Source organism: Lutra lutra, chromosome 2 (genome assembly GCF_902655055.1).
Source record: "Lutra lutra chromosome 2, mLutLut1.2, whole genome shotgun sequence".
In the NCBI taxonomy this organism is placed as follows: domain Eukaryota; kingdom Metazoa; phylum Chordata; class Mammalia; order Carnivora; family Mustelidae; genus Lutra; species Lutra lutra.
In genome coordinates, this window is record NC_062279.1 from 209,825,200 (window position 1) to 209,968,834 (window position 143,635).

The following is a 143,635-nucleotide window of genomic DNA, read 5'->3' on the forward strand; positions in this document are numbered from 1 at the left end:
TCAAAACTGAACGCTGATCCGCGGCCACTTTCCATAGTTTTCCATGTCATCCTTTTCATGTGGTGACTTGCCGTGATTCGTGGGGGAGACATAAGAGTAGTTACAGTTTCCGGGGCGCCTGCGTGGCTCAGTGGGTTAGGCCTCTGCCTCCGGCTCAGGTCATGGTCCCAGGTCCTGCGATCGAGCCCCACTTTGGGCTCTCTGCCCTGCGGGGAGCCTGCTTCCTCCTCTCTCTCTCTCTGCCTGCCTCTCTGCCTGCTTGTGATCTCTGTCAAGTAAATAAATAAAATCTTTTAAAAAAAATAGTAGTTACAGTTTCATGAGCAACCACTGACTCTTTAAACCAGTTTATTCTTCACGTGCTGCTGCAGATTGCATGTAAGTGGCGATTTCCCTTAGTGGAGAGACGTCCGTCGTATTTACGTTCGTACGTGACGTAGTGAGCAAACCAAAACAAGAAAGAACTTGACGTGAGTGTCGTTGTGCTTTGTAAAGACCCTCCCTCGTTCACCAAATCGGGCAGGTGTATCACACACCAACCTTTCATAAGGCTTTTCCCCCTTCTCCCATCTGGAATAACACTCCCATTACGCTGTCATTTGCTCTTACTTCTCTCCATTGTATTACGAAGGCACAGGAATGCTGTCCATAGAGATCGAGCATACATATCTTAACTTGCACTTATTTTTTGTGGTTTTCCTTCTCTGTCACAAAAATCTAAGTGCCTCAGAAACAAGAACTTCATTTTATTTTATTTAAAGATTTTATTTGAGACAATGAGAACGAGAGAGAGAGAGAGAGAGCACACGCACAAGCAGGGGGAGGGGTAGAGTGAGAGGGAGAAGCAGATTCCCTGCTGAGCAGGGAGCCCGATGCGGGGCTCGATCCCAGGACTCCAGGATCATGACCTGAGCCGAAGGGAGACACTTAACCGACTGAGCCATTCAGGCGCCCCAGAAACAAGAACTTTAGACCCTTTGACCTAAAACTTTGACTGGGACTTGGAACATGAATAATAAATATTCATTAAGTGAATGAGGATTTTTATCCCAGTTAACTAGTTACGGGAAATCAACTTAAGTGTACCAAAGCATGGGAACAGTTAAATGAGTTACAGTACGTTCATGGGATGCAAATTATGATGTGGTGCTAAGTCTTCAGCACGGCAGCAGTATGGGGGACTTTGAAGTGATGCCAGAGGCTCCAGGAGACCGCCAGCACCCAACACACTCTTTTCTCTCTATGGGGAAGCTTCTTTAATAGTCACTCCCTTGTTGTGCGGTGTAAGAAGGCAGCCAGGCACCTGTTGCCTGAGGGCGGGACAGTACCTTTTCTCAGACTGAGCCCAGGTACCTCTCGCAGTGCCTCCTAGTGCAGACTGTCCCCGGAAGGAGGTGCTCTCATTTGCATACGGAGCCCAGGGGCCTTCTGGAGGGAAAGTTACAAAACCAACAGCTTGTGCCTGAAGCTCAACACTAGACAAATCTTTCACGGTGGGTCGCGAGGGCCCTAACTATGGCTTGTAGTCAGGTTAAGTCAAAGCGTCTTTCACCAAAATAAAATTATCTTGAGGTTGGAAAGAGACAGGACTGGTAGCCTGTTGTATCTGAGCCAACCAGCATCAGCAATCATTCTAGCCTGACCATGGCTCAGGACGTGGCTGTGCGAACGCTGGCTTGACAAAATGGTGCCTTGCGGCTAACTCTTAGGTCAGCCTTCAATCCGTGAAGGGGCTAAATCCAGGCCATAATCCCGTGACTCTAGGGAGACTGGACTCTTCTTCCTGGGTCCTGGGGTCCTGAATGACGTCTGAAACGCCCCCCACCCTGCCCCAGAAAGTAGGCAGACGTTCCTGGGGGGGAGTACAGAAGGGAACTGCATCGGATTTGGTAAAAGGAGATTCAGATATTTCATTCAGGGCATCTCAGGATGGGGAAGCCTGCCACGTTGTACATGGGACAGCTGGAGAGCTTCACCGCGTGTTGTGCTGGGTTGAACGACGTCGCCGGAGTACTCAAGTCCATGTGAAACCTCAGAATAGGACTTGGCAAATAAGGTATTTGCAATGTCATTGGTTAAGATGAGATCCTGCTGGACGAAGTTGGGCCCTAAGTCCAGTGCATGGTACCCTCCCACAAAGCCATGTGGGCCCACAGAGACACAGACACACGGGGGCAAGGCCTCATGGAGACAGAGGCAGAGATCAGAGGGATGCTGCCGCAAGCCAAAGAAGGCCAAGGATGTCTGGCAGCCCCAGAAGCTGGAAGAGGCAAGAAGGGATCATTTCCCAGAATCTTCAAACGGAGCGTGGCCCTGCCAATATTTTGATTTCAGGCTTCTAGGCTCCAGAACTGAGAGAATAAATGTCTATTTTTTAAAGACACCCTGATTGTGGTACTTTGTTATGGCAGGCCTGGGAAACTAAGACACATGCATTTTTAGAATGATCTTACTTTTGAAAAGATAGACAGACAGACAGACCGATCCACGTACATGCGCGTCCCTGAGGGAAAGCATACGGGAAAGCGGCGCACTGCACACCAGAGCGCGTGGCCAAATGTTCCTGGTGGTTATTTTTAGTGGTAGGAGAATGAATGACTTTCATTTCCTCCTTTTTTCATCTTCAGATTTTCTGTAACCAGCGGTTATCACTTTCATAAGCGGAACTAGATGAAGCCCTCCCCTAACTGATGCTTCTGACAGACTAACACCCACATCTGTAGTCAGATCGTTTTAAAGCCCACTTTAAAAAGGACTTGGAGTAGCGTTGAACTCATATCTCCCACCCGTATTTGTCTTTCTGAGCACAGCTATAGTTTGCTTTTATTTAGGTTTTTTTCTTTTCTTTTTTATCTCTTCACTTAGTTTTCTGTGAAAAGATAATCTCCTTCAAGTTACAGTACTTTTGAGTCTGACACAGTTTCATGGGGTTTTCGACATTTCTCAGTTCTCCCTTTCAGCCACATTGATGTTTAAAATCGGTTGGCGATCCTAGTCTCCTCGGGCACGAGGGACCGCGTCCCAGGAGCACCAACTGCAGGCTTCCGCGCGCGGGCGGCCGTCAGGAGCCCCTTCTGCCTCTCAGATGTGCAGTTTGGAAGACTGGTTGTGTGGTCCCCCTGCCCGTGAGGTCCTATTGTTATCTTCCGCCTCACAAATGAGGGAACCGAGGCACAGGGAAATTAAGTGACCTGCCCAAAGTCCCACAGGTGGTGAGTGACAGACCTGGGGTTCTGAGGCCCTGTCGTGCCGCCTCCCACCGCATCTGGTAGGAGAGTGGGGCCGAGCGGAGATACCACAGGTGCGGCTTGACTTCTTTCCCCAAGGATTTAGCAATTAGGTTCTTCAGTTGTTACTGAAAGTCTATTTTGGGTCTTACAAATAAGCATGATGGAGAGTGAAACGGACTTAACGCGTTCCCCGGAAGTCCTGGAAAGCGAGTCTGGAACGGTTTCTATGTAACAGCACAGCACTTGGGCAAGGACACGGTCAGAAAACCAAAGGCCGCAGCGACCAGCCGAGTGCAGGGCAGGGATCACACTGTCCCTGACTTACAACCCTCCACCGCCTTCCTCTGCCCTTAGGATCAAGTTTAACAGTCCTCACCGGGACTCCCACTGTGTCCACCTTTCCGTCTTCTGGGTTATCTTTTTTTTTTTTTTTTAAGATTTTATTTATTTATTTATATTATTTGTTTATTTGAGAGAGAGAGATCGTGCACACCCCAGCAAGCTCAAGTAGTGGGGAGGGGCAGAGGGAGAGGAAGAAGCACAGGGGCCTGACACCGGGCTGGATCCCAGCACCTGGGATCATAACCTGAGCCAAAGGCAGATACTTAACAGACTGAGCCCCCTGAGGTGCCCCGTCTTTTTTTTTTTTTTTAAAGGGTTCCATTTCTGTTGGCTCTTTTTTTTTTTTTAAAGATTTTATTCATTTATTTGACAGAGAGAGAGAGAGCACAAGCAGGGGAGAGGCAGAGGGAGAGGATTCGGGGCTTGATCCCAGGACTCCGGGATCATGACCTGAGTGGAAGGCAGTGGCTTAACCGACTGAGCCACCCAGGCATCCTCCAGGCGCCCCGTCTTAAGGGCTTTCTTTCTGCTTCTGGACCATTTCATCCTTTTGCCACTTCGGGGTCTTTCTCTGCACATACCCTTCCCTCTGCCTGCAAAGTCCTTCCTTCTCCATTGCATTTGCTGAGAAAATTCAAGAGTTAAACCTTACTTTTCAGAGAGGTGCTTCCCGACCCTCGTCCCCACCCGAGGGACCTTCTCCACTACACATGCCAAGGGTTCATTCCGCTTGCTTTCCTGGCACCGGTGGCTCTGTGCCAACCTGTCCTATGACACTGGAAGGGTCCTTACACAGCTCTCCCAGGGCTGCGTCCCCAGCATCAGCACACAGGGACTCGTTCGGAAACACTTGTGGACTCAATTCCTGACTGCCAGATAGTCTAAGGGGAAGAGAAGACTCATTCCCCTCCACACACACTCACACACACACACACTTTGGGCCTGAGACATTTACAGTTCATGACCCACGCGAAACAAGAACACGTCCACCGTAGCACTGCAGAGTGAACTGGGCTTGATATCGTGGCTGAAGCCACACAGTTCCGTCATCCAGAAAAGCAGCGGGTCAAGTTCATCAAATAGGACTTTATGAGAATGACTGATCTGTCTTAGTTAGTTACAGTGTGTGTTTTAATTTGTGTACCTGAGAACTCACATTTCTTACATCTCACACTGTGCGGAAAGATCTGGAGCCCATCCAACGGCAGGATATGATCCTCATCGGTAAGACATATGAAGAGGTGGAACCAGCGAACGATTATCTTTCATGGTGGCTAATTGTTTCTCCTTCTGGAGAGATTAGTCATGACATATATAAATATCAATTACAGCTATTTGTAGATGGAGAGGTGACTAATGAGTGAGCAAACTGATTTTTATTTATTTTTTTAATTTTATTTATTTATTTTTTAAAGATTTTATTTATTTATTTGACAGAGAGAAATCACAAGTAGGCAGAGAGGCAGGCAGAGAGAGAGGAAGGGAAGCAGGCTCCCTGCTGAGCAGAAAGCCCGACGCGGGGCTTGAACCCAGGACCCTGGCTCATGACCTGAGCCGAAGGCAGTGGCCCAACCCACTGAGCCACCCAGGCACCCCGCAAACTGATTTTTAAATGACATGTATGAATTCCTTTATTAGCTTGTACATGTTAGAGATCAGCTGCCTGGTTATTCCTAGTGGACTAGAGTTATGGGATCACTCTTTTCTATGACATTTCTTTTTCTTTTTCTTAAAGATTTTATGTATTTATTTGACAGAGAGAGATCACAAGCAGGCAGAGAGGCAGGCAGAGAGAGAAGGGGAAGCAGGCTCCCCGCTGAGCAGAGAGCCCGATGTGGGGCTCAATCCCAGGACCCTGAGATCATGACCTGAGCCGAAGGCAGAGGCTTAATCCGCTGAGCCACCCAAGCGCCCCTTTTCTATGACACTTAAATAAAAACCGTCAACTATACAGAGTGTCAGAGGATGACAGGTTGGTAAAGGCTGGGGAGAAAAGTGAGGCAGGAAAGAGGAAGAGTAACTGCGGGAACATTGCGATGTTAGAGCGGGCAAAAACAGCCTCACCTCACTGAGAAGATGGCTTTTGGGAAAAGATTTGAAGTTGGTGAAACCAGGGATGAAGGTAGGACAGAGAGGGTGTGAGCTTTCTAGGATAAGGGAACAGCAAGTACAAAGGCCCGGGGGCAGAAGCATGCCTGGTGAGTTCAGGAGCCCCATGGAGGCTGATCTGGCTGAAGTGGACCTGGCAAAGAGGAGAGAAGCAAAAGATGACTCTGAGAGACTGGGGGTGGGGGCAGGAAAATGGGAGGAGGGAGGCTTGTAAGACTGTGGTGAGGTCTTCGCTTTTCTTAGCAGAAAAGATTTGAGGTTGTGACCAGGGTGGGACAGCATCTGGCAGCTCGTTGAGCATGGACTTCAAGGGTCAAGGGTGGCCAATCTGGATGCTGTTTCGGAAAAGCAGGCAAGAGGCGATGGTGGCCTGGACCAGGAAGGTGGCAGTGGCTGATGAGAAATGGACAGTTTACAGACAGGTCTGACAGACAGAGCTGCTTCTCTGAGTACAGCTGACAGTTGAACTACACAGTTTGAGCTGCACAGACCCACTTATATGCAGATTTTTCCCAATACAGTACAGTACTGCAAGTATATTTTCTCTTCCTTATGATTTTCTCTTTTTTAAATGTATTTGTTTATTTGAGCGCGAGCGAGCAAGCAGGGGGAAGGGCAGAGGGAGAGAGAGCCTCAGGTAGACTCTGCACTGAGTGCGGAACCTGACGCGGGGCTTGATCCCATGACCCTGAGATCACAACCTGAGCCAAAACCAAGCTGGACGCCCACGTGCCACCCAGGTGCCCCCTTCCTTATGACTTTCTTAATAACAATTTCTTTGTCTGGTTGACTTTATCGGAACATACAAAATATGTGTTAATCGACCATTTGTGTTATCAGTAAGCCGTCAAGTCAATACAGTCAAGACTTGGAGGAGTCACAAGGTCTCTGCTGATTTCAACTGCGCGGGGGGTCAGCACCCCTCACCCTGACGTTGTTCATGGGTCAGCTGCACTTCCTTTTAAATGTTGGTGCACGTAACATCACTTTCCCCCAGAAAGCTCGTATCAATGTCACTTCTCACCAACAATTTAGGCAACAGTCATTTCTCCATGCCTTCATCAACAGTGAATTAACGTGCTGCTTTAAATTGTAAAAACCCAAAGTAACTCCAATTAAGGGAATAAATCGTCTCCTGAAATGACTGAAATGTCTTGGCGCTGAGAATCCCTCTTGTGGACAGCAGGGTGATGAGCTGTCATCTGTCGCCGTACACCTGCCGCATTCTCAGTTGGAGAGAAGGTGCTTCTGGCCGAGGCGCTGATGCCTTCAGGGTAACAAGTCTCCAGGACAACAAGTTGTGCAAACACATCTCTGGCCTCCCCGACCGCATCAGGTAAGCAACTAGGTCCAACCATGCAACGAGCTTTACCACTCCGACATTCCACTCTCCCTTCTCACAATGAAAGGAGTGTGACTTTTCGTGGATTTGCTCGTGTTGTGTTGCTGTTGAATTTGAAGAACAGTTTTACTTAAATACTTTTTTTTTTAATTTAAGGGAGGTTCCACACCCAACGTGGGGCTTGAACACACAGCCCTGAGATCAAGTCCTATCCTCTACTGACTGGGCCAGCCATGCCACCCCCATTTGTGTTACTTGAGATGAAATAATTCAAAGTTGTTTTCTCAGGCTCCGTGTTTCAAGGACTTGTTGAATTTTCTGCATTACAGGTCACACGGGCGACTGTCCAGCTCGTGCCTAGTGACCGCCCTTGCACGCCCAGGTTCTGTGTCTGCCCCTGTGCACTGTGGTGAGCGCACAAACCAGTTTCATTTCGTTTCTTTTCTTTTTTAGATTTTATTCATTTATTTGTCAGAGAACGAGCACGGGACGCAGCGTGGCAGGCACAGGCAGGCAAGAGAAGCAGGCTCCCACCGAGCAAGGATGTGGGACTCAATCCCAGCACCTTGTGACCTGAGCCAAAGGCAGCCACTTCACTGACTGAGCCCCCCAGGCATCCCTGCAGTTTCCCGTCTTACTTCATTCTGCTGAGATAATCGCACATTTGGGGAACGGCATCTCCTCCAAGAAAACACGACAAGAGAAAGTGACTCCTAGAGCCCTTTGGTTAATTTAGGTCTTTATTCTGGTTTGCTTTCTCCCTGACTTCTCATTTTATGTATTTATTCCTCGGGGCTAGAGTAATTGCGTTTCTGCTGTCTCCTGTCGGGTGACACAGTTGGCTTCGGAACTCTATCGCAGCACCTCAAAGGCTTCTTCTGCCCGGCGTGCGGGTTTCTCTGCGTCGTCTGTCCTTACCGTGGCTTGTTGTTCCCCGTCCGGACCCTCCTCAAACTGTCTGCTGTCCGTGCACGGGCTTCTTTCCGCACCTGCACCTGCTCGCGGAGACGCTGCTCTGCAGGCACATGGGAAACAGGCTGACACGGGAGACTGTCGCCTTCTCTCTCCCAGCGTGCTTGCGCTTCTGTGACGGTTTCGGCTGTGAACTGACTGCCTGGTGTTTGGCTGCACACCAGGACTGTTGAGGCACTCATCACACCCCCACACGCAAGAAGGTGTTTTTTAAAGAGTTGAGATTCAATCTCCCACAGCTACCTCCCATTTGCTGTCATCTTTGCCTCTGGGTGGGGCGGGGGGAGGGGGCAGGGAGTTTGGGGTTTAAATGGGAAACAGTTCTTTTCCAGGATAGATTTTCCAAGGTAGCTGTTCAGCCGTGCTTGTTATCCTTTCTAAAAAGGGGTTTCTTATTTTGGAACCGAGAAAGAAGGGAGAACTAGGTGGGGGTCGGGGGAAACAGGGAGGTTTAAAACACACACACACACACACCCAAATGTCCATTTCAACTTGGAAATATTCATACGCTGTCATCCAGTCACTCTTCCGTCTTAGATGTTAGGTCTGATCGTCAGTGAGTCTTCCTCGTGGCTCTGTCGGAGCCCATCTCTGAAGGCTGGTGCTGCGGGAGCGGTTGTCAAGGCAACCTGGGCCACCATGCTCGTCTCTGGGGCTCATCCTGACTGTCTCCGGCTCTGGGAGCACGGTTGTGTTCTGGGGGCTGTGTTCCTGGGCTTAGAATAGTTTTACCTTGATTAAAATGAATCATTTGGTGATTTGGGGACATTTTTTACATCTTGTGAGGGGACATTGAAAAAAATGATATTGTCATTTTATCAGTTGGGTTTTAGTTCGCGTGCCCCCATAATGGTTCACTAATACTGTGTACAATGTCACCCCCAAAGACTTTGATATGTGGATTTTTAAAAAAAGATTTTATTTATTTATTTGACAGACAAAGATCACAAGTAGGCAGAGAGAGAGAGAGAGAGAAAAGAGAGGAAGGGAAGCAGGCTCCCCGCCGAGCAGAGAGCCCCATGTGGGGGCTCGATCCCAGGACCCCGGGATCATGACCTGAGCTGAAGGCAGAGGCTTAACCCACTGAGCCACCCAGGCGCCCCTGATATGTGGATTTAACATGATCCCTTCATAAGAGTCTGAGTCGAGAAAGCTACCCAGGTTTCCAGCTCTGCAATGATGAAGACTGGTCTACCTATTACTCAGTCTCCATTTCTCTGCTGGTGTTGGTGCTCAGGCTCAAGGAGTCAGAGACCCCTCACCCTCTCAGAATAAATTTTTAAATGCTTCTTTCAGCAGCTTTTAGATGTTGTTTTTTCTGAAGCTTCTACAGTCTGATGTGAGGGTTTTAAAATGGATAACTTCCCATTTGTTTTGTTGAGGGAAAATCCGTAATATTCTATGACTTGGCTCTACTCTGCACTTAGCTATTCCCCAAAGTCATCTTTTAAATGAAACGAGGAACTTGGAAAAAATAGTTTTGTTTCCAATACAGTAAGAAATGAATAGATCAACTTCCCTAGCCCAACAACTTTGTACTAATACTTGTACTAACATAATTATTTGGGAACATACAGAGATAAACATGACTCAGTCACTGCCTCCAAAGGCTTGTTGTCTGTGGGGGGCCTGGCCGGCCCGGTAGGTGAGCAAGTTGTAGGCTCTCAATCTTCGGGTTGTGGGTTCAAGCCCCGTAGCCCCGTATTGGGTGTAGAGTTTATTTAAAAAAAAAAAAAAAAAGCTTATGGTCCACTGAAGGAGACAAAATCTGTGTTTATTCATTCAGTAAGTTAATTATTGAGCCTTCATTATGTATCAGGAATGATGCTTAGTCTTAGAGAGGATGTTAAAAAAAACCCAATATATTCCTAATCCCTGCTCTCATGACATTTACACGCTAGCTGGGAAGAAGTAATTATAGCACAAATTGTAATAAGTGGAAATACAAGGAAGGCCTCAGAGAGAACCCAATGCGGCAGGTGTTAGGGAGCGAGCAGGGGTGTGCTGGATCTACAGGAGGGCAGGCGCGCCGGATGGGGAGCCACGTGATGACAAGAACGGAGGGACGAGCCGGTGGGTGTGACTGAGGAACCCCACGTTGGTGCTCCCCAGCTCAGCTGCTGGGGAAGGTGGGGGAGACCAGCTCCAGAGCCCTTCCTGCAGCCAGAAGCCTTGGGGAGGGTCTTATATGCAATAATAAAGGGCTTGTGTTCTTCTCGCCGCCAATGGAAGCCACTGAGCAGCGGAAGTCCTTGACAGCGGGCGAGGGCTGGATTGGAGACGCAGGCGTGGAGGCCAGTGGGCTAGTGTCCAGGCAAGCCTGACCAGGGACAGGACACTCGGGTTGCCATGGAGACATGTGGAGATCTGAGGGATGGCCCACAGGCACAAGGAGAGGGGACATGGGCTTCGGGTCCCGCGAGGGAGAGGAGAACGGACTTAGGGGGGGAGGCCATGCAGCGTAAGAGCTGCCTGTGGGGGAATGAGGGGGACACGCCCGACAGCCCCAGCTGAGTCGCGAGCACAGGGCTCTGGGACACTCACGTCCCACTGCAGTCTTCACCGTTCAGTCTCGGTCACGGTCCTCGTTCTTGTTTCCCAGGCACTGCCGTGATCTGCTAACAGGTCTTGGCCAGGCCTTGGCTGCAATCTCTCCTCTTGAGACTCTCTTTGTGGTGGCCCCAGCATGACCCAAATGAGAGGCGAATCTGTCAGATCCTGATTCGTTCCTTTCAGTGGCCCACACCTAGCTGTCATGGGATGAAGGTCAAGCTCCTAGTGCAGCCCGGGAGCCCCCTTAACAGGTCTTGGCTATGTCACGAAGCATCCCCCGCTCACCCGTTTTGCTCGCACACCAGCCACTCCAAACCCCTGCATCTCCCGGAGCCCCCTGTGCCGTGTCCTGCTCCTGCGCCTGCTTCTTACTTCTAGGGTCAAAGCAGTAGGAGCAAGCGGGCTGGTGAGCGACGCCAGGGCCTGGAGGAGGGCAAGCGGTCAGGGACCCGGGCTGTGTCGTGTTGTAGGAGAGGCATGGATTGTAGGGGATGTAGGTAAATGTGTGAGGTAGAAGGGGCAGGAAGTTTAGTGCAGAGGGAACGTGGCTCAGGGCCATTTCTGCCAGACAGAAGGTCCCTCTGATGGGCAGCTTTGGCTCAAGGACTTTCCCATGACCTGACCCAGATTTCCTCAGAATGATGTCGCGGTCAGAGGCTCTTCCTTCTCTGTTCTTCCCGCTCTCCCCTCACAGATGTCAGACATGTGTCGGGCTGGAAGCTTCTCCTCAGTGACTCCTGCCCCTCCCTCTCTATCGTCACAGGCATTTCTCTCAGTAGACTTCTCACGTGCCTCATTCCGTCTTGGTGTTTGGCTCTGTGAGGACCCAAAAGACAATCAAGAAATAAGCACGTTTGGAGGTGAGGGGCACTAGTGGAGAGTCACCGAGCTTCATCTGTTACATAAAAAGATCTAGTAACGGATATGATAGGACTGAATCTTAGCATTTTGGAAGTTTCTTGAAGAATATGTTGAAGAAAATTACAGTCCTACTTCCCCTTCCACCATTTCTTTCTCTCCCCTAAAAATGCTGCGTGAACGATAGGACTGGAGTTTCTGAATCCCAAAGGAAAGATACAGCCTGATTCCATGTGACTTTTTGACCAGAGACCAACGTTCTTGAAATTAGAACAGGTCTAGAAAAAATGTAGGCTTGATGTTCGGGTTCTCTATGACATGTGCTTTTTATAACGAAGTGGACTGAGTTTTGAGGGTTTTGCGGCACTCTTCTTGTCTTAGGAGACTTAGAAAATGTGCCGAGTGTTGCAGGGATCAGAATTTCTCACCGAGATCGCTCCCGAAAGTGCGTTAGACACCCACGCCCCACGAGGCAGCCCAGTGCCGCCCGCCGGCAGCGAACCCCGCTTCCTGGTCTCTTCGAGCGCAGATTGGCCCAGAAAGGCCCAAGTAGCCCAGTTCCCACTTAGTAACAAGTTTCCGTTCCAAGGTTTATGAATAGACTCGGTGCCTTTCTGACGCTATTTTTGTCCACCGCTTCAGTGAATTTGGACGTTTTCTCCCAAACGCTGAGGATTGAATGCACTTTCCTAAGGTTCTGTTAAGAAGAGGGGGACACCCCGCACTTCTTATCACCGCGGCTCCTTGACCCCCCACTGTCCCGCGGGTTCTCCCGTCTCTCCGGCCTTCCCCAGCTTCAGATCCCGGGGCCCAGGCCTGGCTGAGTGGCGGTGGGAGCCACGGTGCAGATGGAAACGCTGGTGGGGAAGCTGGGAGGGGACAGCAATGGGGTCTCAGATTCACTTGTCTTTATCTGTGGTCACGGGCAGGGGAGCCTTGGAGGGCTCTGGGGCTGCTCCTCCCCGAGTCTATGTGGGAACCATGTGAAAATCCAGCCAATGCATCCAGCTGTCTCAGTCGGGGGCCCGGTAAGGAAGGGTGCCACGGTCTGACGGGGTCATCTGGGGAGGGACGTGTTTGTCAGGTTACCCAGGAAATGGATGCTGGAGTTCGGGGTGTCATCGATTTGTGGGGGGCGGTCATGCCGTGGAAGATAAAGAGGGAGCAGGAACGAACAGGGAGCGCAGTCCCGGTCTGAGGCAGATGAAAGAAAGGAAAGAAGGACAACTAGGCGGGGAGCCTCAGCGCTCGATTCCGAGCTGGCCCAAGGGAGGCTGGGGGCCAGGGCTGCCGGCGAGCGGGGTCTCTCCTACTGGGGTGAAGTGGCCAGGACCTGGTGCCACACCCGGTCACGGGCGAGGGCCGCTCAGGATGTGGAAAACAAACAAGCAAACAGGCATGTTCTGAAGCTTGAAGGCTCTCAATTAGCCATGACTTTGGAACAGCAAGTTCTTTCTCAAGAGAAGATGTGACAGGTGCACCTGCACGACTGTTTAAGGGTCACCTCACAGACGCCCCAGGGTGAGCATCGAGCAACCACGAGCAACAGCACAGCGTTGGTCAGAGCGCAGTGATTGCCGCTTAGTCCCAGGGACAGAGACAGGGGCATGACTGTCCGCTGAGGGAGCAGCCGGTGTGGGGCCGTCCTCGGTGCTCCCTGTGCTCCCCAGCCCGCCAGCCCCCCGCTCCCGGACAGGACGGACAGGAGGACAGGACGGACAGGACGCTTGCCTGTCAGCCTCGCTGGAGCAGGGCACAGGGTGAGGGCGACCACGGGGGAGAAGCAGTCTTCGCGGGAGAGAGAAGGAGCCTGGAGAAGGCAGGAGTCAGGGAGGAGGTCGCTGGCTTCTCCCCGCTTCTGCTTCTGCACCGTCACTCCCCACGCCCTGGGCAGCTCCTCTTGCAAAGCCGGGGCCTCAGGGATGGACAGGTGATGCGCCGTCACTTCTGGAAACTGAGGAAGGGGGGGTGAGGGGGGAGGAGAGAGAGAAAAGGGAGAGCAGAGAGAAGAGGGAGAGGGAGAAAGGGAAAGGGGGAAAGAGGAGGAAGAGGGAGAGGGGAAGTAGGAGGAGAAGGAGAAGGAGGAAGGGGAAAAGAGGAGGAAGAGAAGCGATTGAGAGAGAGGAGGGGAGGGGGAGAGGGGGCGGAGGGACAGAGGGAGGGCAGAGTGCTGGCTCACGCACACTCTGTTCCGCTCCTTCAGCTCTCACATCGCAGCTGAGGAAGGGACCAGAAGCGGAAACCAGCGACACTCCGGGCCTCTTGCACCCGCCGTGGATTCTCCAGGTCTGCGCCCTGTCCAGGGTCACGGTGCCCAGCAGAGCGGCTGTGCACATCTGTGCACATCATGCCCCGGGCCCCGATTCCTTCTCATCGCTTCCTGTGAGGGCTCCTCTGTCACCAGCTCACTGTCCCCAGCGGCTTGCGGGCATTCGTCCGTGATGTCACTCGGACGCGCTTCTGCTCCCGAGGAGGGGACAGTGCTGGGCAAGTTACTTTTGGCAGTGAGCGGCTGAGATAACCGGCCTAATACAGGCCTCAGCCCCTGGTGTGTTCAAGGCAGGGTTGAGGGGGGCTGGACCGGAGCTGACAGACAGATGGCTTCTCTCCGGGCTTAGCTGGACTGAGTGAGATGTTTGACTGGAGCTTCTGCTGAAGGGAACAACGTATGCAATCGCTCGATGACGCTCGGGCCATTTTCAGGGCGGCCTATAACTCTTTCCGTCTGTAACACCGACCACCCCCCACTTCGCCCCCCAAGGAATCTGTCCAAATTCTTAAGTGCACACTTGGGATTTACTAAGTCACTTATCGTCTACAACTTTTAGCAAAGCAATTGTGGGAAAATGTCCAAATGATGTGATGGCACTTTGGACGATGGGGTGGGAGACAGGGAAGGTTGGAGTCTTTCCCTTCCAGGCGAATTTGCCTCCTTCTTGGGAGTCGTGTCTCTCCCCACAACACTCCGTCTTCCGCCATCCCCACAGCGGGCGCCGAGTGAGTCCCTGCAGATGGTCTGGGAGGAAGGCGGAATGGCCCTCCGCACTGGTTTCTGTCGGGAAGGTGACGTGATGCGATGTGACTGTTTGAAGGCGCCCGTCTCCGTGGAATCGCTTACATGGAGGGACGAAGAGGAAGACCTGGCTGAGAAGAGGCTTAACTTAGTCACCCCTTTAATCTCCACACAGAGTCGGATTCTGAGGTGTTGGGGGTCAGAGCTTCAACAGGTACATTTGAGGGGACACAATTCAGCCCCTTATGCCATCTTTGCCTGTTTCACTTCTTAGTATGGTCTTGTTCTCCTGGTGTAGGGGGTGATCCCTCGGAAGGCACGTGCGGATTCTAACTCTGACCATCTCAGAGTGGCTCTGTGATTGCACAGTCCTCACAAATTAAAGGGTGCCTCGTGCCCCCCCACAACATGTACTTCTTTAAAAGTTGGAAAAGACATTTAAAAAATACATGTATTATTTATTTGAGAGAGAGAGCATGAGTGAGTGTGTGGGGCAGAGGGAGGGGCAGGGGCAGAGGAAGAGAGAACCCCAGGCAGACTCCCTGCTGAGCGTGGAGCTCAGACGAAGGCTCAATCCCAGGACCCTGAGATCATGACCTGAGCCAAGATTGAGAGTTTGATGCTTAACTGACTGAACCACCCCGGTACCCTGAAAATTGGGGAAGGCTTTTAAAAGTCGGGGCATGTTTTCTTTCCTTTTTAAAAGATTTTATTTATTTATTTATTTGAGAGCATGAGAGAGAGCAGGAAGGCATAGAAGGGGAGGAGAGGGAGAGACTCTCAAGCAGGCTCCCCGCTGGGCACGGACCTTGATCCCATGGCCCTGAGATCACGACCTGAGCTGAAATCAAGAGTTGGACACTTAACCAACCGAGCTGTCCAGGCTCCCCTAAAGGCTCAGGCATGTTTCCAAAGCGTGTTTATGAAAGGAAACCTGCACCAAATACTTTTGTAAAATTAAGAATCGTCTTCTAGTTTTTTTTGCTTTTGTAAGTTTGGATTTCTGGGTAAACTGTTGCTGAAAGTAGGGCTTACATGTATTCATAGACCACGGCAGTGCAACAGACATTTTTGAGGTCCTGCTTCCATGGTAAGCTCTCTGCTGGGAGCTCACAGTACAACTGTGCCCAAGACAGGCATGGGCTTCCCTGCCTGCAGTGTCACATTTAACAGGGCAAACAAAGGAATGAATTACAAAGATGAGACACAGCAATGCTAAATTTTTCTGCAATGCACTTTCTGTAGTGCGCTACATTGTAGCCACCTGCATCCACCCATCCACCCACCCAGCCATCCGCCCATCCATGTAACCATCCATCCTTCCATCCATCCATCCATCCATCCATCCACCCACCCACCCATCCGCCCATCCATGTAACCATCCGCCCATCCATGTAACCATCCATCCTTCCATCCATCCACCCACCCACCCACCCAGCCATCCACCCATCCATGTAACCATCCATCCATCCATCCATCCACCCACCCACCCAGCCATCCGCCCATCCATGTAACCATCCATCCATCCATCCATCCATCCATCTACCCACTCACCCATCCGCCCATCCATGTAACCACCCATCTATCCATCCTTCCATCCATCCATGCATTCAGTAAAACTTAGGGAGCACCTCTCATCTCTCAGGCCCTGTGGATTGGGGAAACACTTGGTGATTATGACTGGCATAGTTTGCATGACTCTTAAATGTGAGCTGTGAATTCTTTGTGCATTGTTTTTAGAGGCAGTTGTAATAGCTTTATAAAATCGAGCCAAGTATAGCCCAAACTAGGTGTTCTTTGGGAAAATAATTTTCGGATGAAGATTTTTTTCTTTTTCTTTTTTTGGTCATTCCTTTTTTCTGAAGGTGGTGTGCTGAGCAAAACTTCAGTGACTCGATGTGTTCTTTGTGGACTGGTTTGCTGAGGTTTGATGGTACTGCCAGTGGTCTTTCAAGTCTGATGTGTTTTCATTTGACTTCTTTTTTTTTCATTTGACTTCTTTTTTGATGCAAAAGAAATTACTAAGATGCACTACAATTAGTGGCCTAGAAATTGCAATAAAGGATGTTCTTCTCAATTAAAATAACCCATGAGCACTGTGTATACAAGCCAGGAGCATTCATCTATTTAGAGTGGGAAAACCGAGTGAAACAGGGATAGCAAAAAAAGATAAATATGCATACTTTCAAAAGAGTAATTATATTTTTACACCTCTTCAAGCTGTCCCATTTTTTCTTTCTCTCTTCTGTGGCAACGCTGAATTTAAAACAAATGGAAAAACAACAGACTGAATGTTACAATAAAATGCATTATATCAATCAGATGAACAAGACAAGCTTGTTGGGAAGCTTTAAATTATCTCTGTGCACACTCAGCCTTCTTCTAACATGGAGTGTGGAACTTTGGCAGCCAATCATGATGGCATGTGATGATTAGTGACCTTAGTTTGGAGCATGTTATTGTTTACAAGGTTTATAATGCTGGAATTTCCTGGACACAGCAATACTCAATTTAAGGACATCTCTCAAATGGAAACTTAAAAACAAAACAATACAAAGCAAAACAAAAGCAAAACAACTACACAAAAAAAAAAACCAAACCCTGAAATTGTTGAGAAATATTTAGCCATTGCAACAGCTTCCAGAAATATCAACCAGACTCAGTGAATTACCTGCCGTGTCATCGGCCACCCTAATACTCAGGATTCTGCTTTCCCACCTACAAGTGTTTACTTTGCTTCGACAGAGGCAATTTTCTAAGTTATACGGTAGACTGTAGTCTCCTCCCTTTTTTCTTTTTTTTCTTTGAAGGGATACAACGTGGGGATGGCTTCTAGCTCCGTGTTTTGCTTAGTGTTTTCTAAGCCTGCTCACTATTGATTCCTGTACTCTTGGATGGAAGAAGAAGGGACCTAAGCAATCATTTTTTCCAGATGTGATATAGTATAGATAAAGAACTGGAAGTTTCACACATTTTTCTTTAGGCTGTTTGTCTACCAACAAAGTAACAATCCAACCATCCCTGGGTTGTGTAGATGTAGGCCAAGGAGTGAAATAGTGTACACAAACCTACATCAGAATGGCCCGTCCAGAGATCCACTCCTTCCACCACCAAGATTGGGACTTTGTACTGGGTGGCTCCCGTTCTTAATGCTTGAATGCCCAACCTGATGCAGAAGAAGCCGCCCTGGGGACCATGGCAGCCGCCATGATGTTGTTTGCACTGGTGGTGTTGTCTTACTTCCTCAGCACTGGAGGAAAAATTTATGTCATCAACCCTCCAAGTGTTGGCTTTATGACTGACAAACATGGATGTCAGAGACCAAGCTTTCTTGGCCCACAGAGTAACTGGACAACATATTATGGAAGGATTGGCGTCCAGCTTCCTACTTACAAGAGGAGGTTCAGGTTTCTTAATCCTGGACCAATCAAATGTACCAAACATTCCAAAACTCAATAGATTTCTTCTTCTATTCATTGAATTTGTCTGTATCCTATGGAGTTTTTCATGGCTGGAGTATTCATGAGAATGGAACTATTAAGCCGTCTGATGCGTTCAAATGCCTTTTCAGAAGAAATCAGTGGATATTGGATTTGCTCCTGTTAATGAAATTTTAAAGGCTGCCCCAAGCCTGTGATGTGAAATATGGAAAAGAATGAAAAGCCACAGAAAAGCAGCAACTGGTGAAAACACAGGAGTATGCCGATGCCTGAACTAGAATGTCTCCTTGGTTTCAAAGAGATAAACTTACACAGTATTTTTTCCTGCTGGCCTATGCGGATGTATGAACGATGTTGTGGCATTTCTTCTTAGTTTCTAATGTACTCAATTTCTACAACTATAATATTGAATAAAGTGATTTTTTTCTTTTTTACTGCTCCCTTAACATTTCTTGTAGACGACATTTCTGACTTTGAAAAATTAATGTAAAATCAGGAAGGAGATCCCCTGAGCTGAGACCTTGGGAGAGATGATCAGCTTTTCTTATGGTGCATTGAACAGAATGTGTGACATTATCTCAGATATATGCACGACTGTTTCCTGCACAGTAAGATGTATGAAAGGATGTATGAAAGGAGCAGAAATCAATAATTCACCTAATTTAAAAAAAATAGCCTGTCCATATCAGTGTCTTGAAAGCAATCCTGGCCCCTGGCTTCAAATAGACTGAAAATGTGGTTGGGAAGTGTCCAATAGATCATTGCTTAAAAATTCCCCACTTTGGTCTTCACTTTTAAAATAGTGATCTGGGGGTGCCTGGATGGCTCAGCGGGTTAAGCCTCTGCCTTCAGCTCAGGTCAGCGCAGGTCATGATCTCAGGGTCCTGGGATCACGTCCCGCCTGGGGCTCCCTGCTCAGCGGGGAGGCTGCTTCTCCCTCTCTCTCTGCTGCTCCCCGCTGCTCATGCCTCTCTTTCTCTCAAATAAATAAATAAAATCTTGAAAATAAAATAAGGCAGAGATGCACCTTGAGCTCTTTCTCACCGCGGCGGGCGGTGGTTACCGCGCGGACCTTCCTGCGCCGCGGATCCGCCCGCGTCAGGCACAGCCCAGCGCGGCGGGAGCGGCCGCGGACACAGCACCCACCGGGGCTCAGGGGCCGGCACGAGGGCAACAGCCCTGATGCTGCGGGCTCGAGCGCATTCAGGTTCGGGGAGCGCAGTCGCTGGGCCCGGAGAGAAGCGGGTCGTCCGGCTGCGGCCACGGCCTGCGAAGCGCGTTTGCGGGCTGGGGAGGTGACACCCGCACGCACGGCTGGCGCGACCCGGGAGACGCCGCGCTTCCCAGCCGGCCACCCTCACCCCGCGGGCGACCGAGGACAACGCGCACCAGCGGGGCCCCCTGCCCCCCGCCCCGCCCCGGACCCGGTCGCACGGCCTCGGAGAAGGAGCCCCTCCGCCGCCGGCCCCGCTGGACCGCGGCCCACGCCCGCGAGCACCGGCTCCCCGCAAAGCTGGACGAGACACCGCGCGGCCGCCCTGCCCGGGCCGTGCCTCCGTCCGAGACGCGACGGTGCGGTCCCTCCGGGCAGCCTGGCAGGGGTCAGCCAGGGAGGGTGGGGGCGAGGACCAGTCCGTGGACTTGCAGGGTTTGAGCCGGTGGTTGAAGGCCGAGTCCTCTGTTTTGTGCGGTGACTGTGGGTTTGGGAAGGTAAGGACGGGACTTTCCCGGGACAAGCGTCCCGCCCCGCCATCTGCGTCGCTTCTCAGTCTTCGGGTCTGTTAGTCCGTCCTCGGGGCCGCTCCTGCGTCCGCGAATCTGCTCCTCCATCCGCAGATCCTCTCCATCCTTGGAGCTACTCCTCCATCTGCGGATCCGCTCCTCTGTCCGCGGGGCTGCTCCTCCGTCCCCGGGTGCTACTCCTCTGCCCGCAGATCTGCTCCTCCTTCCTTGGAGCTACTCCTCCATCCTTGGAGATACTCCTCCATCCGCGGATCCGCTCCTCCGTCTGCCGAGCTGCTCCTCCGCCTCGGGGCTGCTCCTCCATCCCTGGGGCTGCTCCTCCATCCGCGGTTCTGCTCCTCTTGAACCTGTAGTAAGTCGAGGCAGCTGTGGACAACTCTCCCCTGGGCAGCGGGGTCTGGGGAGGACAGAAGCCCACGACGAGGCTGTCGCAGAGCCCCGGAGCTGCTGGAACACAGGCTGGCATGGGGGAAGGGGGCAGAGGCCGCAGTTCCCTCCCTGTTGCTTCCGACTTGCAAGTCCAGATGGTGTGAACATTCCCGGGGTGGTGGTGGGGGCGGGGAGGGGCGGCGGCTTTGAGCTCTACCACCGTGGGGAGAACAGGAGAGGAATTTCCAGGTCATTTACTCACTTCCTTGCCGCGGAGGAAGGGGAAGGAAAGGATTTTCGTGAATACCCCGAACTACAGACGGGTGGGGTGTGGGAAGGGTCATAAGGTCAGGCGACTTCTTCCTTCTTCTTCATAGGAGCAGCCCCTGGGAACTCAACGGGCTTCCAGGGTCTTCTGTAATTGAGGACAGAGGGAAAGGGATAAACGAAGGTCACAGATGCTCCCCAAATCTCATTCTCATCCATTAGCTCCCGCCTCGTCCTCTCCCACCGGGAGGAGGAGAAAAGTGAGCTGCGGGAAGCAGGGGTGACTCTGCAAGTGGGGCTTGTCCTCTGGTGGAGGCCACGGTTCAGAGGGAGGCCCAGGGGGCTGGGCAAAGGCTCTGCCAGTGCTCGGGGCTTTTCCACACCAGGCCAGCGACTCCTACCTGGGCAGGACAGTCCAATCCAGTCACCCTCCTTTATGAAGGGCTCGCCCAGGCTCCAGGACATAGAGCCATGGGAAGGGAGGCGGCCCGTTCCCTCCGACCTCCAGGGTTAGGCTGAGCCTGAGAATTCTGTGGACAAAAGACAGATAGATTAGCGGGGCATAGGCAGTGTTACTGCATGCTCATGGGAGCCATCATGGGAAAATGGAAGCCCCCCAAAGCGGCTGGGCCCAAGCGTTCATATACCAGATTGGACAAACCACTAATTGTGAAAAAGTACCAAAGACGTATGGAGAAGCTGAAGGGAGATAAGGGTTACTTGCAAACCCTCGTTAGCACTGATTGTCTTGGTGCCTTCTCCCTGTCTCTGGTGATAAGACGGTTTCATCACCCTCCCCCCCCCCCGCCCCTACAGAGAGGGCAGCTCTCACATGCGAGTTTCATCTCCCACTTTTAGGAAGAGAAAGGGAGGTCAGAGGGTCCTCCTTGCATCTGCGGTTCCAAGTGTCTTCCTCCCTCCCTCCCTCCCTTTCTTTTCCTTCCTTCCTTCCCCTCTCTCTCTTTCTTTCCTCCCTCCACCCCTCTTACCCTCCCTCTCCTTCTCTCTTAAATCTCTGCATCCAACATGGGATTCGAACTCACAACCTTGAGATCAAGAGTCGCTCGCTTTACCAACTGAGCCGGCCAGGTGACCCTCAAGTGCCTTTAACTGGAAATAATCTTATGTCAAACTGGCATTTGGGGCATATTCTGCTGCCTCTCACTACCCAGCTAGTTACTCACAAAAGCAGAACTAGAAGTTGGTCCTCTTCACTTCCGGTCTGTGGTTATTTGACATCTCAGTTACTGTCTTGTGTCTGGGACGCACTACTCACCCTCACTGATGTCTCGCGGGGAATCTACGATGCGCCAGGCCTGTTCTTGAGGCCTCCAGATTTACCTGAGCACATAAGAGTGACTGTTCCTGCTTTGTGGGGGAGGATATGGAGGTGCAGAGAGCATCAGTAGTTTAATAAATGGCACTTTCATGTGGTTCAGCCTGAAAACATGTGCTAGGCAACACAGCAAGTTAGTCACGAGTCTGAATTCAACATCTTGCCATTTGTGACAACATGGATGGACCTAGAAAGTATTATGCTAAGTAAGTCAGAGACAGAAAGACAAATACCGTAGGATCTCTCTTATATGTACAATTGTAAAAAAAAATAAATAATGAACTGATATGTACAGAGAACAGATTGGTGGGCTGTGGGGGTGGGCAAAATGGTGAGGCTGGTCAAAAGATACAGATTTCCAGTTGTAAAATAAGTAACATGGGGATTTAATGCACAGCATGGTGACTATAGTTAATAATACTTGTTTTCATATTTGAAAGTCGCTAAGAGTCTAAGTTAAAAGCTCTCATCATAAGAAAAAAAACTCACTGCCACAATGTTAACAAGACTGCGTATTGTGGCAATCATTTTGCGTTATAGACGGACTGAGCCAGCCAGGTGCCTTTTTTTGCAATACATGCAAATACCAAATCATTATGTTCTACACCCGAAACTAATAGAATGTATGTCAATTGTACCTCAACTTAAAAAAGGGAGGAGAATTCAAACTCAGGTCTTGACCTTATGTCTGGCACTATTTTTCTACTACTCCACTAGGCCAGACCTTTTTGCAGTACTTCTTTTCATTAAACTGATTTCCATAGATTATGTTTATTTTTATCTTTCATTATATTTTGGGAATGAATGAAACAGATGCATTTTTTTTTTTTTAACCAGGAACATCCCTTTTAGTTTCACTCCATGTTCTCCCACTCAGACTCAGTTATTTCCCGTCAATTCTGACCTCCCAGATCCCAGAAAAGATGGGCATGAACTTGAGAGGTGTTTCAAATCCGAAGTCAGCCGAGTCCCTGTCTCTGTTGCTGCTGGTGGCTATTAGAGCTCGATGGGACCTTGGCCAGAGTCCGGTTTTATCCTCTCTCTTTGCAGATGAGAAAACTAGATCCAGAAAGACTGGTTTTCTCACAGCCACACAGCTGGCCGGGAGTGTACTTGAGGTGGCTCTGCTGTACCCGGCTAGTCACAGAGTGCAGGGACAAGCTCTGTTGGGACCACTTCCCCTTGGCTCCCTGCACCGGGACGCGTGGTGGGTGCTTCTGAAGTAAGCTTTGCAAGACACGGAGACTAAGGACAGGACGTCCCCAGGACGTCCCCTTACTCTAAACTGATCCTTTCAAAAAAAAGGTCCCAACCTCTCTAGGGCCATTTTGGATAGTCTTAGGAGATACATCCCAGGGTTACTTTCTTGCCTTAGATGCTGCTGAGACCTGCGGGGAATGTTAACATGGAAGCTTCTAGAGTGCTCTGACCTCCATCCACTCCTTCAGCAAATCACCCCAGTCGTCATTCGTGGGCACTGCTGCAGCTACATACATGGCTCTGGGCTCAGAGGAGAGAGGTTCAGGACCTACTTGGTCTAGATGGGGGAATGTCCTCCTTTTGTGAGAAGCCTTCAAATAGTTTTTCCAAATGTAGCCTTTCCTATTAGATGGGCAAGCAATACGACTGGTGCATTTAAGGGTCAAAGAGCCATGGAAATATTCCCAATCATTTTAGGTCATGTTGATCCAAACTCAACTCGGAATACAGTTATACCCCACCACTACTCAGTACAAAGCAGCCGGTAGATGCCAGTCAGACCCAGTGGGTGCACCGGCTGGAACCCCACTCAGCGGTAGATGGGCCAAGAAGCCTGAATCTGAGGGCAGGGACACAGGTGTTTTGGGGCAAAAGAAAGGCAGAGAGTGGGGCAGCACTAGGGAAAAGCTGGGTGGCAGGACTGGAGGGAGAGCTGAGCCCATCTCCCATGCCTCTGATCACTCTTAGTGGGGCCTGCTGGGGCTCGGGGAAGGAAGGTGTCTTTCCTGCTCTCTCGGGTGACAGTCAGGAGTAGAGGTGCCCATTCGTCAGCTGGAAGCAGCACAAATGACCATACTGGTGAGCGAGAAGTGGGGACGACACCACTGGGGTTCTGCATTCCAAACATAAAACTAGCTGACCTTCCTTCCAGCCCAGGGCTGATGGGGCACAGGAGGCCTTGTCTTGTGGTCCAGCGCTTGAATCAAATGGAAATCATATGGTCATCATGGCACAGCAAGGACCCCTGAGAGGACATCCTCTGAACAACATTTAAGCACCTGGGCAAGAACACCAGAGAATTCAGAATCATTTATTGTGCGTCACTCATAGTTCGTACAGCAATAATGGCCAGACAAAAGTGTCCAACAGCTGCTGGGTGAAGAACTTCATTCTGACGATCTCCTACTGGCACCCCTTCTTTTTTCCAAAGTTTTAAGTCCCTACATCTTTCCTGAAAAGATCTATCCTCAAGGAGCTCCAACATCCTTCTTTTTTTTTTTTTTTTAAAGATTTTATTTATTTATTTGTCATAGAGAGAGAAGCGAGAGCGAGCACAGGCAGACAGAGTGGCAGGCAGAGGCAGAGGGAGAAGCAGGCTCGCTGCCAAGCAAGGAGCCCGATGTGGGACTCGATCCCAGGACGCTGGGATCATGACCTGAGCCGAAGGCAGCTGCTTAACCAACTGAGCCACCCAGGTGTCCCTCCAACATCCTTCTTTTGCGCTGACAACCGACACAAAGGAGACGCTGTCCCGTTAATCCAACGTGCTCCTTACAAGGCGACTTAACACACGGAAGATTTTTTTAATCCAAAAGCTACATGATGATTGCTTTATGTTTTGCTGCAAAATCAATGAGGGCCGCATGCAGGGGAAACATTAGCAGACGCTGAGTTCTGGGTAACTGTTGTTATTAAGACCTGATGCCTGGTGTGGAAAATTAAGAAGCTTACTTAGCAGGAGTAGCGGAAGCACTTGCATCGGCAGCTGGGACCGATTAGAGTATGAATCAGGTGTCTAAACATTGAAATGAGAGCTTGATTTGAACTTAATTCTATGTCTGGCACATCTGAGTTATACACCTTTAAAAGGACAATAGCGAAGAGAACAAAATCAAACAGCTAAACAGGCACTGATGTGTAGGACGGGCTGGGCATGATCAGGACACGCTGCGGGCTGGGCACCGGGCAGATCTCTTCTGAAGCAAAGACAGTGGAGCATTAATAAGCTCAAACGGGGAAAAAGAGAGAGCGAGAGCCCTTTCCTGTGCTGTCGTCTTTCAAAGTGTTAAGTTCTCTTAAGCAACAGCACCACACGTACACACACGCAGTAATTACAAAGCAGAGACATTCTTTAGATATTGGACCCACTCTTCTGTCTTCTGCCCTGCCTCTCTGCTCCTTTGGATGATGGGTTTAAGAATAGCGCTGGGGGGGTACCCAGGTGGCTCAGTGGGTTAAAGCCTCTGCCTTCGGCCCGGGTCATGATCTCAGGGTCCTGGGTTCGAGCCCAGCATCGGGCTCTCTGCTCTGCAGGGAGCCTGCTTCCTCCTCTCTCTGCCTGCCTCTCTGCCTACTTGTGATCTCTGTCAAATAAATGAATAAAATCTTAAAAAAAAAAAAAGAATAGCGCTGGGTTCACTGCTAGAAAAGAAAACTAACGCTCTCCTGAATCACACCAAGACAGTATTAAGCTCCTTCAACCTGTCAGGGTCAACATCACGTACAAGCACGTGACCATGTGTGTTTGACGTACTGTAGCTACGGCGACTAAATCACGTGTTACACTCTAATGTTGAATCATAGTTATGGTGATGTTAAAAATTTTTTTTCATTGACAGTTGACATTATTTTGAGACAAAGAGAAAGTTCCCAAACCCCATAGATTCTGTTCCCTCCCTACCCTCTACCCCCACCCACATCCCATGCACAAGAGAACTACAGTAACAGGAGCCATGTCTGTCGATGGCAGACATAGCAGATGCCGGCCCCACGTTCACGAGCTCCCATCTCCAGTCCTGGCTTTCCGGGCCCCGATCATCGGCTTGGTTGCCCATTTGCGGTCAGTGGCCAGCCCCAGCCAGCACATGAGGTCAATGAACCAGGTGGTTGGGTTGAAATTTAAGCCGAATTCACTTGCGGAGTAGTCTAAGGGAAAGGTGTGGTGGTAATTGTGGAAGCCTTCACCTGCAAGACAAAGTGGAATTTAAATAATCCATCTCCACCTCTCTGCACAGACTGAGTCCCCCACCCTTCACTGAGCTCTGTGGGCAGCAGACTTTGTGTCTGCCCTTAGAGAGCACTGGCTCGACGACGTACAAGCAGGAAAACAACTAGGCAGTCAGCACAGAGCCACGAGGTTCATTTCCCCGTATGAACCGTAGGTATGTTATCACGATTTCAGGGCCGGACTTCGGAAACTAAATGCTAAATGGCTGATAACAGATCCTCATTTTTTTAAAGATTTTATTTATTTATTTGACAGACAGAGATCACAAGCAGGCAGAGAGGCAGGCAGAGAGAGAGGAGGAAGCAGGCTCCCCACCCAGCAGAGAGCCCGATGCTGGGCTCGATCCCAGGACCCTGAGATCATGACCTGAGCTGAAGGCAGAGACTTTAACGCACTGAGCCCCGCAGGGGCCTCAACATTTCCTCGTTTTGATGTTTGGTCATGAAAGGAGAATAGCCTCCGTGGGCTGGAGGGACCAGACAAGGGCTTGCTGGGAGAGTCCGGAAGACCGGGAAGCGCATGGCTCGGACAGGGCAGCAACAAATTGAGGAGTGGACCGTTACCGTCCCAGATCCGCTACAGGCTTTTCCACCCCTCCTGCTAAATAGCTTTTCCTCCCTTACTTTTTTTTTCTTAATTAAAGTATTTTGAGGAGGGATCTCAGGGCTTCTTTCATTTGACTCTCATACAGCTTTACTGAGATATGATTCACCCATTTGAAGTACAATTTACTGGCTTTTAGTGTTTTCCGAGTTGTGCACTCATCACCACAATGAATTTTATAACATTTTCATTACATAAAGGGAAGCGCCACATTCCTGAGCTCTCGTGCCCCAACCATCCCCCAAGCCTTACGTGTCCCCCCGACTGGCCAAGGCTTGCCCAGATCAAACATTTCTAGGAGGCGCGTCTGCGCCGGTGGCTCTGGAGGAGACGAGCGTCTGGAATCAGAACGCGGAATGGGCGGACTCCGTGAAGCAGATCCCCCTCCCCAGCGGGGGCGGTGTCGACAGTTGAGAGCCTGAACAGAACAGATGGTGGAGCCAGGGGAATTTGCCCCTTTTTTTCTGACTTAGTGACTGAACTGCAACATTTATCTCATCTTTCCCTGCCCTCAGATTAGGATTTACATGATCTGTTCCCCGGCTCTCGGGCCTTGGGACTCGGATTTAATGATCCCACTGGCTTTCCTGGGTCTCCAGCTTGCAGAGAGCAGACCGTGGGATTTCTTGGCTCCCATAATCCTGTGAGCTCCTCATAATAAACGTCTCCCCTCTTCCCCGACCTTTCTCCTCCCTCCTCTCTATACATTTACACCCACGTGTGTATGGAGACACACACACACACACACACACATACAGAAATAGCAGAATACCTATTTATATCCTACACACATGTATATACCTACTTGTGTAGATATCCTACTGTTTCTGTATCTACATGGGGATTTATTATGAGGAACATATAATATTGTATTACAGTACACACGGAAACTGTGTAGTGTATGTATATAATAGTACACATGTGTATATATCAGTATACGTATATGTGTAGTGTGTATTGTGGACACATATATATGTGTCCTAATATGTATATATTTATAATGATTCTGTTTCTCTAGAGAACCTAATACAACCCCCATAGATCTGTCTATTCTGAAGATTCCATATAAATGAAGTCACACCATATGTGATTTGGGGACTGGCTTCTTCCACTTAGCATAAGTTTTCGAGGTTGTAGCAGGTGTCGGTACTTCATTTCTTCTTATTGCCAAACAGTTTTCCATTGTACGGACGCACCCTTTGCATTTCCCGCATTCGTCGGATGACGGACGCCTGGATGATTTCCACTTTTTGGCTGTTACAAGTCATGTTGCTATGACTACTCACGTGCGAGTTTCTGTCCGGACGTAGATTTTTACTTCTCTTCTGCACAAATCTGGGAGTGGAGTTGCTGGATCATACAGTAACTATTTTTAACCATTTGAGGAATTGCTAGATTCTTCCTTTACTTCCTTTTTTTTTTTTAAAGATCTATTAATTTATTTGAGAGAGAGTGCGTGCATGGGCGGGGAGGGAGAGCGAGTCTTATTTAAGCTTCTGAGCTCCGAGCCGAACACCAGGCTGGATCTCACGACCCCGAGATCATGACCTGAGCCAAAACCAAGGGTCGGACGTCCAACTGACTGCACCACCCAGGTGCCCCCCTTTACTTTTTAGTAGGTCCTCGCGCCCGGCTAGCTCAGTTGGTAGAGCATGAGACTCTTTAGTAGGTCCTCGCCATCCCCCAGCTCCGCTGACCACAGCTGAAGGGCTCTGCTCTGCAGCGAGTGTACCCAATGGGCAGATCTGTGGTTTACCGTTTTCTTTTTAATTCAGTCTTCTTGACCCTGCCCCTTCCTTCCTCAACATTTGTGGTGTTTTTCCTTCCCCTGAGTATATGTGGAGGAGTTTCCCCCACTATGTTCAGAAGCAGACACCGCACTGAGAGCCCGGCTGGACTCCCATCTACCACACAGTCCAATGAGACAGGAGCCTTCCCAGGACCTGAATGAAGAAAACCAACCAGGAGCCCACTGTTGACCTTGGTGCACAGAAAGCCAACAGCCGGCTCCTGAGGGCCTGCGCCATGTCCATGTCCTTGGGCTTTCCGGCCCCCTGTCCCTACACAAGATGGAAATCTGTCTTGTCCTCCCTTCATCTTCTGAAAAGACTGCAGTTGGGGTGACATGGCCAGTGCTGACTCCGAGCTGACAGGAGAGGGCACGTGTGTGGCTCCATCGGTTAAGTGTCCAGATCTTGATCTGGGGTCAGATCATGATCTCGGGGTCATGGGATTGAGCCCCGTTTCGGGCTCTGCACTCAGCAGGGAGTCTGCTCCTCCCCCAGATCACTCTTTCTCTCTCCCTCTCTCAAAATAAATAGGAAAAAAAAAAAAGGAAGATGGAGAGGAGGAAGTGGCAGGGGCATCAGAAACTCCTTCCAAGACACTTTTCTCTCAGCTTAGCCAGTGTCCCCATGGCTGAATTGGTGCTTACTTGGGCACTGTCATCGCTCCTGTCAACACGAGATCCTGGGGTCTTAGTAAGTGCGCGAGCCTACCGACGCAGTGGCAGAAACTCCTTACTACTGAGACCGTTGCTGCCTTACAGTAGGATCTTCCCCTGCGGTTCCACCAACATGCTCAAGGCCCAGCTTCCCAAGGAGCCCGAGCTGCCTCCACAAAGATACAGCCAATGTTTCTTTATTACTCACCGTGCGCCAGCCGCGGTGGCGAGGGCTTTAACGGGTGTGCAGACCTATAATCCCCCTCTCTGAGCGAGCTGCCACAGTTATCCCCATTTTAAAAATACAGAAGGGACCGGTAACTTGCTTTAGACTGTAAAGCTAGGAATAAAAACAACATCACTGAGACTTATTTCATGCTAAGCCCTGCTGCAAAGACTACGCAGTAACTCATCGAACCCTCCACGACCCCAGGAGCAGGTAAATGCCACTGTCATCTTTGCTTGACAGAGGAAGACACAAGGTGTGGTAGAGACAGACAGCATCCCCGGAGAGAAAGCGGGGGAACCAAGACCTGACCAAACTCATCAGAATCCGGAGGCCTCACTCTTAACCATCTTGTGGCACCATGAGATGCCGCACTTTTGTTTCTTCCCATCTCTCTGGTTGAAGGCCTCTTTTCTTATGGTCAGTCAGACAACTGGACAGTGGAGGCTCGAATGGTCAGGGCAGTTTGAAGAAAGTCACCTGAGATGGCTCCTTCAGGAACATTTCCACAGTAAAAATAAGTAGCGGCTAATTACTGATCACTTACTGTATGACAGACGTTGTCCTAAGCCATGCACACTAGTAGCTTACTTACTCTTCATAACACCCCTGTGAAGTACACATCACGATTCCCATTTCAAAGATGAGAAACTCTAAATCAGAGAGATTAGGTGACTTGTCCAAGAGCCAAGATTCTACCACCAAAGCCCAAGTTCATCCCACCGACTCCAATCCACTGCCTCTCTTCACGGATTCCAGAAAACCATTGGACAGCCAAGAAAATCTGAGCTGCCGTACTTCCCATTGGCTCTCACTCCCCCGACTCACCAATGGTACCCAGAGTGACGAGCAGGTTCTGCCAGGGGCTTATGTGCTTGTCGTAGGGCCGGTTCCCGTACATGTGGGCAGCACTGTAGACCAGCCAAGTGACGTTGAGGGAGATGGTGTAGCGGAGGATGGAAGCCAAGAAGTAGGAGTTCCACAGACTCTCCCCCCAGAAGCACCAGGGCACCGTCGTGGGGACCGCGAAGCACATGAGCACTACGGTGATCTTATAGTACCTGCAGGTAGAGCATCACGCTGGCACCGGGCCCTGGGGATGGGGCAGGGACGGGCTGAGCAAGCCACCGGGAAATTCAGCAAGTGTGCCAGCTGGCTCCTTCCACGCTTTCTGTACGGAAACACCTCTTGTGTGTCACCTTGTACAGGGGTTGCAAAACCATATCCCTGTAAGGGCGAGGTGGGAGACCCAAAGTGGAGGTGGGACGGGCAGAGTGCTCTGGGGAGCGGCAGGGCAGCTCACCCATTCGATGGCCCCTGCTCCTTCCCTCACCTGTCAATCAGCTGGATGACCAGGTTGTCTCCAGGGATCTCAAGAAACACCTATTTCTTGAGTAATTTTCAGACACGTGATTCCATACTATCTTAGCTTGGCACAAAGGTAAACAATCCAATCCCCTCTCAAAAAATGTTCTCTCTTCATTGGAGAGTACATTCCAAGCCAGCATAAAAAAAATAAGTAATAAGGCTAGGCATAAGCAGGGCCACGTAAAAAGTCATCTTTACAAAGAAACTGTCAGCAGTTTGATTGTCAGACCTGTGTACCCAGCAGATTATTTACTAAGCACTCACGGGATGCCAGCCGCAAGTGCTGGTCATGCAAAGACAGATTCAACATGGTCCCCGCCGGGCCTCAGTTAGGTGGAACCAGTGTCTCCCACCTTCTGGCCATGTGGAACCAGCTCTGTGCAGGGACAGGAAAGGGGCTGTGCTGGGAGTTCGTAGCTCTTTCCTCCCTGGCCTCACGCAGCCTAACCCAGCTTCCCGAAGTCCTCTGTGAAGATGCGTATGTACGAAATGGCACAGTGTGAGGGAACGACATTCAGGAGGTGGAAGCCTTGAACTTGAGTCTAGATCTGATTCTGGACGTCGAACCAGCCGTTCTGTTTCTTTTGCTTCCTCCTGCGTGCAGTTGGCTGCTTCCCCAAGAGCAGAGTCTGAGGCAAGGACCTGAGCAGGGTAGTCTGTTCTGGGAAGAGACAGGGATGGAGGGAAACCAAACCAGGGGGGCTCGTATGCTGGACACCTGAACTCAGACCTCAGTGGGACAGATCACACTTCGGAGTTACTCTCTCAAGGAATGAGAGAAAAGGCTGCTTTCCCACTGGCTCTATCTGCGTCCTGGCCAAGGGATGTCACATGGGACATCAGCTCCCTCACACCTCCAGTTTGCTCAGGTCAGCACGGCTGAGTGCATTTCTGGAAGCATCTCAGGTGGAGGTGGCAAAGATACCAGGCAGGAAGTAAGAAATAAGGCATCCGGCTGAGCAAGGTGCAGTTGGGTTACACCTGGGGTCAGCAGGTGGCTGCGGTGTGAAAAGATGGGCAGAGTAGGAGGTGGGGCACGAGAGGGGCCTAGCGGAGGTGGTGATTATAATACCTACAGCAGATCTTGTGAGGATCCGGTAAGTAATATATACTATGTGCATATCATATGTCATGGCTATTCTGAGAACTTCCCATGTACTGGCTCATTTAATCCTAATCAAAACTCTAAGGGGGGGCGCCTGGGTGGTTCAGTGGGTTAAGCCTCTGCCTTCAGCTCAGGTCATGATCTCGGGGTCCTGGGATCGAGCCCCACATCAGGCTCTCTGCTCAGCGGGAAGCCTGCTTCTCCCTCTCTCTCTGCCTACTTGTGATCTGTCTCTCTCTGTGTCAAAGAAATAAATAAAATCTTAAAAAAAAAAAACTCTAGGGGGAAGTGACCATTAATATCACCATTTTACAGAGCAAAGGAAAGGTTACATAGTTGGGCCAAGGTTACAAGACTGAGATGTAGGAGGACCAAGATTCAGATCCAGGCAGAATCACTGTCGAGACCACTGTCCCTTCAACGCAGCTATCTTGGTATCCCAGTGACTTGAACACGGGTGTCGACGGGTTCACCTGGTGCCCAGCAAAAAACGGATTTTATGGGAACTGACACTGATGCACAGCTAGCAATCTGCAAAACACACTTACATGCAGGATTTGCACATGAAATCATTGAAGTTGAAAGAGGGTCCTTGGGAGGTCAGATGAGTGGGCTGTGGCTAAAGGGGGAAAGACGAGACAATGCAGGGACTGGTGTTCTTACACTGGGCTCCCTAGAGTCACATGCAAAAGACTCCAGGAGACGACTTTTATAAGAAAAAAAAAAGATTTTATTTATTTATTTGAGAGTGAGTAAGCACGGGGCAGAGAGCAGGCAGAGGAGAAGCAGGCTCCCCGCTGAGCAGGGAGCCTGATGTGGACCTGATCCCAGGACCCTGAGATCAGGGCCTGGGCCAAAGGCAGAAGCTTAACCCACTGAGCCCCCCAGTGCCCCGAGACTGCTCTTGAGAGCTACTTATGAGGGAGGGAGAGGAAGGCAGGCTGAGCGGAGGCAGAAGCTCACCTACAAAGAGTTCCAGCAGATCCAACAGGGACCTCTGGGGCTGGATGACCCTTTAGAGTTGTCCCAAACTGAAAGGTCTCCCTGCATCACCCAAGCTTGGCCTGGGGGCACACCCTGGGAGGGGTGAACCCTGGGAGAGGGGGTTCCACATGGGCAAGGATGCTCCCAGAGAGGAGCACCCACTGAGGGGGGACCCGGGAGAGGCGCGCAGGCCCTGCCAAGGCCCTGGGGCTCAGTGGTGAGTGTGTGCAGGGAGGAGGGTTCTGAAGGGAAAACGGAAGAGGTGGCCAGAGCTGCGGATCTCTGCTGCTCGTCTGCACTCCGAGGAGGAAAGCCGGCCGGTCTGTGTGTCAACAGAAGGCATTTTGTGACTGAAAAATGTTCTTTCCTTCCTCCACTCTCTGGGCTACAGTCCAGGACCTTTGAAAAGAGCCTGTCCCGGGGTGCCTGGGGGGCTCCGTTGGCTAAGCATCTGCCTTCAGATCAGGTCATGATCTCGGGGTCCTGGGATGGAGCCCTCTCTTCAGGCTCCTTGCTGGGCAGGGAGTCTGCCCCCTCCCCCACTCATGGGCTCTCTCTGAATCAATCAATCAACAATAAAATCTTTAAAAAAAGGAAGAAGATTGGCCTCTCCTCGTCCTGATCTGAGCCATTGTCTTGGCTGCTCATTTAGCTCCTGAAAAGGAGGAGGAGAAAGAAAACACTGTGGTTGAGCTCTGCTGGGCACCAGGCTAAGCAGCTCACAGGCCTTCTCGCTTCCTCCTTCCTGCAGACTGGGAACAGACAGAGGGGCCCATGGTTCCCCCAGGAGGAGGCCAGGCCCTCGCTCTGACCCTCAGCTCTGCCCCAGCCCTCTTCAGCTCACAGGACTCTGCTTCCACGGACGCCCCACCCCCACCTCTTCTCTCCGAACTTGAACTTACCTGGACTTCTTAGGGAAGCCACCTTCAGCCTGGGCTCTGGCGTGGAGGGAGAGTGCCAGCCGCGGAGCTTCCCAAGTGGGAGAAGGAGGCCTGAGCTTCACCCCCAGCACAACCTCCGTCCAGCTGAATGTCCTCTTCCTCAAAAACAGACCCTCTTTAACAATCCTTGCAGGGAAGCGCTGGTGGGTTTAATGAGAGGGCCGTCCTGTGATGTTCTCCCTACAAGGAATCCCTAGGATTCCTTGTTGTGCGTTCAGTGGAATGAATACAGGAGAAAGGGATTTTAGGGGCCACAGAGGGTCTGGGTGGGGCAGCCAGTAGCCTGGATCTTGAGGCTGATCTTTGCATCAAAAATTCCCCGCAGCCATCAGACAGACCCAACGCTGTCCTGTGTCGCCGAGGGGCCTTCCTCCCGTGCCTCTTGGCTTCCAGAAGCTTCATTACACAGTCGCTGGCCTTCTTGCTTCAGAACAAGTGTGGGGACGGCTCCCTGGCTTCCTTGCTCAACGACGCTCAACTCTGAACCCCCAGCAAAGGGTCCACCAGCAAGTCTGTGAGGCCTCCAGCTCCTTGTCCTTCCTCACTGGAGGGATTTCCTTTCTTCAGCTGTGGTAGGAGGAGGCTGCTGAGGGGCCCCCCGACATCGCTCTGTGCTTTCACTGAATGGGTTTCGTGTGTTGTAAAGTGTCACAGAGCAGTAAACCACCCAACTCCACCACTTCCTGGCCGTGTTTCCTTGAGCAGATGGTTTAATCATACTGAGCCCCAGGCTTCTCTTCTGTAAAACGTGGTATTAACAAATGCACTGTGTCCCTACGACGTGTGTCGGTCCTGTCCTGGTACTGGGGATAGGAAGTGAACAAACCAGACAAAATCCCTGCCCCTGGGGAGCGGGGGCATTCTGGTAGGAAGATGTATAAACACATGTATTATGTGTGCACCAGACAAAAATGTACATGTGCGCACACTCTGGTAGGGAAGAAAGCTGGTGAGTAACACACAGAGCACGTCCGTGGCAACTACAAAGGCAAGAGTGAGCGGAGAAGAGAACAGGAGTCAAAGGCAGGTGCCGTCACTTAAAACAAGGTCTCGAGAAGGACTCGGGGACATTATAGTTAGCCGTGAGGCAGGTGGGGCGGAAGACTCCAGGCAGAGAAAACACAAGCACGAGGTCCCGCAGCAGGAGCGTTCCTGGCACTTCCGAGGACAAGCAGGAGAGCTAGGGCTGAAGCAGGTGAATGAAGGGGAGAAGGAGGGGGACAAGAGAAAAATGGCGGCCGAGTCACAGCACGTCTGCGGGTCACCACAAGGGTTTCAACCTTCACCCTGAGCGAGACGGAGCCTTGGGCAGATTTGGCTCAAGGGACTGGAGTGACCTGACTTACATCTTAGCAGTGTCACCCCGAGAGTTGTGTGGACTGGGGGGGTGCAGAAGCAGGGGAACAATTAGGACGCGCTACAAAGTCTGGGCTGAGAGGACATTGGCTTTAGACTAGGACAGGGGCGGCAGATGTGAGAAATGGTCAAATTCTGTGTATATTTTGAAAATAGAGTGACAGGACTTGTTAGCAGACTGGATTGTGGAGAGAAGGGAGTCAGGGATGACACTAAGGATGGAGATGGCGTCTGCTGCCACGAGGGAGGGAGGAGGAGCTGGTTTCCAGCAGCTCCTGAGGAGCTCAACCTTAGAGGTGTCCGGTGTTACATTCAAGGGGCCTTGTCAAGCAGGCAGACGGACAGGTCTGGAGATCAGAGGTGCTCGAGAGAGGTCAGATGGGGACAGAAATTGGGGACCCATCAGCATATTACTGTGCGATACTCACACACACTGTTTTTCATCGGGTTCCACAGCAGCTCTGTAAGGTGCTCGCTGTAGCCTCACTTTGTAGGACCTTTCTGGAGCTCCAGAGAGGTCATGGGACTTCCTCTAGGCCACACTGGTTGGACCAAGCACAGGCAGGCTTCAAACGCAGTGCAGACAACCTGCTATTTACTCGGCTTACCGAGCACAGGGCATGGGGGATGGGTAGGCTTACCCAGAGGTAAACCAGGCTGCAGTGTGTGGCCTAGCTGTTGCTCTGGGAGTCGCACATACACGGATAAAAACACTGTCTTCCGAAGGCTGGAACACTACACTCCAACGGGACTGAAATTCCCATCCCTCTGGCACCGTCTTCTCCCTGTCTCCTGTGTCTGTGTCCTTGTCCTGGCTTACCCGACATTTCCAAGTACCAGTCTAAGTATCACCTCTCTGGGGGGACTGCCTCCATCCCCCAGGGCAGGCCCTGTCCAGTGCTCGGGCTGCACGCTGTACTTCCCAGCTCTCACACCTGCTGGCTTAGCCGGTGGCCTTGCCCATGAGGTCAGGGGTCTCAATCCTGACTACACGTTCCAGTCAACTGGGTGAACATTCAGAAATGACTGACGTGGGAAACCCACTGTAGACCGACTCAATGAAAGGGCATTTCTGTTCCAGGCACTGATATATATATTTTAAAGATTTTATTTATTTATTTGGCAGAGAGAGATCACAAGCAGGCAGAGAGGCAGGCAGAGAGAGAGAGGGAAGCAGGCTCCCCACTGAGCAGAGAGCCTGATACAGGACTCGATCCCAGGACTCTGAGATCATGACCTGAGCCACCCAGGCGACCCCAGGCACTGATATTTTTAAATAAAGCCTCTCCATTGCAGATGTTGACCGTAGTCTCCTTATAATCTGCCCCCATCCTTTCTTTCTTGCTGGAATGCTCTGATTTTGTTCAGATAGCTGACTGTTGTCCCTGCAGCTGTGTCCTTCGGGGAATGTGGACTCTACCCACGATGTGAGTCCTGATTGGTTTGAAGCCATCAGTGGTGATCTCATTCACTTTCCCAGTAGGGAAGATGCGTATGATTTTTTAAAAAGGTAAATAACAAATGTTGGTAAAGACAGAGAAATCAGAACCTTCATGCATTGCTGGTAGAAAGGTAAAATGTCGCGGCTGCTAACAAAAATAGTTTTCCAACAGGTTATATATCAAGTTATCATATGATCTAGCAATTCAACTCTTGGGCACACATTCAGAAGGATGGGAAGCAGGGACTTGAACATACACTTGTATGCCAGTGTTCATAACGGCGTTCTGCACAGTAGCCAAAAAGTGGAAACAGCCCAAGTGCCCATTAATAGATGAATGGATAAACAAAATGGTGTGTGTGTGTATAGACAGACAGACAGACGTATATGTAATGTATGTGTGTGTATGTATCTATGTTTGTCTATATATGTATGTATAATGGAATATTATTCCAGCACAAAAAGGACAAAATTCTTACATATGCTATAACATGCACGGAGGGACCTTGGAAACATGCCTAGTGAAACATACCGGACACAGAGGACAACGATTGTTCATAATTCCACTTACATAAGGTACCTAAGCAGGCAAATTCACTAAGACAGGAAGTAGGATAGTTGGGCCTCGGAACTGGAGGGAAGCGTGGAATGCAGAGGGGGAAAGGGAAGCCCCTGTTTAATGGCTATAGAGTGTTTGTTGGGAATGATGAAAAGGTTTGGGCATGGATTCTGGTGACGGTTACACAACGTGGTAACACAGTGAATGTACTTAATGCCGCAGAACCGCACGCTTAGGGTAGAAATGATAAATACTATGTTGTGTATATTTTACCACAATAAAAAAGATCAAGATGAGAAAATATTTTCTCAACCACAGAAAGTACACATGGGCAGAAGTGGCTTCTCTTTTTTCACAGTGACCCCAGGACCTACGACAGCCATCCGCGACTGTGACAGGCAGAAGACTGAGAAACAAAGCAGACCCCTTAGGTTGACGGAGCAGAACAGTGGAAAGGTCCTTGAACGAGCTACTGAACTAACCAGCCACAGAGGGGCTCACTGACGTCTCACTCTGGGACAAGCCAAGCTACTGAACTAACCAGCCCTAACTAACTAACTAACTAACTAACTGACGTCTCACTCTGGGACAAGGCTGTTGAGTCAGGACCATCTGTGGAGTCGCTGAGCGCAACGTAGGACTTGCCGTGGACGCTGACGTACCATCCAGACCTCCTCTCTGTGGACAGTCACTGACAGCACTGCTTCTGCGGCAGGGAGCTGCCCTGCTCTAGGTCACGCCCTCTCTTAACAACCCCATCCAGGGACTAACCTTACGTAAGGAGAGTTGTCCATTGCCTAGGCCTGGTCCCACTGCCTCATCTCTCAATGGCTCTGAAGAGTCACCCCAACTTCAGAACCCACCGTATGGTGGGCTAAGGCCTTTGATGGACTGATGAGGACCCTGTTTCTTCCCTTGCCCAATCCTGTTTCTGGCCCTTCTTCTGTTGGTGTTGACCCTAAGGGCCCTCTCCAGTTCACTTCTTACAACATAATATCCACCTCAGAGCCAGCTTCTGGGGTAACCTATCCTATGACATGGATATATTGCTGGACAGATGGAGTCCAGCAGAAAGCCACTCTCCAGAGCCTAGCACAGGCACGGCACAAAGCAGGCACTCCTCCTTATCTGTGGAACAATGAAGCCAATGATTCTTTGGTTAATAAATTACTGAGAAAGCTTCTCAGGAAAATACAAACCCTACAGTGACTCAGAAGGACCCAGAGCATGAGAGATAAAATGCCAAGGTTTCCAAAAAACACAAACCACACAATACATGTGCCTCCTGCTTTTGGGTTCTTCATGAGGTGCTTATCTTTTGGGTTAGTGCCAACACAGGATTATGAATATGAAACCAACGACATGATTAAAGACATTCGTGCCCATCAGGCCCCAAAACCCAGATCCCAACGATTTCACTGCGAGGCCTCAGAGCTCTGGTCTTAAAGGATGATTTCTGAGCATGAGCTTTCGGGTCATTCTCTGAGCTGCCAAACACGGCAACCGGTTGGCAATATCTAACAGCCACTCTGACAGGTCTGGTCTTGGTTTGGAATGTGAGTGGCTTCCTGTCTGTCTCTCCATGGCTACTCAGACCCCAAGACAGGAGGAGACTCCTAGAACCTTTAAGGGAGAGAAAGACAGCGGTTGGTATGAACCCAAGAGCAACCCAAGGAAGAGTAGTTCCCCTCCACAGATTTGAAACCAGATACGCACAGGTTTGAGCCCAAAATACAAGCACCAGAGCACTCAAGCTCACCCTACTAGCTGCTTGGGAGCCGCTTTCTATAGCTTCAAAGTCACAGCTGGCAAGAGCAGGCCCGTGACAGACTCTGGAAACCTGCCCATTCCCACCAGCGACTCCACCGTGGGAAGATGTTTCTCCGCACTGAGCTCAACAGAAGAGGCCACTTTACACAAGCAAGTGCCGTCACTCACCATGACGCCCCGACCGGAGTGAGTGCAAGTGATAGAACACGAATGAAGATGTGGGCCGCCATCTTGCCACTCTGTCAACACCCCAAAGACTATCTTTATTCCAATAAACGGGATCACAATAAAGACAACTGAAACGTTAAAAACAGACTTGAGACTTGCAGCCTCCAGGTGGCTCAGTCAGTTGATCATCTGACTCTTGGTTTCGGCTCAGGTCATGATCTCATGGGTCATTCCCTGCCCCTCCCTTGACTCAGATGCACACACGAGCACTCTCTCTTTCTCTCTCGAATAAATAAATAAACCTTAAAAAAAATAGACTTGATAATTTTAGCCATTCTGACTGGTGTGAGGTGATATCTCATGGTGGTTTTGATTTGTATTTCCCTGATGCCGAGTGATACGGAGCACTTTTTCATGTGTCTGTTGGCCACCTGGATGTCTTCTTTGCAGAAATGTCTGTTCATGTCCTCTGCCCATTTCTTGATTGGATTATTTGTTCTTTGGGTGTTGAGTTTGCTAAGTTCTTTATAGATTTTGGACACTAGCCCTTTATCTGATATGTCATTTGCAAATATCTTCTCCCATTCTGTCAGTTGTCTTTTGGTTTTGTTAACTGTTTCCTTTGCTGTGCAATGGCTAAAATTAACAAGTCAGGAAATGACAGATGCTGGCGAGGATGCGAAGAAAGGGGAACCCTCCTACACTGTTGGTGGGAATGCAAGCTGGTGCAACCACTCTGGAAAACAGCATGGAGGTTCCTCAAAAAGTTGAAAATAGAACTACCCTATGACCCTGCAATTGCACTGCTGGGTATTTACCCTAAAGATACAAACATAGTGATCCGAAGGGGCACGTGCACCCGAATGTTTATAGCAGCAATGTCTACAATAGCCAAACTATGGAAAGAACCTAGATGTCCATCAACAGATGAATGGATAAAGAAGAAGTGGTATATATACACAATGGAATACTATGCAGCCATCAAAAGAAATGAAATCTTGCCATTTGCGATGACGTGGATGGAACTAGAGGGTATCATGCTTAGCGAAATAAGTCAATCGGAGAAAGACAACTATCATATGATCTCCCTGATATGAGGGAGAGGAGATGCAACATGGGGGGTTGAGGGGGTAGGAGAAGAGTAAATGAAACAAGATGGGATTGGGAGGGAGACAAACCATAAGTGACTCTTAATCTCACAAAACAAACTGAGGGTTGATGGGGGGAGGGGGTTGGGAGAGGGGGGTGGGATTATGGATATTGGGGAGGGTATGTGCTATGGTGAGTGCTGTGAAGTGTGTAAACCTGGCGATTCACAGACCTGTACCCCTGGGGATAAAAATATATGTTTATAAAGCTGTAAAAAAAAAAAAAAAGAAAAGAAAGGATGAATACCCAAGTTTTGTAGCAACATGGACGGGACTGGAAGAGATGATGCTGAGTGAAATAAGTCAAGCAGAGAGAGTCAATTATCATATGGTTTCACTGATTTGTGGAGCATAACAAATAGCATGGAGGACAAGGGGCGATGGAGAGGAGAAGGGAGTTGAGGGAAATTGGAAGGGGAGGTGAATCATGAGAGACTATGGACTCTGAAAAACGATCTGAGAATTTTGAAGGGGTGGGGGGTGGGAGGTTGGGGGCACCGGGTGGTGGGTATTGTAGAGGGCACGGATTGCATGGAGCACTGGGTGTGGTGCAAAAATAATGAATACTGTTATGCTGAAAAAATAAAAAATTAAAAAAAAATAGACTTGAGGCCAAAAATTTGTTCTATGGAGAAGAAAGGATTTAGGATTTCTTCCTTTTTTCCCTCCTTCCTCCCAAATCTGAGTGTGCTAAGCATCTTAAAACTGTTTTCTCTTTCGATGAAGAAGAAATTGCAGTTCTCTGCCTACAGGCATTTCCTATGCCTTGAACAACCCTAAGCACAGTGGTCCAGAGCCAGTGGTGTGTGAGATTTCCAAGGGAGACCATGAGAGCATGAAGGAAGGGGAAATAATCCATCCACTGCCGACTCCCAGCGGGGCTGGCCTCAGGAAATGTGAAAAGTAACCACCACCACGGGTGACAGAAAAATTACAGCCCCACAAATGCATCCTAATGATGAGCGATGAGCTGTCACTGGCATCTAGATTACACGTTTGGTTTTGTGATTTCACTTAAAGCCTAGCCGTAAAGTCATTTTCACTACAACTTTGGCGTCTTGTAGGGAACCAGGCAAAATCATCTGGATGCTTACTAAACATTCATTCAGAGGACAGATAATACACTTGGCAGTTTGTAAATGGAATGCACGGCACTCTCTCCCCACCCCCCACCCTTGCTAGGTCCCCTCTGGCATTGCCCACAAGGAGGTGAACAATGTGATTCATTTGGATGCGGACCTGAAGAGGAAGCCCCTGATGGGGAGCTTCAGAAAATCTTCCAGACTCTTCCCAGTGTTTGAAAATGGGCTCTGCTGCTGTGCTCTCGATTTTGCCTCTCGTGTGCTGCAGTGGCTCTGAGTGAGAGGGCTCACGATGACTGCATTTGAAGGGTGAGAGGGCTCACGATGACTGCATTTGAAGGGTGAGAGGGCTCACGATGACTGCATTTGAAGGGTGTCCCAAAAGTCTTGATCATTCCAGATCTGGTCTCGACCCCCCATTAGTCTCAACATCACTTCCGCTGTGCTACTTCGTGATAAGCCTTCCTGTAGAAGAAAATCTTTTAATTGGACTATCTAGACGCATAATCGTCATCTTCCGGGAGCGTCTCCTGCCCAGCGGAGGGCGCAGAGGCAGGGAGCGACTGCTCCACGGAAACGTCTCCTTTGGAAACTGGCAAGGCAGTGGGGAAAAGATGTGTCTCTATTTTCTCTCTGCCTTCAGCTTTATTTGCTTTGGAGGTCTGCACATGGGGGTGGCATCCATCCACTCGAACTTAGTGTGTCTTTGTACAAACAGCTTGCATTCACTCGATAAGCAGCAGTTTGAAGATAAACACAACCATTTCAGAATTTCAACACAAGGACCATTATTTGTACCTCACCAGCAATGACGTGCTTAAAGACAAGACCCAGGCACACTGATTGCTAAGACAGAGTAAGGAGGGTCAAAAGGTTGGGGGTTTTTTTGTTTTGTTTTTATTTTGTTTTGTTTTTTTTTTTGGTTTTTTTTTTTTTTTTTTTTTTTGCTTTTTTCAAAGCTTTGATTCTACATAGATGGCAAGTTTTTTGTGGGCAGGATTTTCCTTGATCCAAGTCTCATCACCCATGGTTCCTTGAACCCAAAGCACTCGTTAACACGGTAGGTGCCCAGTAAACACTGAACTGTTGGCCTGTGCCAGAAGGAGTGAGGGCCACGATCCATCTGTCTTTGGTAAAAGCAATGACGTCAGTTCACCCTCCTAATGGTTTGATCCCGAGCGCTTCTCTAGTCGTCTCAGCACAAGTCTAAGTTGGTTAGACTGCGGTTCTGCTCTCTCTTCAGGGCTCTTTGTCTCTCTCTGTCCTTGCTCCCTCCCACACACCTCAGTCGCTTCCTGCTTCCTTATCAATTGTTCCGGTTAAGTAATCAGAGCACAGACTAATTCCTGACTGTGTATAGAAAAGGGTTACTAAACTCAACAAATAAAATCACTTACAAAGTAATTTTTTAAACAAAGCTGCTGGCATTTCCAGTTTCTCTCACCCTTAAAACTCCATTCCACGTTCATCCTTGGTATTTGAGATTAAGTGAGCGCTGTAGGAGAAAACGCAACCCCTGCTCTCATTCTGGGACCTAGAAAATCTCATGCAAACTCCTTTGTGTACTTTCCTTTTGGGGGCTCAAAGGCCACAGCTTTCATCAAATTCTCAAAGAGATACTCGATTCCCAAGGCCCCAAACATTTGATGTTGTTGTTGAACTTTGATTTTATTTGTTTACTTTAGGATTTGACGTAGGATTTAGGTAAGAAAATTTCATCCAATTCAAGGAAGGGTCAATTTAAAGAATTTAAAGGCGTCCCTGGGTCACTCAGTTGGCTAAGCATCTGACTTCGGCTCGGGTCATGACCTCAGGGTCCCAGGATCAGCCCCACGTCAGGCCCTGTGTCACCCCATGATGGGTGACAGACCCCCATTGGGCTCTGCATTTAGCAGGGAATCTGCTTGTCCCTCTCCCTCTGGCCCGCCCCTCCCCCATCTCATGTGCACACGATCTCTCTCTCTCTCTCTCAAATACAAATCTTAAAAAGAAAACTAAAAAAAAAAAAAGAAAGAATTTAAGATTTTTTTTTTATTTATTCATTTGACAGAGAGAGAGAGAGAGAGAGACCACAAGCAGGCAGAGAGGCAGGCAGAGAGGAGAAGGCAGGCTCACTGCCGAGCAGAGAGCCCGATGTGGGGCTCGATCCCGGGACCCTGAGACCATGACCTGAGCTGAAGGCAGAGGCCTAACCCACTGAGCCACCCAGGCGCCCAAAAGAAAGAATTTAAAGAATAGTACTTTTAAAAATGAGATTGCCCTACTCTTTTGGCAGTAAAATGTTAAAAGGAATTACAGCAATACTAGACAGAAGTGTGTATGTGTGTGTGTGTGTGTGTACTCCCCTGATCACTCTAGCCTACATACATGTGGCCTTTTGGCTGAAAGGCCAGTCACCAACAGGGTTCAGCTCCCCACCCCCACCCAAGGGAGCACGTTTAATTCCGAGCTCTAATCAACGATAAGCTCTCGTGGGCCACCAGACTCTGCCGGAAAGCAGCGGAGGGAGTCCCTTCAGCCACCTCCAGGACCAGGCTCACTGCTACAGCCGGCTGACTGGGTAGGCTGACTGTTTGGTTGAGAGAGAATAGGCTGGTGGGCGCCGGCTTCCTCCTTGCTCACGTGATGACCCTTGAGCACAGCACAGGCTTCCTAACGCATTTCCTGCACCCGAGCAGCCCGTCCTTCCAAAGCTCCTCAGGCCTCCAAAACTCAGTTCAAATTAATTTCTTCTGGGAAGCCCACCCTGATAACCCCCTCAACCACGGCTGCCACGTTGTCCAACATCCCATCCGTACAACTGCGCTGTAAAGACTCCAGAAGACCATCAGTCTGGAGAGTTGAGTTGTCAGACCAGCGGACGGTATACACGTTCAATTACATCAACCTAAATAAAATTGTATGTGGACGTCATTCCCCATTTTTCTGCCTTCTTAGTTTTTGGAACAAAACTTGACCATCCTTGACGGTGATGAGGGTCTTCTCCTGGGTTCCCCAGAAGGCAGGGCCGAAGACAAAAGCTTACGTGCCACGGCTTTACAAAAGGAGCTCGGGCCACGGGAAGCAGTGTGGAGGCAGGAGGCTGGGGCAGCGACAGGAAGACGAGCCAGACACCGCTCAGCCTGGGGGGCCTAAAAGACATCACGGGTGACGGAGCCTCGAACACTCCCTCTGGGAGGAGGGCGCGGGAAGAACGTGGCTACCAGAACCCGCTCCCACTGCTCTGCCCCCCCTCCCCACAAGCTTCTGGATCCTGAGCGGGGCTGGAAGCCACAATGCAGACAGGCTCAGCTGGCGTCTGACAGACTGAGTGAGTTCCTAAGCCAGAGGCCCATTACGGGCTTCCACTATTTTTATCTCCGATCACCCCCAAAGAGTTTGTTATTAAGATAAGGGAGATGAGTTTTCACTGGTAAAAGCAGTGGCCGAAATACATGCATTGGCTAGAAACACCATGTAGGCAGTTCTCCGTGGCCCAAATTCCTCAGAGCAATGTCCCCAAAGGCTCTGCTCCCTGCTGCGCCTGGCCACAGACTCCCGTGGCCAGATCCTGACGAGGTGGGGACAGCGAGTGCCGCCGCACATCTTCCCTGCAAGGGCTCACCGACATGTCCCCACGGGCAGGAGGCGAGACTTCATTAAGCTACCAGGGCTTTGCATGGCTGTTTTTGTCCCCAGCTGTTAATTATGGTAGAATTTGGTCTCAGGCAGGATTCTGCTTAGGGAAGAGCCCTTTCCTCCTCCCCCTCACACCAGAGTTGGCCAAGGTCAGTTCCCAGCAGATGTGGCCAAAGGATCTGCTGCTGGCTGATCTATGTTAAAGGTATGGCCTCTCGCCCCTAGCCATACCTTTAAGGGCCAGAGGCACCAGGAGTCCTGGACAGTAAGATCCCTGCGGTGTGAGGAGACACTGCATGAGCGTGCAGTGCGCTCCCTGAACGCCGGTCCCACACTGGGAGGCTGAGAGCCCTACCGTGAGGGGGAGGGGCTGTGCCAGAGGGGGTGGGCATGTTCAGGGACCACTTACCTCAGCAACTGAGGGTGACAGCGTCATACACAAACTTTCACCTCAAAGGCTGGTTCTCAGCAGTGGGTTGTCCAGCATTCTCCACAAACTGGACCGTCATCACACTCCTCAGTCCAAGGTGTACCTTTGCAGGTGCTACGGGTCACTAGTCCCAGTAACTAGGAAGATGAAAGGGACAGTCGCTCCTCAAGGAGTCTATGGTCTAATGAGCGTGATGCATTGATGTGGTCCAGCACGACCAGCCGCAGCGCCAGAGGCGCCCGCGTCCTGCAGCCTGATGACAGGGACTGCAGGACACCGGGTCTCAAACTCTCGGTCTCGGGACCTTTCTCTGCGCTGTAAGCTCACTGTGGCCCGGAGAGCTCTGGTTTCTGCGGGGACATGTGTCCATCCCCGCTGCAGCGGGAATCACAGCTGAGAAACGTCTCACGGATTCGTTCATGCCCAGTGTTAAGAACAGGAGCTACGGAAGACGTAGAACATGAAACAGCATCTATAACCCGCAAACGCACGTGCTGATGTTACAAACCAAATGCGGAATTGGTTGATTCTTTAAAATAACAATAAACCTGTCACGTGTTAACATAAGTAACATTTTTGTGAAAAAGAACTCTAGTTTCCAAAACAAAAGAAGCGTTTAGTGTGCGAGGGCGTCACTCTCCGTCCCTGCCCGACCGGATGGTCCGGCTCAGCGGGAGCAGCGGGACTGACCCGTTGCGTCCGCGGTGGCCCTGCCGCGCGGGGGCCGCTGCGGGTCGCGGTCCGGGAAGAAGCCGGGCCTCGCGCAGGCGCGCGGTTGGGAGGACGCACCTCGCTGACCTCCGGAGACGGGCTGAGGGCGGACTGTCCAGGCGGCGCTGGAACCGTGACCTCAGCTTCCTGGACGCGCGCTCTGAAGAGCGAGGAAGAGCCGTCGAGGTGAGGAAGAACCTTCTAGATCTGCTTCCCCGACAGTCGCGGCGCGTCGGAACCGCGGGGCCTGGGGGGCTCGGACCTGCGTTTCCGACCAGCGTCCAGGGGAGCTGCCGGCGCCGGCCCAGAACCGCGTTCCGAGCCGCGGGGGTCCAGGCGGGCGGGGAGAAGCGAAGGCGGCGCCGGGAGGGGCTGCGCTGTGGGGGCGGGTGGGGGGCCCGGGGCCGGCGGACCGTCGTCGCCTTTCGCGGGGGACAGCGGTGACCAGGTTCCGGAGGCCGCTGGGCTCGCGCGCAGGACCAGGACCCGCGGCGGAACCAGGACCTGCCACAGACCCGCGGCGGAACCGCAGACCCAGGACCCGCGGCGGAACCGCAGACCCAGGACCCCGGCAGAACCGCAGACCCAGGACCCGCGGCGGAACCAGGACCCGCGGCGGAACCGCAGACCCAGGACCCCGGCAGAACCGCAGACCCAGGACCCGCGGCGGAACCAGGACCTGCCACAGACCCGCGGCGGAACCGCAGACCCAGGACCCGCGGCGGAACCAGGACCCGCGGCGGAACCGCAGACCCAGGACCCGCGGCGGAACCAGGACCCCGGGGGAACCGCAGACCCAGGACCCGCGGCGGAACCAGGACCCGCGGCAGAACCGCAGACCCAGGACCCGCGGCGGAACCGCAGACCCAGGACCCGCGGCGGAACCAGGACCCGCGGCGGAACCGCAGACCCAGGACCCCGGCCGGGCCGCAGGACGCAGGGACGAGGAGGAACGAGTCGCTGCCGCCGCGCGGCTCCCAGGAAACCGCGCGCTCCGGACCGGGGCCGGGTCCGCTCAGATCCCGGCTCTGCGGGTCACAGTGTCGCCGCGAGTGTCGAGTGTCGCCGCGTCCGGCTCAGACGCTCAGACCCCGCCTCGGGCAACGCGCCGGGAGGACTCGCGGCGCCGGGAGCGCAGGGTAAGGTCGCCCCGGGGATGACAACAGGGGCCGCCGAGAGCGACCGCGTTTTCCTAAGACGAGATACAGGCTCGAGACAGGACGCCCAGGCGGACGAGCGTTCTGTGTTTTCAAGAGCAAAGCGACTCGGAGCGAGAACCGGAGGGACCCCTAATGCGCCCGGTGCCTGTTTGCAGCCGGCAGCGCGGCTCCGGCTCCGCTCGGGGACAGCGAGGGCGGCCGGCGGGACAAGGACCTCAGGTCTGGGGACAGCGAGGGCGGCCGGCGGGACAAGGACCTCAGGTCTGGGGACAGCGAGGGCGGCCGGCGGGACAAGGACCTCAGGTCTCACAGCCGCATCCTTTCCAGCAAGACGACCTGGGCCCGGATTTTCAAGGGGAAACTTCAGTGGTTTCGGCCGTAGTCTCCCGCTCGCCTTTCCCGAGCGCCAAGGGCCGGAGAGAAAGTGTCATGTTTGCATTGCAGACGGAGCCATCCCGGGACACCGGGTGAGAAGCACTTTCTTCATTTCTGTTCCTCTTTCTCCCGGGAAGCCCCTGGCCGTGAAGATCCAGCAATGCCCTCATCGCCACCTGGGCTTCCGGGACTCTTCGCCCCCATCTCGTTCTCGCCCTGAAGCGCGAGTTGTTAAGTTCCAGACGATGCCACATGATTGCTTTCTCAACCCCCGAAAACCAACGCCGGCTCCCCCACGGCAAGAGAACATCTTCATTGTCCTAAAAATCCAGGTTCTTTCTTGGACAGGATTTGAAAGCCTGTTCATTTATCCTGAACCACATGTAGATGTGTGGGGTCTGTCTACATCTCTGGATAGTTAGGACATCTGAGTAATTATTTTCTCTATTTTAAAATGAAAGACAAGGCAAGGAAAGGTTCATAAGAGAGAGCCGAATGTCAGAAGACATGGCATGCTTCAGCTGCGTCAACGAACGTGTCCTGACAAATCACATTATCTCAGCACAGAGAGTCTTTGTATCTGTGTGACACATTTGTTATTGTTTTATGTGAAAATAGGCAGTGTGAGGAGAACTAAGTGACTTGGACAGGGAGACAGTTCAAAGCCGATTTCTGACACGGATTTCCTCAGCCGGTGGGCTGACAGTAATTTCTTTGGTCTTTCTCTCCCCGGGAATTCATTCTTTTTAATCTTGCAAGTTCAGTATTTTGGACTAAGAATTTGACTCTTAGAACACCCTTTGCAACGAGGGTGCTCCCAGGAAGGGAGCATTCGCCTATGCTCCTGTTCATTCACTCATTCATCCGTTTTTTAGTTTTCTGAATCCGTGGAAGCATTTCTCTGAGAAAAGCAAGGAGAGAGGAGGGTAAGTTTTTAATTTCTCAGGCTGACTGGTGCTTCTCTGTTGGAGCTCTCCGTCTCTGGGCAACAACCTCCTCCATGACACCTTTTCCAGGTGTGGCACCCAGTGGCGCTTGGGAAAAGTCTTGGCACCTTGACAGTTCCTGCTGCTCACCTGGGATAGCAGGGAGGGGAGATGAGGTGTCTGCACCCCCCCCGGGCCCTCTCACTGGGGTAAAAACTCAGCGACTCCTGTCAACGTTAACCACACAAATTACAGAATGTCTAGGAAGAAACTGAACACAAAACATCAAAGACCTGTATTTAGAAAACTATGAGCACTGACTGAAGGCTGTAGAAGAAGTTATAACAAGGGGATAGATTCTGTCTGGGGAGAAGGAGAGTGTCGGAGAAGGCCATGAACCGTCACCTCACGGGGACCTCAGGGACCTCGTCCCACACTTCTCTCCTCTCCTCTACTGCGCATTCCCTCGACTGCTTTCCTATATGGACTTGGAGGGCCCTGGTTATTTTATAAGTATGTGTCTTTTCTTACCTTTTTTTTCCTTTTTTTTTTTTTAAGAGAGAGAGTGCGAGCAGGGGTGGGGGACAGAGGAAGAGGGACAGAGGGAATTTTTTTTTTAAAGATTTTTCTAAAAAGATTTTATTTATTTGAGAGCGCGCATGCACGCGGGGCAGAGGGGCATAGGGAGGAGGAGAAGCAGGCTTCCCGCTGAGCAAAGAGCCCCACGCAGGGCTGCATCCCAGGCTGAGCCGAAGGCAGACGTTTAACCAACTGAGCCATCCAGAGAGAATCCTTTTTTTTTTTTTTTTTAAGAAACAGTAGTCAGATACTTTTCTTTTCTTTTCTTTTCTTTTTTTTTTTTATTTGACAAAGAGAGAGAGAGATCACAAGTAGGTAGAGAGGCAGGCAGAGAGAGAGGGGGAAGCAGGCTCCCTGCTGAGCAGAGAGCCCCATGCGGGGCTTGATCCCAGGACCCTGAGATCATGACCTGAGCCAAAGGCAGAGACTTAACCCACTAAGCCACCCAGGCGCCCCCCAGAGAGAATCCTAAACAGACTCTGTGCTGAGCAGGGAGCCCTGCGTGGGACCCCATCCCAGGACCCTGAGATCATGACCTGAGCCGAAATCAAGAGTCAAGATGCTTAACCGACGGAGCCACCCAGGCGCCCCTATTTTCTTTCCAATTAAATGATATGATTAATAAGAGCCAGGACTATCCCCTTTCTTCTCTTTATCTCTTCCATTTCCCTAAACACAGAAATGCCTCTACTCACAACTTTTCCACTTAAGGAAGTCTGCAGTACAAACAAAGCGGGGTGGAAAAGGGCATCAACTCTGCCCACCACCAGCAGACGGTATCCGCGGCCACAAGCCGTCATTCTGTTACACATCGTTCCTTAGTCAGGGGGAGGTTAGCTGCACTGGTGCTCAGTGCTGAGCTCTGTTATGGACATCTGTAAACCATCAGTCTGAAAAGGGTAAAAGCAGTGAGTACATTTAAAATGCTGAAAAAAGAAAAAGACACACGATTATGATGGAAACAAAAGTAGAAACAGTTTTTCAAGACTGAAAGCGGCGAGTGGATGCCTTCTACTATGGGGGGCACCTGGCAGACCTCGAAGAATCCTCGAGGCCAGAGATCAAATCATGATCAAAAGGAAGGAACAGGGACTAGTGAAAGGAAAGAGGCAACCTCTGGGGGTTGTGGCTCTGCGTTAGCCACAACGGGCGCTATCCCTTGGCCTAGACTTCGTTAATCCTGGTGAAGCCAGGAGCTGCTGAGTGAACGGAAGCCTAAGTATGGCGAAGAGTGTTCACGCGTCTGCTCCAAGATAAGGCTCAAAGTTGTGGGGTTCAGGCCCATCCAAACCAGCAACCCCTATCTGGTGGCCAACGAGGGTGCTGGAGCCATAGGAGATCCACATCTGGGGGGAAGCGTTGAATAGAATGTAAAGAAGAGAAGAGTACTTGGGTTTAACGCTTTGAAGGGCCAACTTATGTTTCGATTTTGTCATCCGGAAACTGGTAACTTAAATCTCTCCTAGTCACTTTGAACTTAGGCAAGAAAAGAGCACGTGAGTGGGGTTTTAGAACTCAGCTCTTCAGAAATGGAACAGCTTCCACACGGAGCTTTACGTGCAGCTAATTACACACATATGTATTGCACATCTCCTCTGTGACGGACGCTTTCGCACACATTAACTGATTTATTCACTGAATAATTCTGTAAGACAGATACCACCGCTTCACCATTTTATGGATGTGGAGACAAAATCCGGAGAATGCCAAAAGTGGTCTATGCTGATTCTAAGATGCTCTTGTACCTCCCCCTTCCTAGCTGCCTCCTTGGCCAGCCGAATGAACGAATGAATGACCCGGTGCCAATACAGACTCTAATTCTGCCTACGCTTCACAGGGTCAACTTCTACTACTTTATATGTCGGCCCCAAGAGATACGGTACATCCATGAAGTACGCATGCATCAAGCGTTACTGGATATATTATCGCCAAGTCCCACTGCGGTTCTCCCTTCTGACCTTCAAAATGCCTCCAGGGGCACTGGAAGGGCAGGCAGCATCAAGAGCTACTTGGAAGAGTGGTTTCAGTGAGTAATAACAAAGTCAAACGGGACCCCCCACAAAGGATTACTTTTCGATATGTACCTTCTTCTGTACAACTTACAAAACGTCTTGTAGCACAGCCTCCTGTTGAGGGCCCTTCTTTGTCTCCGGAAATCCTCTGTACTGATGAAGGGGTAGAGAAAACGGCTGAGAACCCTAAACGGGGTTGTTCAGCAAAGGTGTAATTTCTGCAGTGCTCCCGTGTAAACTGTGGTTATGAACAAAAACCTCATCTCTCTCCTAATCATTCCATGACACATGCAGCAGGATATGAATGGTGACAGGAAGACTGAGGAATGAGAATAAAATGTGTCAAAGGAAAATCTCCCTAATCGCTCTGACATGACAAGCTGCACATGAAAAGTCTAAATATTCATTGTGGGTAACAGAACAGCCATCAACAAATTTGTTACTTAAGACAATACTCTCACTTCAACTCTCAACTCACAGGGGGTCCCCATGATACACTGCCATTCGCGGTTTGCATCAGTAACAAAGGAAATGTACTTGAACCTCACAAATACGTACGAATCACACTCTTTCAAATTGAGAAAGGGACTCGGCCCATCAAAGGTTTTCACCAAAGAGCTGTCACAAGAACATTAACCTTGTAAATCATTCCATGGCAAGACGACAGCCTGGACGGTAAGTAATGGGTCTGTTTCCCGTTTATTTCTTCCTTTAAATATATGCATTTGTGCCTTCAGATGCCACTTGTTTAAACAACGTCTCCTGTATTACTCTCTTTCTAGCTTAGCAGTAGCTGGACTCTTGAGAAAGAGAGTCTTCCATGAAGCAAACCAGCACTAAAATGACTCTTATTACTTATCGAGTAGTATATCCCGCTCAGAGCACCAGAGAGAGTACCAGCAAGAAGTATGCAAATGTTCCACGCGTTCTGTTGCCTGTCTAGACACCAGATCCATTTGTGGCTGTTCTACCTTCCTGTTCCATGAGAGGCAGGACATTTCTGGGTAGGAAAGTGGGCTTTGGCATCTCACTTTGTTAGATCTTTTTCTTCAACAAAAATGGAGGAAGGAGGAAGAGATAGTATCTTTGTCCTCAGCCAATGGGGGATTTGGAGTCGTGAGGAAAATAACTGTATGTTCCCTTTAAAAGGCAAATGGAAGAAAAAAACATACGAACACATATTTAGCCTCACTACTAATCAAAGATCTACAAATCCATTATGCTATGAATATCATAAGTTGAGAAATTTACCTGTTATTTGACTCAGCTATTCTGATTTTAGCCAAAGGAAAATATCATATCTATGATCAAAAATTTATGTATAAAGTTATTCATTTTGGCATTGTCTTAATGATTTTAAAAAAAGGTGAAAATCCTTCAACGTTCATCAGAAATAATGATTCATCATCACAACGAAATATTAAGCAGGGACTAAAACTGGAAAGATTCCACAGGATTCCACTGGGCAAAAACTGCCGGGCCTGTTAAATAGGATACAGAGTTCTGCTTCCACTTAGGATGTAACAAGTCACAAGAGAACAATGTTTCCATCAGAACAATGAGAAAAGGTGGGCGATATACAAATAATAACTTCTCTTGACCCCATCAGAGAAATGAGGTTACAAGGCAACAAAGTGACTTGAAATCCAAAGAGTACTAGGCCATTCATGAATTGCTTCACTTGGTAGAGCATAAGGGAAAGAGGTGGCCACATTATTAGTTGATGAAAAGAAATCAGCTAAAAATTTAATGACTCCTTAAAGGCCAAGTGTGAGCTAGTGTGTCAGTTTGGAGGAGCTTAGAACCTCAGACAAGGGAATTTGCACTCACCCTCCAGCTCTTTTCTATAGACCTGCACTGGGTGTTCACAAGAAAGTCAGAGGCAAAGGAGAAGATCAGAGAGAACCCTCCTCTACCAAATAGACAAGCAGGGCATGACCAGCTGTCGCCAAAAGACAAGCACAAAGCCTTCCCAGAGACTTCTCTTGCAAAGCCAAAGTCTTAAGCCACTGAGGGAGGGCAGAAAAACCCTCGCCTCTAGGACCAGTCAAAAGTCCAATGCTTCTGTGAGAATAAAAGAAACAAAATCTGCTCATCTCTGAGGGGGATGAAGGAACTCTCGCCACACCCGCACACATAGGCAGAACCACTGCTGCTGATGGAGGAGTGGAAGAAAAAACCTTCTGTACCCTGATTTGTGTCCAGGAATCTGCACTGCTCCAAAGCAGAGACCTCCTATTGCTGGGGGTGAGGGGAGGCAAGAAATCAAGAAACCTTAACCCCAAGGTTCAGGCACACAGAGCTTGCCTCAGACTCATCCAGGGCCAGGACAACAAAGAAATTCCAAACCCCTACAAGAAGACATGCACAAAGAAGCAAACAATAGAAGTCCCCCTACTTGGGATAGGGGCCAGAGCAGAGAGACAGATGTCCTCTGTGGTGCAGGTATATAGGGACAGCGGAAAGCTGAGGGTAAAGCATTAATACTTAGAAATCCTCTCCAGTACTCACGGGTCTACTCTAAGCAAATGACAACAACAGCTACTACTGAAGTCTGTGGCACACAAAAACCAAATCTAACAATGGTTGATGGACTGACTCGACCTTCATCCTCTGCCCCCCTCCTTTCCCCCACTAATGGCCTGAAAGAAGAATAGGTATGGTCATTGTCAAGCATAAATTATATTTACCTTAGTTTTTCTGTTCTTCTAGACATGTTCTGCTATAATTAAAAACTACAAAGCACATAAAAATGTAAGGGAAAAAAACCACTGTCAAGAGATAAAGGAATTGGGGCACCTGGGTGGCTCAGTGGGTTAAGCCTCTGCCTTCAGCTCAGGTCATAATCTCAGGGTCCTGGGATCGAGCCCCACGTTGGGCTTTCTTTCTGCTCAGCAGGACCCTGTTTCCTCCTCTCTCTCTGCCTGCTTCTCTGCCTACTTGTGATCTCTGTCTGTCAAATAAATAAATAAAGTCTTTAAAAAAGAGAGAGAGATAAAGGAATTAATAGAACCAGACTGAAAGATGACTCAGCTATTGCAAATATCAGGGACTTTACTATAATTAACATGTTAAAAAGAGCTCATGAAAAAGGTGGGCAATATGCATGAACAGATGGAAGATATCATTAGAGAGGAAGAAAGTATAAAAGTGTTAAATGCAAATGCTCTACTTAAAAAATAGTAGCAGAGATAAAGAATTCCTTTGATGGGTTCATTGATGACAAAACATAAGGAAAGAATTACCAAAGTTGAAGATGTTAATGAAATTATTCAAATGGAAATGTAAGTTAAAAAGGAGTGAATTACATATAAAAGCACCTCCAAGAGCTGTGGAAAAATACCAAATCATGTAACATTAGAGTTCCTAAAGAAGAAGAGAGGGAAAACAAGGCCAAAAATAATTTGAAGAGCTTATGACAAAGAATTTCCCAAAATTAATGAAAGACAAGTCTTGGTTCCAAGAAGCCCAAAGAATCTCCAGCAGGATAACTGCTTCCTCACAGAACAAACAAAAACAAAACAAAACAAAAATCCCTAGACACATCCAGAGTCAGGCTGTTGAAAAGCAAAGATAAAGATGAAATCTTGAAGACAGTGAGAAGAAAAGAAACATCACATGCAGAGGAATAGTAAGAAGAATCACAGCAGACTTCTCAGAGACTATACAAAGCATAAGACAAGTGATTGACATCTTTTTAAATCTTTAGGAAAAACACTTGCCAATCCAGAATTTTATTTCCAATAAAAATACCTTCCAAAAATGAAGATAAAACAAAGACCTTTCAGACAAGCAAAAGCATTGCCAAAAGGCCGATGCTACAAGAACTGGTAAAGGCAGTTCTTTAGGCAGAAGGATGGCATCAAGTGGAAATCAGGACACACACAGACAGAAAACAAAGAGGCTAGAAATAAAGAAGGCAAATATTAAATACATTTCTTCTTATTTTAATTACTTTTATTTATTTTTAAAAGATTTTATTTATTTATTTGGGGGGCAGAGAGCAGAGTGGGAGGGACAGGAGACCCCACACTGAGTTTGGAGCCTGATGCAGGGATCAAGGTCTCATGACTCTGACACTATGCCCTGAGCCAAAATCAAAAGTTGTACACTTAACTGACTGAGTACCCTAGGCACCACTGTTATTTTAACTACTCTTGAACAGTATGCAGTGCGTGAATAAAGTTTTGTAAAAAGAAAGCAGAGCATGATTCATTAAAAAAACTTCAGAAGGATATACAACCAAATTTTAACTGATTTTTTTCTCTAAGTGGAAGGATTACAGATTATTTTATCCTTTATAATGTTTATTTGCACTTGCTAAATTTTCTGCAATGAACTTTTATTGCATTTTGTACTAAAAGTAAAATTTTATTCTTATTTTCTGTCTTAAATACTTTTTAAAGATGATATATGGATGCCAAGAGTTGTGAGATTAGAACAATTTTATAAGGTAATTGTTGGAGGAAATAATAACTGGAAAAAATTTTCTGTTATGAAAAGTTTTCTTCACTTTTTTATCCTTCTGATAAAAAAAAGACACAATGAAAAGGCAAAAAGGGCTTTCTTCTCTGATGGCATAAGCCACTGGAAATACATCTAACTTTCAAGAGAATAAATAAGTATTAAATATAAGCCTCTTCTAAGACTTATGGATGCTCTCTCTACTGGATGAAGTCTGGGAGCTAGAGCCACATACATGACTGAAGGGCTGTTTACTCCAAGAAAATATTAGAAGATGATTCTCTATGTGGTCAAGAAATAGAGTCAGGAATTGATGGTATCTGGGCATTACTGAGAACTTACACTTGCACCAAAATGTCTTTCATAAAAATTTAGTCTTGCTTTGACTTTTATATAATTATTTAATTTTTACATTAAAACTTAGCTAAGATTTCTTCTCAGCTTTGGTAGTAAAGTAGTATTTTAGTAGAGAAAGGATAATTTAGTGCAAACATCTGCTATTCTTTTTTTGATGGTTAATTGAGGCCATGGGGAGCCAGAATATTTAGAACTCAAGTCCAGAATCCAGATACCATTATCCACATGATAGAGTTATTGAAAGGATCAGAGATAATGTGTGAAAAGACACAAAGTAAGTACATAACAGGCAATTAATAAACGGCTGCTATCATTGGCTGCTTCAGTGTATCGAAGATCAATGAACACGCCTTCCCTGCCCCCAACAACGAAGCTAGGGTAGCACTTTATGAACAGCAGTTCAAGGATCCACGGACACCTGTTAACTAATGCGTCTGACATGCCGCTAAGTGAAGTATTGAGATTCCAGACATTTGAGAAACTGTCTCCTCATCTTGCCAGGGGAATTTCACATAGACATGGAATGGTCAATGTGGGGAAAGAAAAAGGACCATTAATGCAGTTGATGTATTTTTGTGCACCCGGGGGGTGGTGAAGAGAGGGAGAGGCGCAAATTGGCATACACTCACAAAGTTCTCATAGGAAAAGTACCTCTTACAGAGGCAAACAAATAATATTTTGACTGGAAAGTTTTAAAAAGTCAAAGCAAGCTGTTGAATTATGTGCCACTTCTCCCTCTCCAGAATTTTTAACCACTAAAATAGGGAAATGTTGGTGTTGATGCTGTAACCTCAACATTGAATCATCTCTTTCTGCTAACCCAGAGTACAGTTCAGCTTTCTGGCTATAGCCATCAGTCGCTTTAGGGAGGTCAAAGGTTTAAGAAGAGGAAAGGACGTTCTAGCTCTTCCGCTGACTTTTAACAAAAGAAGTCTAATTAAACATAGTTCAGGCTTCTTCAGCTGAGTTCTTTGCATCCTTGGAACTTACAGATTCAGAATTTTAACTTCCAGTAAGTAGAGCTGGATGCAGGGACAACTATTCAAAGACAAAAGTGATTTCATCCTCAAAACTTTTACAGCGCCAGAATAAGATGCAAAGACTTGAGGTGAGGGTAGAATAGGAGAGAAGATTCTATGACTCAGGCTGTTAACCAAGACAGACTGCCCCTCAGAAATGAAGGCGAGATTCAAGGGGAGGGGATATTTACATACACAGGGAACATATGGAAAGACTGAATCAGAGCAAGATGATGACATGAGGAGAGCACAGAGGAGGACAAAAAAATCCTCATCTCTCCCCGAAAAGAAGAAAAAGTCTGCCTGAGCAATTGGCTAAATGGCTTTTATTCTCTAATAAAACTGTGCAAGAGGAAGAGCATCCTAACTTTGAGAACACGGCATGACTAACGAGGGAAATGTCGCCATGCAGAGAAGGGCACAAAGGAAGGAGCAAAGCCCTCTGGCAGGTGAAGATACAGAGACTGTGGGAACAGAAAGAGGCAAGAAAGGAGGAGTGAACCAAGTCGGATTCGTGCCACAGGGACTGAGTGACAGGAGAGATGGGAAGGGGGTAGAGAAGTGTCTTGTCGTGGAGAGAGAGGCCCAGGCAGGCAGAGGGCAGATGCATGGTGGGCCTTCCTCTCTCCCATTCCCAAACTCAAATGGGGGAGCTCTGGGCAGAGAGAACGAGTGTCCTCCAGAATCGGTTTCTCCTGTTGACGGTCCCATCGCGAACACTTACAACCATTCCTGGCATGCAGTGGACGCTCAAGGTATAGTTGCTGGAGGATGAGTGGTACGTGCGGGAAAGAGAAGGAAGCGGAATCCCCTGAGCAATGCCATTTGCCTCACGGCCTGTGTGATTAAGGTGTGAGTCGGCAGAGAGCGTACTGAAGAGCTGGGCTCAGCCTGCAGCCTAAGAAAGTGATGCTTACCCTGGGGCCAGCTTGGGTTTGCTGCTGCAGGACCACCAAGGACCCAAGGGAAATGGGCAGTGGTCCAACAAAGCGTGATTGATGAGCAAGGAAGTAACAGAGGGTGGCTGGATTTGAAAGGCATGGCCTCCTTGTCTGTCCCCAGATCCCACCCGAGTCTCGATGTTTGAATAGTTCATCATCCAGGGTCTCTCAGTTGAGGATTACTTCCATAGAGTCTTCCACAAAACACAACTAACAAACCAAGGCCTTCAAGGCACTTAGCCTCTCAACATCACTGTCATCTAGACAAGAATTGTGCTATTAACTTAGCAACAGCGAGGGTATTTCTGCAAGGCAGATGGACTCAGAACAGAGAGTCCCTGGGAGCCCCACATGGAACCTGACCAAAGAGCAAAGGATTTGGTCAGCAGAGCTGGGGTCACATTGTATAAATTCCCAGATGACTCATCCCACTCCTCAGGGGATCCCCCACACGGAAGACAAGGGGTAAGACAGAGAAGTGGGGATGAGTCAACTGTAGACCTGTCTGATTGCTCTGGCCTGGCTCTTTGATGTCAAGAACACAGAAGTTCATGTGGGGTTTAGACACAGCATTGATATAAAGTCATAAAAAAGAGGGTATCACTGAGACATGTGGTGTTCATCATTGAGGGGGAAAAAGGCTAATGATAACAGACCAGCCAAGAAACTGTCATTCAAGTGTCAGTCTTACAGGAAGGGCAGAAATTATACATTTTCATCCTTCCCAGGGCACCAAAACAGAAGTGCTTCACTCTCTGGATCATTCCGTCCCTTTTCTCTTAGCTTATCCCATCACCACAGCAATGAGGCAAGAACCATGTTTTCGTGTGTCTGGACTAGACTAGCATCCTTGTCAGTTACTTCAAAAAAGCACATGACGGGGCGCCTGGGTGGATCAGTGGGTTAAGCCTCTGCCTTCGGCTCGGGTCATGATCTCAGGGTCCTGGGATCGAGACCAGCATCGGGCTCTCTGCTCAGCGGGGAGCCTGCTTCCCCCTCTCTCTCTCTCTCTGCCTGCCTCTCTGCCTGCCTGTGATCTCTGTCTGTCCAATAAATAAATAAAATCTTAAAAAAAAATGCACATGACAGCGTCTGCATGCGATTTCTCGGGAAATTTCTTATCTAACAGGGCACTCAATGGGATAAGCAAAGCGTTAGGAGGAAGAACCTCCAGATTTCACCCTCGTTCCGCCATCTCAGAAAAATGTGAGGTTCCAGTTCCTGCTCACAAAATGGTGCCAGAGAGGCCCCTCACTTGCTTAATAATGAAAACATCAGACGGAGTAACTTGTGATGGCCAGTCATTTTGCTTAAGTAATTAATTAACTATTTATTTGGTTATTTATAACTGCTCATTGCTTACCCTGTATCAGTTCACACTTTCTTTCATAGGAACCAACCAGGGTTTTATGCAGGGTGCCGTGCATGGACCCCGAGGCTACATTCCCCAGTTCCCCTTGAATGCACACATGGCTGCTGAGAGGTGTGTGGAGAGGCTGCGTGTCTCCTGGGAAAGCTCTTCAAGGTGACTGACTCAAGTGAGCAGTGTCACCGCCACTCCCACCCGCACCTGCCCTGTGGTTGGAGCTCCAGTGACCACCGTGGACCGTAAAACGAAAGAATGAAAGTCATGTGTTAAGGCTGATGGAGCGAAAGATAGAAGAACCCAGTTCTCTACTGACCCCGTGATGCTGCTGTGACCTGGGCCGTCGCGATTCCTTCATATGTAAGGTAAATAAACTTCTACTCTGCTTAGGCCAAACACAACTCCTAACTGACAGGCCCACTGCCAACTTTATGAGTGGCCTCCTTCTAGGCTCGCCCCAACATTCGCGGGCTCAGACCAAGAGCAGAGCTGGAGGCCCCTAGCCTGTGGCCTGCCCGTGTCTCTTTCCTCCCCCAGTTCTGCCCTTCTCTGTGGACAGCCGAGCTCACGCTTCTAAGCTCATTTTCAGGACTACACTGCGTCTTGGCCACTCTTCAGGACTAGGGTATGCACACTTCCCACCAGGACAGCCCTGGAGAGGCTGGGGTAGGCTCTGGAAGTAGACTCACAGACACTTGGGCAGGTATTCCAGGTTCACGGACCCCAAGGCCTGGTCTACAAGTGGGAGAAGATTCCAAGTGGTAAGTGCCTTTGCCCTGTGATCTCCTTACCCCACGGAGAAAAGCACAGCCCTTGTAGGACAGCACTAGGGCAGGGCTTAGTCCCCAAGTCTAAATATGATACCATTAGCTTCTCTCCCTCTCACCCTTACTGTCTCCCTTTTTGTCATTCACAACTTGATAATACAGCAGAACTTGAAGTAGTCTATTGTTACAACAGCCTTGGTAAAATTATCTTTCAGAAGAAAAGCCTAGAACTATAGCTTGAAATGTGTTGTTTTCCAGTTATCTTTAATGCCCCTGTCTCCTCTCTTTTATTATACTGCATAATGTGTAATTTGATCAAGGCCGGATCTACACCATCATTAGTGCATCAGCTACAAACCTGGGGCACGGGAACCGGAACAGGGCCTGGCGCCCTCAGAGAACCACATGGGAGCAGGGGCAGATTGTGACAGGGGAGGAACTCTATAAGGCGTGCCACCAAAGTGGCCCAGGACTGCGCCTGTCACCCAGGCAGACCCCACTCAGCTGAGGGTAGCAAGGACTGCGACCTCATGGGACAGAGCGGCCAACGACAGGGTCCACTCCTACCCCAACTCACACCCCAAGTTCAAGAACTCACTCTTTAAGGAATCTGTGGCCTCCAAGGCCTGACTGGCAGGGCCAGTAAAGCTGGTTTCGCGGACGTGAAAATGCCCAAACGGCGGCACCACGCGTATTCTGGAAGTTCTCTCCTTCCAGATCTCCCATCCCCGCAGCGACTTTAAGCCTCATCTCCGACTACAGATCTCTGTGTTCTCCAGGAGGATAATTACCAGGAACGGGAGGACTCACCCGCCTTCAGAGATCCGCTGTGATCCTGCTCTAACAGCAAGGTATGGTCAAAAGAACACTGAGCGACGACTCGGAGATGCAGGTGGTCGCCACGAGTAAACGTGTCCTCCCAAAATTCGTCTGTGGACAACTAGTCCCCAAGGTGACGGTATTAGGAGGTGGGGCCTTCAGGAGGCATTAGGCCAGGAGGGTGGAGGCCGCACAAATGCGATTAGTGCCCCAACCAAGGAGACCTCAGAGAGGTCCTTCCCCTTCTCTGCCCAGCGCAGCAACAGCGAGAAGATGGCTGCCTACGAGCCGGGAAGAGAGCTCTCGCCAGACATGAATCTGTGGCACCTTGACCTTGGACTTCCCACCCTCCAAAACTGTGAGAAATAAATGTTTGTTGTCTATGCTACGTCGTCCATGGTATCTTCATTAGAGCAGCCCCAAAAGACCAAGACAGAGTTTCTATCTCCAACTTTCTACCTATATTTTGTTTATTCATTTTCCCATAGGAAAAATGGAAGGCACAAGCTAAATGGTTGTCATTTACGTATGACAGACATTTTAAATGTCCTTTCCCCCATCTTCACCTTCTTGTCATCTTTCAGATCTTGACTTAGAAGCGAGTTCCTTCCAGAGCCTTCCCTCACCCTCACCAACCTGCACTGTGTCCCCACGGTTCCCTGTGGGGACCTATTACAACACTACTCTCACTAGGGTATGACTGTTTGTGAATTTATTTGTGGGTTCCCAGCCGGTCTGCAAATTGAGGGGGTACAGACACCAATATCTAAGGTTCTATTTTCAGCACCAATTCTTAGCAGATCAGTGACATATAGGAAATGATGATGTGCTTGGACGGTTTATGATAGCTACAACCCCTTTAGGTCACTGGGCTGGTGATGGAAGATGTTCTCAGTAACTATTCAGAGAACATGCACGAACAGCCTTCGTTCTTCTGCCTGCATTTAGAAATAGTCTTTGGACATGTGTACCATGAGCATACACCTAATGAATCAGATTACCACATTTTTTTTTAAGGAAAAAGATGGACAAAAAAGTCTTCTATTTTTATGATGAGAGAGACTCATACTATTATACTCTCATTAATAAAATAGAAGATCTTTTGTCTTCTCACATGAGCTCTTCAAATTAATCTAAGGCCTGGTTGTCCCAAAGCATTACTAATCATACAGCAACATCATCTGTGTCACAGAATTGGAAATGACACACATATTCAGGTGCAGAGTGATGGTTAGACAAACTGTGGCACTAACTATTGAACTTACACAGCCTCCAACAACGGTGCCTCCAAGATAACCTGAGGTTAAAAGACAAGACAAAACAGCGTAGCAGTATGACTCTCGTCATGTGAAGTAGATCAACTGTACGGATAAAATACAGAGAGATGCATTACAGATCACTAGCAGTGGCTGTGTTTATGTGTTAGGACTGTGAATTACTTTCTTCCTACTTTTCTGAATTTTGCAGATTTTCTTTAATGACTTAACAGTTTCAGTTCACGGTTAAAAAACCAAGACGAAAAAATCATTTAATTGTTAACTGAAAACACCTTGTTATTTTCTGCTATGAAACTGCTGGTGTGTCCTCCTGAAAGAGCTATGTTGAGCCACTCAAAGACCCTTGGGAGAAAGCAGCAGAGGCAGGGATGGAAACACCGAGGGGAACGAGAGCGCGGTTCTAAGCAATACTTCCTCTCCTGCAAGAACCATTTGCACCAGACAAAGGTGCGGCCTCCAGTTCTATTTCCAGAAGTTTCCATGGGTAAGTCCTCAGATGACTCCTGCGTGTCAGTGGAGATGGTCTGTGGTAACCACTTTTCACCATATTATCTCAAGGCTCTAACCAGAGTGCAATCCATAAACTGTCTCTCTTTGCACATAAATCCATTACTTTGGGGCAAAAAGCCCATTTATAAATGCTCTCATAGTGGTCCACTTTGCAAATCCCTACATGGACACAGTCTACGCAGCTTCCTCGCTAAAAGGTGAAAAACACCCGGTCTCTGGTCGCCAGCACAATTACAGGCCATCTTCCCCACGTGACGATTAAAATAGTTCTACCCTGCACCCTCTGACCGACCGGACGTGCTCAGCTGGAGCCGGCCACGCACACACGCATTCCAGGGCTCTGTTACGTGGGCACATTTTCTCTGCATGGAATCCCGCCGACGGAGCATTTCAGGAGGCAGGGGAGGGAGCCGTCACTACGAGTCACGACAAGACTGGAGCCAGTCCAGTGCTGCTGGGGGTCGGGTGTTGCTAAAATAAAGCCAGTCCTCCCCGCCCCCCCCACGGAAACATGGATGGAGGCCCGGGGAACACAAAAACGGAGTCCATGAGATCAGTCCTGCAGGACGGTCTGAGGGAAAGCACACTGGGCTTGAAGGAAATCCGTTTCGATTTGAAATTAAAATGAAAAACAAATGTGTAAACAGGGAGGACTTAGTGAGCACAAGGAAATGAATAAACAGAGGTAAGTCCTAACTAGGGCAAGTGCTATGAGAATTATTTGGGGTTATTAATGCTCCTCACTGCGCTCTGGCTCTCGGTCCCGTCCCCCGACAGCTCTCCGGTGTCTGTTCACTTACTTTCTCTGGTATCGGACCACAGGATCCGCCAGCAGGTCAGTGAGGTCAAGCTTTCTCCCCTTCTCAATGACGTTCTGGTGTTTGCGCACAAACAGCCACCCGATGTGCGAGAAGAAGCAGCCCCGGTGGGCGTTGTGAGGGTCCACATCGGTCTCCGAGTACCTGTGGTGGACTCGGTGGTCCCTGGCCCACTCGAAGATGTCATTCTGCAGGGAGGACACAGACCCTGAGTGAAGAGACAACGCACCCTGGCACCTTCTTGAAACCTTCTGGAAAGCTTCTCAGCCTCCCCCTGGACCACATTCCCCCCCACCGTCAACACTGACTTCCACTTTGCTCCCACACTCAACCCGCAATGTCTTCACCTCAAGTTCAATCCCTGGGGTTGGTCGGGGGGTTTCCATGAAAACAAGAGGAAATCCTTCCTCAGTAGGTTCTGAGCTTGTGTCTGGGGCGCACCCCTGCAGGAGGTCCAGGCTTGTCGAGTGAGCGAGAGGGGGAACCTGAAAGTTCTGGTGGAGGGGACAGAAGTCTCCTGGGAGATCATTCATGTCAGGAAAAGAGCGACCCAGTCTTAAGATGAAGTCTTGGTTGTCAGAGGAGAGGGGCCACCTCGAGTATGAAAGACGGCTGGTGCCTGGCCTGAGTCTCTCTGGCCTCGCTCTCATTCTTCCATCCAACTTACAGACAGCAGGAAGCCAGTTAAGTAAAAACTGAGAGTTACTTCACCAAATCTCTGCAAATACAAAGACACAAATAATACTGTTTGAGGACAGCTCTACCAGGGTGTCACAGGGAGGGAGGAGTCACAGGCTCCCTGAGGAATCTGATAGACTTGGCCTGGCCCTAGAGCCAGGAATGCCTCAGAGACACGCAGTGCTGACTGGGATCCCAAGACAGACTCCCGAACCCGAGGAAGGAGCAGCATGGTCCAGCGGATTCTGCCAAACCCAGAGACGGTGAGGCTCAGGTACACAGGAGGGACATGTCCTACTGACCCTCTCATGATGGGAGACAAAGGGAAGGTATCAAGGGACTGGAGGTCCTGGACAAGCCATCAAGGACAAGAACCAATGACATTTAGGCTGACAGCATCAACCTGTCTACCTGAGACCGTATCTACAGTCATGGGCCAGTGAGATCTCTAGACTTTCAGTTTAGACTCGGTTTTGTTTTTCTCTGAGAATGCTTTCAAAACTTCAAGTGGGCCGCCTACACTGGGAAGTAGTGCTTTTGGTAGGAAAGTAGTCTGAAAACAGAAATAAGCCCTTTAAAAAAAACGGAAAGAAAAGGTCATCGTGTTCAGGCCTCAGTCACGTTCTCACTAGCAACCAGCCTATTCACACATGCTGGCTTCATCCTGCGATGAGAAAGGGGAATGGTTTTATTCTCAAAATTCTAGCAGTTTCTTCAATCCAAAGGGGATTCATTGAGTTTATGGTTTCTTGGGCTCACCCAATGCTGCCGGAAGCCTCCCCAACCTTGTCTACCCAACACCACCACTGGAAGCTTCTCAAGTGGCTTCACTCTTGGGAAACAGGACAGAGAGGGGGGAGGTAGACAGGCCGTAAGAGTCACGAGCTCAACTTTGAATACAAAAAGAGAAGAGAGGTTCCTGGCCGTGCACGCAGGGAAGAACTACAGCCGGGCTTGCTGGGATAAGAACGAGGTCTGTGGACTCCCGGAGCATTTAGACATGGTGGCCGGAAAGAGTGAAAGTGTTTATTCCACAGTCACAGAGTCTGGGGTCGGAAAGGAATGTCCGACGCTGGCGAAGACCCCCGCAGCCCAAGGAATGATTTATTCCTTTGCGTCCATGTACTGGGACGCCCTTACAAACGCCTCGGGACAAGGATGCTCTGCCCCCGGTCGCAGACGCGACATGAAGGCTCAGCCAACGTGTCCTCAAGACTGTGGGTGTGTCGGGACAGCGACGGCAGAGACTGCGGCCTCCCTCCACTCTCGGCTCGGGCGCTGGGCGACAAGGTCCCTCCCTCCTCCTCCAGATCCCGAGGGAGCGCCTGTCACGGATGTGCTCCTGTCCCTGGCCAAAAGGTTGCCCCGGCCTTCGCCGCAGCGCAGTTCTCTGAAAACCCTGAGCAGAGGGTCCTGAGTGTCCCCCACAGTTCGGCCGAGGATGGCCACAGTGGCCAGGGGACGACAAGGACGGGTCGGAACGAGATGCTTGCTGTCGCCTCTCTGCAGATGCCTTCCCCACCGGAGCCGCGGGTCTGCAGCTCTGGGACAACGCCGGGGCCTGGGCCACTTTCCGACTGGCGGAGCCCATGACTGAGTCCCGGACATTCCACGGGTTTTAGAATCTTCCGTTCCTGTTTGTGTTTTTACTGCGAAAGCCAAGTCCGAGGGAATGTGGCTCCAACGACGAGACAGAAGCCAATGACGGGGCAGAAGCTTCACGACCTGGTTCGTGTCATTCTCGGGACCGACCCTTTGAAACCGCGCGCGTCTACGACCCCACGGCCCTCAGTCCCCACAACCACGCGGCTCTCGGAGCCGCGGGGGGCAGCGGTGCAGCCTCGGGTGGTGGCCGGCGACTCCCACGGCAGTGCGGGCCCCACGGCCGGGCTGCTCACCCGCTTCGTGTTAAGCAATGTTTAAAGAACTTCAGTGTTAACAAATATAAATAAAAACTCAGTTCCGCTCACGGTGAGAGAGTGATGCTGTCGCACAACGTGGAGGGCAATGGACTACCCGTATGAAAGCGTTAAAACTGTGCCTGTCCTCAGCGCAGTGACCTGTTCTCTACGATTTGTCCGAAGAAAACCATCCCGGTTGTGTGCAGAGACTTAACCACCAAGACGCTCACCGCAGCGACACTGGAAAAACCCTGAATTTCCACATGACAGGATTCCACTGAGGACCTTGTGATGTATTAACGGAATTCGGTTCGCGCACGTCACAGAAAGCTTCTGGAGAGAAATATCAGGAAAGAAGCCTTCGGGTTTCCTCAGGGGAGTGAGACTGGGAGGGAGGAGATGAGGAGAACCACTTTTCCATTCTACCTCATACTCTGAAGTTTCGAACAAAAGCAGCTGCTGGGTTGACTTAAAAGCCAATTAACGAAAGGACATTGTACTATAGACATGAAGACATGAAAGGGAAAGCGGTTAAATGAAAAGTAGTTTTCAAGAATGGTAAGTACAATTGCAACAAAAATGTGTGTGTGAGCACAGGACAAATGAAGGGAGTATGTAAGCCCACCTGTTTACAGTGGTTTTCCCTAGGAAGTGGGATGGTGGGTGATTTTTACATTTTTTCCTTTTAAGAGCACCTGGGTGGCTCAGATGGTGAAGCGTCTGCCTTTGGCTCAGGTCATGATTGCAGCGTCCTGGGATCGAGCCCCACGTCAGGCTCCCAGCTCAGCAGGGAGCCTGCTTCTCCCTCTCCCTCTGCCTCTCGCCCTGCTCGTGCTCACTCTGTCTCTGTCTCTCTCTCAAATAAATAATTTAAAAAAATCTTTAAAAGTTTTCTTTTAGTTGGCTTTTGCATTTCCTAAATTTTTATGACAAACAAGCTTGTCATTTGTCATACGGGGTAAACAGATTTTTAAAAACGTCTCTCTCCTCCTGCATCAAAACGCCCAGCTTCTGCCGTCCGCCCGTGTCCGGAGAAACCCCGCGGAAGAGTGAGACTCATCTAGCGCTCCGGTCAGGTCCGCATCTGTCCACGGCTCTTCTTCTACTTTTTTGCTTATTAGCACGATCAACCCGTCACACCAACACCGGTGTGACCGTGCCCTTCCCAAAATGCACCCTTCACTCTCCTTCATAGGCAACGACCCTAATCAGGGTCCCTACTGAGACCGTGGAAATGGACACGGATCCTGTGGTGAAATTTCTCCATACGCACAGCTTCTGGGTGAGACCTGGGTCTTGAGCACAGGTCATTAGTCTCGAAAGCTCCACTGAAGCAGATTACGAAGCACCTTCTCCCAACTTCCTTTTATGTTCAAAGTAAATTCTTGAATCCCGTCCTCTAAGATGGCAAGAGGGGAACCTGTCTTTTGAGGCCCTCACCGTGTCCACCTGGTAGCAAGAGGAGGGCATCTAGCTTGTCCTATGGAGCAGATCTGAGGGCAGGATCATTGACCGGCTGGCTGGCTTCCCCCCAGCCTGGCTGCACGCAGATGTCTGCTGCTGACCAGCACCGCTGTGGTCACACTGTCCTCTAGTCCGGCGACTCAACACTCCAAAAGGGGAAGTTTACCAGGCGGCCTCAAAATACTGCCAAAGGGAATTCCACGGCTGTCCATAATACATCTTTGTTTCCAGTCAGTAGTGAAAAACCAACTGGGGCCAACATGTCCGCTCCAATGGGCAGATTTTAGAGGAGAGAGAGAGAGAGAGTGAGTGTGTGTGTGTGCGCGCGCGCGCGTATGTGCGTGTGTGTGTGTGTGTGTGTGTGTGCGCGCGCGTATGTGTCTTGTGAATGAACAGCTTCCTGTCTAGAAAAAGTCATTCTATCAAGGGGGTCAAAGAAGAGAAGCCATTGCTGCCTCCACTCTTTGGGGCCATAAAGCTCATCTGAAGTAGACTTGGTCTCAGTCTCTCAGCTCCAAATTTATTCTCCTCCAGTTCAGATGCCAATGCTGCACTTTTCAAACAGTGAAGAACATTCCGTGCTTTCCTCTTTGTTCATACCGGGTCAATACTGATATCCCTCCAGATAACACTGACAATCTGTGAGAAGGGCCCGGAAAGTCCCAGGAAGGGCCTGGCAGAAGTCTATAGCACCTGGCAAACTGTAGCTTCCAGAAAGCAAGTTCCCACCTGCTCCCTAGCCTTCCTGTGGCGCTCGGCCTAGGGAGGTGTTGTAAGCTGGGAAAGGGCTAAATGCCAACCTCAGGGATTTGAGAAGTGTTTGCTGATAAAACTTCAAGATTACGAAGATGGAAAGGGGCATTTTGTAGTTTCTTTTATTACTCCATTGTTTAGGTCTCTCACAACAAGGAACACCTTTTTAGCACGCGTTTTAAAAATGGCTTGGGTAGTCGTGGCAGACGAGTTGACCTCCTATGAAACTTTTCAATTGGACTTTTGGAGGTATTTTCTGCCAGTGGTGTTCCAGTGTCCTGAGCTGTGTCTCCCTCACACGGTGAGCCAAAATTTCAGAGAAGAAAGGCCTAGAAATGAATGACAGCCTAGCAGCAAAGGGCACACCTTGCCCTCAGATCTCGTTTTTTAAACTTCACTCCCCTTTCAAAGGAGTCAGGACTCTGATGAAATGGCAGATGTCAGGACCGGCACAAGGAAAAGTGCAAGAGGAATGTGGTATCCATTTTGTTGAGCCAGAAAGTACAGAACTGCTCAAAACTGATGGGGACAGGCCAAAGAGGACAGTCCATCTGTAGGGCGTCCCCCTGAACAAACTGGGATAATATAATGACAATTTGGGGCATTGAGATGAATAATAGTAATGGATTTAAAACCACGTAATACATGAAGAGTCCATGAGCCCATAATAGATAGACAGACAGACAGACAGACAGGCAGAAGAAATGATGGAGTGAGAAAATCACTGTTTTGCAGGTGCCATGGCAATAACTGATTCCCGGAAGAATCGCCCATGTATGCCAAAACTACTGGGTAAGAGGTTGATGAAGGAAAAATATTTACACAGGCTCATAGTATCTCAGCATAAACTACTTATTAATTACAAAAGGAAAAGTGGTCATCTTACGGGAGAAACTGGGTAAACACCACCTTAACTAAGTGATCAAAGTTCACACCACCTATAATGGTGTAACAACAAAGTGCTACCATGTGCCTCTTACTTGATGTTCAGGACACAAGATGAGTAATGCAGCATTCCCAGCAAAAACGCACAGAACGTAGGTGGGGGAAACACGAGCAAGGCAAAACGGGGAGCATTCTACAAAATAGCTGATCTGTGGATTTCAAAAATGTTAAAGTCCTAAAGACAAGGCAAGACCGAGGAACTATTCCAGATGGAAGGAGACCAAAGGGGCTTCACAACTCATTGTAAGGCAGGATCCTGAATTGTAAGTCCAGTATCCTGGACATAGCATTTTTACCAGCCTTAAATCCCCTAATTTTGGTCCATGTTCTATGTTGTTACAAAATGTCTTTGCTATTAGGACCTCCGTAGAAGTATTTGGGGAGGAACACGCATGGCGTCTTTAGCTTATTCTTAAATGATTCAGAAATCGTCACGCCGAAGAGCGCACACACACGGACAGAGAAGAACAATGAAGCTCTTGAGGCTGAATGTCAACAGCCCGTGATTTGGGTGAAGGTCCACAGGGTCCTTCATCCATTTTGGCAAGTGTTTTTTAAGTTCAAGATGATTTCAAAATAAAGAATTAAAACTTAAAAAAAAAAATGTCAAGGGCATCTTTCTTTAAAAATTTCAGATTTTTGGGCACCTGGGTGGCTCAGTTGGTTAAAACCTCTGCCTTCGGCTCAGGTCGTGATCCCGGGGTCCTGGGATCGAGCCCCGCATCGGGCTCTCTGCTCAGCGGGGAGCCTGCTTCCCCCTCTCTCTCTGCCTGCCTCCCTGCCTACTTGTGATCTCTGTCTGTCAAATAAATAATAAATAAAATCTTTTAAAAATAATTTTCAGATTTTCGCCTTCCACTGCATTTCTATGTCACCACTCTTCTCAGGCTTTTGTCCTACTCCTCCTGCTCTAGTCCTTTCCCCCGTGCAGTACACTCAGTACACTGTGACCGTCCTCCCCACAGTTATGCCCCCCAAATGCCTATCCTCTTGCTTATAACCCAACAACCTCTCCGTACTACTTTTCTCATCAAGTCTAAACATTGGCTCTTTTTGACAGTCAAAAAGCCTCAGCTGGTCTGACCGTCCTTACCTTCCCACTTTGTTTATTCTTTAATTTGACAAATATTTACTGACTGTTGGTTTGTGCCAGGAGATAAGGACCAGGATATCCAAGCCTCTGCCTCAAGGAATATATATTGCATGGAGAAGACAAACATAAAGCTAATGGAGTCAACATAAATAGAATTATTTCAGATTGAGATTAGTGCTGTGCAGCAAACAGACATGGGGGATAACAAGGGGACAGCGAGCAAAGACTTTCTTTTTTTTTTTTTTAAAGATTTTATTTATTTATTTGACAGAGAGAGATCACAAGTAGACAGAGAGGCAGGCAGAGAGAGAGAGAGAGAGGGAAGCAGGCTCCCCGCTAAGCAGAGAGCCCGATGTGGGCCTCGATCCCAGGACCCTGAGATCATGACCTGAGCTGAAGGCAGCGGCTTAACCCACTGAGCCACCCAGGCGCCCGAGCAAAGACTTTCTAATCAGATAATCAGAGTCTGGGAAGAGCTGGGGCATGGGTGGGGGCAGGGTGGAGTGTGAAAGGGCATGGAGGAGGGGGCTGGGGAGAAGGGGGCCACCTGGACCAGAGGGAAGGACTGGGCACGGTCCAGGAACTAGGACACCAGTGTATGAGGTGTGCGGGGGCAGGGCAGAGTGAAGTCTGAGAAGTATTGTGTTAATAAAGAATGTGTCTGGGGACACACGGGCAGCTCAGTGGGTTAAGCGTCTGCTTCCAGCTCAGGTCATGATCCTGGGGTCCTGGGACCGAGTCCCACATCGGACTCCTTGCTCAGTGGGAAGCCTGCTTCTCCCTCCGGCTGCTGCTCTCCCTGCTTGTGCTCTCTCTCTCTCTGACAAATGGATAAATAAAAATCTAAAAAAAAAAAAAAATGTATCTGGTTTTTGTCCCTGGTGGTTCCTGGAACACAGCTTCAAAAACCCTTGGAATTTCCTGAGTGATAGAGCTTCTTAATTACGCCAGTGTATACCTAGGGTGTGCCCCCGGGGAGCTTCAGGATCAGGCTGGCCACCGGAAGGACCCACCACATGACTAGAGGGTCGGCAATTTTCCGGGGGAGGGGACCTGGAAGCTGAGATCAGTCCTGGGGCCAGTGATTTAATCAACCACGTCCATGGAATGAAATTCCACGGCAAACTCTGGACCCCGGCTTGAAGGAGCTTTTTGGCTGGCCGAGGCGCCGATCTGCAGGGCGGGAGGCACACCTTGGTTCTGCCGGGAGAGGGCATCGCGGCTCTGCTGAAGGATGCTCAGACCTGGCCCTTGGTGTCTCTTCCATTGGGCTGGTCCACATATCCTTTATAATTAAAGCTCTGATAGTGAGCACAACACTCCCTTGCATTCTGAATTGTCCTAGTGAATTCTCAAACCCGAGGGAACTGTGGGGACTTGCAGTCAGTCAGTCAGAGGTACGAGGGGCCAGGAGACCCTACTGGCAGCTGGTACATGAAGCGGAGGCCGTCGGGGGAGGCTGAGGCTCGCGGGATCGGACGGCAGCTCAGGCGGTCAGTGTGGAAACCACGGTGAGCTGCCCTGGGCATGGAAGCAGAGCATCGGGACACGAACGCCGGATCCCACAGGCTGGGTGACTCTAACAACGAGACTGGATTTCACTCCAAAGGCATTGCTAAGCCACTGGAAGATTCTCTTTTCCTCGCTGAGGAGTGGCTTAATTTTCAGTAAGTCCTGTCCGCAGTAAGGCGAGGGGCAGGTGCCGAAGGAGGGAGACCACTTGATGAGGCAGGAGACGGTGGTGGCGTGGACCGGAGGGCGGCCCAGGTGAGCAGAGGCACGACACGATCTAGCAAGCAGAACCCGAAGGCACTGGCTAAGAGACTGGCGCAGGGGGTGACTAGGGAAATGGAGAATTCCTGAAAGACGCCCAGATTTCTGGCCTCATTGTGGGGAGATGGTAAGGTCACAACTTAGGTTTGGAGCACACTGATTTGGGGAGGCTTAAGAGACACCCAGTGAGAGATGTCATGCAGGAAGCTGTGTTTAAAACAAGCGACAACATGGGGTGCCCGGGTGGCTCAGTGAGTTAAGCCTCTGCCTTCAGCTCAGGTCATGATCCCAGGGTCCTGGGATCAAGCCCCGCATCGGGCTCTCTGCTCAGCGGCGAGCCTGCTTCTGCCCCCCTCTCTGCCTGCCTCTCTGCCTACTTGTGATCTCTCTCTGTGTGTCAAATAAATGGATAAAATCTTTCAAAACAAACAAAATAAAACAAAGAAACAAGCGACAGCAGTTCGCAGTCAGCTTTCTTCCTCAACCGGACCGACTCCGACCGTGCAGGGATCCCTTACAATGTGCCACGATCGTTTCCTCTCTCCCCACCTTTGCCAATGTGCTTCCCCTCCTGTCCCCTTCTTCCAGGCCTGCACAAATCCTTCTCAGCTTTCAAGGTCCAGTTCAAAACGCCCCCTCTGCACTAGGTTTTATCCTAGTACCCCAGGCCATATGTCAGAATGAAGCGTCTTAACTCCGACTGTCTTGTAAGAGGCCCCTTTATCACACAGTGTCACTTTATTAGCCACTATTAGCCAGTCCCATCAGATCACAAACTCCTTACACAAGGGTCACTTCTTATACATCTCTTGTATTCCTCACAAGCACATAAGGGTTTACGCACCTTTAAATTAAAAAGGACTTAACTAGAGATTTACACAAAAAGCCTTAGAAGAGTCAACTGGAGAAGGCAAAGATAATCAAATGTGTCTGTCTTCTAAAGAGTCTTTTAAAGAAAGAAAGGCTAGAAATTCCCTCTGGCAAGTGAAACTCTACATTTTATTATTAGTTCAAACTGTGGATCCAATGGCTCTTGAGGCCATCGCATCTTCGGAGCATTACCAAGCTCGTGCAACAGCTCCCTGAAGCCCTCCTGTGACGGGAGCTCTGACAGCACTCACAGGAACAGTGACAGGGTGACTGAAAGCCTGAACTCTGATAAACAAGGACAAGAGATGAAAAACAGCTCCGTATGTCATGGGAGGAAGGGAGCAGAGTCGAGAGCTCGTGGGAGGCCCCAGCGGATCTGCGAGATGGGGTTTCATTCAGCACCTTCATTAACACTGCGCGCAAAGCGGACACATTATGTTAATAACGTCGTTTGGTGGTTACCAGATTAGGGGGTGCCGCAGGCATCACTGAGGACGGGGAAATGACACAGACGGATCTAAAGAGGTTGGAAACGAGAGCAGAAATGATCACAGTGAGATCTGATTTAGGAAAAATGCAAATGAAAGCAGCTGGGAAAGAAGGCATCCAAAATGCAAAATAATCAGTGGGTTGGAAACCTAGAAAGCCACAACGTGGAGTGTCTGGCAGGAGAGCAGTGAGAGCACGAGTGAAGAGGGCCAGCTCAGAGCGGGCTCGGCCAGAACAGTCAGGGGCCGGTCCGGGAGGAAACCGCTGGCCAGCGAGCCGCATTGCCACGCCGTGTCCGTGGACACCTACATGCAGTTTTGGAGCCACCGTGGGGCAAGAAACCAAACTCAGCTCAGGCAGCGGAGCCTCAGTGTCTTCAGTTATCACACAAGGGGTTAGACTCTGCTTCCGAGGGCCCCTGCGCCGACCCTCCGGTGGGGTCTAAGAGAGGAAGCGAGTGGGGCGGAGAAGGGGCATGGCTTCCCGGGCGCCGGGTCTGAGTGCCCCTCCCGAGATCTCCCCTGTGAATAGCAGGAAGAAGGAAACATTGGCTTGAAAACATATTTCAGGATAGATTCATACTCACAGGCCTGCGTGGATGATTCATCATAGACAAGTACCGGGTGCTCGGGCGGCTCAGTGGGTTAAGCGTCGGCTCAGGTCATCATCTCAGGGTCCTGGAATTGAGCCCCGTGTCAGGCTCCCTGCTCAGCCAGGAGTCTGCTTCTCCCTCTCCCTCTGCCCTCCACCCAACTTGTGCTCGCTCACTTGTGCTCTCTCTCTTTCAAATGAATAAATAAAATCTTTAAAAAAAATATGCAAGTGTTACGTTCCTTCAATAGAGGTGTGGAGCCAAATGAACATATAAAATCTGATAGCTATACGTTTACAAAATACTTCTGCTTTACTAAGTACTTCTTGGAATAAAAACTCTGTGTGCCTTTAAAGCATATACTTTTTTTAATGATTTTTTTATTTATTCATGAGAGACACAGAGAGAGAAAGGCAGAGGGAGAAGCAGGCTCCCCACTGAGCAGGGAGCCTGATGCAGAGCTTGATTCCAGGACCCTGGGATCATGACCTGAGCCCAAGGCAGCCACTTAGTCAACTGAGCCACTCAGGCGCCCTAAAGTATATAACTTTTTGCTTATAAAGCCTGGGTCACCTTGCATTGCTTAGGAAGAGCTCATTGTACCAAGGGCGACATCCGCGTGAGGAGTCTCTGGTCCGTTTGGGGTTAAGTTCCCCCTGGAGGCAGACTGGCCCCTGGATTGAGCACCCATCTACAGGAGGATCCCTTCCCTCAGGCCAGCTCGGGCAAGCACATGTTCATTCCCTCGACGTGCATTCCCACAGGTTGTTTCAGTCGTCTCCCCAGCTTTCACTGACCAAGGTCCACAACGGGAAGGAAGGGAGGCATCATGGCACCTCTGCCTTCCACGGTCCGTTTTGGCCGGTGGGAACTCCTGCCCGGTGAGCGCAGGCGGAGGACGCTGAGCCTCTTGCGGCCGCCTTGGGAGTTTCTCTCTCTCTGTCTCCCCTCCCTTGTCTGTCCCATCAGGGGAGGAGCAACCTGCCACTAGTGAGGAGGCACAGAGTCGCAGAAAGGCTCTGGCGACTCCATAAATCATCATCATCATGAACGAGGAGTTGCTTGAAGACCACCAAGCTGTTTGTCCTTCCCATGTGACTCCCAGACCTGCCCAGGAGGGCAAACCGCCGTGAAGGAGACAACGTGAGGCACAGTGTTCGAGCATCTTGCAAAAGCAGGGCCAGAAGCCTTCTCAGGGCCTCGGGCGGGGGGCACTTTCGGAACTGCCCGTTTACACCGGAAGGAAACCAACAACCACTACCTAACTTGAAAGAAGAAGGCGAATCCGTTCCTCACGTGCAGAAGAGAAGCTGTGCATCCAAAGCTTTGGCTCAGAAAGATCCCAGATCCTTTGGCTGCAGTTAGGGAAGGGGGCCCACACTGGGACAGGTCTCTGCAGAGACAGCTACAGCCAGCAAGGAGAGCAGCCCTGGGGTTAAGCCTGCAGGAAGCGTTCCGAGCTTTCATTCTCCTACCCAGATGTCACCAGGACTACTGCCAACACCAAGGCTGGGGCTGGTCTGCAGTCCTGAATCTGGCACACCTCTAGGGTCTCCTGACCGTGGACTGCGGCTTAAGTGCATCACTGAGACATCTGTCGCCAGGTTGCTCCCCTGCCTAAAATTCCGCAGCGCCTTGCTACGGCGTATAGGACAGTATCCACACTCCGTGCTGTGCCTGACGGAGCCCTGCACTGATGTGGAACCTGCCCCTCCCCGTAACCTCTTCTACAACCATCTCCCACACCCATGTGGACCAGTCACACCGGCCACCTGTCTCGTCCTGGAATGCACCATGCTAGTTCCCATCTTTACTCTGGCGCCTCCTTCCATCTGGATTATTCTTCCCCATCAGCTGTGTCCTGGCTCTCCCAGTTTTAATATCAGTGCCTGGGGGAGGGCATCTCTCACCATCCTCTGAAGCAGCCACCTCCCTCCACTCTGTCACATCGCTGTGGTTAAATGCTTCATTCTTTTCTCTCTCTGCACAGCTTTGCTTATTCCTTTGCTTACTAGTTGATTCGCTCTCTCTCCCACTGAAATATATACTCTGTGAGGACAGAGATCTGTCTGTCGTGTTCTACAGTGACTGCAACAGTGCTTAGCCCCTGTTTGTTGAAAGAAAGGAAACACAGACACCTGATCCCGGGAGAGGTGTCAGAGCAGTGGAGCATTGCAGTGAGAGGGTGACCTCTGGAGTCGAGCTGCCTGAACTTAAATCCCCCTTCTGTCACTTCTGTATGTCCTTGGACAGGTTACATAGCCTCTTTTCCCCCCACTGTCTCACCTATCAAATGAGGAAGATAACAGTCTCTAGCTTTTCAGGATAGTGTCATAAGACTATGTAAAGTTCTTACAGAAGTGCTGGTATGCAGTAGCACTAGGTCATTGTTTTGTTTTGTTATAGTGGCAAAGTTCATGGTCCGTGACCGTGCAATTTACTTGACCTATTAATACGTCAAGTTTGGCCCACTGACAAATCACACTGTACCTTCCGCTTTCTGGCCTGATGTATTAAGATCTTGAACGTAGTCCATCGCTCCCATCCTTGCAACAGCAAAAACAGCCAAATGAACTGAAAATCAACAACTCTTTTCCATCCAGCAGGGAACTGAGATCACAGGGCAAACTGCTAACCTGAAACCAGAGAGACAAACGGGCAGTTGCAGAGAAGCACCGTGGACCAAGAGCGAGAGTCCGCAGCTAGTGCCAGGACGGGCAGGTATACCTCAGCTTATAATCGGGGAACTGCTGAAGTCTTGGTGTGGACAAGATGGAGAGTTAAAAACAACGGGGCCCAGTGCCAGGGGGCCCCAACTGTCATAAATGTTAACTCCAAGAGCTGTACCAGGTTCTCACTGAGAAAAATCTTCTGTTCTCCCACCAGGTGGAGGAGAAACGTCATCATTCTGAAATACATGGAGCTCTCTGTTCTCTTCCCGAGATCTGTCCTCAAGAGAAACTATTTTATTGGATCCCAATCAACCAGAGTTTTACAAAAGCCTAAGGGCCCCAGGGAAGGGAAATACTCACCCCAGGCTCACAGACTGAGACCTAATCATAAGACCATAGAGTGCACCCCCATCTCCATGTCCACAGAACTCCAATGGAGAGAACGGAGAGCCTTCAACCTCATGTTAAGAAGAAATCTCCAGGAAAATCCAAAGACAATGGAGAGAGAAAAAACAAGGACACTAGAGGAGATTTAAGCCCTCGACACCACAGCTGCAGCACACTGTTAAGCACACAGCCTTATTCCTAGCCAGATAAACATAAAACCTCACTCTACAGCCCTATTGCCTCGGTTCCTTTTACCTAGTACATCACGTCCAGCTCTCAACAAACAATGCAAAGTATGTTAAAAGGCAAAAAATACCGCCTAAAAAAGAAAAAGCAAGCCTCACACCTAGATGTGGATATGGCAGTAACGTTGGAATTATCAGACTGAATTCTAGAACAACTATGATTAATACACTAATAACCTTAAAAGAAAAAGTGGACGACATGAAAGAACAGATGGATACTATAAACGGTAATGGAAACTCTAAGAAAAGACAAAAGAAAAATGCTAGAAGTCAGAAAAGCTGTAACAAATGAAGAACGCCTTTGATGGGCTCACCAGTAGACTGGACATGGCTAAGGAAAGAATCAATGAGCTTGAAGGTATATAAATAGCAACTTCCCAAACCTAAATGCAAAAAGAAAAGATGTAGAAACCATAGGGCAGTTATAACAGGTGTACCAATGTGTAATTGAAACACCAGGAGAAGAAACAAAGAGAGAGAAAAGACGGAACAAACAGCAGAAAAATATTTGAAGTAATAATGACTGAAATTTTTCCAAAATTAAAGACAGACACCAAACCATAGATCCAGGAAGCTCAGAGAGCATCAAGAAGGACAAACAGAAAAAAAAAAGTCTCCACTTAGGTATATCATACTCAAACTGCGGAGAATCAAAGGCAAAGAGAAAATAATGAAAAAAGCCAGAAGGGGAAGAACACCTTCCTGATAGCGGACAAGTGTAGGAATTACACTAGGTATCTCTTAAGAAACTTGCGAGTTGGTATCTCATTGTGGTTTTGAGGTGCACTGGGTGTTAAACATAATTAATGAATCATTGAACACTACATCAAAAACTGATGATGTAGTATACCGTGGCTAACTGAATATAATAAAAAATAATAATAAAAATAAAAGAACAAATGAAGGACAATAGATTCTAGTTGCCCCAAATAAATTTGAATTCCTAAAGATAAAAAAAAGAAACATGCAAGTAAGAAGAAAGTGAAATAAATTATTTAATAAATGTTGAAAGAAAACCCTTGAAACCTAGAATTTCATACCCAACAAAGTTATTCACTAAGAGTAAAAGAGAAATAAAGACTTTCTCAGACAGGTGTACCTGGGTGGCTCAGTCAGTTAAGTGCCTTTGGCTCAGGTCATGATGCCAGGGTCCCGGGATCGAGTCCCACATCAGGCTCCCTGCTCAGTGGGAAGTCTGTTTCTGTCTCTCCCTCTGCCCTTCCTTCCCACTCATGCTATCTCTCTCACCCAAATAAATTTTTTTAAAAATCTTCAAAAAAAACTTTATCAGACAAACAAAAATTGAGGGAATTTGTTACCAGTAGACCTGCCTTGCAAGACATGAAAGTTCTTTAAAGAGAAGGAACATGGGAGTGGTTAGAGACCCAGATCGACCTAAAGAAAGAAGAGCATTAGAGAACGAATAAATGAAAGTAAAATAAAATCTTCAATTTTTCCTATTCTATTAAAGATTTTACTTATTTTAGGGAGGGAGTGCACACACATGTAGGCAGGGTGTGGGGGTGAGGGGCGGAGGCAGAGAATCTCAAGCAGACTCTGCGCTGAGCATGGTGCCTGAGGTAGGGCTCAATCTCACCACCCTGAGATCATAACCTGAACCCAAACCAAGAATCAGACACTTAAATGACTGAGCCACCCAGGTGTCCCCTTCACTTTCTCTTATTCTTAACCGATCTAACAGATAGCAGTGTGTTCAGAATAATAATAATAATAATAATAATAGCAACAATGTATTCAGTGATTATAGCTTAATGACAGCAACGAATAGCAGACAGGAAGGAGGAACTGGGAATGCTCTGTTACAAGGTTGCTGCACTAATGGGAAATGCTATCATGTTATTTGAAAGTGGCTTTGGGTTAGTTGTAAATGTATACTGCGACGTCTAGGGCAACCACTACCCAACTGTAAGAAGAAGTAGGGCAGATATGCTAAAAGGAGAGAGAAAACAGAATCATGTAAAATGTGCAGTTAAAACCAGGGAAGACGGAAAAAAGGTACAAAGAACAAGGGCAATGAGTAGCCAACAGAAACATATTGACGCGAACCCAACTAGATCAGCAATCACTCTGAGTGTGAATACTTTAAATAAACCACTTAAAGGACAGGATGTCACAGTGGGTAAAACAATAGCCAATTCTAAGTTGTTCACAAATCACAGGGCTGGACATCACCCAAGAACACCCACGGCCCGAGGGTCAGGAGATCGGTTTCAGTCTGGTCTGTCCACCGAGCGACCGTGTGACCTTTCACTAGTCACAGACATTCTCTGGTGTCTCTTCACCCTTCTCTTTACCTTTTATTGCAAAATAAGAGAATTTATTTTTTTTAAGATTTTATTTATTTATTTGACAGACAGAAATCACAAGTAGGCAGAGAGGCAGGCAGAGACAGAGCGGGAAGCAGGCTCCCCGCTGAGCAGAGAGCCCGATGTGGGGCTCGATCCCAGGATCCTGAGATCATGACCTGAGCCGAAGGCAGAGGCTTAAACCACTGAGCCACCCAGGTGCCCCAAAATAAGAGGATTTAGACTAAATCCCTTAACCTCCTTTCCAGTTCAAGATCTGGATCCTGGGTACCAGGATGTGATGAGAAACGTGGGCAGGCAGATAGGAAGCTGCAGCCTCTAACAGGCGTTTTTGCAGAGTTCATGAGGGCCCAGCTGCAGCCAGAAGGGGTGTGTGCATGAGTGCGAGAGCACAAACCCAAGTCTGGCTACTGCCTGTGAAAACCGAACTCCTGGAGATCAATGGATGGCAGGAAAATCCTACCTGGGCCCATATTTGACTAGAAGAAAACTATAAGGAGTTTGCGAGCCACATTTTTGGTTGACTTGCACCTTACTGATCAGGGAGGAGAATGGGCCAGAGAGGAACTCAGGGGGCCTCTGTTGAACGTAAGGGATGGAGGATTTTCATAGCCGCTTATCCAGCCCCTTATCTAGCGTTCCTGGCCCATCGTCATCTTTTTTTTTTTTTTTAAGATTTTATTTATTTGGGACACCTGGATGGCTCAGTGGGTTAAGCCACTGCCTTTGGCTCAGTTCATGATCTCAGGGTCCCTGGGATCGAGCCCTGCATCAGGCTCTCTGCTCAGCAGGGAGCCTGCTTTTCTCTCTCTCTCTCTCTCTCTCTCTCTGCCTACTTGTGATCTCTGTCTGTCAAAAAAATAAATAAAATCTTTTAAAAAAAAAGGAAAAAAAGATTTTATTTTTTTATTTGACAGAGAAAGAGAGACAGAGAGGGAATGCAAACAAGAGGAGTGGGAGAGGGAGAAGCGGGCTTCCTGCTGAGCAGGGAGCCCGATATGGGACTCGATCCCAGGATCCTGGGATTATGACCTGAGCCAAAGGCAGATGCTTAACGACTGAGCTACCCAGGCGCCCCATCATTGTCTTCTGAATGATCAAAACCCCCCACCTTTCCCAGTATCGATCCTGTCCCATGTACATACACCCTCTTTAGAAGAAAGAGAGGAGGGAATTGCAAACGTTTAAGCCCCAGTGTTAAGACGATTGTTCTTGAAGACCTCGTTTGCAGCTTCTAACGAAAACCCTGCTCATCTTCAAGCACAGACTACCATGGCATCACTAGTCCGTTTTGGCCAAAGGCATGACCACCCGGATTGAGAAAAGCACAGAAAACCCTTGAAATGATCTTTAAAAACCCACGAGGGCATCGAAGGGAAACTAAACCAATGACTGTGCACTAAATCGGGGTTGTGGGTCTGTACCTGACACAGACAGGTCACGGCACATTTTCACTCTGCCAGGCTGTTCTTGCTCCAGGGCCGACTGGTCTAGATCGACTGTGCTCCTTCCCCTGACGCTGCTGTGCACTGTGTGGGAGCCGGCTGCACGCTGGTCTCACAGATTCCTCTAAGCGACTGCGAGAAACCCCAGATCCCTGAAGTGCTGACATTTCCACTGGGACATTGTAGGAATTCTAATATTCCACTAAATGGAAGGCTGGAGGAAGGCAAGGATTGTGACTGTGTTTGCTAATCATTATACCCACTGTGCCTAGCTCAGTGCCTGGCATATAGTAGATGCTCAATGAACATTTCTTAAATGAATGAAAAAAATCCACTGCAAATGTGGGCCTAAAAGAAGTACGCATTGTTCAAATTTGATGATTTCTAAACATATTTTTTTAAAGTATTCATTTCTCATTTCTTTACAAGCTATCATTGAGTGCCTTTGACATGAGAGGCACCAAAACAGAGAAATGAATGAGACAGTATGCCAGTTCTCATAAAGAAGAGGGGACCAATATTAGTGAGTGCAACTGTAAGCTGGGCACTTTTTACTCATTATTTCATCCTTCCAACAACCTTGTGAGGTAAACATTATTTATTTCCCCTGCCCTTGCGTATACGGGAAGAGAGACTTGCACAAAGACCCACATCCAGCAAATGAAAGAGCCAAGAATTTATTCCGGGACCTGGGTGTTTCCCTGTGCAATGTGCTTTCTCCCCAGCGTAAAGTTAAAATCACAGTGTGATGTTCTGTTATGTGATGCTATGTTAAGGAAACTTAGGTTATCGAAAATTGAGTTGTAAATAAATAGTTTCCTTGGGAAAAGAGGAATAAGAATTTTATGTTCTCAATTTCAAGTTATTTATGTTGGAAAAAGTTTTTTTAATATAGAGGTGCTTTATAACCACATCATGAGAGTGTAACTGAAGGCTAGAAATAATGAACTGCTCAAACAAAACAAATGAAAATTACCAACTTCAGTCCTAAATAGCATCTAAGACCCAAGTCACTGCGTTTCTAAATGATCATTATCATAACTCATTGTTAGGATAACCAAAGCACAACACTGAGCTAAGACGACTGAGGTCAGAACAGCGTGTGGGCTAGTCTGCATCGCCCATGGTGAGGAACAGAACACAAAGCGGAGAAGCGCCCACCGCTCCTTTGTGTGCAACAGCTTTTCCCTGGGACCCTGGGACTAATTCCTAACTGCGCTTGAATCATAACCTGTAGACATCTGTAACAAGAACTGTGTTCCCTGAGCGATCTACTGGGCTGTATCCTACGTGCCTTATGAAGGCTTGAACCGCGGGAAATGAATGGGGAAATGAAATGAGGAAATGAAACCTCAGACATGAGCGCAACCTGGAGGAATGCTCAGGGTCAGGCTGTCTCATGGGGATGGGAGGCCCACTGCGCAGGTGGCCACGTGGCTTGCATGGTTGAGCATCACAGGTGGGCTCCTGGGTTGCCTGTTTCCCTGGACCCTAAAGCAGTTTTGAGAATCACCATCTCAGAACTCTCTGGGTGAAGATGGCATGGGGCCTGGAATCGTCTGCATTCACGTATCAGCAGAAACTCCAAAGCAATAGTTCCCACACATCCTACCTGGATCCGAGGAGGAACTGGAGAAACAGAAATCCACAGTCAACTCAGAAACCAGCAGCTCAGAAAGTGCACAAGCTGGTGGGGAATGTTCCACTACTAGAATAGTCCTAAAGGATACGGCCTAATCCCAGAGCCTCGAGGACGCTCTGTTACATTTTTATAGTTCCCTGCAATTCTCAATTATTCTGTAATAGCTGTGAGAGTGAAGTCATACTCTGATTTTTACAGATGAAGAAACTGGAGACAGTAAGGGGTTCACAGCCAGCAACATTGAAGTAAGACCCAAATCCTGTCTACCAGCACTGTCTTCAACAGCTCTCTACCATAGACGTACAGGGCGACCTCGGGGGTACGTTTTCTAGAAGCAACAGCCGGAGAGTGGGACGCGCATTTGCCTATTACTGCTTCTAACCATACAATCTGTCCAGTTCCTTGACTTCAATAAACCTTAGTTCTCATCTGTAAGTGAGGACACATACGACACCCAGCTCCTGGGGTGACTGTGAGGGTCAAGTCCGATACGCTGACAGCAGGCTCAGCACAGAACTCAGCCCTGGTTAGAGCTGGATGAACGCTGAGGGGTTTAGGGCATGGGCTTTGGGTGGAGGTATCTCTTTCCTCCTCTGTGGTTTAGTATTCCTAGGGGTACAAAGTCCCTGGGGGACATTTTGTCACATCTAAAGCTATAAGGAGACAAAAACTTGGGACAGACAGGGAATGCTTGGGGACCTGAGCCCTGAGGCTGGAATGGGGATGGCAGAATGACCACTCCACAGGGAGCAGATCTGTGCCATCCCCACGCTGCTGTCTGTGCTGGGTCTCGAAGCCAGAACGGACCCTCCATCCCCACCTGGGAAGCCATGGAGTAGGCAGCAGCCAGGAATATCCTCAGGGGCAGCTTGGCCTTGTGGGACCTGGGGCTCCACAGGCGATGGGCACTGGCTGTCACGCCCAGGGCGTTGAGGAGGAAGCAGAAGTAGGCTTCAAGACACAAGCAGGGACAATGTCCGCAAACGTCACAAGCTTCTACACACCCCAGGCTTCTTTCTCTGCACAGAAACGCTCAGGAAACGGTGTCTGGAGAAGGTGCAATGCGGAGGAAGAACTGCTAACTTGGGGAGATGCGGCCCTTGGGGCTGACTTGCAGCCTTCCTGCACTGGGCAGATGCAGAGAGAACTTTCCTCAAGGAACCTTGACCTTTGAACATAACTTTTTCTCCATCCAACAAATCTTTTATTTGCTGACGTTCCTTGACAGTCTTGATGCAAAGTCCTCATCACATTGGTGTGTATCTGTAACGCAGCCGCACATGCCTGCTCTCCATGTTGCCTCGAAATTTCCACGCCAGGAAGAGTGTTACATGAAGACCACATTTCTAAAGGGCAGTACCATCCTCATAGCTCCATAGGCCCTGGTTTGAGTGGAATCAGGCCAGACTTAAAAGCAGTGAGGTCTGGCTCAGGACGGGTAAGAATGAGAATAGAACTGACGGCAGGGACACCAACAATTCGGCTTCCGAAGTTCCCCTTACACCAACACCATGACCTGGAATCGCAAGGATGGCCTGGTGGGGGATGTTGTTAAAGCCTGCTTAAGTGGAGCGCGTTATCTGCCACCCACTTAAATGTATTATCCTTAAGCCTCATAACACACCGTACTGTCCCACTTCACAGCTGAAAAACTGGATCTCTGAGAGTTAATCCTGCATATAAACCCAAGTTGACCTAGTTCCAAAGTCTCTGCCAAGAGACCCGGTACTGCCCTCCATGTGGCAGGGGCGGGTGGTTCTTTATACGAAGACTCAGGAGAGGTTATGAAAGCACGGTGTGGAGGGGACACCTGGGATCCTCAAAACCACGATTCTGAGATGACCACAACTACTAGTGCTTTCACAGCAATACGCCCACACGACACTGAATGTCTTCCTTGGATTGCCTTATGAAAAACACCTCAAATAATCTTATATGGTTTATATATTATTAGACCCATTATATAGATAAGAAAACCAAGGCTTTTTCTTTTGTATTATGTGATGTTTGCCACCATACTACATCATTGGTTTCTGATGCAGTGTTCTGGGATTCATTGTTTGTGTACAACACCCAGTGCTCATGCAATCCGTGCCGTCCTTAATACCCACCGCCAGGCTCACCCACCCCCACGCCCCCATCCCCCTGTCTTCTAAAACCCTCAGTTTGTTTCCTGGAGTCCACAGTCTCTCATGGTTCATCTCCCACTCTGATTTCCCCCCTTCATTTTCCCCTTCCTTCTCCTAATGTCCTCCATGCTATTCCTTATGTTCCACAAATAAGTGATACCATATGCTAATTGTCTTTCTCTGCTTGACTTACTTCACTCAGCATCATCTCCTCCAGTCCCGTCCATGTTGGTGCAGAAGTTGGGTATTCATCCGAGAAAACCAAGGCTTAAAGAAGTTAACTAATTTCCCAGTGTCACAAAGCTAGGAGGTGTCTTTGCTAAGAGTCAAACCCTAGTCTGTCTGAACCAAGAACAGAGCTCCTAACCTCTACACTCCACTTTGCCTCTAGGAGACACCAGCTAGGTTTTATCTTTACTTCTCTATACTCCGCCATCATCCTTCATATTGGACCCTAATCTAAATTTTAAAGTGAGCTGCTTCCAGGCGCCTGGGTGGCTCAGTTGTTAAGTGTCTGCCTTCGGCTCAGGTCATGACCCTGGAGTCCCTGGATCTGGTCCCCGCATCGACTTCCTGTTCGGCGGGAAGGCTGCTTCTCCCTCTCCCACTCCCCCTGCTTGTGTTCCCTCTCTCGCTGTGTCTCCCTCTGTCAAAGGAATAAATAAAATCTTAAAAAATAAAATAAAACCAAATAAAATAAAAGCGAGCCACTTCCTCACCTTGGCAGACAATTCTAAACCAAGCTATAAGCAGGTGGGATCAGGCGGATTATCCTGCACAATTGCCCCCAGTCATGGCACACACAGGCCCTCCATCAAGAACTGGCAAAGAACAAGCCATCAACTCTGAGTCCATCACGGAACAATTGTGAATGGCTCCAGGACAGGATGCATTTTGGGAGCCCATTATAGCACTTCTGTAGAAGAATTACTAGGGTAATTTCAGTGTCAATATACATATTTAAAGGTAGAACCATATTACATCTCCCAAAAGTCAAGTCCTACTGATCTTGGTTTCAGTCCATATCTATATGGATCTAAAAGCAAGACTTGCCTTTGGCACTAAGATTAATGAGTCTCCGAATCCATGTGGTTTTCATGAGGTTGACAAGTCCTTCCCTACTTGAAAGGTTAAAAACAGAAAAACAGCCTGCCCATAAATCACAGAAAGTCAGAGTATATGAAAAACTCTGGTCTTTCTTGTTGCTATAACTTAACCTTGGTCATAAGTCTATGAAATGGACAGCATTTTCCATGTCATCCCTGGCTTTCATGTCTCTACATACAATTTTTTCCCAACTGTCAAGTAGTTGGGGAACAAGTGAGGTCTGTAATGGAAAAATTCCATGTGACTCTGTCTCCCCAGTGGATTAAGACTCTGGACCTCGGCTGCAATAAAGTGAATTCCAAGACTCCATGAAAGACACTGGCCACAAAAGAATCCATTCGGTGTACGGCTCCCAGACCGGGCCTTATCACAGATGACGGCATTGTCTTGTCCTATTTGGAATCTCTGGTATTGCAGGGATCGCTCACATGGCTGGTCTGCCCTGGGCTGGAGTGGCTACTGGTTTTGCATGGCCCTTCTTCTGGCAACAGGAATGTGGCCACGGAACCCAGGCCCGGCCTGGTGTAGAAGCCCTGGCAGTAAACACCTGACCCAGCTCTTCTCTCCCTTCTTGCTCAAACACTAAAGGTCACACACCAAGGTATGACTGCAATAGTAGAGAATGAGGCCAAGAGAGTGGGACATGAAGATGGTGGAGGTGCCAACAAGAGTTAGGAGGAGAGCTGCCTGCCCTGGGCTGCTGGTTGCAGCTCCCAGTTCTACGGCTCCTTTGACTCTGTGTGTCTCCTGGTATTTCTCCTAGTTATGGGAGCCAACCAATCCCTTTTTCTTACTCAAGCTAGTTCACTCTGGATTTCTGATACTAAAATTCTGAAGAACCTCTAAGGAAGAAAGCAACCTTCTGGCCATAGCCCAAATGAAGACAAACTACAAAAACCCTGGCCTGAATATGAGGTTGTTCTATTAACAGGACTCAGTTTTCCAATTTTGATAGGGCTAATTTGAGAGGTTCTTAACCTCTCTTCTCTGATCTTTGTGGATATTAATATCCAAACTAGTTTTCAGATGGATGTTGGCTAGTTGGCTCTGAGACACTGAACTATTCAGATGCAGAATTGATAACTTTGGGGGAAGAAGGAGTAACAAACAGTGTTAATAACTTTATCAAATAGCTTATACCTTGTAGAGAAGGGAGCTAGATCAATAGAAATCAGAATCACAAAATTGCCTGGTAAGCAACAAACACATTTATTGGTCCGGGTGCAAACAAGAGTCATCAATTTTGGCTAGTTCAACCCAAAAAGAAATGTACTAGAGAGGTACTAAATAACCTACAGATCTCATGGACGCGTTGCAGGACGGTTTTGGCACAGAACCTCCAAGACGGCCCCAGTGCTCCCCGTCTCCTGGTAATCATGGCCCTGTATAATTTCTTCTCCTTTAGTAATGTGCTTCTTTCTTTTTCTTAATAAAGATTTTAGTTATTTATTTGACAGAGAGAGAGAGAGATCACAAGTAGGCAGAGAGGCAGGCAGAGCGGGAGGCAGGAGTGGGGGAGCAGGCTTCCTGCCAAGCAGAGAGCCCGATGTGGGGCTCAATCCCAGGACCCTAAGATCATGACCTGAGCTGAAGGCAGAGGCTTAATCCACTGAGCCACCCCGGCGCCCCTAGTAACCTGCTTCTAACCAAAGAATATAGTGATGTTGAGGGAATGTAGGTTCTGTGATTAGGTTACAAGAGATTGTGACTTCTGTTTTGCTAGTAGAGTCTCTCTTGTGTTGGCTTTGATGACGTGAGCCGCCATACTGGGACGGCCCATGCAGTAAGGAAGCAAGGGCGGCCTCCAGCCAACAGCCAGGGAGGAAGTAAGACTTCAGTCCAATAATCCTCAAGGAACTGAGTCCTGCCAAAAACAGTGAAAGTGAACTTGGAAGCAGATCCTTCCCCAGTTAAGCTTTCAGATAAGACAGCATCCCAGGCCACACAGGGCTGCCTTGTGAGAGATCCTGGAGCAGAGGCCCCAGCTCCAGTGCTACCTGGATTCCTGCTCTACAAAAACTGTGAGAAAATAAATGTATGTTGCTTTAAGCTGCTAAATTTTGGGTTACTTTGTTCTGCAGCAATGGTTAACAAATGCAAGACTTCAGTAGCAACTTCATCTCAAGGGAGGGAAGGTACAGTTTAAATCCTGGCTATCTGTTTGCTATCTGTAGGGACCAAAAGTAGATTCGTGTCTCAAGGGGCTGGGAGGGCAGGGAGGGGAGTGGGAAATGACTGCTGGTGGGTACAGCGTTTGGTATGAAGTGTGATAAAAATGTTTTAAAATGTTTTTTTTTAAGATTTTATTTATTTATTTGACAGACAGAGTTCACAAGCAGGCAGAGAGGCAGGCAGAGAGAGAGGGGGAAGCAGGCTCCCCGCTGAGCAGAGAGCCCGATGCGGGGATTGATTCCAGGACCCCGGGATCATGACCTGAGCCGGAGGCAGAGGCTTTAACCCACTGAGCCACCCAAGTGCCCCTTAAAACTGGTTTTGATAAAGGTAGCACAATTGCATGAATATAATAAAAACCAATGAATTATATACTTCAAATAGATGAAACATGTTATGAGTTTATAACTCAACAAAGCAGTCATTAAAAAACTATTACTGAATTCCTATTAGACTTTGTTATGATGCATATTTTCTCAATGTAAAATAAAATAGACACGTCACAAAACAGAATGGAACGAAGTCAACAAAAAGCAACCATTTGCCGAGGGTGCCAGCACAGACATCATTGCCTCTGCACACTTGGCACCACTGGGCCCTCGTGTCATACTGCTGTCTCTTCAGTCTTCCACAGCTGCCAAGAAGAGTCTCTCTTTGACCCTTCACCTATGTCTGAATCTATCAAGACCCAAGATTCTGAGGCAGAAGCACCGATTTGTCCGTGCGCGGATCGCAAGCCCAGCTCCAGCCGCCAGCAACAGGGAGGAGACTCCACGGTCCCTTTAATTTCCATGATGGAAGGCAGAGCCTCCCAACTATGCTGAGTCCTCAGTCGGAGCAATATTTAGAGAATTGTTGTAGTGAACCCCTCTGGACCGCACCACCACAAAACAGTCCTGGAGAGATGTTAAGAACCAAAAATTAAAACTCCCCTAATTCTGGACCTGCAGAGGGAGAGATGGGCAGCTCCCTTTGGGACCCAACCATGAGCATTAGACAGAAGCAGCAACTGGCAGCATTCTTTAATGGTGCGTTTTGTCTATTTCCCTCTATGACCAGCACGAAAGCTACTAAATAATAGAAATAGCAATTATCGACCAAGAGCTCCCTGTGCCAGGCCCCGTTCTCAGTAGTTTCTGCTGGGGGCGCCTGGGTGGCCCAGATGGTTAAGCATCTGACTCATGATTTTGGTTCAGCTTATGACCTCATGGGTCATGATGTCATGAGTCATGGGACTGAGGCCTGGTACAGCTCCACGCTCAGCAGAGATTCTCCCCCTCAGCCCCTCCCCTGCTCGTGTTCTCTCTCTCTCAAATAAATAAATAGATCTTAAAAAAATGAACAACGTATACACAATAACTGAATAGTCGCCTCAGGTCTAGGGTCGGTGATGTGACTTCCATGTCATAGACGAAGGCAGTTAAACCGAAGTGGGGCAGCCAGGTTGCAGTCTAAGGCAGGAAGAGCCACGTTCGGCACCTCCATGGGCTGCTTGACCTCTCGGGGTTGCCTTGATTGCAATGAGAGGAGAGGAGCCTGAACGCGCCGCGTCCTTCTAGTCAGCTCAGATCAGGTCAAGACCCTTGCTCTGTGTTTTGCCTTCCCCAGCTGTCGAGTCCACTGCCACGAATGCCCATCGCTCTGCATCCATTCCGCCTCAGCTTGCCTTGGGGCACCAGACAACCCAAGGATTCGTAAGACGGTCTGCCGAGCTCCTCTCACAGACCATGCACTCGCCTCGCATGGGGTCCACCAGGTGGCCACCTGACAATGGGCCTTTGTTTCCTCGCGTTGGTAGGAGTTTGAAAAGTAAGTTATTTACTACATAATTATAAATTATAGCAAGTGTTGCAGAAGAGACAAACAGCATAACATAAGAGAGGTTAAAAGGGGGATAATTTAGGGGCATCTGGTTGGCCCAGCTGGAAGAGCATATGAGTCTTGATCTCAGGGCCGTGAGTTCAAACCCCACCCTGGCTGTAGAGATTACTAAAACATAAATACATAAAAGGGGGATAGTTTAGTTTGGGGGACTGGAGAAAATTCTGCAGCAGAAACAAGAATTAAACTGACACCTGAAGGAGGAGGAGGCGGCAAGTTTCGGTCAGAGGAACCCAACGCGCAAAGATGGGGCTAGAGAAGGGGATCTGCTAAGAAGCTTGCCTCTGACCACCTCACACCCACTTAGCGGACGACCAGGACAAAACAAATGGAGAATAACAAGTGCTGGAGGTGGAGAAATTGGAACCCCGTGAACTGCTAGCAGGGATGAAAACGATGCAGCCGCCATGGCCAAGCTGGGTGGTTCCTATAAGAGTTAAACACAGAATTGCCGTGTGATCCAGCAATTCCACTCCTGGGTCTGTACCCCGAAGGACTGGAAGCAGGGACTTGAACAGACACTCGTTCCCCCACTCCTGGCAGCATTATTGACAACAGCCAAAGGCTGAAAACACCCCAGTGTCTGTGAACAGATGGACGGATAAACAAAATGCGGTGTACATGCCGTGGAAGGCACTGGCCGTCAAGTGGAGCCGAACTCTGACCCACACGACAGCACGGGATGACGCTAAGGGAAGTCAACCGGACACACAAGGACTAAAGTGGTGTTACACCCCACCCATGAGGTACCCACAAGAGGCAGATTCATAGAGACAGGAAGGAGGACAGGCGTTACCAGGACACGGCAGGAAGGGGAATGAGGAGTTGTTCGATAGGTTCAGAGTTTCAGTATGACACGGAGAAAAAGTTCTAGAGACGGAGAGTGGCGTGGTTGCCCGACACTGTGAATGTAGGTGACCCCACACTACTGCACACTTAAAAATGGTTCAATTAATACATTTTGCTACATATATTTTACCATGATTTTTTTAAAGTGTGTGTTTGAAGCCCAGGGTGGGAAGGGGGAGATACAAGAGACTTCGACAGGGGCCAGCCGGGCCGGTGCTGCAGGCGCCCGGGGGGGTGCCCCGAGGGGAGCGGATGCTGCGCTGAGGGCAGTGATTAAAGGGCTTTACGCACGCGAGTACTTCGGAAACACACGGAAAGTATAGGGGCAAGATCAGTCCCACCCAGATTGGTCCCTGTTAATACTCTGCTATATAACCCCTTCTAATACTTCCTAAAACAATCTTCCTCCAGCCACCTCCAAACACTTTGTATGTCTGTAAGATCATACAGCTCCGCTTACAGCAGTGATCAGAGGAAAAAAGATCACTATTTGGGAACAGATTGCAAAACAAAGCTAATTCCCTTGATTTCTTAAACCAACCCACCAGGAATTTTAAAATTCCTGTTTAAAACACAAACTGGACTCCTGGGTGACTCAGTCGGCGGAGTCTGCCTCCAGCTCAGGTCATGATCTTGAGGTCCTGGTTCGAGCCCCTTGTTGGGCGTCCTGCTCAGCGGGGAGCCTGCTTCTCCCTCTGCCTCTGCCGCTCCCCTGCTTGGGTGTCCTCTCCCTCTCTGTCAAATAAATAAATAAAACCTTTAAATAAATAAATAAATAGCAGATGCACCGCACTGCCCAGCAGAGTGTCAGAAGCGGGGCTGGAGAAGTGAGTCCGCTTACACCGAGTGTGTGCCACCGACCATCACTTTACCAACACGCCCGGTTCCATTGTTTTACTCCGATGAGGCACAGGGGACAACTGTGTTTTGCCGTTATTACAGAGATGCAGAACCGCGGCCCAGAGCGGCAAGTAAAAAGCCGTGGGATCTCAGGACAGAGCTGGCGCCCAGACCCTAGACCAGCCCAGCCCCTGCCCTTTCTCCTGATGTGGGGCTCTCACCCAGCCTGAGCCCTGTGGTCACCTGAGCTCTGAGGCTGGGCCCACAGAACCCAATGAATCGCACACGAGCCCCAGGAGAGCTGGCGTTTCCCTCCACGGTGACTCTGACGCACAGCCAGGGGGAGAAAGCCCTGCCCCAGGAGGCCTCCCCTCTCTAAGAGACCGTCTGGCCCCTCAGTCTACAACGGGAGCAACCGAGCTCAGAGAGCATTGTGCTGCTCTCCAGCCCACCCAGACCCCGACCGTCTCTGGGGCCCCGGCTCCCTCGGGGCTCCCTCGGGTCTTAAATACTAAATGACCCACACTGGGAGAGACCAGGCCGCCCTCCCATGTGAACTCCAAGGCCAGCTGGCATCCCCCTCCCAGCGGCTCCATTTGATGGTGCAAGCCGTCCCCCAGGCCCCGGACAGTGGGAACTTCGATAGCGGTCTCCGGAGGCAGAAACCTGCCCGGAGGTGTGAGAATCACCCACGGAATTGTCTCGCACCAAGGGGAGGGGAGGGGTCGCAATCGGAGCAAACAGGCAGGACGGCGGCTCCCGGGGACACGGCAAGGTGGGGAGGGCCGGGAGGGCCATGCGGGGACATACTGCGCTCAGACGCCTGCTCCACTGGCCAGCGCAACTTCCCTGAAAGTCAGCTCGGGGCTCCGGCCAGTAAACGACCGCTTCTCCTCTCCATCCGGTCCTCCCAAGGTGCAGAAGGCAGTTAAGGAAAGGCCAACAGACCCACAGACAGACGCAAACACAGAGGCAGGTAGAAGATACACACACACATATCCGTACGTGACTGGCAACACGGCCCAATGGTTGGAAGGAACCTGGGACTGAATCCCTGGTCTATCACTTAGTGTGACAAGCTCTAAACTTCAGTTTCTCCATCCGAAAAGTGGGGGAAACACTATCTGCTTCACAACAGACGCGTCATAAAGAGGTTAGCACGCAAGATGCACCTGTGCCTGGGGGGCAGCGAGCTCTGGTTCACATTGTCGCCCCAGTCAGGGCCTCGGAAAATGTTCCCCTCCCTGAGAAGCCCCCTGGGGACACCTACCTTTGTCATTGCTCTAAGCCCATGGTTCTCAAGGGGCTAGGTGATTCTGTCTCCTCCTCCTCGCCAGGGACTCTTAACAAAGCCTTCAGACATTCTTAGTTGTCACCACCCAAAACCGGAAGGCTGCCCTGGTGGGTAGAGGCCAGGGACGCTGCTGAGCCTGCTGAGTGCCCAGGCTCCCCTCCCACAAAGAATAATCATTACCAAAATGTCAACAGCGCCAAGGCAGAGAATCCCGCCCCGTTCTTAGCAGAGCCCTTGAAAGCTTTCTCGCTCACGCTCCCCACGCGACTACACTCGTCCTTACTCCTTTACAACCTCTCTGGTTGCACGGGGAGCTGTAGCAGTAACTTATCTCTGAAATTGCTTAAGAAATCGGCTGAAAACAAAGGACGAGGATGAAAGGTCAATAGTATTTTAGGTCACCCCTTCTCCCACTTTAACGTGCTCTTTGTACCCCAGGGGATCATGTTTAAATGTGCCCCCCTGCCGAGATTCTGAGTCTGTGGTCCGGGAAGGGTTCACGGGAGGTTCTGACCCAGCGGGCCCGGGGCCCGGGCTGTGTAGCTGTCCTGCCCTGAGACAGAGGGCCTGACCCAGGGCTGCCCGTGACCCGGCGAGGCCCTCCGTGGCCACTCATCTCATGAAAGGATGTTCCAAAGAATTTCGACCAGACTTTCCATCCTCCCTTTAAAGGTCTGTGTTTACAAGTTTAGAGATTCTAAATCTCTAAAATCCTCCCAGGTACGATTTCAACAACTCCCAAGAAAGGGCCTTGCAGGCTGAAAAGTGAAGGGTTTCTCTCTAGTTGAGGCCTGCTAACGTCTCCTGTACTTACCATACCCACCCGCCCCTCCACGTCCTCGCCTCCCTCCACTAAACCGCTTCTCCCGTGCTGCGCGGCTGCACGTGGGCTCTCCTCCCATGGCATGAATCTTTAAGCAACCACCGGCATCTTCACGGAAGATTTAACAGAAAAGGAACGGAATAAGAGAAAATGTATTTCGCGCATTTTGTAAGTACTGCCTATTTTCCTCAAGTGGTCCTCCTGCCTTCAGCTAAGTCACGGAAAGGATGCTACGGTTCTGAGCAAATGCGACTTTTCCTGGTCGGTTTCTAGCTTGTAGGACAGACGACATAGCAGATCACTAAGAAACAAAAGTATACCGTATCTACTACCCTGCTACCGCACCACACTATGTGCCATTTTAAAAAAAGAAGAAGAAGAAGAAGCCGGGCGCCTGGGGGGCTCCGTCGTTAAGCGTCTGCCTTCGGCTCAGGTCGTGATCTCGGGTCCTGGGATCGAGTCCCACATGGGGCTCTCTGCTAAGCAGGAAGCATGCTTCTCCCCCTCCCACTCCCCCTGCTTGTGTTCCTTCTCTCTCTGTCAAATAAATAAATAAAATCTTTTATAAAAATAAAAAATAAATTAAAAAAGAAGCAAGAACTCAGGTCTTTTCCATAGATCTCACTTCAGGGCCTCAGGCTGGGCAGGCATCCACGTTGGACACTCTCTTGCCCTGTGTTTTCAATATGTCAACCATCACACGGTAAAACATAAGGAACTTCTGAACTAATGCCAGCCTCCCTTCTAAAACATAATCTCCAGGAGGGCAGAGACTCTGTCCGTCTTCCCACGTGTCCTCCGCTGGCACCTGTGCAACGAACTTAGCCAGAGAAAACGACACAACCACACTGACCGGTCTCACTCCACAGCTCACGACCACGGGCTTCACTCGGAAGCGGGACCACCCAGCAGTCGTTACATCTCCCGGGTCCGCATGCGCTTTCTCTCATCAGTTTCACACCTGCTCCAACTCCCTCGCCCCTACACCTCCCCCCCAAAACTTTGCTTCTGATTTCAGGGAGAACAGCAGAACCTCCTCAGGCTCTGCCCCCTCCACCCGCCCTCCAGCGTCCGAGCCCAGGTACCCCAGACTTCTCCATTACCACAGAGGCCAGTCCGCCTCCCAGTAAGGCAGGCCCTCCTCACGCATCTTACCCACCCGTCCTACTCCGTCGCTCTGCAGACACATAACCAACTAATGGAGCCACCCAGGAGCCCCTAGTTGAGGAGCTTTTAACTCTATACACATAGGGGTGCCTGGGGGGCTCAGTGGGTTAAGCCTCTGCCTCCAGCTCAGGTCATGATCTCAGGGTCCTGGGATCGAGTCCCGCATTGGGCTCTCTGCTCAGCAGGGAGCCCGCTTCCCTCCACCCCCAGCCTGCCTCTCTTACTTGTGATCTTTGTCTGTCAAATAAATAAATAAAATCTTTAAAAGCAAAACAAAACAAAACTTTATACACATGTCCTAGGGCCTTACACTGACAACCGTGGGGACCCCAAACGCTAAGAAAGCGATCGACAAAGACAGTGGCCCTTGGACAGACAGGCCCACAAATCACCTGGGGATCTTGTAAAACTGCAGACACAGCTCAGAAGGTCTGGGTGGGGCGGGAGAGTCTGTCTGTCTCAGAAGCCCCAGGTCGCACCACTGCTGCTGTCCCGAGGACCACACTTTGAGCTGTAAGGCTGGCCCAGTCTCTGCAGAGACTCATTTAGGACCAAGGAAACCTGCCTTCTCCCTTGGCTTAGTGATATGGGCAAGAGGTTTTTTAGCGACAGAGCCCAGGATGGAAGTCTCGTCTCCCTACCCTCTGCCCTATGCTCATTCTTCCTTCCTTCCTTTTCTACTTTCTTTTTTTTTTTTTCAGGTACAGAGTGGGAAAAACAGTACTTAAGGCAGATTTTAAAGTTTAGAAGATGAGACAAGGATTGCCCTCAAAGCATCACAAAAAGAGTTCTATAATATAAAAACATAAGAACTGGGGCGCCTGGGTGGCTCAGTGGGTTAAAGCCTCTGCCTTCGGCTCAGGTCATGATCCCAGAGTCCTGGGATCGAGCCCCGAGTCGGGCTCTCTGCTCAGCAGGGAGCCTGCTTCCCTTCCTCTCTCTCTGTCTGCCTCTCTGCCTACTTGTGATCTCTGTCTGTCAAATAAAAAAAAAAAAAAAAAAAAAAAAAAAAAAAAAAAAAAACATAAGAACTGAGCTGCTTAATGTCCACAATAGCCAAACTGTGGAAAGAGCCTAGATGCCCATCAACAGACGAATGGATAAAGAAGATGTGTGTATACACAATGGAATACTATGCAGCCATCAAAACCCCCAATATCTTGCCATTTGCAACGACGTGGATGGAACTAGAGGGTATTATGCTGAGTGAAATAAGTCAATCAGAGAAAGAAAATTCTCATATGATCTCTCTGATATGAGGAATTTGAGAGGCAGGGCAGGGGTTATGGGGGGAAGGGAAGGAAAAAATGCAACAGATGGGATCAGGAGGGAGACAAACCGTAAGAGACTCTTAATCTCAGGAAACAAACTGAGGGTTGCTGAGGGTGGGGGAGGGATGGGATGTCAGGGCGATGGACACAGGGGAGGGTATGTGCTGTGGTGAGTGCTGTGAAGTGTGCAAGCCTGCGGATTCACAGACCTGTACCCCACGGGCAAATAATACATTGTATGTTAATGAAACACACACACACACACACACAGACACACACAGCCAAGGCTGACGATCACTTACGCCTTGCGGTCCCATCTCCACAGCGCAGTGCAGGCAGAGGCTCATTATAGCAAAAATATCCCTTAACCAGAATAAGAATTTGTTAAACAGACGGGGCGCCTGGCTGGCTCAGTCGGTTCCGCATCCAGCTCTTGATCTCAGGCTCTGAGTTTGAGCTCTGCACTGGGCTCCTTGCTGGGTGTGCAGCCTACTAAAGAAGAAGAAGAAGAAGAAGAATTTGTTAGACAGAACGTTAAGGGGTCTTAGTCATCACAGCACAGTGCTGACAACCCTTCTCCTGAAGGAAAGTATGTAAAACAAGGTGCGCAAAGTGAAAGACTGGGGGAGGGAAGGGAAGAGTTACTTTCTTCTGTTCTAAGAAAATTTCACAAACAAATGCTCTTTGCTTCCAGTCCACTTTGGAAAATGTTTGGCATCTGGAGCGGGCGGGTGTGCGGGTGTCGGAAGAGCTGCGCTTGCAGTTGTTTGCTGTTCAACATTTTACCGAAAAATGCAACAAAGACTCCAAGTTACTTTACTATCTGTGAGTTTTCGTTCAGTAGGACCCACAGCCATGCTTGGGAGACCACGGCTCCGCGACACTCCACAAACTCAGACTGGATCTTTCCACTGTTCTGTGTGGCTTCCTACTTCCTTTACGTCTTCCTGCTTTCTGCAAAGTCTCTTCCTCTCCCCCAAATGACACGGAGCTTCTCTCCGGGGAGGGGGACTCACTCACGAGGCGCGGGCATCGGAGCTTGGAACAACTCCTTCCACAAAGTGGGGCCCCCAGACAACCACGCGTCTCCGGGGGCAGGGCTGGGACCGGGACACCTTCCTATCTTCCTTAGTCTCCGCTCTCTCACCTGCGAGGCAAACACTGTCTCAGACGGTTGTGAGATCAATGAAAATGTATATAAAGCTGTGAGCAAATAGTCGTATCTCAGTATAATGTTGCGGAAAAGCCCAGTTATGCTTCTCACTAGGCCACCCTGCAAGGCTGAGGCTGGGTGACCGGGAAGCGGGGCCTTCAGGGAAAAGGAGCCTCCGGGGCCCAGCAGAGACTCTTTTCCCCACTTGGAGGCCCAGCGTCCCCGGTTCCCTGAGGTGAACGTAGGAAGAGCAAACTCACTCAGAGTTTACAACTCAGGATGACTCCCACCATCCGTCTCTCCAGCAACCGCTCAAACTCAAACAAAACTACTGAAATTAGAACTAGAGATAACAGAGCACAGAGAGTAATTCAGTGTGCTGTGGGGTTACTCATTTACCTGTTCATTAGTTACTCAGTTTCGATTTTCTCTTGGGCAAGAAAGAGGGGGGAGGGGAGGTGTGCGGACGCACTTGCTGCTCTGGCTGAGCACAAGCTCACGGGTGTCTCTGACCTTAAATGAGAAACTATAACGTTGAAACGTTGGTCCTCAGGGATGCCTGAGTGGCTGCTGGTTAAGCATCTGACTCCTCATTTCAGCTCAGGTCATGATCTCAGGGTGGTGAGATCAGCCCAGAGTCGGGCTCTGCGTTGGGTGTGGAACCTGCTTAAGATTCTCCCTGTCCCTCTGCCCCTCCCCCTGCTCCTGCACGTGCTCTCTTTCTCTCAATAAATAAATCTTAAAAAAAAAAAGTTTGTCCAACCCTCCTACACTGTTGGTGGGAATGCAAGCTGGTGCAACCACTCTGGAAAACAGCATGGAGGTTCCTCAAAATGTTGAAAATAGAACTACCCTATGACCCAGCAATTGCACTGCTGGGTATTTACCCTAAAGATACAAACGTAGTGATCCGAAGGGGCACGTGCACCCGAATGTTTATAGCAGCAATGTCTACAATAGCCAAACTATGGAAAGAACATAGATGTCCATCTACAGACGAATGGATAAAGAAGATGTGGTATATATACACAATGGAATACTATGCAGCCATCAAAAGAAATGAAATCTTGCCATTTGCGACGACGTGGATGGAACTAGAGGGTATCATGCTTAGCGAAATAAGTCAGTCGGAGAAAGACAACTATCATATGATCTCCCTGATATGAGGGAGAGGAGATGCAACATGGGGGGTTGAGGGGGTAGGAGAAGAGTAAACGAAACAAGATGGGATTGGGAGGGAGACAAGCCATAAGAGACTCTTAATCTCACAAAACAAACTGAGGGTTGATGGGGGGAGGGGGGTTGGGAGAGGGGGGTGGGGTTATGGACATTGGGGAGGGTATGTGCTATGGTGAGTGCTGTGAAGTGTGTAAACCTGGCGATTCACAGACCTGTACCCCGGGGATAAAAATATATTATATGTTTATAAAAAATAAAAAATTTAAAAAAAAAAAGTTTGTCCTTTGAAGGAAGATTAAGAGTAAAATCATGATCCATCATGACCCAAACTGATCAATTTGGGAGAAGTGGCAAAAAAGGATCACTTCTGCCCTCGTGGTCTGAATTACCTGGGTAATATTGGGTCATCCTCTTTTTTCCTAACAAGCAACTTCTCTGAGGAAATCAGACAGCTAGTGGGTGGAGCCCAGGCCCCAGAAGTTGAGGCCGAGTTAGAAGGCACCTTCTCAGCAATGAAGCATGAAGCCTGGGAGACCCAGACTGTTGGACGGCTGAGCCCTGAAGGAGCATTTTGGGGAAAGTTCTGGCAAGAGAAGCCCAGGGCACCACCGCTGCCTTTATGACTGAGCCAAAAGAGCTCATAATTAAAGTGTTAAGTCGACGGAAAGCCCCCTGGGTGGCTCTGCTTTTTGTCCCCGTTTCTCCTCAAGAATCTCCTCATTCTCCTCACACTCTCTCCTGACCAGAGAAAGGTCCTCTTTGGGGCTTGGCATGAGCGCAGTGGATTCTGACCCAACTTCCCCATCCTGCAACCACAGGCCAAAGACACAGATGAAAAACGTTCGGTGGTGAGGTGTACTCAGTGACCCCAAAGGGAAAGATGACAACAACCAGTCTTCAAAAGACTCTTGTTTACCACAATAATGTGTCTGCCTTAAGAAGAAAAACAATTTTTTATATTTCATAATACACCATTCTATCAAGATACCAAGAAATCCCCTTTGATAGTTGGGTTAGTGACTGCACCATGGAGACAGGCTGACCGAGTTTATGAACCCTGGTTTCAACGGTTTTCTTCACACATTTTTATTCCTGCCAAGTCTCTGTAATTTGCTGTAGATAACCCAAGGCAGATTTTTTTTTAAAGATTTATTTATTTTGGAGAGAGACAGAGAGAGAGCCAGACTCCCAGCTGAACGTGCAGGGAGCCCGATGTGGGGCTCAGTCTCACGACCCTGAGATCATGACCTGAGCTGAAGGCAGAGGCTTAACCAACTGAGCCCCCCAGGAGCCCCCCCTAAGGCAGATTTTTTTCCTTTACAGTACAACCCGGGGCCTAGTTTTCTGATCTTCCCTGATTTTGATGCATAAAACCCAACCTAATTTTAGCAGGTTGCCTTGGAAAACTACCATTACCCATTCATTCGTTGCTCAGCAAACACGTGTAAGTGCCCTCCACGTACCAAGTTTTCTGAAGATACTGAATATGGTCACGGTCAGCACCTCTCCCCAGGGAGGCTCATGGCTAACCAACTCCTCCAACTGACAGCCCCCGTCCACAACCAGCCCACAGATTTCTAAAAAACTGAGCCAACAATTAAAAATAAACAACTGCAAAAATTAAAAAAAAAAAATCTCCATTTCTGGCTTCTCTTGAAAAATGGAACAATGCGACGACACGAGGCCACCTCACTTTCCTGCCGGGCCACTTTCTACTGGGGCTAAAGGCCCCTTCCCCTTCGACAGTCACTGCCCCTCACCCCGTGCACGTTCAGGCACTCGTGTACTTCCTGCCTGGCCCCCCGTCCGGACGGAGCATGACCGGACTAACTGGCCGGTTGGGCACAGCAGACACGGAGCCGAAAGCCCACAGTACGTTTCCTTCAGGAGAGCAAATGTGCACAGTGCTGGGTGTGGGGCACGGATGCCACCCAGGTTATGCTCGTGTTCACACCAACACCACGGTAAAATGTAACTGCGGATGCTTTCGCAGCAGCAGGGACCCACCCTGGCAGGAGCCACCATGCAACTCAGAGTACAGCTGGATTGGATCAACTCGTTGCTTAGAAAGTTGGTGATTAAGGGGGGATATTTAAGCATTGAAGATTTTCCCTGTCTTTTTAGAAAGAACTCTGTAATTTACTTCTAGTTGACGAGGGAAAGCTCTTCTTTCTGGAAAAGTGCCAGGTAACAAACATAGCTCTGGGGGGAAATCACCCCCTGCACCCCCGCTGTCCAGATGCTGTGGTGCCTGTCTCAGCCTTCCCTGTAGGGTCGGGCCACTCACTCCCCCAGCTGCCACCGCGGAGTCTCTCACCAGGTACCGCCATCCCAGAAGGAAGCTGCCGGGCCCAAGCTCCAGCCCCTTCCCTGGTGGCAGCCTGTGTTGGGTCACCAAGGGGCACAAAGGCCTTGATCTGTGATGTCCTTGAAGACCCCCCCAGGTCCAGAGCTGCCTTCAGGGCTGGCGGAGGCCTCTGATGCCGCTGGGGTGCAGCTCAGCTGCTCTCTCTGCCCAGTCCTGCTTCTCCTAGTCCCTCCCGGATCCTACCAAGCACGTCCCTGATGAACCCACGCACAAACCTGCCTCCCCACAGCCGCTCCCCCCAGGACCCACCTCAGGACCCTGAGACACGCTGGGTTCCCGCACAATCATCAACGGATCTGCTATGGGTAGAACCGTAGCCCCCCAAGTCCTTCTCTGAAATCCTGACCACCACAGAGCCCCAGAATGGGACTTCTTGAAGACAAGGTTTTACAGACGGAACCTGTAGCCAGCATACACCTCCTGACGGTAAATTCGAGTTTTATTTTCATTGCGCCATCAACTCCTCCCTGTACCTTAACGGCACCTTCTGTCTCTCTAAACAAACAAAATGGCAGCTTTGGGTACTGGCTTGGGCCCATTTCCCCCCATTTGTTACTGTGGCGGCTTCAGCTGATCCATGAAAATACAAAGACGAGAAAACCTTACGAAAATAAAGCCCTGGAAAGAGGCGTTTGATTTTGGCCCAGACCTAAGGGGAGTAGCAATTCGAGTGACAACGAGAGTCACGGAAGACAACGGAAGAAAAGCCACCTGGACGGTCTCGAAGCTTCTGGGACTGCAGAGGCCCCGCGTCAGGGGAGCGGAGACAGCCTCCTTCCAGAAGGCTCTTCCACGGGGACACGAGCAACCGGCATGCTTGTTACGAAACAAAACAAAACAACCTTGGATTTTTATTGAAAAACTAACAGGATTTTCCCAACTAGGCAAACGAGTTACCTGGACCCCAAGGTTGAAAGACAAGTCACTGGGGCGCCTGGGGGTTCAGTTAAGTGACCGACTCTGGGTGTCGGCTCAGGTCATGACCTCAGAGTCATAAGATCGAACCTGGCACTGGGCTTCGTGCTCCGTCGGGAGTTTGCTTGAGAGCCTCTCCCTCCCCCTCAGCTTGTGCGCACTCTCTCTCAAATGAACAAATACATCTTAAAAAGAAAGGAAAGGAAAGACGAGTTCCTATCTGGCTCGTCAAGGAGGCAGCTCCGGGTGTGTTTCCAACAGGGACCTGCAGTGAAATGGCCACCACAGGGCAACCTGGAAGCCGCACAAACAGCACAGACAATCTCCATCAAGTCCTTCCGTGCCGACACTTTCTATCAGCGTCGGTGGCCGTCCAGACCGGAGCGTTTCACACCCACTCACAGTTTGAAACGGGCTGAGCTGCGCGAGCCCAGGCTTCTCCCCACATCCCCGTCACACACACAACAGGGCTCACCCTGTTCCTCTCCCAGGAGCGGCCGCAACCCCAGCCTGACCGGCCAGGAGGAAGGGGCAGCTTCCCTCCCCGTGGAAGCTTCTGGAGGGCCCCCGTCGCCGCGGCTGGGCTGGCCCTGCCAGGTGGAGACGGGTCCGTGCTTCTCACAGTCGTGGCACGTAACACAGGGCTGCGTCAGGGTCATCCCAGCTCACATCTTGAGGCGCTCGGGTTCACATCCAAGGTGGGAGGGTTCCCCATGAGACAGACCCCTCGGATTCTCCTCACCCTTGGACTCAAGTGAACCCCGAGCTCCGCCGTGAGGCACAACAAGGCCTGCAATGGACAAGGCCAAGTACCACCCCCGGGCCCAAGGTGCACCCTGCGAGGTCTCTGGAATATTCCACGGATGGACACCCCCCATGTGGGGCACCGTGAGAACGGTGCCCTCGGAGCTGAGTACCTGACCCACGCACCCAGGACTTGAATGTATTTCAAAGGCCCTGGGGCACTTGTCCTCACTCTCCCTGAGGGCACAGGCCTCACCCCTGGGCTATGGTCTCTCCCAAACCAGGGGTTATGGTGCCCGCGCCGTACCCCCAGCCTCTGGGAAGAGTTTTCCTTTCGTCTCCCAGACACAGGGGCTGCTCCGGGTTTGGGTTCCCTTCTGATTCTTTTGAGAAGTAATGATTTTTCCTGTCTGCCCCTCGGACATCCCCACGGACAGCCAGTCAAAACCATTCTGCTTTCACAGGTAAATCCCTTACCACTGGCGTTTCCCCTTGTCTGGGAAGGCCCTGCTTCCCTGGCTGCCCTCTCTGGCCTTGGGCTTTTCAGTGAGCACGACCTCCTTTGCCTCCTCTGCAGCTTTCCCATCTTCAGCGAGTCCCACAGAATAAGGCCTTTAAAAATCCTCCTTCCAAGGGCACCTGGCTGGCTCAGTGGATAGAGCATGGGACTCTTGATCTCTGGGTTGTAAGTTCAAGCCCCACATGGGGCATCACAGATTTAGGAAGAAAAAAGAAACCTCATTCTGATTTTATTTCTATGGGTCCTGTTTGGCCTACCTGTCCTTCCCCCTCCCTTAATGAACATGTTTTCATTCTCCCAACTCTTCCCAGGCCTTGCAGGTCCCCCAAAGGTGCTAATTCCTTAATTAGCACCTAATTCCTAATTCCTCTTCCATCAGAGTCATCAGGCAGCTCGGCCGGGCAGCTGTTCTCAACCTGGGTGGCACAGCAGAACCACCCCAGAGCTGTCCAGCGTCTCTGGAGCCCAGGCTACAACCCAGACCAGTTAAATCAGGACCTGGGGGCAGGACCTAGCTGTGACACTTCTATTTATTTTTTTTTAAAGATTTATTTATTTGAGAGAGAGAGAGAGGGAAAGAGAGGGAGAGCATGTGATGGGAGGAGGGGCAGAGAGAATTTCAAGCGGACACCTCGCCGGGCTGTGCTCCGTCCCACCACCCCTGAGATCCTGACCTGAGCCCAAACTGAGGGTCAGACGCTCGACTGACTGAGCCGCCCTGCGCTCCCCCCGCCCAACCAGCTGTGATGCTTCTAAAGACCTGCAAGTGCTTACAAAGTGCAGGCCAGGTTGAGAACCAACCACTGTATACTGTTGCCACGTACGATGCGTGTTTCCGCACTCAGGAACGCTCCTCCGGCCAGCGGAACGGGAGCTCCAACTTCCAGAGGGAAGGCTATTTCTGTCCCCATTGTCCAAAGGTCACACCTCAGGTCAAGACACACACCTCTGAGAAACAGGCTTTCAAATCAAAACAAAGCCAGTTACTCCCCAGCACAACCCAGAAGTGAGGCTGCCGAAGGGACGTCACTCGCCCAGCAGTGCTGCAAGCTCTGGCGGAGAGAAACACCAAGGGGGGTTTGTCTCAGCGACGGACACCCTTAGGGATCCAGGACTTTTTAGATTTTTTTTTTATTGGGGCACGTGGGTGGCTCAGTGGGTTAAGCCGCTGCCTTCGGCTCAGGTCGTGATCTCAGGGTCCTGGGATCGAGCCCCGCATCGGGCTCTCTGCTCAGCGGGGAGCCTGCTTCCCCCTCTCTCTCTCTGCCTGCCTCTGCCTACTTGTGATCTGTCTCTGTCAACGAAATAAATAAAATCTTTAAAAAAAAAAGATTTTTTTTTTTATCATTTATTTGAGAGAGACACAGAGAGAGAAACAGACGGTGAGGGCACAAGGAGAGGGAGCGGGAGAGGGAGACACGGAGTCCACACTGAGCAGGATGCCTGACGCAGGGCTCGATTCCCAGAGCCGGAGTCATGACCTGAGCCGAAGGCAGATGCTCAACCATCTGAGCCCCCCAGGCACCTGGTGCCCCAGGATAACATGACAAACCAAAAGGGAGAAGAGAGACTAGAGGCAGGAGTAAGTCCCTCTGTCTGGAGGAGCCAGGAGGCTGCAGACAGGATGCGGTTTCTGACGCGGGTTTTGAGAATGAACGGGCTCTCCCAGGCAGAGGGAGGGAGAAAAGGCACAGATGAGCTTGGAGAAGGGCCGAGGGAGCCGTCCTCAGTGGTCCAGACCTCACCAGGCCGTCCGGACCTCACCAGGCCACCCGTCAGGTGGAAGAACCAGCTCTGGGCTTCTGGAAGCCGACGCCACACACTGAGTTACAGTCCCAGGCTGCAGGTGGTGGCCGCTCCGGAGGGGCGGCCGCGGCCCCGGGGCGGGAGGACGAGCCGGTGGCCGCTCAGGAGGCAGCAGGTTTGCCTGAGGCTGCACGGCTGAGCCAGGTTTTGTGGAAGAGAGGAGCTGGTCTGGGGGCATGAGCAGAAGCAAGACTGCGGTTCTGGGAAGCGCGGGGGCTCTTCCCGGGGAGGCTGGGCAGCGGCTCACCCCCGCTCCGGTTACCGGGCCTGGCCAGGCGCCTCTCCTTGTATCTACGCCGTGTGTGCCACGCTGGCCTGTGGCTGGGGGCAGCAGCGGGCCCTGACGGCCATCCGCAGGGCACCAGCACCGGCTGAGCGGGGGACGGCGCACAGTCCGGGGGCAGGGCAGAGGGGAAGCGGGCAGGAGGGTCTTAAACCTAGCAGTGCAGTCCTGCCCGCGAGCTCCCACTCCTGCAGCAGGCTGCTTCTAGACAAGCTTCCCCAGAGCCTGCCTCACCTTCCTGCCCAGCCGCAAGGAGGCCCCCAGACCCCGGCTGCTGGCCGGGACGCTCACCCTGTCCACCCTGTCCGCCCTGTGCGGAGGGCTCACTGGCTTCCCATTTCGCTTCCACTTTCTGCCCCGTGGCTCCTGCGAGGAGGCGCCACCAAGCCCGCCCTCTTGAGCGCGAAATCCAGGACGCAGTGTGGAGGACAGAGCTGTGTCCCGCCGTGTGGCTTCTCTGGCTGGCCAGCGGTCACTGCTGGCAGCTGCAAACATCTGGCCTCCGTCAGGAATCACAGGTGCGGGACACAGCTGCCTGGGGTCTGGCGTGGGTCTTGCTTGGTAGGACAGCTCTGAGGTCACCTAGAGAGGCCGCCAGCCCCCTCTGGCTCCCCTGTCCTAATCCAGGGGTAACTGTCTCAAAGCCTTTCAGCCCCAGGGCCGCTCCAGGACAGGGTTGGGGGCTGTAACCAGCCCCGCTGCAGCAGCTGGAAGCCCCCAGGGCGTCCAGGGGGCCCATGGCCTGGACTTGGAGTCACATCCCAGCTCTGGCCTCGCAGCCAAGAAGGGGAAGCTTTCCAGGCAGAGCCTCCAGGTGCCTGAGGGCAGCTCAGTGCTGAGGGGGGAGGTTCTAGGGTTCGGAGCCCGGATGGGGAGTGCTGTCACACTCCGGCCACTAAGACAGAGTGAGCTGGACAGACCTGACAGCCTCACAAACATAAGGCCCCCAAACAGGCCAACCTACTCCTCACTCCCTCCCCTCTCTGCCCACCCCCGCCCCCCAGCAAAATGACCACAATCCCTCCTTCTCCTCATGTACACGGGCCCACCCCTGGCTTTGGAAAAGGCGAGCTGTCCTCTCACTGCATCAGACCAAGGCGTCTCCTGCTTCTGCTTCTTACAAACTACAATTCCAACCACAAACGTTGTAAGTTAGGGTCTCTCTCTGTCCTCTCCTCACTTAACCTTCCTCATCTCCATCTTTGCTCAAAGGACCTCTTCTCAGGAGGTAGCTTCTCCCTCCTCTCCGCCTCGCAAGCCACCTGCTGATGGTACCTGCGGAGCCGCGGGTCCAGGAGGATTTCGGGCTTCCTATGGTGTTCCTACGGCCCAGGCTGCTCACGGGCTTGAGCGTGGTCTGGCTGAAACTTCATGGGCAGATCCTGCTGGCCAGTTCTGGGGCGGCTCTCCCACAGGTTAGTGCCAGCCCTGCGAGCTGGGCCACAGGCCCTGGGTCCCCCCACTCCAGGCCAAGTCAGCAAGCACAGGGGCCCCAGGGGCAGAGCTCAGGGACAGAAATGCAACTCCACGCTCTGGGGTCTGAAGCTCGCTCTGATTCTTCTGTGAGCCTGAACGTGCAACGGGCCGTCTGTGCCTGTTTCCTCGGCCGTAAATGCAGACGGCTGTTCCCATTGACGTCACGGGGCCACTGTCAAGACTGAAGGAATTACGATGACATAATCAGGCCTGCCCATAGCACACGCTCAATAAATGTCATCTTATTATCCTGAAGGCCTCTAATTTGTACAGGGGGAGAAAAGGAGGAAAAATATAGGAAGGAGAAGGGTGGGGGACGAATTCGAGAACACCAGCCCGAGAACTCTGTGACAGCTCCTCCGGTGAACGCTTACCTGGGTCCCCGCGCTTCTCCCCCTGCAGGAAAGGCACTCTGTGTCCCCGAGGGGGATGTGAGTCTCCTCATCCTGGGGCTCAGGCACAGATTTAATCTTCCCATGAAAGCAGATGGCATCGACCCAGGCCCATGACCTCTGACTCTGAGAGCCGCCTGGCATCCAAAGAATTCCGTGTCACGGTACGGGGACTCGCAGACGTTTGCCGCTGCACAGAAGCAGGTAAGGTGGCCCGAGACTCAGTGCCAGGCTTGCAGAGGGGCGAGCACTGGAGAAACACGGCCACGTGCCAATCAAACGTCTAGTCTGTGTCCGTTTAGTCTGTGCCTAAACCCTTAAGAATACCCAGCTGCTTGGAGGAAATGCGTGATCTATTTTACTAGGATTACTGTCACTGTCAGGGGTGGGTAGGAGAGCAAACATGACCATCAGAGGATGCCAAGCTTGCGGGGCGAGAAGGACGGGCCCGGAGGAGAAGGAAGCCTGTGACACTGACACGTACTGACTTAATGGGGGGGGGGGTCTTCCGAGTGGGGGAGGGGCCAACACTTTGCCTCCGTCTTCTCTCCCATACTGGCCTCCTCTTCCAGAAATGCCCAAATGACCCGAGCACCACGTCCGAGAAGATAAAGCTCTGGCTTTGGAGGAGCAAACCAGGAGGCTAATTCGACACGATTTTCTCCTGCAGTCGCTCAGGGCTCCTGGCGACCACTCGTTCCCTCTATGCAACCAGCAGGGGAGTCCGGCCGCGCCAGATGCGGCGTCTGTGCTGTTCAGGCCCACGGGTGAGAGCTGCGCGGCTGTCGGGGCGCCCAGTGGCTCAGGCCTAAGCATCCGCCTTCGGCTCAGGTCATGATCCCAGGAGAACCACATGATGAAGACCTAAGAGTTTACCATGCTTCTGGCATCGATAAATCATGTATCAAAATTAAATGTAAATTATAGAAGAGCAGCCTTTAAAACTGTGTTTCGAGAAAGATAAACGCAAGTATCAAAGCAACGGAAAAATCAAATTCTTGTCTCACTCGGCCATGTAGCAAAAGTGAATAATCTCTTTTTCGTTTTATTGTTGCTTGGGCTACTTTTTAAACACACCTGTATCAATATTCACAAAATTTAAGCTTAGCTATTTTTCACTTAGCATTATTCTACATCCAAATTTCTATTTGCTTTCATAATACACAAACATAACATTCTTTATAATAATATTTTTCCTTTTCTACCACAGTATGCTCTTATTTCATCAGTTTTAGGTATTTTTTTCCATTTTTCTCCTTGTCTGCTGCCTCCCCCCACAACTGTTTTTCTTCTTTTCAGTTATTTATTCAGAATACAGTCCCAAGCATATGTTTACCAGCCCAGAGATGTGCTATTTCATGGCTCATTACACTCTGCCATGTTGCTTTCCAGAAATATTGTACTAATTTATGTTACTATGAGAATACGGCTTTCTCAAAAGCCTTGCCAGATTTTGATTTTGTAATTATAATCTGCTCTTGCCAGCGTAACTGGCCCCGCGTGACTTTTGCTTTAGGTTCCTGTAGTTACTAGGGAGGCCAAATCCCTTTCCATGGGTCTGTTTTCTATCTGCATTGCCTCTTGCGTAAAGGACATGCTCAGGCTTTTTTGACTGTGAACGCAGCAGAAATAGAATTGCCTTGTGGGTTTGGTTTCACTCCCGAGAGATTCTGGATGGTCACTTTTTCCATCCGTTCTATTTATCACAAACACCCCCCTCCCCCAGTCACTCTGATTCAAGAAAGTTTTGCTCAGTCCATGCAGGTCCCAGTCAGGCAGATCATCAATTCAGCCCAGACTCCTGGCGCCCTATTTACTGGTGGCTGCACACAGTAATCCCCTCATAAATTGTCCTGAAGGCAACCTGATTTCTAAGTTCCCCAGCTCCCTAACGAACTCGGCTCCCGATTTGTCAAATATGCCCAGCAATTACTCAGTGTTGTGTCAGATGCTCCTAGAGAAAAAATCAGGGAGTGAAGCAACTGGGTGGCTCCGTCGGTTGAGCATCTGCCTTCCGCTGGGGTCCCAGGATGGAGCCCGGCATTGGGGTGGGGGAGGTCCCTGCTCAGCAGGGAGCCTGCTTCTGCTGCTCCCCTGCTTGTGCTCTCTCGTGAGCTCTCTCTCTATCGCAAATAAATAAAATCTTTAAAAAAAAACAGGGAAACTTTTCATGTTTGCCCTCCTGGGCATCTCCGGTTTATACGGTGCCTTCCTGGTAGGGTATCATGTACATGCTGTGACCGCAGAGCACTCTGACTAGGGCTCAGGATCTGGAAAGAGAAGGAAGGACCAAAGTCAAGATGGTGTCTGTGGCATCCTGGAGTAGGACGGCAAGGGAGGAAACCAGGTCATGGACAAGACAAGATTAAATTAAATAAAACAAAACCACATTTGGAATATGCTACAGATTGGACGAAGGCCAGTTTAATTGGTTCAAAGGCCATCTGCTACCTGGAATGGATTCACCTTTGGCAGGCATCACACAAAATTGTAAAACAACAAAAAAAAATTAAGACTGTACAAGAAATCCTAAACATTGCACAAATTATTTGATAAAAACTGGCCAAAGATACGTAGTTATCTTTTAAAAAAAACATTTTTGTTGCCCACTCCTTGGTTTTTGTTTGTTTGTTCGTTTTTCCCCTATGAGAAGGATCCCAAGTTGGGAACGAAGGCGTCCCAGCCTGCTTCCCTCACTCTGCTCTTTCTCAGCACAAGCCTACGTGATGTAGACACTCACTCACGCCTTGGGCCGCTACACACCCTCTTCCCACTCGCTCAGCCTGGCTAACTCCTGGCCACAGCCTGGGGTCTCTGGAGAGGAGACTGGAAGACGGCGGAGAAGCTACTCAGCAGAGCTACTTATCTAACCGGTGGAGAGAAGGGGCCTTTCTCCCTTGTAGTAGACACAAGTGCACTGTAGTTCCACGTTATAAGTGCCAGAATTGCCATTATTATTGTTACTATTATTACCATTACCATTATTAACATTTATTGAGCACTTAAATGCCTTATCTCACTTAATCTTCACCCGCACTATTATCCCATGTTACAGAGGAGGCCAAGCGATTTAAAAACCTGGCCGAGATCACCCAGCTGGTGATAACAGACGAGACCAACACTCTGATATCTCGCCTCTCATAGGATGGGTGACTATTTTGGTGATTTGTAAGAAATAGTAACTTTTGCCACAAGTGTGCTATTTTTAACTATTAAAAAAAAAAACCCCACTGTACAGTTTAATCTCATCCCTACTAGTCAAGATTTGACTATTATGAGGCCAAATGCAGAAAGTCCCCAACTGCGTTTCCCAGGCAAACAGCAGCGAGGACTCACCATCTTCTGTTCCTTTCTAAGAGTTTCACATCCAAGTCCTGTTCCTCCCAACTGTGAGGGATCTGAGACCACACAGAGGCCCGAGGTGGGGGTGTGCCAAGGAGGGAGAGAGGAGGGAAGGGAGGAGGCAGACCGGAGGGGAGGGACCCAGCCTGCAGGTCAAGGGGCCTGTGTTTTGGCCCAACTTCTACCACGAACTCATGTCTCTGGACCAGAAGTTCCTCATGAGCAAAGGAAACCCGCAGGTGACATGAGTTCTAACGTCCCCTTCAGCTGTAAGTGTCTAACAACTTGAGAAGCCCGGTGGTGTCCACACACTCGGAGCCGCAGGTGTAGACACAACACCCCCTGCTGGCAGCCTCTGGGCAGTGAGGCCGTGGTCACCGGCTCCCAGCTCTGGCCTGCGGCCTGCCTGAGTGCCCTGGGCAGGGGAGCCCAGCTGTGGGGACTGCGGGGGAGGGCGGCAAAGGGGGAAGCCACGTAGGCTCTGAACTCACCCAGCTCGGCTCAGCGTCTACGGCCACGTGGTTGCTGAAAGCAGTGTGCTTCAGACAAAGAAGGGCAAAGGTTTTAGAGGACAGGAGGGTTAACCTAGGAGGGGCAGGATGGTGGGGGTCGGTCAGCGGTAGCTGTCAAAGCTTGAGCTGAGCCTTTTTGATCATGAAAAGCCACAATTTTAAAAATGCTTTTTTTTTTTTTAAAGCATGGAATCTTCCCCTAAAGGCAGGCATATATCTATTCTCTCAAAGTGAAAAATAAATTCTACAGATTTTTGTGTTGGTTTAAAATATAAGGCGGGTCAAGGTTCTGTGCTTCCCCCAAGGGTGCTTATCAGCGTCAACAATCCGCTGTGTGACTCTGGTCACCTCTGCAGCTGAAAACAAGCCCCGAGCACTGCATTTCTCAGCAAAGTGACCTGCCCTTCCAGTGTCACCAGCCTCTGCTCCTTCTCCTGGGGCATCTGATGGGAGACACAGGGCCTTTCCACTTAAACTCTGGATAAACACCGTCGGGCATTCACAACGCAAGGCTTTAGAGACGGTTTTAAAAATGAAAACCCTGAGCTTTGACTCTGCAGCCCACAGCTTCCCCCACTCACCCCTTCCAACAACCTTACACCTGCAGGCAGACTTGTGTACCAGGACCCGCACCTCTCCTGGGACTCCCCTTCCCTCTGAGCACATCAGGCAAGAGGAAGGATGGGGACAGGAAGTGTGTCCAGGGGATGACAGGTGGGAGAAGAGGAATCCAGTCTACGGTAAACTCTCTTCACAATAAGCTCTAGAAGGTCTCACCCCCATCCTCCCACCACCCCATCCACACAGAGATACTGTCTGCTCCTGCCTTCATGAATGGAAGAACCGTCTGGCCTGTTCTCTGTAACAAGGGCTCCCAGCCTGTGGTCCATTCTACATCCCACCCCAGTGCCTCCCCAAAGCCCACCTCGGTTGGCTCTGCTTCTTCCCCAGGCTCTTACCTTGTGGATCTTTTCTCTTCCCTCCTTTCCACCCTTCCAAATCTAAGCCCATCAAACCAACATGGACTCCATGTGACCTGCCCCTCCACTCCATATCTGCTGGAGTCAGCGGAGGCCGAAATCCCCGCAGTGAACCAGTGAACAGGGGAGAGCCAAAGAGGTAAATGCTAACGGCAGAGTCTCTTCTCCCCGACCTGTTGAATCTCAGCTGGTCTTATGGTTTTGCTTTGGCCAACAAAATGTAGGATAGCGATTCTGTGCGGTTTCCAGAGCCAGGCCTCAAGAGGCCTTATAGCTTCTGCTTCCGTCTTTTGAAACGCTGCCCAGATCACCATGAAAGGAAGCTGCTTTAGCCTACGAGACAATGAGAAGCCACGAGAACAAGGACTGAGGCGCCCAGCCCCCAGTTGGCACGAAGGGGCAGCCGTGTGAGCCACGGTTGACCATCTGGCTTGGTGCAGCTGCGTGGTGAGACGCCCTGGTGAGACCAGCAGAGGGGTGACGCAGCCAACCCACAGAACCATGGGAGATGGTACACCGGTGTCGTCTTAAGCCACTCGGTTTCATGGTGTTAAGCAGCACCAGACAACTGAAATGCACACTATTACCTTTTTCTCTGTTGTTTACGGAATAAGATACTAGAATGGGATTCTTTCTGCTTCTGTTTTGGCTGAGACACCAATATGTTAGGTATCAGATACCCGCGTGAGTTTGGAACAAGCCCCCATTTTACAGAATTCACAAAGGAAATTCTGAGACCTGCCTCCTTCCCTCTTGGATGCCTCGTCCAGATTAAGGATGTGAAAAGGGGTTAGAGGGAGGTGTGGTGGGGACAGACAGCTAACGAGCTTTTACTGAGAAGAGCTGTTAATGAGCTGTGAAGGTCCCCTCATCACCCCAAGGAGAGAGGGGCTACAGCTGTCATCTCCTTCATCTCCAGCCCAGTGAAGCTGGCTTATGTGGACCAGTTGGAACATTCTGAAATATAGTCAGGAAACAGCGCATATCATGGGTCCCAGCATTGCACTTTTGACATCCAGAGTGGGCTGTGACAGTAGGGTGGAGGGGCACGGGGGACTGGTCTGCTTTTGTGGGGTTCCTCAGGCAAGGGGTGTCCTGTGGGCCAAATGTGGTCCCTCAGAAGAGAGAGCTGGCATGTGGTCAGCTTGGGTACTATGTTATAGGGCTACCTAGAGGGGCAGAGAGACAGACCCCCGCAGCAAAAAGCTAGAAGTGGGCACTGGATTGCCAGGGTCTTAGGAAGAAATGCAGAAGGACCTCCTGGAGTATAGATGCCTCTTCTACGGCCCCAAGAAGGGCAGGAGTGTGATGGCCACTCGAGGGAGCGTCTGAAGAACCCACAACACTCACAAGGGAAAGGGCCACACGAAACACTAGCCAGGCTCAGAGAGTGACGAAGCGCCTTGCTAACTCCCTTGTCCCTAACTCCCTACCCGCCCCCTGCCCTGGGCGCTCAGAAGCCAGCCAGCAACTGAGAGAACCACGAAGGGAGAAAAGCATAAGGCAGAGACTGCACAGAGGCTGCCAGCGACCCACCAACCCTCCCCACGGCAGCCCCAGCCCGTGCAGGCTTCAGATGGGGAAGGTGGGGGGGTTGACGTTAAATTGGGTTCAAAGGTTCGGTCCTCACCTGGGGCTGGATACTCTGATTTCTGACGTGAAACAAGGTGAACGTAGAACACCACATGTGCGCCGCCTGGTTCCTGAGAACAAAACGTCAGAAGCCTACTGGGTTCTCACATCAACCTCCTCCTATTAAACAAAACGTAAAAGGGCAATGGAGGGAAAGGGAAAACCAATACGCCAATCACATCGCTAATTGTTTTTCTCGGACAAGCTGATTATGTTTATTTTGTTCATTCACCTTTCTTGGGAATACAGTGTCCAAGAGACAAGGACGTTATCCTTGTGCGGTTCTCTTCGTCCCAGTTCCCCCACTTCCCTTTGCTCACTTTATCCTCCTACTCACACAGACCAGGTGGGCTTGTGGCTGATTCCATCCTGTGGTCGTGTTTATCCAGGGCCACAAGCCCCGGCTGCTCCTTGGCTAGGACAGAGCAGCCACGAAGCTATAATACTGCGAACAGGTCTCTCCGGGTGCTCCAGGCCCTGGCCAGCCTCATCCCAGGACCGTGGGCAGAGGTCAGCGCAGGTTGGCTTACGGCCAGTCTCCCTTGTCTGGACTTCATCTGGCGGCTTGCCTAAAAGCTTTCAAAGACTGAAATCTGCAGGTAAGTTTCCGGTTCATGCCGGGAAGCCGCAATCCCGTAGAGACGATGGGTTGGCAGAAGGTCTGTCTGAATGTCCAGCAAGGAAATTTTTATAAATAATGGATGCAATCAGTGATTTAGCAAAACTGAACACGCTTGGAGAATTCAGGTCTCACTTGCTAGTTCTCAAGAAATTAATGCATCATCACTGAGATGCATAACGCATGGTCCCATCGGACACCAGCTTCGGAGGGAGACTGGCTGGGCCGAGAGGCAAAGGGATCCCATTTCAATCAATTATTTGCAGAGCGTGCATGACACTTATCCATGCAGTGGAACAGAGCTCGGGTGGGAAAGCAGCATCGGTGTCCTTTCTCGCGGACGGGTGAGCCGACGAGGACGTGTCTGGATGAAGGAAAGGGTGCCGGGCTCTCTCTGACCACGGAGCAGATGGAGCTCAGCACCACAAAGTTTAAACCCTGCTCAGTATTGGGAATCAGCACCCCTGCGAGGAATCCTACAAAAGACGTCACTGCGTGGACCTTGGAGATTCTGCCAAGGGTCAAGGGCAGGGCCTTCAGCCTCACTTGCACGGACCCTGACCCAGTGACCCCATTTCTCACAACGCATTTCTGGGGGGCAGATTCGTGTCATCCAGCCTCATAGCCGAAACCAGGGAGACAATTTACTAGTTCACGAGGGTACTCGAGGTTCCACATGCCCAATGCGTTTTCCCAGGAGGCAGACCTCTCCGGGGGGCCAGACCCTAAGCACAGGGCTGCTGGGTGAGCAGGACACCAGAACTGGCAGAGACCGGCACACGGAATGTCGAGGCACCCGCTGGTCCATCTCACCGGAGAGGAGGTCCGGCCAAGGGTTTTCAAACTCCAGTCACGGTGCCCATTAGGGCTGTGGAGCATTTCATGAGCTGCTCCCAGACACCATTTAAAACAGTAAAACGTTAAGTGGAATCAAAAGTATCAGGGAGTGCCGGCTGCGTGGACCGGGCAGGGGAGAGGCGGCACAGGGCAGCGGTGGAGAGGACAGACCCTGAATGCAAGGCTGAATGCAGGACCCAAGGCCCATCCTACAACCCTGGCGAGTCATGGAGTCTGTGCTTCCGCTTGTTTGCAAAATTGGGAAAGGTAACAGCATCTCCCGCCACAGGGCGCTGTGGAAGTTCAACGGCTGAAAGCCTCTGGAGGGCAGGGAGCTGCGCCAGCTGTGTGCGCGGTCAGTCCTTCCTAGTGAGAACCGCCTGGCGAGACCCGCGCGGCCTGCGGACAGCAGGATCCGTCCCTGTGACAACCGGAGTCAGGCAGGTGGAGCTAGGAGAGAAGGGGGAAGGAGCAGCTCCCACTGTACTGGAATTAGAAAATTTCAGAAGCAACACCCATGGCAGGAAAATGAGAACCAGAGGAAATCATCCAGAAAGGATCTCCCTGATGGCCAGGCTACTCTCTGAAGCTGAGGGGTACTTTCCAGTGAACTAGACGAAAGGGCTTTTGTTGCACCGAGATGCTCGATATATCTCTTTCCGGGAGAGAACTCTCATTCTCTGATGTACACGCTGCCTCTTCTTCCCCGCTGGCTTTCATCTGTGACCATGACGGCACAGTCTGGTCCACAAGAATGGACCATCAAGTTCAAATTCAAACGTGAACTTGAGTTTCCTCTCCTCAGATCAACGGGAATCCGCATCTCCATTTTTAGGAGCATCGGCTGTACCAACTGAGTATCCTACTCTACACAGGTCCTTGCGTACATTGTCTCAGGCTCCACGGGAATCTGGACAAAAGTGACCGATAAGGCAGAGGCAAGAGACTAAAATGCACTTCAAGAAGAAAACGTATCTTTGAAGAAGACACAACACCAGAAATGGGGAAGAGTTTATAATATGAGTACCTCCTAGGAGCCGAGCCCCACACCAAGCACCTCGTAACCACTGGTCATATTGTCACAATGACGCTGAAAGGCTGACGATGCAATTCAGGGAAGGAGGAGGTCGAGGACCGCTGGGCACATTCTCGAGCAACGTTCAGACGTGGACTCCCTGACTCAGGCCTTTCACTCACTCCCTGCTGTGACAGTTTCAGAACTAGACCCGCCGGGTCCACCTTTCGGCTCTACCGCTTACAGGCAACTTAACGTCTCCAAACCTTGTTCAATTTCCGCTTACGTAAAATGGGGGTGATCACACCACCTTCCTCCCAAGATTTCGTGAAAATTAAATGAGGGTTTTTTTTTTTTAAGATTTTATTTATTTGATAGAGAGAGAGACAGCGAGAGAGGGAGCACGAGCAGGGGGAGTGGGAGAGGGAGAAGCAGGCTTCCCGCTGAGCAGGGAGCCCAAGGTGGGACTTGATCCCAGGACTCCTGGATCATGACTTGAGCCCAAGGCAGATGCTTAACGGCTGAGCCACCCTGGCACCCCTTAAATGAGATGCTTATTGAAGCATTTAACTCCGTGGCTGGCGTACAGCACACTCAGACAGACGCCAGTTACCATCATTGTTACGCTCACCCTCCGAAGGCTGCCTGCAGACGTTAAATACGGACAATCTGCGGACCGGGCCAGCCAACAGAGTGCCATCTGGCCGCCGCCCCGGACCCCGCTCTCTCTTAAAGGCATTTCCTCCTGCGCCTTGTTCCCGCCGTGACGCTAGGAGGAAGCGCGACAGCACTGAGGGGAAACGCGGGGAGCAGCCTCCTGCGGAAAGGTTTGGGTTCAGGCCTGTGGAATCAGGACGAGGGAAAGGAAGCGCTGCTGTTTGAGCTCGCGGTGGAGCCGGTCCCCTAAAGGACGCACGCAACAAACTGGGAGGCGGGAAGATTACTCGGGGGGTTGGGCGGGAGCTCTTGCTCGCGTCACCGTGTAAGGAGCGGTCCTGCCGAAGACATAAAGCATTAGGGTTGGGAAGAATTTAATGAGTTTCTTGAGCCCATTTTAGCCTAAAAGAGAAAGATTTAATTTCCAAAGTCTTAAATAGGAAACAGAATTTAGACAAAATCAAACGAGAGAAAGAGAACGGCTGAGAAAGACCCATTCCCTTTCCAGGAACTGAAAGAAAAACACTTGCCTGTGGGAGAATCGGGCAGGCTCAGACTTAAAGGCTAATCTGACCCAGCAAGCACGGGCCTGGAGAGGCCTGGAAGATGCACAAAGATGAGCCATTATTATTTCCACTCTCTGGGGGTCCGGGGGTGGTGGAAATCAGCTGGCTGAGCACATCCGGTTCAGCTGTGTTCATCTCTGCTTTGCCAGGCCAAGGACGCCAGGATTTTAAATGTAAGTTTCAATCATCAATAGGCAACGACATTTATTTTTAACACCTGCCTGGCATTATCTTTAACATATCCTCTGCATTTCCTGCGGTACCTGAGCAAGAAAGTTGCAGGCGTCTTTATTACCCCAGCAACGTGGCACTACGTGCTACGGACGCTGCGACGGAGACCCCGCACGACCCTGAGACCCAAGAAACACCGTGAGTGAATCTACAGTTTGGTGGACGAAGAAAACAAAACGGGAAGAAACAGAGAATTCAACTTTAAGTGGGGTGGGCTGCGGTCAGGTGTGCGGTGAACAACACCCTTCGGTGGCCGAGGGCAGAGGGAAGGGACAGCAGTGACCTCGGTCATCGTCAGCACCTTCATCAGCAAGGATCACTCACGCCTTTGTGTGTGTCATTGAGGACACTTCTCAAGAGCTTACCATCCCTCTAAGGAAACAAAACACGTACAGAAACTGAAAAGTAGGGAAGCCTGGGGGGCTCAGTCGTTAAGCGTCTGCCTTCAGCTCAGGCCATGATCTCAGGGTCCTGGGATCGAGCCCCACATCAGGCTCCCTGCTCCATGGGGAGTCTGCTTCCCCACACCCCTGCCACTCCCCTTGCTTGTGCTCTCTCTCTCGAATAAGTAAATAAAATCTTAAAAAAGAAAGAAAGAAAGAAAGAAAGAAAGAAAGAAAGAAAGAAAGAAAGAAAGAAAGAAAGAAACAGAAAAGTAAGTAGCAATTCTTAGAAATGGCTGAGTATCTTCGTATCACAAAACCAGATAGTCACCCGGCTGGGCGCAAGCCTCACGGTGATGCTAGACTCTGAGGAAAAGCCCCGAGCACCAACAGTGTCATTCTAAGTCACCGACTGCGCCACAGACCCGCGCGGAAAAGAGAGCATGATGTTCGGACGTGAGGAACCATGGCCCTAGCACTCATTCAACCGTGGCCTGGTGTGCGGTTCCAGACTGTGCATTCCTGCCTCACGTTGATTTCGGAGTCACTCATCTAAGATGACTTAGGCTTTAGCTCCTAAGCACATTTTTTATGGTCACTCAGGCAGGCCATAAGCGGAACGGCTTGGGAGGAAGGACTCTGGAATCACCCTGCCTGGGTTCGAATCCCAGGTCTGCGCTGAGCCGCCGCTGAGTGTGGCCAGTGATTTCCCCCAGCCTCGCTTTCCTTGTGCGTCAGGGGGATCACAAGAGGACCTGCCTCACCCAGTTCCAGCGAAGTTACAGAAAACAGTCCACGCAGCCCAGGGGATGGCCCACAGCCAGTCCACAAATATGTGTGCTTTCCTTGCTACGGTGTCCCTCCATTCTCTGCGCTTAAAGGCAGGTGCGCGCACAGCGACAGAAAACGACACGTGACAGTCTGAGGGAGTAGCACGTGAGGAACTATGAGACCCAGTACGTCTGCCTAAAAGTAATGGTTCGAGGGTGCCTGTGTGGCTCAGTGGTTAAGCGTCTGCTTTCGGCTCAGGTCATGATCTCGGGGTCCTGGGATGGAGCCCCGCATCGGGCTCCCTGCTCAGTGGGAAGCCTGCCTCCCCCTCTCTCACTGCCTCTCCCCCAACTCTGCTCTCTCTCTCTTTCAAGTAAATAAATAAATAAAATCTTTTTAAAAAAATTCAATAGGTCAAAATCTCATTTAAACAATCTCATTAGCAAATGAGAACTATTTATGCTTTTTATTAAAATCAACTTTCTTGTTGATGGAAAACCCACAATAAAGCCTGTGTGTCTGTGTGTGTCTGTGTGTCTGTGTGTGTGTGTACACGCACACACACAAACATGCCTACGCACATTTCCCATTTCCTGGGGTTAGTCACACCCAGGAAAGCCCGGCCCGCCTGCCCGTTCAGCCACAACCAGGCTCCGTAACTCGCCTGCTGGGAGCTACTTCTATTGCTCACTTAGTGTTTTCCACGGGGAGAGCAAATGCACAGACAGCGGCCCCGTGGCCCTGCGTTGCTAACCCAAGATGGCACTTTCTCTCTGAGTCTAGACACTGCTACTGACCTGTTTACAGTACAGCATCCTAGCCAGCCGCTACGAATCAATTAATGTTGGACTAAAGGTGAAATATCTTCGTCTCCTGGGCCTACAAGTATACATTCCTGAGCACTTAGAAAGGCGTTCCCATCAAGCACACACACAAGTTTCCACTAAACACCGCTGGCCCTTGTCTGTGGAACGTATTCGGATTTTCTGCTCTCGTCGACTTCATTTCTTAGAGCGTTGCTTGCAACCTGCTGATTTTGTGATCTACACAAAAACTTTGCTGCACGGGACTACCTTTGCAAACCCCCAATTCTAAGGTCCTGGCAAACACCAGGGGGAGGCTGCGTTAGTTTTCTCAGCGGGCAGAGCGCTGGGCTCACGGAACCACATGCTCACGCGCCACCGAGCCCGGGCAGGCCTGAGGCTCTGAGCCATCGATGGACGCCTGACTCCACAGAGTCCTCTCACCGGGGGCTGGAATAGAGGCAAATGTGTGACTCTTTCAGAAAGAACGATTTAGAACATCCGTCGTGCCACAGTGGGTCGGAAAATCACTCATACCACACGAAAGACAGTACTACCCAGGAGAAATCTCATTATTGACGGCTTGGTTCCCGTAAAAACTATCCAAACTATTTTCAGTTTGCCAAAATCACACGTTCTCTCACTGCTGTGTTCCATCTGCCTGGCTAATGCCCACTTTTTCTCTTGGTTGGAAAATGTCTTCTAAGAGAACCATTCTTCGTCCATGAACCACAAGCTGCAGGGACCACCGAAAGCGGGACAGTGTCGAAATCCTGGACTGTGGATTTTAGCCAGAAACACGGCTCCGTTCAAGACCCGTTTTAAAGCAAAAGAAACCCCCGTACTTATGTGGGCATCCTTATCACCAGGTCTGAAGTATTTAATCTTAACTAAATGTAATTTTAAACCCAAAGAATTTGGTCGTGGATGGGAACTGGTAGTTCTGTAAACCTCAGAAGACACAGAAAGCAGAATGCAGGCACCGTCTTCACGGCTGACTTTGACTTTAAAATATGCATGTCCCTGTGCAGAAGCCAGGCAGAACCTCGCGACTCCAAGACAGCGTCTGTGGCTCAGCAAGACCGGAGGGGCGTGGAGGCGAAGAGGTGGGAAGGGGAGGGCCTTCTGAGAGCAGCAGATGTGTTCTGACCAAGGAAGGCCTGACTTCATTTCGGGTACAGATTCAGATGACCTGAAGCCCTGCGTACACCCAACACTGTCACTGTAATTCAGACATAATTGGAGCAAGTGGCTGCTTAGCACAGGAGAAAGTCAGGGCTGAGGAGATGGGATCTTCTGGCCTTTGGGCTGTTCTGGGAAGCAAAATCCCGGCTGACTAGAAACTGCCTCTTCTCCTCTCTTTGCCACAGCCAGACTGGAGAAGCCTCCACATCTGCGGCCTCCGATGTCCCCAGCCCCTAAGGCTCATTCAGCACAGAATGTCCACCCGTGAGCAGCCCCACATGTCCTTCTCACACACACGCACACACGCACACACGCACAGAGCAGCTGTCTTCCTTCCCCTGCTAAGTACACCTGCTCCAATGTTGAAAACAGGTAGGACCTACCCCCGAACACCGAATCACATTTTCCCAGAGACCATGTCCCTTTGCCCCAGGGACAAAAGGGAACTCATCCCACTACCATCGAAATGTCCGCTTGGCTGATTCCCTGCTCTCCGCCCCGACACAGTAAGGAGCCCTGTGCTCTCCGAGAGCAAAGAGCTGCAGGACCTCGCGGGCCTTTACCAGTCACCGGGGGTGGGGGTGACCAGCCGCGTCACCCGGGAGCCTGCGACGGGGCAGAGCCTCTGCCCGGGGACTGCAGAACCGAGCAGGCTTGGAACCGGACCACGTGACTCAGAGCAGGCTGCGGCGAGCATCTTGGGGCCAGACCGCCCTTCCCGGGCAGCCGGGGCTGAGCAGCCCGTTTCTGTGCACCTGTCCCCGTCACCGAGACACCCAGGACTGCCGGGAGGCCACACGCCATGGTGGAGCTGAGCGCAGTGCGCCCCGGGGCTCCGGGACAGGGTGCACCCTGCGGCGGGAGGGTCAGCCGCCTGCCTACTCAGGAGCATCTCCGGGCCCATGGGGAGGCTCCGTGCACAGAGGGTTGCCCGCTGGAGCACCCTTCGACTGCTTTAGAAAACTGCACAACTGGGACATCTCTGTGGGCAGCACCACGGGTGTGACCTTCAGAGCTGCCCGGGCCCTACCGCGGCCTTGCCCCCACCAACTCCCGGTTAGCACACACCCCCCACCGCAGTCTCTGACGAAATCCGACCCAGGGGAATTAAAAGGCAAAACGGGGTGTGTTGCATTTCCTCGAAGCCCTGGGAAAACGTCTCCACTGAGCCTGCCAGTTTTGTCCAAAGTAATAATGTGACCGGCACCCACGGGCAGAAGGAAGGAAGCTGGCCCCGAGGTTGGCCGGGCTCTGCAGGGGGCTCGCTCCGCGGAGAGCCCACACGGCAAGGCCCCCTGCTCCGTGGGGTCGTCTCGCAGGGAATGCGGGTCCCTGTCAAGCGCGGATGAGCCGGAAAATGACACCGAGAATGGAGGTGGGCGGGAGGCCTCGGAGGCCCCGGGGGAAGCCTGTCTCCGAGTTCCGCAGGATGTAGAAGGGCAAGATGGACAGAGGCAAAAGCACTTCCGTGGAAACATCAGGCTGGAAGGGCGGGAGGAGAACGAACAAGAGTTCAGGGGAGAGAATGCAGTTCCTGAGAACAAACCTCGGCTCGGCTCTTCCCGTTCTGACGTCACAGTGACCCTTCCGAGCTCAAGTGCAAGGACTGGAGCGAGAAAGGTGAGATCGCGGGTCTTTGCGACAAAATTTGGGGGAATTCTGGTGATTCGGCTGCTGCAGGAGCGGCTTACTGGGTGCTCCGTGCAGGGGTAGGGGCTCCTGGACGCCCCTGCAGACCCACCCTCCCCGACGACCCGGCTGGAGCAGCCAGAGCCCCTCCCCCAAGGACAGGGAGGAAATCCGCTCCGTGCTTCCACCTACGACTTCCACTCAGGCCCGCTGCACGTTTTTGGAGCGGACTCGGCCGAGGCAGAACGTTTCAGCTCCTCTTCTATCTTCAGGTTCCCTCTTACGTGGACGGTGGTAGCAGCAACTAGGCACCAAGACGTCATTTAGAAGTGGGGTTGGCAGCAAGAGGGGAATCCCCTGTCCGTGCCCAAACCCGAAGAGCCTGGGGATGAACTTCTGTTTTTAGCACCGGGCTCTGTGAGGCTGACCTGTACCTCACTTCTTATATCAACAGGAATGACAAACCTCAAAGACAGACTGAGCAGATGCCCTCACAAGGCTTTGCCGGGAGGGGCAGTAGGGGTAAGACACCCAAACCCTACCATGGACAGGGACTGGGAGGAGAACAGAAGGATCTGGAGTGTCTGTGCAAGGGTGCACGCAGGTGCACGGGAAGGAACCAGAGCTCAGCTCTAACTTCACAGCCTGGGGACCGGTCCACAGCCAGACTGAACCACGTGGCTCCCAAGAAAAACTGGGGTAGCAAGGGGGGCTGCACACATTAAAGGCCCAAGAAAGGAGCAAACTAGTAGATGTGGAGGGAATGCACAGGGTGGAAGAGATGTACAGGAACAGGCAGGGGCAGAGCGAGGGGTCACTGAATTTCCCGACTTCAGCGGTAGAACCAGTCGGACCCACCAGAGTCCCCGGTCAAACAGGCAGAAAAGGAGGGGATATTAACAACATGACCGAAGGGACTGCTTGTCGCCCGCAGGTAGGGCTTGTCCAGGGTGTCGTCTCCACTACTGTCTCATTCCACATTCTACTGCTCCTACTCATTTCTCGAAGCCAAACCCTCTAAATCACATTTGTCTGGCCAGACTCAGGATGACAAGTCTTCAAGTGCGTAATACAACATTAAACTTAATTTTATGCCTGAGACGCTGAAGGCTGGCACGGCTACATTATTTTTTTGTCAAATCTTCACATTTTAATCTGCCATCCAGTCAGCAGACTGGAAACAGAGAGAAATCACATCGGCTTATGAGAGATTTTTAGACCCTGTTCCACCAATTTTTTTTTCCTATTAACCTGTCATGTAAATGTAAAACTGTATAATGATTTAAGCCCCATGGCTCAGTGAGGAGGGGCTCCGGGAGGAAGGGCCAGAGCTGGAATCCTCCCTGGGAGCTCCACAGCCAGGGCACACTAAACACAAGGGACGTGGAGTCCAGGGTCCTTCGCTGCTCCCTTCTGGAACCCTTGGTCCAAGGCACCATTCGGCCATCTGGCAGGGGTGGTGGCCATGCAGAGGCTCGCTCAGGAGTGCTGCGGCATGGTGATGAAGACAGCAGGTGACAGACACCAGCCCAAGTCCCAGTCTGCCTCTTGCTGGCCGTGACGAGTGCCCTCAAGCCAAGAACTCAGCCTCCCTGCGCGTCACCTTCCTCATCCGTGAAACCTCTCAGGTTCTTGTGGGAGTGACTGAGTTCAAATACGTCGTACATTGAGACCCGTACCTTGCACCTGTTAAGCTCCTGGGGTTGACTAAGACTTCCTGCTCCTCGAGCCCACATCCACTCAGCATGCATGACTTGCAAATCCAAAAGCCTCAGCACCCGCACACTCTCCTACTTAAAGTCCTTACCACGCCTCACGGGACTCACACAGCACCTTCCTCCCGGGCTCTCATCGAGCGGTCTGTGCTCTGGGCCCCTCAACCCGTCCTCCACAGAACGTCCGCACTGATCTTTCTGCAACACGAAACCAAACGTTTCGCTCTCCCGGTCTCAAAACCCTTCGGTGGCACCTTGCCTTCCAGGGGGCGGAATCCAAATTTCTGAATGTGTCCTGTGAGACGCCTTCCCCATCCTGCCCCCACGCCTTCCTTCCCACCACCTCGTCTTCCACCCCAGTTACACGGAGCTGATGCGCACCCCAACCTGGATGTCTCACGTCTCCACACCTTTGTCTGCGCGGCTCCTCTGTGGAGAAGTCCTTTAGGTCCTGGTCCGTCGACAGTCTGCCCAGACCCAGGCCTGGGCAAGCTCCTCATCTGGGATTCCCAAAGCCTGGTGCGTTTCTCCTGCTCCGCACCCACCAAGTCATACTGTAGCCGTCGGGGCCTGAGGACGGGGACTCATCCCAAGGAGCTTTACGCCTCCAGCAACATCATCCAAACTCACACTGGTGTTATGATGTGCAGTGGGTAAGAGCGAGGACTCTGGAGACAGAGCGCTGGGCTATACCCTGACCCGCATATACCCTGACCACCACCATGAGCCTGATGAAGTCAATGACCTCGCGGAGGCTCCCCTGGGAAACGACGGTGTGTTGGCATCTCCTTCACAGAGATACTGTGAACACTGAACACAATGAACATACCGCCCTTAGCTGGTACCCAGCACACATATAAATTTCAGGGCAGCAAAGTTCTGACAAATAAAAAATACCAGTCAGATGCAAATTTAAAAAGAAGAAGAAGAAGATACGGCCACGAGCTTCAAACATTTCGCAGTGCACAACCCATTAGTGGGTACCGCAAGAAAATCTTGGGTGTGACGTTCATTTGGCTGCTTCTGAGGCTTGCGAACACAAGAGAACAGAGTAAATAAGAGAAAACAGTTGAGTTAGCAGGTGGGGTCGATGAGCCCCACTCCCACGAGGCTGGGTTGATGACTGCAGCCCTCCGAGAAGCAGTGGGGACATTCCGGAGGTTCTGGAGGATGACAGTGCTGACCCACCGCTGACCCGCTCCAGCAGCCAGAGAGGAGTGGGGGCGACTGATGGAACCCCAGGCCCTCTTGTTAGTCTCTACAGGAGATCAGCTCCTCAGGGCTAAGCTTTGCCAAAGCTCTTGGTCACCACGGTCATTGGTCCGCACTTTACCCAGAGGCTCTGCTCAAGTCATGTCTGTTTCCATGACTTCCTGGCCCCTTGGCCCCAGCGGAGTCTGTGCCTCTCACGGTGCTCAGAGACGGTTCCCTGCCCTTCACGCCAGGAGTTTAAGTGAAAACCCTCCCGGCCCATTAAAACGCTAAATCCCCTTGTAAGTCCCAACACCACCACCGTGAACACATTCTGGTTGTTTTTAACGGACCCGCTCACCAATCCGACCTTGTCCGGCGGAGCACATCCTGACGTTCGACCACTTCCAGGAGTGAGAACCTTCCAGAAAGTGAAGGGCTGGAGGGGGGGCTCACGTGCGTGGGCCGGTTCTCTGAAGGCGGCGAGGGCCAGCCAGTCACAACTGAACGGACCGGGACACGCAGTGGCCGCCCTGAAACGCCGACTGCAGCGGCATCGGGGAGGGACCTCACGGACAGTGACGGTGACACCAGCCAGCGGCGGGAGGCCGGTGTCGCCGTCGCTGTCCATGCCGCGCCCCTGCCCGGCTGCCCCGCAAGCACCACAGCAGGGGGAAGGGGGCGGCCTCCAATGGAAACTCGGTGTCACAGATGCCCGGAATCAAGGCCTAGGCAGGACTGGCTCTGCTGGGGACGCTGAGGGACACCATGTTCCACGGCTGGAGCTTCTGGTGGTTTGCAGCCACCTTTGCCATGCGTTAGCTTCCGCCTCCGTCTCCTCACACGGCACTGTCCGTGTGTGTGTCTGTTGTGTGTGTGTGTGTGTGTGTGTGTCTGCTGTGTGTGTGTCTGGTGTGTGTCTGTTGTGTGTCTGGTGTGTGTGTGTGTGTGTCTGGTGTGTCTGTTGTGTGTCTGCTGTGTGTGTGTGTCCAAACTTCCTCTTTCCCTAGGACGCCCTCTCTGCAGAGGCGGCCACCACAACAGCATCAACGTGATCACCTTCCAGAGACCCCGTCTTCAAACGCGGTCACGTCCAGAGGCTCCGGGTGTCAGGACTTGAACACAGGAATTCTGGGGCACAATCCGCCCCGTAACACCCACTCTCTCTCCAGACCACTCCGGACACCAGGAAACAAGCCTTGGGCCCGCGTGGCCGGATTGGGCGTCGGTGCTGGGGCGCTTCTCACGGGCCGGGCCGAGCCCCCTTTGCTCTTTTGCCGGAGGCCGAGGGAACCGGCGCGGACAGGCCTGAGCCCCTCCAAGAGGGAGTCCGGGGGGCCCAGAGCACGCAGGCCGGCTCGGGCCTCTTCCAGCAGCTGCAGCTGCAAAGTCGCCTCCCTGGTGACCCCAAGCACATGGCCTCCTCCGCACGGGGTGCGCACAGCTGTCCACATCGGTGTGCAGGCCAACCTGGCCTCACTCCTGACCGCAATTCAGCTACTGTTCACTGGGCCTGCCGTCGCGCCTCTCGCCTGTCCACAGCACAGGCCTCACAGCGATGGCCCTGGCAGACCCTGCTCTCTTCCTCTACGCTTCCTTGAACCCGTCTTTCACGACTTAGCCTAATTCTGCTTGTTTTTTAGTAAGTTCTTCACTAGAACGCGGCTCCGTGAAGATGGGAATTTAGTCCATTCTGTTCCCTCCTGCATTCCCAGCACCCACAGTAGCACCTGTTGAGAAGTGGGGGGCTGACGCGGGAAAATCCAGATGTTGGAATGAGCAGTCCTTCCCCTCACTGGATGGACAGTTTCCCGAAGGCAGGGAGAGCCTTATTCACCTCTTTTTCCTGGAGCTCTGCCTCGTGTGAGGGTCCAGCCGTGGCGACGGATGTGTGAATGGATGCCGCCCACTTGCAGGTCCCGCTTCCCTTCACATGCTCTCCGAAGTCAAATGGGACGTGTACATCTTTCTCAAACTCCCCTTCAACATCTGGCTCAAGGCCATCCCCGTCCTCCTTCCTGTGAGTCCCTCTGTCTGCCTCGTACACGCATCTGTCCCGCAGACGACAATCACACTCGTCTCTTCCTACTAGGCTGTGAGCTACTCAAGGGCAAGGCTTTTCCTCTTCTTGGTTAGCACAGGTCTTGGTGAGCATCGTTTCTTTTAACGGCATAAACTCCTTTGCTACCGACCCAGGTCCAGGCTTACACGTTCCTCTGCCTCCTCCACTACATCCTGGCGGAATCTGTCTTTCTCCGGGTTTCCAGGCTCCACCCACTGGACTTCTGCATCCGCTCATTCCTTTTCCCATCCCCACAACCTCCATCCTAACACCTGAAGCCGTTTCCTACCCAGTCCTTCGGCCTTTTCCTTCCCTCCTTCAAACCGTAGTGCGCAGGGCTCCCAGATTAAGAATCCCACAGCGTGACTTCGCAAACAACAGCCCCTTTGCTCTAAAACCTTTGACAGGCCTCTGCCGCCTACAGGAGAAGGTCTTAACTCCGCCCTCCGGAATCCCAACGACCTGAGCCCCCAACTCCCCCTTGTCCGTCTCAGTAAGTCGGCTCCTCCTTCCCAGAGCAGCCACCCACCTGCACCCATCTCGAGTTCTCCCGGGCCGCTCTCCTCGCTCTCACTTTCAAGATCCTCCCTGTGTCCCCAGCCCCAGCCTGCACTCAAACCCAGCTCAAGCCCCGCACCATCCCCGAGCCTCTCCCTGATCCCCCCCAGCCCTGGAAGAAGCCCCGCTCTTCTGAGTTCCCGTGGCGCTCATGGTCTGCATCCACGACGTGGAGCACGTGCTACCCTGCATTCGTCACTCTCGTCTCGCCAACGCTCGCCATCCCACTCGGACCGCAAGCCTCCCCAGGGCGGGCCCTTTGCCTGCTTTCTTTCCTCTTCCTCCCTTCAACCCCTAGCACAGTGCCTGAAGCACCCTCACGACAAGAACGTGGGTGAAAGGAGGCAACTGGCCAGAGGAGGGTTAGAACCGTTCGGCTTTGCTTGCTGCAGATCTACTGCAGGAAGTGGAAGCGATCGACACCCACCATGACGGGCACGCACTTCACCAGCATGACGGATGCTTTTAGTAGAACCCGATGCTACATAATACCTGATCTATAAATATTTTATCAAATGAATAAATTACAGATTGGCAAGCGTCCTCTGGTTATCAAAGCCTGGAAGCAGGAAGGAAGTGGCCACTGCCATGCCGACCAAAAATACTGCTGCCCCCGTCCCCAGAAAGATCGCAAGAGGAGGTGACCCTCCAACTGTCACCAAGAGTCTGTCCACACAGAGGGGAGAACACTTCACAGTAACTGACAGAGTCAGCTGAGATGTTGCCATGGAAAAGCAAGGGTGATTTCAGGAAAACCATCGGTTTTTAAATTGTTCTATAGACTTGCTCTAAGTTTTCTTACAGATCATGTAGCTCAGCGCCCCTGGAGCCTTCTCTCGCACAAAACCTTTCTGCCGCCTCGTCCCCTTTCCCCTCTTTCAAACCTCACCCAGAAACCTCGCACCTTCGGGCTGAACGGATGAAGCAGCCAGTCTCCTGACATACAACAGAGGGAGGCCAGGACAAGCATCTCCAGACCCGCTGACAGCCAACGTTGTCATGGCAACAGGAGGCAGCTCGTCCTGGATGGGAGAGTCGGTGGGCTTCCGGAAAGGGCAGCATTTCCAATCGGTTCTTCTTGGGCACGTCAGAAGAAACATTGTTTACTTGAAGTTTTCCTTTCGTTAACTCCGAAGGAAAAAAATATATAGTGATTTTAACAAAAACTACATAGGTCATAGGCACACTTGTTCTTAGAAGGTTCAAGAGAAACAAAAGAGAAAGCACAAGATTCGGGGGGGATGGGAGTCCCCTCCTCCCCATCTTACTGTCCTCCATAACTCCCTTGAGAGGTGAACTATCGCCCCACAACCTTGGCCCCTTCTCTTCTGGGTTGACTCTTGATCCATCGTACAACCAGGAGGGCAGTACCTCCTCCAGAGAATTCTACTGCGCCATGAAAACTCAAAGAAACTGTTCTCGTAAGAACAGTTATGGTAAATAATGTCCTTGGCTCTTAGGGCTGAATGTGTCCCCATCAGAAAATGTGTATGTTGAAGCCATAACCCCAGTACTTTCGAATATGACCGTATTTGGAGACAGAGCCTTTAAAGTGGTGGTTAGGTGAAATGAGGCCATGATGGCAGGCGTTACTACAACCTGACTGGTGTCCTCCTAAGAGGAGAACATCTGGACATATAGAGAGACACCAGGGGTGCACGTGCGTAGAAGGATGACTGTGAAGAGGCAGTAAGAACGTTGGCCTCCCACAAGCCAAAGACACAGGCCTCAGGAGAAGCCACCTCTGCCGGCACGCTGATCCTGGACTTCCCGCCTCCAGGACTGTGAGGAAACGAACTTCTGTCATCTAAGCCACTCAGTCTGGTATTCTGCTGCAGACGCTCTAGCAACGAATGCATCACCCCTTGTCTCCTCAGCTGCCCCATGGCAACAACGTAACCCTGAGGACGGCTAAGTAAAATTTCTGTCTGCAGATGAGTTACGTCTTTTTGATATTGACTTTGATATTAATATATCAACCTTTATTGATTAAGGTTTGCATGGTGTGTCTTTTTCCATTCTCTGACTTTTAATCTACTTGTCTTCATAAAGAGTTTCTTTTGCTGACGCTTAGTTGAGCTTTGCTTTTTAACCAATTGGACAGTCTCCGCCTCTTCACTGAGGTATTTAGAATTATGCTGGTAGGTCATTAACCACATGTGGGTATTTGAATTTAAATTAATTAAATTTTAACAAAACTTAAAATTCAGTTCATGAGCCATATGTCAAGCGCTCAGTAGCCACATGTGACTAGGTATTAGACAGCACAAAGAACATTCCATCATCACAAGAAGGTCCATCAGACAGTCTGCTCTAGAACATTTATCTTTGGTGCTACTATTAATATGGTTGGTTAAATCTGCCATTTTACTATCTGGTTTCTATTTATCCAACTGTTAAAAGATGTTATTTATTTATTTATTTATTTATTTATTTATTTATTTGAGAAGGGGTGTGTGAGGGCAGGGCAGAGGGAGAAGAAGTAGACTCCCATTGAGCAGGAAACCCGATGCACGGCTCAATCCCAGGACCCTGAGATCATGACTTGAGCCAAAGGCAGATGCTTAACTGACTGAGCCACCCAGAGGCCTCTGGGCTATTTTACTTTTTAATTGTACTGAAATACACATAACATAAACATTACCATCTTAATAACCATTATATACACTTACACTGTTGTGCAACCAATCTCCAGAGCTCTTTTCATTTTGCAAAACTGAAATTCTATACCTGAAGGCTTATTCTTTTTTTTTTTTTTTTTCTTTTTTTTAAGCTTTGGTGGGTGGAACTAGAGTAGTCTCTATTTAGGCTAGGGCTAACTTTAGCCCCCTAGTGAGGCCATCTCTCTAAGCAATCTGCCCAGTGACCCACGAAGAATGTGGCTTCCCACTACAGCTGGCGGGACACAAAGTACTCCCAGGTCCAGGTGAGCTCTGGGGATTGTTCCTTCTGCTTCCTTGTGCTCCCCGGAAAAGGGGTCACCCTTCTCCGACCTCGGGTAGTTTCCTCACATGCTACACTGATCAGAACTTACTTAGAACACCTGGAGAGGACTTCCTGGCATCTCCAGAGCTCTCCTTCCCTCTGTGAAACTCTCTTCTCTCTGGTACTCTTCTCTGTGAACTCTGGCCACACTGGCCTCCCTGAGTTCCTAGCTTCATATCCTCAATTCAGGAAGGTGGCTAGGCTTCACCTGGGTTCCCACTCCCTGCTCTGCAGCCTGTAGCATTAAGCCACAGCAAGTATAGGGCTCTCCTCATTTGTGTATTTTTCTCAGGGATCCCAGTCCTGTGCATCCTAGTGCCCAACTGCTGAAAACTGCCCTTTCGTACCTTTTGTCTGGTTTTGTGGTTGTTTCAGTCAGGAGGGGACATCTGATTCCTGGGACTCCATCTTGACTGGAAGCAGAAGTCCTACTACATTACTCTCCAGAGGATTTTTTGGGTGCGGTGTTTCTACATATTTTTGTCTTGTATCTGGCTTTCTCTCTTTTTCCTTCCCTCTTTCTGTTCTTATAAAAATAGTCTTTGATGCATTATCTTTTCCTCTTCATTCTTTCTTTGGTGGTTACTAAAAACTAACAACACATGGAAGGTCATATCACTCTGAAATCCCATATCACACAAGAATAATAGAATTTACCAGAAGGAATGTCAGCAGCAACAATCAGGCTCTCAGCTCCACAGGCGTGGTGAAGACGACTCGAGTTCCATCAGTTACCCACCGTGTGCTGCATAAACGTTCTGCCATGGGTCCACTTTTTGAAAGGAAAAATAACTCTAGTACATGATTTAATGGCAAACCTTATAAGAAAAGAAAACAAGCCCTGTATTTTAAAGATTAGAATTTTCTCACTTATTTGGCTGAGATTAACCAAAAATTGCTTCTATATAAAAATAATAACTAGTGAGGTATGCCTGGGTGGCTCAGTCTGTTAAGCATCTGACTCTTGATTTCAGCTCAGGTCATGATCTCAGGGTCCTGGGATGGAGCCCCATGTCAGGCTCCACACTGAGCACAGAGTCTGTTTGTCCCTCTGTTTCTCCCCCAGTACACACACCCTGTCTCTAAAATAAATAAGTAAAATCTTAAAAAAATAAATAAATAACTAGTGAATACATAACATTACACATTGTAGGCACTCATTACATGCCAGATACTCTTCTAAGTACTTTATGGATTATAATTTAATATAGCAATCCCACAAAATAAATAGTATAACTGTCATTCTCATCTGCACATAAGAAAATGAAAACTTACAACTGGCCAAGAGGCATGTGCTAGTCTATGGTAGATTGTGAGTCTAAAATCTATTTGACACTAAAGCCCATTCTATATAGCAATGATGTTGCAAATTGGAAACACTGCTGCCTGACAGAGGAAAATTAACTTTGGACTAAAATAACTATTAGAAAAACAATTCAAGGGGCGCCTGGGTGGCTCAGTTGGTTAGGTGACTGCCTTCAGCTTGGGTCATGATCCTGGAGTCCCGGGATCGAGTCCTGCATCGGGCTCCCTGCTCAGCAGGAAGTCTGCTTCTCCCGCTGACCTCTCTCCTCTCATGCTCTCTCTCTTTCATTGTCTCTCTCTACCTCTCAAATAAATAAAATATTTTTTAAAAAAGGAAAAACAATTCAAATAAGGAATGATATTCCTTATTAGATAAAAAAGAAAACTGCGACCAATAATTAGGAAGAATAAGGTAATAAAAAACAAGGTGTCATTTTATAAAGTTCTGTGGTGAAGGGTGAAGGGGAGGCTTCCGAAGGTGGGTGGTTTTGACCATCAGAGCAATAGCTATGTGAATTATCTGTAATGAAATGTATTTTTAAGAAGACAATGTGGTAATCTGGGGCAACGGGATTAGTGTTCTGGCTCAAAGAAGCATTTCATGGGAATCTTGGTAAGTATAACGGTACAAATAGAAGAAAAATGAATGGTGGAGAGAGGGCTTTGGGAAAATGAAGTCATTCTTTGAGAGGACGAATCCCTTTTTTTTTTTTTTAGATCTTTTTTTATTTATTTGACAGAGAGAGACACAGCGACAGAGAGAACACAAGCAGGGGGGAGTGAGAGAGGGAGAAGCAGGCTTCCCGCTGAGCAAGAAGCCTGATGCAGGCTCAACCCCAGGACCCTGGGATCATGACCTGAGCCAAAGGCAGACACTTAACAACTGAGCCACCCGGTGCTCCAAGAAGAATCCCTCTTTTAAATGAGTTTTGCTTCTAGCTCCTCCAGGGCAATGATTTTTTCCTTGAAAACAAGAGGTCAAGCAAGATTAATGAGAGGAGGCTCCGAGATGTGGAGGTCGAGCTGAACACCTACCGGACGGAGGAGGCAGGCTCAGGTCCCCACCCCAGCTAGAAACCAACTGCCCAGCTAATCAGGAGTCCATGTTTAACCCTCACAGGGGCTTTTTTTTTTTTTTAATAGTAAGGCCCTTTCTTCACAGAAAATCTTATGCAGAAGTTCAATCCAGGAAATAGGAGAAAACCAGGCTGTGTGATGGAAGCTGGAGATTGAGGGCTGGGGTCTCCCTGTCCCTCTGGATCTGATTGGTTTCAAAGAGCCCATGGGCTCACCTCACACGCACTGATTCTGTCTACAGTGAGCATCTCTGGGTCCCAACCCAACCACCACCCTGAGACTGTCAAGGAAGTGTCTTTCTGGTCCCCAGTTTGATTAACTGTAAAGCAGAGCTGGAAGAATGTGTAAGATCCTTCCGGTTCCAACACTGTCTCTTAATAGGACTGCGATGGTGAATGAATTAATAAAATGCCATTGCATTACGGCAGACTATTACGGGAAACGGATATTAAGCAAGAAGGCAGCGCTTTCCAAGGCCCATAAATATTTCACCACTTTACAGAAGATCAGATTTTTTTTCAGATTGAAATAAAATCAATAGAATTTCAAAATCTGTGAGCCCTAACTTGCATTTCAGTATCCCACGGTGTAAAACCTGAAATGTGCATCAATTCAACCCATTTCAGTGCATGGTTTTTGTTTGCTTGTTTGTTTTTGGTAGAGGATTTCCTGTGGTAGGAAGTCACTTGAAAATACTGCAAAAGTGATTAAAAATAGTCAGAAATAATAGACTCTGGTTATATAACAGAACATCCTTGTTCTTAGGACATACACATGGGAGCATTTAATGGTGCAGGGGCCCAGTGTCTCTAACTCACTCTTGACTGGTTTAAGAAACATGTATTTATACACATGTATCGGGGAGGAGGGAAGGGAAACAAAATGTAAACATGGTTAATCTGGGCAAAGGGCACAGAAAGTTCCTTATAGGAGTCTAATAAGCTTGAAATTACAGAATAGCAATAAATAAAAAAAATAATAAAAGTTACAAAAACAAAAACCAAATGTTTAAAACAATATCTAAAATGCTGAAAACGCACTTGTTTCCTTCCAACGCCCTTACTGTAAACTTCCTGTCATATCCAGATATAAAGAGAATATTTGTGACATTTCCCTCCACATAATTTTCTCTTCCCCGGCCCCTTTCCTCCCCACCTTCTCTGTAGGAACAGGAGTGCCTGAAAGCCCCACAGGCTGAAGACTGGCGCTGAGAGTCTGCTAAAGTCCCCCCCCCGCCCCGCCCCCCACCCCACCACTGCTGCTCTCACGACACTTCAGAGTACAGTAGGAAAACCACAATTTCTAAAGATCTCACCCACCCATTCCGATCATAGGAAGCAGCCCACTTGTATTAACCCCATCCTCCTTATTCAGCAAAATACTTGCTAAGTAGAGGCAACGGTGAGAATGTGGGATTTATGAATATTCTTTTGGGAATGGGGCTTGGCTGGGGCTCCTGGTTCTCACCACTTGCAGGGGTGCCCACGGCTGACTTCAAACGCCCCCTGTGCTCCACCTGGGAGCTCTCCCAGCGCAGCAAGCTGAACAGATGTGCTGGGTACTAATGGCCCCAAAAGCGCCCTCAGTCAACGATGGACAGAGGTTTGAGAGGATAAACACCCTCCACTTCTTCTCCCTCTCAAGAATGCTCTAATCTGGGGCGCCTGGGTGGCTCAGTCGGTTAAGCCTCTGCCTTCAGCTCAGGTCATGATCTCAAGGGTCCTGGGATCGAGCCCCGCATCTGGCTCCTTGCTCGGCAGGGATCCTGCTTCTCTGTCTCCGTCTGCCTGCCTCTCAGCCTACTTGTGATCTCTGTCAAATAAATAAATAAAATCTTAAAAAGAAAAAAAAAAGAAGAATGTTCTAATCTATACAATCTCCCAGATGTCTCCAGAGAGGCTGAACCCCAGTCGCCCACAGTGGTAGCCAATGCATTAACATGCCCTGGGTGAACTCCTTTCTCGCTCCTATCTCACTTACCTCCCTCTGTGGGTTCTCTTCCAAAATAAACTACTTGCACTCAAGCCCTTCTTTCTGGCTCTGCTTCTGGGGGGCACGCTGCAAAGGCAGGCAACATTTCAAGATGCACAGAAAAGAAACTAAGCCTCAGTAAGGAATAGGAGAGGAATAGGTACGTGTTGGGTGCTAGAGCTGTTATCGTGTTTGACTGTCACAGCGGTCCCACAAGGAAAATATAATAATCCCATTCTTGTGGCTATGGGACCAGTGGTTCAGAAAAATAAACAACTTGCTCCAAATCGCATAGGTTGGGGAGGCTGGAGAGGAGCTCGCTGTCAAACCACACGCATCAGACGGCAAGAACCATGCCCACCTTGACATCACGCTTCCTGAAGCACTTCAGTAACACCGTCCACCGCTGGCCAGCCTCCCCCGGCTAATCTTTCAGGGACAAAAACCTTGAGTTCATTCTTCCCAGAGTCTGAGTAAATCAATAAATAAGAAAAAAAAAAAAGCTGCAGCAGAGGAATTCGGTTTCACACGCGTTGCGTTGCACGACCACTACCACATCTGCCACACCCCATGAGCAGGGACACGTTCCTACCCTCAGGAAGCTTCCAGTCCAAGCAGGGAGACACACCCAGGACAATAGCAGCCTTGTTAGGAGTTAAGAGATACGGCCCAGGTATGCACTCAGGAAGGCCAGTTCGCCCCACTGGGAGTTTCAGGAGCTCCTAGGAAGGCGAGGTCCAGCCTGAGCCCTGAGGAATGCAGGAACACCCAGGGACACCATCGGAAGCGATTTCAATGGTCAGATCAGCGGAATGTAGTGACAGAGGTGAAAGCTGAGGGAGGGAAGGGAAGGAGTCTGGGACAATTCCCGGAGTTCTGGCTTGAGTGTCCCGGTGGATGGTGGCACCATCTGCCAAGACAGAATACAGGAGAAAGGACAGGCCGGAAGACGCTGAGGCCTTTTCTGTCCTTGCATCACGATCATGGACAGTGGCAGGCATCCCGAGAGTCAGCCAGGCAAGCTTTCCCACAATCCTTCTTTGGTTACAGAGCGGCTTCTTGGCCGTAGGAGGAGATCCTAACCCTAACCCTAACCCAACCGCCGCAGCCCGCACCTTTGCGGTAACGCCTGGGCAGGCCCTCAGCTGCCGAAGTTAGCCGTGACTGCGTGACAGACCACCCTCCCAAAACCCAGCAGCTCAAAGCAACAACAATTTACCATTCTCACTCATTTCTCACAATTCTGGGGGTTGTCTGGGTGGGACTTCTGGTCTCAGATGATCTAGGACGGTGTCACTTGTGTCTGGGGCCTCAGCTGGGATGGCTGCGTCTCTCTCTTCCGTGTGAGCTCTTGTTTTCCGACAGGCCGGACCGTGCTTCTGCACATGGAGGCAGAGAGGTTCCCAGTGACGAAAGCCTAATTCCAGCGCATGAGCACCGTTCGAATCTCTACATGTGTCCTGTTACCAACTGGCCAAAGCAAGTGACACGGCCACGGCCAGATCCACGAGGCAGAGAAAGACTCTTACCTGTCGCTGGGATGAGTGCAACCTACTATGGCCAGTAAGTCTTTTTCTTCATTCTTCCGGTGACCCTAAAATGGCACTCAGAGCCCTTCCCTGGAGTGAAACATAAATTCGGAGAGAAGGATCTCACTTTCCGCTTAGGTGATAAGCTGAGAAGATGCTTGCTGGGCCCCTCCTTCCCACCACACAGAGAACCTGTCCACAGAAACAAGCACAGCTGAGAGACCTCCGGGGGCGTGGTGGCCTCGAGGCTGACTTCCAGGGTCTCAAGTCTAAGTTTCTGAAGTTTCTCCGAGTCTCCTGAGACCTTCCCAGCTCCTTGAGCTAATACATGCCTTTCTGCTAACTTGATTTTAGTTTCCGTTACTCACCGTGGAAACCGTCTAATTCACCCACTTTCCTTCAGTTCCTCCTGAGGAAAGTAAATGCCTTCCCCCACCATTCTTCCCTAATGCCTTCTCCTGAGACAGACCCTTCACAACTCCGTCTCGGGGCTCCTGGAGTTCCTCTGGGAGCACCTGTCCATCGAGGCCCGGCGTGAGCGCTCAGGACTTAACAAAACCAACCATGTACAGATCTTGGCTCAGACTGTAACCCTGAACGCCCCCACAGCTCTCGGATGGCCCCGATGGCGGATCGCTCCTCCCTGACGGCAAAGGCAGCCCCGCGTAGCAAGCCGCTCTGGGGGTGGAAAGGAAAAGCGGTGACGCTGGGCAGCCCGGCCTCTGTCCCGCAGCCTTACGGGGCTAAGGTGCTCCTCCGGGTTTCGGAGCAGCAGTGAGTGGGAGCAGCAGAAGCGCCAAGGCCGACCCTCCCGAACCCTCTGACCTGGGGGGTTTGCTGGGTGTCTTCCGTGATGTCTGTTCAATTTCGCCAGCGGAGTCAAAGCAAGTCCCTCGGGGCCGGATGTCTCAAAAGCACCTTCCACTTGGGTGAAAGGCGTCCTCTGCCCACTGCAGAACGCGGTCTCCAGACCAAAGCTCTGCCTGCTGCGTTTCTCAGTTCATGGCACGACCATCCTCCAGCGGCCTGAGAACCTCAGACCCATCCCGTTTCCTTCTATCCCTCCTGCACAGGCAGGAGGAGCAGGACGAAACAGCGACCCGCAGAGAGACGAAGGGTGTGGGAGCCCATGTGGCCTGTCTAACCCTGGGCAACTTTGCCAACCTCTCTGGGTCTCAGCTTCCTTATCTGTAAGACAGGGCTGATAAACAGTAACCAACATAAAGGCCTTTTGTAAGGGTTAATGAGTTAATATGCAACACACTTCGAACAGTGTCGGTACATGGTAGGTGTTCGAGGAAAGGAAGCTGCTACTTTGAAGTCTCCCCTCTTCCCGCTTCATGATCATTGCAATTCCCCTGGCTGCACTGGCTCCTACCTGGAATCTTGAGTCAGACTCGTGGGTCAGTCAGGGTCCCCAGGGTCCCCGCAGGAAACACGTGGCACGTTTGAAAGGGGCGACTAAGAACACAACGGTGGGGGCAGGGCCACGGGAGCCACCGAGGGGGCCACGGGAGCCACCGAGGGTGCCACAAGGATCAGCAAGGCAGGAGCCACCGTGGCAGAGTCACCAAGGCCATGGGCTGCGCACCCTGGGAGAGGAGCTGCCTGAGGGGGCTGTAGCCTCACAGGAAAGGCCACGGCCTCAGCCATCCCGCAATCAGAAGAAAGGGAGCCAGAGGAATAAATACCCTCAGAACATCTGGGGGGCTCAGTGGGTTAAGCATCCACCTTTGGCTCAGGTCGTGATCCCAGGGTTGTGAGATCGAGTCCTGTATGAGCCCCTTGCACAGCGGGGAACCTGCCTCTCCCTCTGCCTGCTCTGTCCGCTGTTCCCCTTGCCTGTGCTCTCTCTCTCTCTCTCTCTCTCTGACAAATAAAATCTTTTTAAAGAAGGGGGAGAATAAATACCCTGACCTTCCTTCCCTCTGGGTCTTTGAACTTGGGTGAACGGAGCCAGAAGCCACCGCTGCAGCCCATTCGAGTCCGTCTTCAGGCCTCAAAGGAAGGCGAGGAGAGATGGAGAATGGATCTAAACGGACAGAACAGAGATTCGCGGCAGAACTGGCCAGGCTTCCTCCTTTCACTTTCCACCCTTTGTAGTCCGTCGCCCATGTGACCCCCCAGCGACCTCTGCAAACCGGACCGCACGGTTCCGCCACCACAACTTCGTCAGCGGGTCTCATCGTTCACGGCGCCCACGGGCTGCTCTTACGATCAGATGCAAACTCTCCGGCATGACGTGCCCTTCGTGGTCTCAGCCCTGCCTTCTTTTCCAGTTTCACCTACGCCACCCGCCTTCCCTGGAACCAGACCAAACCACCCATCACTCCCTAAACACCCAAGGCTTCAGCCCTCCACGCCTCTCCTCCCGCCACGCCTCACACCTGGAACGCGGGTCCCTCCTTCAGCCTCCAGGTGCCCCTGTGCCTTTCCTTCGCCGTCCGGGAAGCGTGTGTCAAACGCGCCCCCAGAGCCTGCCTCTGTCGGTCTTGCTCACGGTTCTATCCTCAAGACTTACCACGGAGTCTGGCCCAAAGTAGATGCTCAGTGCGGACCTACTGAGTGACTTCTTGGTCTATGCCAACCATGAATGTAGCACTGATTCCCTCCTTGGGTTTTCTACAGCACCTCAGTGGGTCACTCCACTGTAGCACTAACTACCTTTCATCATAGACACTCGTGTTTCTGTCTCTCTCCTCAGATACTGATCCTCTCACTGGCAAAGGCCTATCTTGACTGTCTCTTAGTTCCCAGGCCCTATCATGAGCGAAGTTGGTTGAAGCAAGAAATGAATGGGTGACAAAGCTAGGGGTTGGGTATAAGGATGCATTCATTCAGCACACAGTTACTGAGCACCTGCTGTGTGCTAGGCACCGTTCTAGAACCCCCCAGTGAACAGAGGAGAGAAATCCCTGCCCTTGTGGAGCTTACATTCTCAAGGCTGAAGGTAATAGGAGAAGCAATCAACAAGTAAGTATGGTCCACTGGCGAAAGTTCTAGGGAGAAAAGTAAAGCAATGATGGGGGAGAAGGGGCACCAGGGTGCAGACTGGGGTATAATTTTAAATTCAGTGATTACAATAGTTTCTTACTGTTGCCACAAAACAGTGGCTTAAAACAACACAGATTTGGGGTGCCTGGGTGGCTCAGTTGGTTAAGCGACTGCCTTCAGCTCAGGGCATGATCCTGGAGTCCCGGGATCAAGTCCCACATCAGGCTCCCTGCTTAGTGGGGTGTCTGCTTCTCCCGCTGACCCTCCCCATCTCATGTTTTCTCTCTCTCATTCTGTTTCAAAAAAAAAATCAAATCCTTTTTTTAAAATATTTTATTTATTTATTTGTCAGAGAAAGAGACAAGAGAGAGAAAGACAAGCAAGGGGAGCAGCAGGCAGAGGGAGAAGCAGGCTCCCCACTGAGCAGGAAGCCCAACACCAGACTTGATCTCAGGACCCAGGACCCGACCCGAGCCGAAGGCAGACCCCCGCTGACTGAGCCACCCAGCCGTCCCAATAAATAAAATCTTAAAAACAATAAAAGAAAAGAAAACAACACACAAATTGATTATCTTATATTTCTGTAGGTTAGAGTCCAATGTGTCTCCCTGAGTTTCAGTCAGCCTGCTGTAGGACTGCATCCCTCCTGGGGCCCAAGGGCAGAATCATTCCCTTGCCTCTTCCAGCTTCTAGAGGTGGCCCACAGTCCTTGGTCCATCTTAAAAGCCAGCACTAGCAGGGTGAGCCCTTCTCACATCGAACCTCTCTGTCTCTGACTCTCCTGTCTCTCTCTTTCACTTTAAGGACCTGCGTGAGCGCACAATCCTGGACAGCCTGTTCACCTCAAGACCTTCAACTCGACCACACCTGCTAAGTGCCGTAGGCTCCGTAAGGGAAGAGATTCACCGGTCCCAGGGATTAGGATGTGGACATGATGGGGGAAGGAAGGGGACATTTTTCTGCCTACCTCCACGGTCGTCCAGAAAGACCTCATTGAGAGGGTGAGAGTTGCATCAAAACTTCAAAGTGGGAAAGGAGCAGGCCTTGTGGTACCTGGAGGAGGAGCAGAGGGGACGGGCGCCACGGGGGCTGCACCCAGTACCTGTGAGACAGCAGCTGGGCGGAGGGATGGGGCAGAGCGGAGCCCCGGGAGGCACAGGCAGGGAGGGGCCTCGGGTGGGACCCACACAGGGACTGAGCGTTTTGAGCGTAAGAGAGACAGGATCGGAGAGACACTGTCACAGGCCCGCTTTGGATGTCAAGAACAGACGGAAAGGGGCAAGGGCCACCGCGGAGAGATCTTGCGTGGGAAACACCCAGGGTGCCTTGGACCCAGGGCAGTGGCAGGAAAGGTGCTTGCTGCACTATTCCACTCTCTTTTCTGTATGCGGAGATGTTCGAAATGATAAAAAGATGCATGGGACGGACCTTGACCTTTGAAGGCATATTTAGCCCAACCGTGTTCCTTCATGGAGGACCACATTGTAACGGCCCTGGGGAGGGAGGAGCATTTTGCATTTTCAAAGGTTTCCAGATACAAGTCTGTATCGCTCTGCCTTTGACAAACTCCATCTGGTCCTTCCGGTCTTGACTGCGAAAGCTTCCCGGACCTCAGCCCTTCCACGCCCTCCCCCGGCCCCCGTGGATGGGTGCTCCCATTCTGTGTTCCACAGAGCCCTGTAGGTCCCTCTTTATAGCATTTATACTGCTTGGCACAAGCTGCTGGAGGTTCTGGGCTCCAGGAGGGCAGGGACCCTGTCTCCTCCTCCCTGCCTTGCGCGCACCTGCCTCTAGTAAGCGCTGGGCAGCGCCGGTACAAGCTCTGAAGACGAAGCAATGAAGCAGCCAGTTTCAGCAAGTGTCCTAGACTCACCTGAGACAGACTGGCTCTCACAGCACTGTAATTTTTTTGGTGCGGGGAGCACGGACGTTTTCTGTTTCTGATGGGGTGGGCCCTGCCTAGCACCCGCCGGACGCAGGACTTCACACTCAGGATGCCGGCTTCATGGGAGGCAACAGAGGCTTTCTGAGCTGCTACCTCGCTCTGAACTCCGCGAAGGCACGTGTTCTCCCTGCCTGGGTCCTTAGTGCCCGGACCGAGCCTTCAGGTCCCTAAAGAGCTGCATACAAGCCTCTTCCCATTGCAACAAGGATTGCATTGTCCAGCCCAGCACCATCCCTGTCCCCATCCACGCCCCCCTTACACCTCCGTCCAGGGCATCTTGCCCTTCTCTCTCTGCTGGGTAAAAGGACAGGCTCCCAGGGGCTCCCATGAGTCACCTCCCTACTCCAAACAGCCTGAGCTCTCAAGTTCTTCTCCAAGGGAAAGACAGGAGGCGACGGCGTTGGCTTTGGCTGAACGCCAATGAACCCAAGTATCTAGACTTCATTTTCCTCCGAGACTTAGACGCTCCAGCACCATGACAGTCCCAAGAATAAAAGTATCTGTGTGTGTGACGGAAGGTTACTCGGGCATGATAAAGAAGAAAATCCTGCAGTTTGAGACAACTTGGGTGGACTTCGAGGTCATGATGCTACAGCGCTCAGGAAAACAGACGGTAAAGGGGTAGTTCCAGGGGCTGGGGCCAGGTGGGATGGGGAGATCCTGGTCAGAGGCCACGAACTTTCAGTTATAACATTAGTCAGTTCTGGAGATCTAATATCGCCATTATAGTCAATAACTCTGTATCGATATCCTTGAAAGTTGCTGGGCGCGTCTTCAGTGTTCTCGCCACAAAGAAGAAACGGCAACTCGGTAACAGGACGGAAGCGTTAGCTGAGGCAATGGTGGTCACGGTCCCGCAATATGAAAGTGTATCAGATCAACGCTTTGTATACCTCGAACTTATACAATATTATGTATCGATTCTCTCTCAGTAAAGCTGGGGGAAAATATCAGTGTGTCTGAAGCAGAGTGTCTCAACCTTGGGGCTAATGAATATTCTGGACTGGACAATTCTCTGTTGTGGGGGACTGTTCTGTGATCGTAGTACCCCCTTTCCACCTACCGGATGCTCGTGGCAGCCTCCCCTCCGGCCGTGACATCCAACGATGTCTCTAGACGAGGCTAAAGCCTCCCTCCCGGCCCCGTGAGGGAGGGTCACCCTGACTGAGAACCACCGGTCTACAACCTTAAAAATGCACAGAGAAATGGATCTGATCGAAATCCATGTAGAATTTTATTCTGAGGCAACAACGGGGGACGTACATGGAGTTGCTGAAGAGAATCACCTGAATTTCCGACAACAGGTACGTCCCAACTTCGGAATACCGTAAACCACTAAAACACCGTGATCACATCTAAGGACAGGAAGGAGGTCTACAACGTGTCCACAGGGAAAGAAGCTGGTAACAAACAGGATTACGGTGGAACTGTGGAGAGTGAGACTACAGTTCTGCATTGAGAAAAAAGTCTGGAAGGTTACAGTCCAGATGTGCACAGCAGGCAGCTCTAAAATGGGGAGATAACAGGTGAGTTTTTTCTTTTGCATGCTTGTCTTTTCTAGGCTGTCTAGAATGAACAAGTATTACTTAATTTAGGAGATGGACAATAAAATTCTTCAGAAAGGAGGAGCGTGCGCTCAGGCACTCCCCCCGCCCTGCACCTCTCCCCGCAGAGCACAGAAATGTATTGTCTGAGGAACCCGTTACCGAGACCCCGTCTTCTAACTCCGCTCCTCTCCTGTCCTGCCCACTTTACCCACTCTGTCCTCCCAGGACCCCAATTAAAAGTGAGGACATCAGGTCTGAGAAGAGAAGAATTTGCCATTCGACCATAAGCACAGCTTTAGAAGCGGCGGGGGGTGTCGTGAACCCCGCATCCTGACTACCCCTGGATCAGCCCGGCCGCCCGGGCTTTCCACCGGCCAGCTCTCTGCAGCACTCAGTATTGCCCCTGGCACATCCCAAATTCTCTAGACAAAGAGTCTGGGCCCTTGGCTCCCTCCTTCCCTCCCACAGCCTGCCTCTGCCTGCCAGTTAGCACCTCAGGCTCGGCCAGGCGGGGTGGGCAGAAGGGATGAGACAGAGCCACTGCGTCGGACTCTGCCAGCCCTGCCAGTAAACCGAGTGCTGGGAAAGGGGTGGCAAGCACTGTCTGTGGTGAGCGGGTGGCACCCCCCCATTCACCGGACACAGTCATCTGTTTTTCTGCCCACAGGGCTTCTCTCCCTGTCTACACCCTGCATCCCTTGGGGCTGGGAGCTGCCCGGCAGGGAAGGGTTCTGGGCAGGCTGGGGCTGTGGAGGCACGGGTGTCCGGCCCAGGAGCTCTCCGGTTCCACGTGGAAAAGCACGTCCACAGGAGTAGGTGTGGGTA

At 50.4% G+C, this 143,635-nt stretch overlaps 1 protein-coding gene across 1 annotated transcript; it reads right to left on the reverse strand.

Annotated features, from left to right (window-relative positions):
- Positions 1 to 25,179: 25,179 nt before the first annotated feature.
- Positions 25,180 to 105,396, reverse strand: SCD5 (stearoyl-CoA desaturase 5). Its single transcript, XM_047719877.1, has 6 exons — positions 105,136 to 105,396; positions 104,866 to 104,989; positions 83,221 to 83,351; positions 63,107 to 63,312; positions 29,882 to 30,114; positions 25,180 to 25,738 (listed from the first exon to the last, which is right to left on the reverse strand). The coding sequence occupies exons 1-6, from the start codon at positions 105,394 to 105,396 to the stop codon at positions 25,548 to 25,550; spliced, it is 1,146 nt and encodes a 381-aa protein (XP_047575833.1). The 3' UTR covers positions 25,180 to 25,547.
- Between the last annotated feature and the right edge of the window lie 38,239 nt (positions 105,397 to 143,635).

Bases quoted from the DNA above. Each gene is read 5' to 3' on its own strand.
- SCD5 (XM_047719877.1), bottom strand. From the start codon at position 105,396: ATGTTTGCAGCTGCCAGCAGTGACCGCTGGCCAGCCAGAGAAGCCACA. The intron at 63,313-83,220 runs GTGGGGATGGAG...TCCTCCCTGCAG, and splicing joins CCTACTCCATGGCTTCCCAG to AATGACATCTTCGAGTGGGC. The intron at 25,739-29,881 runs GTGAGTCGGGGG...TTTGTCTTGCAG, and splicing joins CGTCACTCTGGGTACCATTG to GTGAAGGCTTCCACAATTAC.